The 144,179-nt window shown below is 39.6% G+C and overlaps 2 protein-coding genes across 18 annotated transcripts in view; both read right to left on the bottom strand.

Moving 5' to 3' along the window:
* Positions 1-33,992, bottom strand: part of KIAA1549L (KIAA1549 like) — a 191,876-nt gene extending 157,884 nt beyond the window's left edge. For 2 of the 6 annotated variants that reach the window (XM_087878297.1, XM_087878301.1), the window contains exon 1: positions 32,914-33,992. In XM_087878297.1, the coding sequence (XP_087734423.1) occupies positions 32,914-33,205 (292 nt within the window). In that variant the 5' untranslated portion in view covers positions 33,206-33,992. The remainder of the gene's footprint in view (positions 1-32,913) is intronic. The other 4 variants (XM_060687668.2, XM_060687670.2, XM_087878307.1 and 1 more) reach the window with 3 other exon arrangements.
* Positions 33,993-44,291: 10,299 nt separating this feature from the next.
* On the bottom strand, positions 44,292-133,697 carry HIPK3 (homeodomain interacting protein kinase 3). Of its 12 annotated transcripts, XM_087878255.1 has the most exons (19): positions 133,559-133,697; positions 132,935-133,020; positions 84,643-85,744; positions 75,012-75,157; positions 70,957-71,014; positions 69,334-69,457; positions 66,601-66,720; positions 64,315-64,401; positions 63,184-63,368; positions 62,266-62,425; positions 60,288-60,411; positions 56,221-56,333; positions 55,863-55,975; positions 55,621-55,773; positions 54,253-54,549; positions 53,110-53,250; positions 51,447-51,682; positions 49,186-49,313; positions 44,292-48,466 (listed from the first exon to the last, which is right to left on the bottom strand). In XM_087878255.1, exons 3-19 carry the CDS (start codon positions 85,740-85,742, stop codon positions 47,993-47,995), a joined length of 3,759 nt encoding a protein of 1,252 aa, XP_087734381.1. In that variant the 5' UTR covers positions 85,743-85,744; positions 132,935-133,020; positions 133,559-133,697; the 3' UTR covers positions 44,292-47,992. The 12 variants fall into 12 exon arrangements, with proteins under 12 accessions (XP_087734381.1, XP_087734373.1, XP_087734375.1 ...); XM_087878247.1 differs by lacking the exons at positions 132,935-133,020; positions 133,559-133,697 and adding an exon at positions 115,601-116,120; XM_087878249.1 differs by lacking the exons at positions 132,935-133,020; positions 133,559-133,697 and adding an exon at positions 115,283-116,076.
* Between the last annotated feature and the right edge of the window lie 10,482 nt (positions 133,698-144,179).

The following is a 144,179-nucleotide window of genomic DNA, read 5'->3' as shown; positions in this document are numbered from 1 at the left end:
ACGCGCTCAAATGCCACACGGCTAATCGAAGCCACTCTGGGTCCGGATGACGTACGGCCCCTTGAGTTAACACAACCTTGTCGGGTGGAATCCTCCAGGGCGGTTCGACTGACAGGTTCTTGAGGTCGGCGAACCACTCCCGACGAGGCCAATATGGCGCTACTAGTAGAAGATTCGCCTGCTCTTGAATAACCTTCCGAATGACTTTGGAGAGGACTGGAAGAGGGGGAAAGGCATAGAGTAGCCCCCGGGGCCACGGACTCCGAAGAGCGTCCAGACCCTCCGCTGCTGGGGATGGGTAGCGGGAGAAGAACCTCGGCAATTGGGTGTTGTGAGCCGTCGCAAACAGGTCCACTAAGGGAAGACCGAACCTCCTTGACAGGTCCTGGAACAGACAGGGGTCCAGCTTCCACTCGGCATGATCTATTTGGTCTCTGCTGAGCCAATCTGCTTCTCGATTTAGAGACCCCGAAATATGTTCGGCTTTTATCGACGAGAGGTGTAGTTCCGCCCACGACAGGAGTCGCTCCGCCTCCTGCATTAGGGTCCAGGAGCGAGTCCCCCCTTGTTTGTTGACATGGGCTTTGGTGGCCACATTGTCCGTTAGAATCAGAATGTCCCGGCGATATACAAGGTGTTTGAAGTGCATCAGGGCGAGGCGAACCGCTCTGAGCTCCAGCCAATTGATATTGTGCGACTGTTCTGTCGACGACCAGACCCCCTGGGCTAACTGAAGGTTGAGATGAGCCCCCCAGCCGCGGAGACTGGCGTCCGTGGTCAACACCGTCCGCTCTGGTTCCAGGAAGGGGGAGCCCTTGCTGAGGGCTGGAGACAGCCACCACCTCAGGGAAAGACGAACTGGAACCGGAACTGTTACCTTGAGAAGAGACTCTGCTCGACCTTGTCTTTGGTAAGGGAGCAGAAACCATTGGAGGCGACGAAGGTGGAAACGCGCCCAAGGGACAATGTCTATGCACGATATTAATTTTCCCAGAAGTTGGGAAAGAGTGAGTAAGGTGACCGACCTTTGGCGTAAGACTTGAGACACCAGAGTCCTTATGCTGACCTGTCTGTCGGGAGAGAGAAAGACTGTACAAAGACTCGAATCTATCGTTGCTCCGAGATGTAGAATGCGAGTCGTGGGAGATAGGTGACTCTTTGCGAAGTTCAAAGTGAACCCGTGGTTTTGAAGGGTGTGAATCACTAGCTCCCGGTCGTGGGTCGCCTGCTCGTGTGATGACGACAGGATCAAAATGTCGTCGAGGTAGCATGCCAGGCGGACCGGAACCTCTCTGAGCGACGCTGCAACTGCTGCTAGCAACTTTGTAAATGTCCTTGGAGCAGAAGATAGGCCGAATGGCATGGCCCGGTACTGAAAGTGATGGCCTCCAAAGGCGAACCTGAGGTACTGTCTGTGTTGTAAGTGAATGGGAACATGGAGGTACGCCTCCTTCAGATCTACGGATTGCATCAGATCCCCCCGCCAGATGCAGCCGAGCAAGGACTTGAGGGAATGCATTTTGAACCGGCGGTATAAGAGGTGTTGGTTGAGACGTCGTAGGTTCAAAATGCCCCTCCAATCTCCCGAGCTTTTCGGGACCAGAAATAGCGTTGAATAAAAACCGGTTTTGAGTTGGTGCGATGGAACTTGTTCTATAGCCTGAATCTGCAACAGATGGGAAATTTCGAGGGAGAGAAGAGAACGCTTCTCCGGCTGAACCGGCCAGGGGCATTGAACATAAAAGTCCTGAGGCATGGTGGTGAATTCCAAACGTAAGCCTTTGGTGACAGTTTGGACAATCCAGGCATCCGAAGTTGTAATTGGCCACAGGTGAGAGAAGGCTTGGAGCTTGCCCCCGATCGGAACCAGGGACGGTGAGTCACTTACCGCGCCTGGCGAAGCGACCAGTGGACTTAAAGGGTCGCCGAAAGCTGGATTGCCGGCGACCTCGGTCACGAAAGGGCGCTCTATCTGAAGCTGACTGGTACTGGAACTGCGAGGATCTGTAATAAGAGGCGCTGCCGGCGCCTTGGTCCTGCCGAAAGGGCTGTCGATTATATGGCCCATAGCGCCTGTCTTGGCGACGAAAGGACGTGGGCAACACCTTCTTCTTATCCCTGTTCTCTACCAGAACAGAATCCAGGGATGGTCCAAACAAAGCAGGTCCCTTATAAGGGGCAGCGGTTAGGCGCCACTTGGACTTAGCGTCAGCTCTCCAGTTCCTGAGCCACAATAGCCGCCTTGAAGAAACCGTTGAAGCCAAGGCCCGAGATGCGAATTTTGCCGCGTCCAAGGACGCGTCAGCCGAATATTCCGCCGCCGCCACCAGTTTAGCCAGGTCCTGTTGCGAGCGGGCGTCTTCGGGGGGTATCCTTTCCCTCAATTGGCGTAACCACACTAGCGATGCCCTATTGAAGAAAGATGAAGAGGTCGCGGCCCGAATGGCCCAAGCTGCAGCTTGGTGCGTCTTACGAAAACCCATCTCGGCCCGTTTATCCTCGAACTTGAGGCCATCTCCAGCTTCGCCTACCAGGATGGAAGAAGATGTAAGGCTAGCCACCGGGTCATCAATCGTGGGCAACTGTAAGAGAGCCTCCAACGCAGGAGCCGAAGCATACAGCTTTCTATCAAACGAATTCGGACCGGACAATGAGGCAGGACGATCCCAAGGTCTTTGTATAACCTGGCAGAAAAGGTCAGGGCACGGAACAAAGTCATGATCCGGTTGAGGGAGATTAAACAGGTTACTGTGAGGGCCAGGAGGGACAGAAGTAGAAGACTGCAGAGAGCCTGAATCCATATTAGTGGCAGCTTTAGCTTTGCGGAGAAGAGAGCGGAACAAGGAAGGCTTAAAAAGACCTGGGAAGGCCGGCTTGTCATGAAACTCTTCCTCGTCCTCAGACATCTCAAAATCCTCCAAGAGGTCATCCTCCCGGGCAGGTTCAGCCACATCACCATAGGAAGCCAAATGTTGGTGTTGTTCAGAAGGAGGATGCATACGAAGGGGGGCAGGAGGAGCACAAACTGGAACAGGAAAGCCACCTGAGGCCTGTTGCAAACCCATTTGAAACATATGGGACATGGCTTGATTAAAGAAAGACTGAAAATCAGCTGGTTGTCCAAAGGCAGGACCCTCCTCCGGACGGAGGCCTGCTGCCGTGGGTGTAAAGGTAGCTTCAGGAACAGGCCTAGAAGACTGAGAATAGTGGCTAGCCATACTAGAAGAACGAGATCTAGTGCTAACTAGAGGCTGAGTAGAAGCAGACCTAAGAAACCCTTGTGAGGTAGATGGGACAACCTCCCTTAACTCACTAGCCAGATGTTCTATATTATGTGGTGCCAAAGGATCACAAGGTGCCTCATGGCAAACAGCCTCAGCAACTGGCTCCTCACAGGAGACTTGAGCTTGTTGTCTTGCTTTAGCAAACTGCTTCTCTAAAGCATTGTGCCTGCGTTGGGCATCCTTATCTGGCTTAGCAGGCTTAGAAGGCTTTGCATGCTTAGAAGTCTTAGCCCTTTTTCCCCTGGTCTGTCTGGGGGAAGGCACTGGGGAGGGAGAGGGGCTCTTATCTAGGTCAGAGGAAAGAGCAGCTTCCTCCCTGTCCTCCATTAAATCAATCGCCAGCAGCCTCAATATGAGAGTAAAAGAATTGTATATACAAATAACTTCAATATTATTAATGATTGTCCCTTTTTTTTTTTTTTTTTTTTATATATATATATATAATTAAAAGAATTGATTAACTATGTACAGACAATTAATTTCTTTCCAGAACGGTAAGGCAATCCTCAAAACTCCACTCCCCCCCCCCCCTTTTTTCTTTCTTTTTTTTTTTTTTTTTTTTTTTATTTATAGAAGATTAAACAATTAAACAATGTATACTTTCCTGAAGCTGCAGAACTTCTCTGCAGGGTAGGTAGTCACAGGTCTGTTCTGGACAGCGTCCACACCTGCTGGCAATGAAACGACCCTGGAGAACAAGGCCCAGGTCGCTGTGCCCCAAATCAGTCAAAAGACGCTTTCAAGTAGGCAGGCAAAATGGCGGCCCGCGTGGCGATGGCTGCAATCGAGTCCTAAGCCAGGCGAAACAAAGCGCCTGCGGCCGGACTAAAATAGCGCTGCAGTAAAAAGGCTCCCTAAACGGCTGATGAGTATGCCAGCCGGCAGGGACTCAAGCCGAAAGAGACTGTGGCCGTTAATTAGATCAGCCGCCTCGCGCAACAACCAGCGGCAAATGGCGGGAAATGGCGGCCAAAACTGCAGCAAAACAAACCGCCAGCCAAGGCAAGCCGCTAACGGCGGCCGGAGCCCCGAACCACCGATGCGAGCCTGTAATCTTCACCGAGGTGAAGGCAGGCAGCGCGCAGCACTCTCAACAAATAAGGAAACAATTTAAATTCAAATAGACAAAGGAAACCAAATTTAAAGATCAAGTTGTAAAGGAGAAACAGACACTCAATGCTCTTGCAATGGCTGAGTGAAAAAGTCTGAGGAAGGAGCAGGAAGTGAGGCGGATCCAGCTCCAGAGGGATTTGATTGACACTCAGCATTGCAAATAGGAGTGATCGTTACCCAGACTGAGGAGTGTCTGAACGGCGAGCAGGAAAATTAATGAGACCATCTTTATAGATGTGAGTTAGGTTATGGGAAGAAGGATTTTTTTTTGTAACTTTAAAATAGGGTGAAGAGTTGTATTAGCTTGTGCTTAGTTTGATGAACTGGAAGCTACTTCTTTATTATTAGTAGCCTTTGTTTCTTTTTTCTTTTCTCTTTCTTTTTTAAATTTTTCTTTCTTACTTTAATCTTTTACTTTAGTTGGTTTTTCTTATCTCTGTTAAAAATTCAGTAACATTTTTACAAATTATTATATCATTAGCATCAATTACATTCAGCATTTCTATAGAACAACCTTCCTAAAGCAAATGGAATTATATAAACATGGAAGATCTCCAAGGATTGTGATGTTTTTACAATGATTATTTAACATGATAGACACGTATACTTGAAAAATCAACTGTGCTGATCTCTTTATTGATCAAGCCAGCTTTTCTCAATCTGGGTCCCTTCCAGCTAAATGTACTCAGAATGATAACAATTGTCATACTGGCTGGAAATTCTGAAACAACACATCTGGCAGGTATGTCACAGGTTCCTTTTTTTGAACCACTAATAACCAGGCTGTCCCAGACTCAACAGACATTAAGCACTGGAAACTTGGACAATTGAGTTTTCTGTCTCCCTTCAATAGATGGGAGGATATTTTTATTTTATAAAAGGAATGCTTGCAGAATTCAATCTTTTATCTTTTTCAGTTTTTACTTTCTATTCCATCAAAGTCTTTATAGACAGTCCTTGATTTACAACCATACGTTTGGTGACTGTTTTTACAACAGCACTGAAAAAAGTGACTTATGACTGTTTTTCACACTTACAACTGTTGCAGCATCCCCATAGTCAGGTGATCAAATCCAGGCACTTGGCAACTGGCATGTATTATGACAGTTGCACTATCCCAGGGGCATGTGATCCCCATTTATAACTTTCCCAGTTTCAAACAAGCAAAGTCAATGTGGGAAACCAAATTCACTTAATGACTGCATGATTCACTTAACAACTGCCCTGTTTTGCTTAACAACTGTGGCAAAAAGGTTGTAAAATGAGTCACAACTCCCTTAACAACTGCCTTGCTCAGCAACATACATTTTTGGCACAATTGTGATCATAACCTGTGCTTTTTCTTCATTATTTTCTGCTTTGTTTCCAGATGGGCTTCTTGATTCTTTTTCTCTTCTTACATATCTTTACTGCATCTGAGGAAAAATGCTTAAAGATCTTTTACTTTTTTAAAAAAAAATTTTTTTTATTAAATATACAATTTAAAAACATTAGACATGGTGCGACTTGTCTGGTACATACTTTTCTAACACTTTTTCTTGCATGTATATTACAATATAGCATCCTGCATCTTCCATATATATATATGTATATATATTTATACTTTTTGTACATTCAATCACACTCCAGTTATATACATATTCCCTTCGCATCTATTCAAATCCAATTTATTCCTATCTAATATTTCTTATATTATTTTATTTATTTTTCTCCCCTTTTCTTCACTTGGTTTCTAAATCTCTATCCCTACATTCCTCCTTTTCTCTAGCCATTTATAAAATGTATTCCAGGTTACATAGAATTCTGATTCATCTTTATCTTTGAGCTCCATTGTTAACCTGTCCATTTCTGCCCAGGTCAATATTTTGTTAATTATTTCTGCCTCTTGTGGGTTCTCTTTGCATTTCCAATTTTGTGCGAATATTAACCTCGCTGCCGTTAATATGTGTACCATAAGATTTATTTCTTCCTTTTTGTAATTATCCCTTACTATACCCAGAAGGAAGAGTTCTGGCGTCATATTTATCGTCTGGTTTAACATCTCTTCTAGCCACTGTTTTATTTGGAGCCAAAAGTCCTTGGCTTTTGGGCACCCCCACCACATATAATAATAAGTGCCAAGTGTTGCGTTACATTTCCAACATTTTGGTGAGCAATTTTTGCACATCTTGGCCAGTCTTGTGGGTGGGAGATGCCACCTGTAAAATATCTTGTACTGATTTTCTTTATATGCAGTCGCTAGGGTAAGCTTTCTGTTCCTCTCCCATAATTTTTGCCAGCTATCTAGATCTATGCCATACCCAAAATTCTTACTCCAGGTGAGCATGGTCTCTTTCGCTTGTTCTTCTATCATGTCGTAGTCTAATAAATATTTATATAATTTCCTAATCATTTGCACATCTGCCCCTTGTAGGATTTCGTCCAATTCTGTAGGTTTGGTCCTTATGCCCCATTCATTTTTATTTCTCACATATTGGGATTGAAATTGAAGGTATGCCCACCATTCTAGTTCTATCCCTTCTTGTTGTAAGTCTTGTCTAGACCTCAGCTCTCCTTTTTCATTCAATATATCTTTATACGTAATCACTCTTCCTAATTTCATGAAATTTGGGTGTACAAACATCTCCATGGTCAACAGCCAGTTGGGAATTTCTACATAATTTTGTTGCTTAGTTTTTATCCAAACATCCAGTAAAGCTCTTCTGATGAAGTGTTTCTGGAAGTATTGGTGTGCTTTATGTTTCCCGTCCCAGAGGATCGCATGCTGTTTGCATGTCATGTCCTTCCAGTGCTAGCAGCTTCCTGTTTTTTAAATTAATCCACTCCCTAATCCACGTGAGTGCTACCGCCTGGTAGTATTTTTCCCAGTCAGGGAGTCCAAATCCACCTCTTTCTTTCGAGTCTTGTAATAATTTCAATTTAATTCTGGTTTTTTTCCCTTGCCAAATATATTTAGTTATTATTTTATTTAAATTTCTAAAAAAATCCTTTTTCAATCTTATTGGTATGGTTTGAAATAGAAAGAGTATCTTTGGCAATATAGTCATTTTGACTGTCGCGATTCTCCCCATGAAGCAAAGTTGCAGGTTTTTCCACCTATCCAAATCTACCTTAATTTGGTCCACTAATTTGTTGTAATTGTCCTCCTTTAGCGTAGCACATCTTGACGTCAAATAAATACCTAAGTATCTCACTTTCTTTACTATCTGCATTTTAATTTTCTCAGCCAATTCTTTTTCTTGCATTTTACTCATATTCTTGACTAAAATTTTAGTTTTTTACTTGTTCACCCTCAAACCTGCAACTTCCCCATATTCGCCCAATACTTCCATTAACCTCTCACCCGATTGTAAAGGGTCTTCTAGAATGAACACAAGGTCGTCAGCAAATGCTTGTACTTTGAAGATTTCCTTTTTTATTTCCAGGCCTTTTATTTGTTCATCTTTTCGGATAATTCTAGTGAGTACTTCTAGGGATAGAACGAACAATAACAGAGATAATGGACATCCCTGCCTAGTTCCTTTCTGAATTTTGAAACTCTGTGTCATTCCACCATTAACAACTACTTTGGCTTTTTGGGTTGAGTAGATTGCGTTGAACATGTTTATGAAATTCTCCCCAAATTCCATTAATTTTAATTGATTTGACATAAAGTCCCATTTGACGTTGTCGAAGGCCTTTTGTGCACATTAAAGCCTATTTCTTTTCATTGTGGGTCTCATAGTATTCCAGTACGTTGAGTATGATTCTGATGTTATTTTTTAACTGCCTCCTCGGCAGAAAACCATTCTGATCACTATGAATAAAATCCTCTAGGAATCTTTTTAACCTTTCGGCCATGATGGCCATGAATATCTTATAGTCCGAATTTAACAAAGATATAGATTTGTAATTCCTAACAAGTGTCAAATCCGAATTGTCCTTTGGAATTAAGGTGATGATTGCTTCCTCCCATGAGGACAGTATTTTTGCATCTCTAAGAACTGCATTAAATACTTCTAATAAAGTGGAATTTAGTGGATCTTGAAGATTTTTATATATTTCCGAAGGCAATCCATCTGGACCTGCTGTTTTGTTACTTTTCTGTCTTTTAATTGCCACTTTTAATTCTAGAGATGTTATGTCTTTGTTCAGCATTAGTCTTATTTCTTCTGACACTTTAGGTAAGTCGGCTTTTTGGAGATATTGAATGCTTTTTTCTTCAAGAGTGCCGCCCTCTTTTGCATATAATTCCTTATAGAACTTATGAATTATGTCTCTTTTCCATTCGTTATGATATATTATCTGCCACTCTTTGTTGCATAATCTACTAATGCACTTTTTATCTTTTTGTTTCTTCAATTTATAATCTAGCCAACGTCCCGGTTTGTCTGCATTTTCGAAGAAATTTTGTTTTGAGTATTTTAGTCGTTGTGCCAAATCCTCCTTCTTGATCATGTTCAAGTTATGTTTAATTATGTCTATTTGTTGCTTCAGATCCTTTCTTTTGTGTTCTTTTTGTAGATCTCTTTCTAGCCTACCAAGTTCTTCCTCCAAATCTTTTTGACACTGTCTTTTCTTTTTATTTTCGTATATTTTGTTTGCAGCACTATCACATCAGAAGAAAGGGGGAGTAGCAATGTATTTTAAAGAGGAAATTCCAACAAAACAAATTTATGAGGATGACGAGGGTAGGATATTGATAGTAGAAGCACTTTTGAACTATAAAAAAGTAGCCTTAGTGGGAATCTATGCCCCAAATGAAAAACAGAATCAATTTTACAAGAAGTTACACACGATTATTAGAAAGATGGAATACAATAACATTTGCATTTTGGGCGATTTTAATGCAATAGTGGATAAACATCTGGATTATAAAAGCGATAAGATAAGGAACTAGGAAAACATTGTCCAATAACTTTTTTTAAAATGGCAGAGGAAATGAATATTTTGGACAGTTGGAGGAAAAGAAATACAGGGAAGAAGCAATTAACATTCTATTCAGGTCGACATGCCTCATGGTCAAGGATAGACATGGTTTGGATGTCAAAGGAATTAAATTTGGAAGTGGAAGAAATCGTAATTGAAAAAAATCTTTGGGCAGACCATAATCCAGTGACAATTAGATGGAGGGGGGAAAAAAGAATACGAAGGTGGACTTTAAAGAGATCAATCTTAAAGCATAAAGAATTTAAATTAAAGATGGAAGAACAGATGAACAATAAAAAGGAGGATACGAATATTCAAAATCTATGGGATACGGCAAAAGCCTACATGAGAGGGATTGCGATCGCCTACATGGCGAAAGAAAATAAAAAGATCTTTTACTTTATGTCTGTCTGGAAAGGAAATAAATGCCTCCGTCCCCAGTTTTTCCAGTTCCTGCCTCCTTTCCTGTTGTCTTATCTATCTTGTTTGCCTCTTTGTTTTATTGGCTCTGATTACTCATCCTGTTCTTCATAAGGCCCATGGGAGCAGAGCTCTGAGGCAGTCATCTTCTCTTCCCTTCTTCTCGCCTTTTTTCCTTTTAAAAAATTGGAACCACGTTGGCTCTTTTCTGATCTTTTGGCATTTCCCCTGTGCTCCAGGATTTCTCAAAGATTTCAGTCATTGGCTCTGAGATGACATCTGCCAGTTCTTTTAATATCCTGGGATGTAATCCATGCTGTCCAAGAGGCATGAATTTATTCAAGGCAACTAAGGATTCTCTCACCAATTCCTTATCTATTTTCATCTGCATTTCTCTTCTGCTCTTTGCAATACAGCTTCTGAGAAGCTGGATGGACTGTTTTTTATTTTGTGAAAATACAAATGCAAGTTAGGAATTAAACAGTTCAGCTTTCTCACTGTTATCTATCACCATCTTCTTGTTCTGTACATAAACAGGTAGTCCTCAACTTACAACAGTTCATTTAGTGACCGTTCAAGGTTACAGTTGCACTGAAAAAAGTGACTTATGACCATTTTTCACACTTACGACCTTTGTAGCAGTCCCGTGATCATGTGATCAAAATTTAGAAGCTTGGCAATTGGTTCATACTTATGACCATTGCTGTGTCCCAAGGTCATGTGATCATCTTTTGCAACCTTTTGACCAAGCAAAATCAATGGGGAAGACAGATTCACTTAACACCCATGTTATTAACTTATCAGCTGCAGTGATTAACTTAACATCGGTGGCAAGAAAGATCGTAAAATGGGGCAAAACCACTTAACAAATATTTCACTTAACAACAGAAATTTTGGGCTCAATTGTGGTCATAAGTCGAGGACTACCTGTATTTAGTTCTTTTTCCCTTAATATTTATTCAGACACTTTCAACGGTTTTCATTCTCAGATCAGGAATTTCCATAGATGTATAGTACTAACAATAGCACTTAGACTTATATACCACTTCACAGTGCTTTACAGCCCTCTCTAAGCGATTTACAGAGTCAGCATATTGCCCCCAACCATCTGGGTCCTTATTTTACCCACCTTGGAAGGATGGAAGGCTGAGTCAACCTTGAGCCGGTGAGAATTGAACTACCAAAATGCAGCCAGCAGTCAGCAGAAGTAGCTTGCAGTACTGCATTCTAACCATTGTGCCACCATGGCTCATTATAGTTTTCTTTACATATAATGTACAGTATAGTTATTCTTTACATGTAATGTAGGACCATTTCAGGAGTGATTTCTACTTACCTTTACTACCAATTCGCATCGTGCTCGCGCATTCTTCTCTGCATGTGCAGATCGCCTAAGATGAATGTCCGGGTCAGTGGATGGAGCCTCCTGCCGGTTTTACTACCAGTTCTTACGAACCGGTCCAAACAGGGAACGGACGTTGTGCTCCTGAACGTCCATTTTCGGGGCGCTGCGACTCCAATCCATGGATGGGTAGTATCTCCTAGTTGCTGGGCAGAACTGAGTGCTAATCACTTCCCTTAGTTAGGCCACTCCCACTTCCACCAATCAGCATCAGTCTTTCCTCACGAAGGCGCAGGAACAAGGTCAACAATGAAAACCACAACAAAGCAAAACATACAATAACAGAACAGGAAGCCGAATGGGTGGGTATGGATTGGAGTCGCAGCGCCCCGAAAATGGACGTTCAGGAGCACAACGTCCGTTTTCCATTGCGCTGCTCCTCCAATCCATGGATGGGATGTACCCAAGTTCAGTTGCCCCGGGGGGGAGGCTGACTGGAATCTTCTGTCTGGGACGTGGCCACTTGTTGTAGGACTCTACGGCCAAAGGATGCATCCGACGAGGCGTATTGATCAATTTTATAATGTCGGATAAAGGATGACTCAGACGCCCAAGAAGCAGCTCTACAGATGTCAGACACCGATGCATTGGTAGACCAAGCCGCTGATGCAGCCGCACTTCGAGTTGAATGAGCGTAAATCTTTGATGGTCGAGGACGTGTTCTTGCATCGTAGGCCGTCGTGATGCAAGCCCTAATCCACCTGGCAATAGTATTAGATGACACCTTCCTCCCCATCGAAGATGGAGTGAAAGACACAAGCAAGGATTCCGACTGCCGAAAGGACTCAGTACGTTTGATGTAACGCCGGAGGGCACGTCTAACGTCCAAGGTGTGCCATAAAGATTCCGACTGATGGCGAGGATTCGGGCAAAAATTAGGCAGGACTAATTCTTGAGCGCGGTGAAATCTTGAGTTTATCTTTGGTAAGAAAGATGGGTCCAAACGCAGAACCACTCTATCGCTATGAAAAATACAAAGATCCTTGCGAACAGACAAGGCAGAGAGTTCAGAAACACGTCTGGCTGATGTAATAGCCAGTAGAAAGGTGACCTTAAGCGTCAGAAATTTCAGAGACACTGAGGCTAGGGGTTCAAAGGGCGAAGTGGTAAGCGCTTGGAGTACTAAGGGGAGATCCCAAGATGGGTATCTGTGTATTACAGGCGGAGAGATGTTGGAAGCTCCATGTAAAAAACTCTTGATCCTAGGATTGTGAGAGAGAGCCCAGTGTTTCTCGCATGAGATGACGGTGGATAAGGCTGCCACTTGTCGACGAAGAGTGGCGGGAGCTAACCCCTTAGCTAATCCCTCATGTAGAAAAGCTAGTACATCTGGGATATCCGCCGATGTTGGGTCCACGTGATGGGACAAACACCAGGACGAAAAAGCACGCCAAGAGGCTTCATAAATCCTAGTGGTAGAGGGCCGTCTGGCCGCTTGAATCACCCTAATCACATCTGATGATAATCTGTCCTTTTGTAGCTGGAGCCGCTCAAGCGCCAGGCGGCCAATCGGAGCCAACCTGGATCGGGGTGGAAGATGGCTCCCTGGCAGAGCAAGTCCTTCTCCAGCGGCAGCAGCCATGGAGGAGCTGTAGATAGGCCCATTAAGTCCGCATACCAGGGCCGACGAGGCCACTGAGGTGCAATCAGAATCAACTCGGCTCCCTCCGATAACATCTTCCGAATTAGGCGTGGAATCAACGGTAGAGGGGGGAAAGCATAGAGGAGGTCGTGAGGCCAACGACAGCGCAGAGCGTCGTAACCTTCCGCTCCCCTGGTTGGGTAACGTGTGTAGAACCTCGGTAGCTGGGCATTCAGGGGCGTGGCAAAGAGGTCCACCTGGGGAGGCCCGAAGTGACGTACAATCTGCTGGAAGAGGGCAGGTTTGAGGGACCACTCCGCAGGGTCTATGTGTTCCCTGCTGAGCCAGTCCGCCATGATGTTGTCCTGACCGGAGATGTGGTCCGCCACTAGAGAAGCAGTGTGCCGTTCCGCCCAAGCTAACAAACTTTCCGACTCCACCATCAAGGACTTGGACCGTGTGCCTCCCTCCCGATTTATGTGTGCCTTGGTGGTAACATTGTCCGTCCGGACTAGCACATGTCTCCCCTCTAAGTCGCGGACAAAATGACGTAACGCGAGACGAACAGCCCTCAACTCCAGCCAATTGATGCTGTTCGCCCGTTCCGCTGGAGACCACTGACCTTGAATCACTGCATTCTGCAGATGTGCGCCCCAGCCCGAGAGACTGGCGTCTGTAATCAGGACCACTCGATCCGTCTCGAGAAAGAAACATCCCTTTTGAAGTGCAGGGGACCTCCACCAAGTGAGCGATAGACGTATCTGAGGAGGTAAGACAATTTGATGCGACAATGTGCTGCGGCGCGCTCTCTGAAAGGGAAGCAACAGCCATTGGAGGGGTCGGGAGTGTCTGCGTGCCCACGGAACGACATGAATGCAGGATATCAACTTTCCCAACAATTGAGTCAACTGAAGGAGGGAAACCTTCCTCTGAGATTGAATGACCTGCACCGTAGATTTGATGTCGTGAACTCGATCTGGAGACAGAAACACCTGTCCTCGCTGAGAATCGATCACCGCTCCCAAGTGCTGAAGTCTCGTCGTAGGTGTCAGATGGCTTTTTTGCCAGTTGATGGTGAAACCATGGTCCCTGAACGTCTGGAGGACCACCTCCATGTCCTTGCGTGCCTGCGACTGTGATGCTGACATTACTAGTAGATCGTCTAGGTAACAGCTGAGACGTATGGACCGCGACCTGATGGAAGCCGCGACCACCGTCACTAGTTTCGTGAAAGTCCTGGGGGCCGAGGACAGTCCGAAAGGCATCGCCCGATACTGAAAATGCATGTTGTTGTATTCGAAGCGGAGATAGCGACGATGCAACGGGTGTATAGGCACATGCAGGTATGCTTCTCGCAGATCGACAGATTGGAGATAGTCCCCTTGTCTGATGGACGCCAGGATTGAAGTGAGGGAATGCATCTTGAATCTGCGATACAAGATGTACTGATTGAGCCGTTTTAGATTCAAGATGCCCCTGTGGCCCCCCGATGACTTGGGCACCAGAAATAAGGTAGCGTAGAATCCAGTTCTCTCCTGGCCTTTTGGGACTGGCTCCACTGCGTTGATGGAGAGGAGGTGTGAGATTTCTGCTTCCATGAGTTCTCTCTGGACTTTGCAATGAGGAATGGGGCAGCGGCGAAAGGTGGTGGGTGGAAACGTATGGAACTCTAATCTCAAGCCGTGATGAATGGTTGTTAGGATCCAAGAGTCGGTAGTTGAGAGGCCCCATTGGAGGGAGAATTGCTGGAGCCGACCTCCAATGGTGCCTTGTAGCAACAAGTCATTTTCCCCTGCGTGGAGGTCGATAGGAGGAGCCTCGGACTGGACGCCTCGATTGGTATTGGCTCCGGCCCCTGTCTCGAAATGGCTGTCTCTCCGATGACCGGTCAGGTGCCTGGGAATAGGAGCGCTGGTAGTATGAGCCTCCTGAACCGGAAGATCGAAAGGACTGACGCGGAGCATAAGGCGCGTATCTCCGGTCAGAGCGGCGAAAGGAGGATGGTAACACTTTGCGTTTGTCTTTATCCTCTATCAAAATTGGATCCAGACAAGGACCAAACAGAGACGGAGCTGTAAAGGGCGCTGATGCCAATTTCCATTTGGCTTTGTTATCTGCACGCCAATTGCGCAGCCAGAAAAGGCGTCTGTTGGTAACTGTTGCAGCCATCGCTCTAGAAGCAAATTTTGTCGCCGTCAAAGAGGCATCTGCGGAATATTCCGTTGCTGCCACCAGCTTGTTAATATCCTGGTGCAGCCTGGTATCAGAAGGGGGAAGCCTCTCTTGCAGCTGGCGGAGCCATATCAGCGAGGCCCTATTGAAAAATGATGTAGCCGTGGCCGCTTTTATAGCCCAAGCCACCGCTTGGTGTGCCTTACGAAACCCCATCTCCATTTTGCGGTCCTCCGCCCTAAGGCCATCCACCACGTCCGCTGTCAGCAGAGAAGAAGTAGATAGGGCTGCGACCGGAGCGTCTACAGAAGGTACTGCAAGAAGCTCCTCTAGTTGTGACTCAGCAGAATAAAGGCGTTTGTCCAGGCCACTCGGAGCTGTCAGGGAACCTGGTTGGCCAAAAGCAAATTTAACAACGTTAGAAAATAAGGGAGGACATGGAATCAGATCCTGGTCTTGTGGAGACACTTGGAAAAGAGTATCGTGAGGGTGCTGCAGGTCAGCTGGTTTGTCTGCAGACCCTTCAGCAATACCAAATCCTGTAGCCATCTTAGCTTTATGCAATAAAGATTTGAAGACAGAAGGTCTAAACAAATTTGTGAAGGAGGGCTTCTCAGGGGGAAGATCCTCATCCTCTGAGAATTCGACATCCTCTGGACAAATTTCGCCCTCTTCAGACTCCTCTGAAGAAGATTGGACTGGTCGCTGTTTACTGGTACTAGGCACAGCCTCATTGTCAGGGACCTGGGTTTGAGAAGGCTGGCATGGAATATTGGATCTAGCCGTCTCGTGTTGCATGCCCGCTGCCAGGATCTTAGCCAGGGCATCCGATAACATGGCTTGAAAGTTCACAGGAGTGTCAGGAACCTCAGGGCGGAGCCCCGCCGCTGTAGGTGTAAAGGTAGCCTCTGGTATCCGCCTGCAGGCCAAGGATGCATCAGAATGGCTAGAAACATCTGGTAGTGACATTGATACCCCTCTGGAGCGGTGTAGATTTGAAGTTGTGAGCCCTGCTGATGGTTCTGCAGGGGCACCGGCTTGTAGGGTACCAGAAGGTTCTGTAAGGCCCTCAGAAGTGGCAACTTGTCTTGACAGAGCCGCCTGATGTTGTTGGGCCCTCTCGAACTGCTTTTCTAAAGCTTCATGGCGTCTCTGTTCCGCTTTATTGACATTAGCAGATTTAGAAGCCAAACCAGATTTATGTCTCCTGGACTTTGCTTTCTTCTTTCCTGCCTTGAGATGGGCGGCAGGGTAATTGCAGGCGCCCTCTGAGTCCGAAGACAAAGGTATGTCTGCCATGGTATATGAGGGCAGGGTACAGGGCGAGCAGAGTCACAAAGGGAACACAATAGTGCAACACCGAGGCCCCTTCAAGGGAATGCCCACAGTGAGGACTTCGCTTAGTAGGGGTTAACTTAGGCCCAGAAGACGCCGGGCTCAGAACCCAATGAGGCAGGCAGGCAAGTATTTAAGTGCAGCAAAAAAGGTCCCCCAAGGTCACTGCTTTTGATTTATTGTCCCTTTTTCCTCTTCTTTTTCTTTTTTTTTTTTTTTTTTTAAACTGCACTCAAAATGGCGGCCGCCACGCCGACAAAACTTGAAACAAAATGGCGGCCGGCCACAGACTGCGTCCCTGTGAGGCGTCCAGTTAAGCTCTGAGGGGAAGGAGGCTTGTAACTCACGCCCTGCTTGGATGCGTAGAAGTTCAAAACGCCGCCGAAGGTCTTCTCCCGGCAAGCGCTTGCTTCCGAAGCCGCTGTGCCCTCTTCGCGCCTCACAGCTGACTGAAGATCATCGGAGGCCGCCCGATTGCAAAGGCAGGCGCTCCGGCGCTGCTGAAGGTGTTGATTGATGCGACGGCAGCTTTACCGGCTCCCCGGTAGGCTAGCGCGTCGCCAGCAGCTAGTAAAGTGCGGATCCGCCCAGCCGGGTCGGAATCCGGCGTGCTGAAGCCCCGATCGGTGGGGAGATAGGCCGGACGGCTTGGAGCCCCAAGCTCGCCCTCAGCACACAGCACCAGAGGTTTCTTCACACAGAAACTCAAATTAGATGAAGAGAACAGGAAAAAAATAATAAAATAAAATAATAAAAGGGAAGGATTAAAATTCAATTGAAGAGCACTCAAATTGCCAAGTTCTCACAGCAACTGAGTGAGAAAGACTGATGCTGATTGGTGGAAGTGGGAGTGGCCTAACTAAGGGAAGTGATTAGCACTCAGTTCTGCCCAGCAACTAGGAGATACTACCCATCCATGGATTGGAGGAGCAGCGCAATGGAAAACAACCCACCACTGGTCCATTTCTTCTTTCATTGGATCTGGGGGTTTTAGCCACCTATATCCTTCCATGTATTCCAATCATGAGAGTCATCCCATCAACTTTAAGCAATTCCTACAATGGCACATTTACCCACCACTACAAGTTCTGCTTTTTTGTCCTCCTTATTCTTAGTGTATAGGTATCTGAACCATTTAATACTGTGCTCCTTAAGTTTACCTGCTATTATCCCAAAAATATCTATTCAGCAGGATCACACGTTACTTGTTTTATTCTTTCTTCCTTGTCATTTTATTTTTCTGAGTTAGCCTCTGCCTAATTCAGTGTGCCAAATACAATCTGTCTGAGTTCATTAAATTAATTAAAGCTATTCCTGGAGATTTTTTTTTTGACTAGGAGGAAAACTAAAATATTTTCAATAAAGGTTAATAAACTATATATCTTGATATCGACAGTTCACTAAGCCACTGGGCCTAGAGGGTCACAGTATCTAATATTCCACTTTAATCCCATCTAACAAATTCTATCAAGTCTAGCTAGAGATTCAGAGAATTACAGCCCAGGAATGTCTGGATGGCTCTTATGATTATTGCATCATTTTAAACATATTTTTTAAATAAAGGTATTGTAGTTCTCGCTTAACAAGCTGTCACTTAACGAATGTCCAAAGTTACAACAGATTTCAAAAAAGTTACTTACACTCCATCCTGAAAACTTCAACTGCTGCACCCATTGGAGGTCATGTGATTGATTTTCAGGTATTTGGCAACCAGCTCACATTTACAACCAGATGTAGCATCCTGCAATCAGAGCTTCTCAGTGGATTGGATTATATAAATTTGTCTAAATAATTCAGGACTGAAAAATATCTACAAAGGTATCTTTTATTTTCTCTGGTTTGTCTCTTATAATATGAGAATATTTGCAGTTGCTATAGAAGTATAGATTCTAGTTTTCTGATAATAAATATTCAAATATGAGAATCCTTTCTAAAACAAAAAGGACAAAAATAGTGCAGACAGTGTTCAGTGCAATACACTATTACAGAATACTTAATTCGCTTCATAAAATCAAGAATAGAAAACTCTAGCAATGAAGAGTTTAGGTGCCTTGCAAAAAATACATTTTAATTAGGCCCATTTATGACCCAGCATTGTCTTAAATATAGATTCGAAAATAATGTTCCAGCTAATGAATGAGAATTCTAAGCTAGGAATGCAATTAGTTCAATTTGCTATCTGCTGTTAATTGCAGTAATTATATTTATGATTTTATTGTAGAAAACATTTCACTTAATTATCAATATAAATAGTCTTATAAAATATTTATTATTTTTAGATTCTATAATACAGAGTTCTATTAAATATTTAAGCAACACAAATGGATGATCACTGCAGCAAGTTAGATATCCATGGCTGTATGCCAGAAATAGCACTTCAGGCATGAATTAATTCAGCAAAATTACTATGCACACCTCAGATGACAATAACTTAAAAAGAGGGATGTCTGTCTTTCCTATTCTTAATACATAAATACATTTAAGGCTTATGAAATTAACAATAAATGTTTTAAGAATTAAGAAAAATCCAATGTTCCAAAAAGCCATACTTTTTTTTTTTTAAAAAAAAGTACAATTAGCTGATCACTTGAATAAATGTTCCCCATAATATGTTCTCTATATAACTTTAACAAGTGTTCATCCTTTTCATTTTGATAACTTGCTCCTAAATTCAACTTCAAAGTTAACTATATCAGTAATAACTAGTGAATGCTATTCTTTACATATTAGACTGCTACAAGAGTCTAACAGCACAACTCTTTAGCACAAGTATTTCATCCACAATTTTCCATGAAAATGTATTCAGCATTTATAAAGATCTTAATAGTTCTGCTATTAAATGGTTTATAATTGTTCACCTAATAATTTGAAAGTTAATTTTAGAGGATATTACCCTTAATGTGTAACTCTCATATGTGATAATTATTTTTTTCATCAAAATATATGCTAAGGAGAAGACAGAAGAGTTTTTAAGGGTAGCACTAGAAAACCTCTATCAAGAAGCAACAATATTCACCTTACAATTTGCCTTCTATAGATAACAAACACAGGAATTATTCTCACAAACCAGACTGAGTCTGCCATCTAAAGATTATCAAGTGCAACATGCAGTGGTGGGTTGCTCCCGGTTGGGTCCGGTTCTATAGAACTGGTAGTAAAACCGGTGGGAGGCTCCGCCCACCCATCACAACATCATCATGGGTGATCTGCGCATGCGCAGAAGCGCGCGCACTCCCGCTGCAAACCGGTTATAAAGATAAGCAGAATCCACCCCTGGCAACATGCATTTCTCAACGCAACCCAAGCAAAAAAAAAAAACTACAAAACATATATAAAATTCATATCAAGTGCAAGAGATCTCTATTATACAACCAGAATATCAAGGGCAACATTCATGGAATTATTCTGACTCCAATGCTGCCCAGCAATTGATATTCAGTATTTGGAGGCAGAATTAAATATCACAATGGACCATTTTATTTCCTCATAAAATGAGGAACGCATCTCTTAGTTGATAATAGTTGGCAGGTATTACCAACTTCCTGTGGAAGAGAATTCCAAGATTAACCATGTATATGTAAACAAGTATTGTGTTTTGATTGTCTAAATCAGGGGTGTCAAACTCAAGGCCTGCGGGCCGGATCAGCCTGCAGGGTGCTTAGATCTGGCCCGCAGGGCTGCCCTGGAAACAGCAAAGGCCCACAGTGCCTCTGCCAGCGAAAACGGAGCTTGGGAGGGCCGCGAGCAGCTCTTGCGAGCTCCGTTTTCGCTGGCAGAGGATTACAGGAGGTCATCGCAGCCAAAAACAGGGCTTGGGCACCCATTTTCGCTGGCAGAGCACTCAGGCAACCATAGGAGCCCCCGACAGAGTGATGTCCAGCTGGCCATGCCTATGCCAGCCTCTCGAGGTCAAACACAACCGTGATGTGGCCCTCAATGAAATTGAGTGTGACACCCCAGATCTAAATTCTCCATCAATCTGCTTCATGTATGACCCTGTCACAACTTCTCATAGCCTACTTTGTCTGTCTCAGGTATATCTTTATAAATTTCAGCTACATTTATTTTTTTACTAATTAATACCCTCACACACACACCCTAAGTTTTGTAACTTATCCTCTAGGGAAGTTGCTGTTTTCACTCTCCTTCTCTCCAATTTTATAGTAATACTTTACAATATAACATTTAGAAGTGATTTCAATATTCTGACTGTTCCTGAGATCTTCATTTGAGACGTACTATATACATAGATCTATGAAATCCTAAATCATTCCAGAAGAAAAAGAAAGGCCACATCTTGCCATTTACAATTCAACTTAACTACTCATACATTAATATCAGTTTTCTACTGTATTCTCTATTTTAGATAAATGACATCTTTATTTTATGTCTGCTTAGAAGTAACCTGCATCAACTGACTTCTGCAGTGGAACCTCCCATTTTTCAATGAAATTGGTGGAAAAAGTCTCTGGGTCAGGATCCTGCTTAATTTGTGCTACAGAGTAATACTGAATTTTAGAGCAGAACTAGAAAATGACAAATTATAAATAGCCAATGCTTAATACTGATTTCAAAATGAGCATTCAATAATCAAAATGCTCCTGAAGAGGTCCATTTTTGGCTGTTGCTGAGAGAAACTGGGGGGGGGGAGGGAGGGAATTGTTTTCAATTCCAGAACAATTGAATTCCAGCAAGTACAGAACAGTTTTAGTGGATCACAAGCTTGACAAAATATAACTTTTTAAAATTATTGTGCCAAACATTCTATTTAAAGGCATTTTTATTTGTACACCCAAGTAGGTTCTTAAAAAGGAAGAACATGAGGCTGACCAGCTTCCAAAAATATGATTCGCAGTAAGAAACAATAATGCTTTTATAACATGTTTGACTGGAAAATGTGACTCAGAGTAGATAGATAAATAAATAGATTCAAAAGGTATTTAAAAGGTAGCCTTCCTTGATAAGTATGGAATAAAAGCAAGAACATTTTGTACTCAAACACAATATATCAAGAACAAAAATAACTCTTTACTCATCCATACATGCTTTGAATGCCAAACCCAAACCATTGTAATTTGTTTAATTGTACTTCATAAAAATATGCCTGCAGTGTTAAGTGGTGCACATTTAACATGAAATATAAGCCAATTAAAAGATATAATGGATTGAAAGACTGCATGTAGTAGATTTTCTCCTTAATAGGAAAAAGAAATTCTAGTCTCCATTCTAGTCTCTAGTCTTTGGACTCTAGTCTCCATTCCATAAAAAATGTAAGCTATTTTTCGAACAGTAAGCAGCTCTTGCTTATTTCAACAAGAATTATCTATTTTGCACTCTTGAGAAAAAGGAGTACAAGATTATCAGCATGTATGAATGCCATATTGTATGACCTATTCACGATATTTACAATTTATTTCTGTTTCCAAGTCAGTTTAAAAATTGAAGAATCTTGATGATAGCACAAAAGGGCAAACTCTAAATCTAACTTGGAGGGACAAAATTTTATCCCACAGGCAGTAGTTCTAGCTTTTGTTGTTGTTCAACCACTAAGTTGTGTCTGGCTCTTCATGATCCCATGGACCATACCACGCCAAGTTCCCCTGTCCTGCACTGTCTCCGGGAGTTTGTCCAAATTCATGTTCATTGCATCAGTTACACTATCTAACCATATCATCCTCTGTCATCCCCTTCTCCTTTTGCCTTCTATCTTTTCCAAACTCAAGGTCTTTCCCACTCCTCTCATTTCATGGCCAAAGTTTTTGAGCTTCAGCTTCAGTATCTGTCCTTCCAAAGAACAGTCAGAGTAGATTTCTTTTAGGATTGACTGATTTGATCTCCTTTCAGTCCAAGGGGCTCTCCTGGGTCTTCTCCAACACCACAATTCAAAAGCAGTATTTCTAGCAGCTGTACTATTAAGTTAGTTTTCAGACATTTAAATTTCAGACAGTGACAAAAATCTGCATTTTTACTCATCTGCCTATTCTTGCACCAATACAGGTTAAATAAGCCAGTATAAATGTTTAGTGAAAAGCTGCTGATTTACATATTTCTCCAGCAATAACTTTAATCAAACACATAATTGGCATTATCTCAAAATAAAATTATGCAATTCAAGCAGTAATGACCAGTTAAACATTGCTTTTGAAATCAAATTAGAAGCTACCTTGGCATTTAACTTCATTTACTGCAAAAATTCATAGCAATAAAAACCCCAAAGGAGCTAAAGATGAGGCAAGATTTTGTTATTGAGAATATCAGCTGGTAGCTTTCATAAGCAATGATCTTGGCAGGCTCCAAATACTTGTTAAAATCCTACTGCCAAAACCAAGGGGAGGTAATATTATTTTTCCATAATTGTCAGTCAGAGCAATGTCTATTCCTGAATATTATAAGTTCCATACTGCTTTAGTTACAGCTTGTATAAGCTACAGTTTTTTACATAAATGTTCTTATTTATGATGAAACTTCAGCACAAAAAGTACAAATGATTGTGAAAGAAAAACTGTATACCTATTTTTTCTTCTGTTCAACAGTGTCTGATTCTCAGAAACTGCTTGAACAAATTCCTGTAATTTTCTTTGCAAGGTCTTTCAGAAGTAGTTTGCCATTGGTTCGTTCATAGGTGTGAAAGAAAGTGCCAAGCTCAAGGTCACCCACACTGGCTTTTGTGCCTAAGGCAGGACTAAAACTCACAATTTCCCAGTTTTTAGCTTGATGCCTTAACCGCTACACCAAACTGCTTCTGTACCTATGTATCTGGGCTAATCCATAGTTCAGATTCAGTTCCATGCTAGTGATTCAGAGCATACAAGGGATCAAACAAGCAGCCATATTTTTCTCTTCCTTAAAGCGGCTTTGAGGAATTATAGATAAATGCTATCATGTTCCTGTGCCAAAGCTTTCTTTGGAACCTAATTCAAAATATCACACAGTCCAAATACATATTACAAATTGTGCATAACAATCCACAGAACTTTCTTCAATCCATATAGCAATGATTTAATGAGCATTTCTTTCAGCTAAATCAAATATTGCTCACTGCTGTATAGAAGAAGACACATGCATATCTGGCAGCAAAACCTAATACTCTTACATTTGTGTACATACATATACACACTAAACTTGTTCACATATACTTTTTTGCTAAGCTTGTTCACATACGATTTCACACACACACAAAAAAGCAGTATAATAGTATATACAAATACTCAGTGCTTGTCCTTTCATGAATGCCTATTCCCTCTGGAAATAAAAGTTGAGATACTATCTAATTAAGTCCTCCTATAGATTGAAATTTTTTCATCAGCAAAAAGGAGATGGGGGTATCTAATTAAGTTGTCCATTCCCTCCCCCAGGCATCAAAGCTTCTAAGTTCTGCTCTGGAGAACTGCAGAACCCTCTAGAATCAATCTGAGAAAAAGTGCAGAATAGTGCAGAGGAGAAATGAGATGAAAATCTTGTCCCATAAGCAAAAGACTACTCACACTACATAGTTTTTCACCCTTCGTAAGATGAAGAGGTAAGAAATCTGCTCTTTAAATCTGAAATACCTCCTAGCATATCAAAACTACTTATCTAACTATATTCCCAAATCACAATGAAGACTTCATAGACTATATAATTTATTATGCAGCCTATGTCCGCGATGGCGAACCTATGGCAAGCGTCCCACAGGTGGCATGCATAGCCATATCAGTGGGCTCAGCTCCAGCGCACATGCGCACGCCAGCCAGCTGATTTTCAGGCCTTCTGGGCCCACCAGAAGTAGGGAAACAGGCTGTTTCCTGCCTCCGTAGGGCCTCGGGGGGGGGAGGCCCATTTTTCTCTCTCACCTGACTCCAGAGCCTTTCTGGGAGTCTGGGGAGGGCAAAAAAGGCCTTCCCTACCCCCTTGGAGGCCCTCTGGAGGCCAGAAATGGCCCATTTGCGGCCTCCAGAGCAGGGCCTCTGGGGGAGGTGGGGAAGGCCATTTTCGCCCTCCCCAGATTCCTAGAGAGGCTTTGGGGGCTGGGGACAGCAAAAAATGGGCCTTCCGGTCCCACCGGAAGTTGGCAAATGGGCCGTTTCTGGCTTCCGGAGGGGTAGGGAAGGCCATTTTCACCCTCCCTAGACTCCTAGAAAGGCTCTGGAGCCAGGTGAGAGAGAAAAACAGGCCTACCAAGCCATCGCGTGCCAGGAGCGGGGCGGGTCGTGTGTGCATGCGCGGGGGCGGGGTGCATAGAATTATGGGTCTGGGCACACATGCGCACGACCCGCGATGGCAAAAAGATTAGCCATCACTGGCCTATGTAATTAATCAATTAAACCACTTTAAGGGCTAGAATAATAAACATATATTTTAGTCCATTTCTGTTCAAAGCAGATGAGATGATTTATAGAAGATTCTGGAATTGTAAAGCATCCTGTGCTAATTACTTTTACTCAAGATTACTTCGCTCTAAGAGCTTGATGATCAAAACTCTGCAACAGGTATTGTTCAGAAAGAAATCAGTATTTCATCTTCGAAGACCTCTTATACAGTATCGCTAAGAGTATGCCCCTTTTATCCATCTTTCAGAACGTTGCACTTTCCCCATGAAATGAAGTAAAAAGTCTTAGCACTTTCTAAAACTTTCTCTTTTAACTACAGTAAATAGTGTACAATAATTGGCATTCAATTTCTTCATGCATCCCCCAGATGGTCCAATTAGAGAAATATAGCCCTTTCCCCATATATAGAAGAACAATATTTTGTATGTGGAAAAAATACAACTCTTCTAAAAATATATTATCCATTGCTTAGCAAGAGTGCAATTACAATCTACTGCAGTTCAGAATTCCTATCACTGTGTAAAGTATCAGTAATCAGATGTGTTTGAAATAATTCATGGCATGCAATATATCTTTCCTTTATTTGGGGTTTTTTTTTAGTTTTACATTTTTAAGTATTTATAAATTATGTACTAGCCTTTTTTAAAAGTTGGAAAATATTTCTACAAACAGCTCTGCAAAAAAATTTACTGAAAGCTGTTTAATATTTTTAAACGTATCAACTCCAAAAGAACCATAATATTTTTTGATATTTGAAATTTGATCAAAAATTTTGATATTTTATCTTAGTTGATATATGAAAAATGCAATCCTCTGCTAGCTGGCTCTATCGATCTATCTATCTATCTATCCATCCATCCATCCATCCATCCATCCATCCATCCATCCATCCATATCTATCTCACTTCAGCCTTCTATTCCATGTGAACTAGATATTAAACTATTGCTTTTAAATGTGGCACTGCAAAACAGTTGCAGAAAGGGTAAAATACGGTTGCAGACAACATGAATTAAATTTACCATCTGGAGAAGTTCTTATTAAAGCAAGCATTGCTAAGCAACAAAATTCTAATTAACTCATATTGGTGGGTATGAAAGTACTGATAGAATTATATAATACAAGACAAATTCTTAAATACTGAACTATTGCATAATTGTGATGCAGTATTGGGAGTTAACTGATGCTGTAGTGGGAGATACAAGGACTAAAATTATCAATACCATTTGATGTATGAATCAGGCCACTCATCCATCTAAATTCTGCATTATACAGGTGAAACTCGAAAAATTAGAATATCGTGCAAAAGTTCATTTATTTCAGTAATGCAACTTAAAAGGTAAAACCAATATATGAGATAGACTCATTACATGCAAAGCGAGATAGTTCAAGTCTTGATTTGTCATACTTTTGATGATTATGGCTTACAGCTCATGAAAACCCCAAATTCACAATCTCAGAAAATTAGAATATTGTTAAAAGGTTCCATATTCTAGGCTCAAAGTGTCCCACTCTAATCAGCCATAACACCTGCAAAGGTGTTACCTGAGCCTTTAAATGGTCTCTCAGTCTGGTTCAATAGGAATCACAATCATGGGAAACACTGCTGACCTGACAGTTGTGCAGAAAACCATCATTGACACCCTCTGTAAGGAGGGAAAGCCTCAAAAGGTAATTGCAAAAGAAGTTGGATGTTCCCAAAGTGCTGTATCAAAGCACATTAATATTAAGTTATGAGGAAGGGAAAAGTGTGGAATAAAAAGGTGCACAAGCAGCAGGGATGACCGCAGCCTGGAGAAGACTGTCAGGAAAAGGCCATTCAAAAGTGTTGGGGACTTTCACAAGGAGTGGAGTGAGGCTGGAGTCAGTGCATCAAGAGCCACCACACACAGACAGATCCTGGACATGGGCTTCAAATGTCGTATTCCTCTTGTCAAGCCGCTCCTGAACAACAAACAACGTCAGAAGTGTCTTACCTGGGCTAAAGAAAAAAAGAACTGGTCTGTTGCTCAGTGGTCCAAAGTCCTCTTTTCTGATGAGAGCAACTTTTGCATCTCATCTGGAAACCAAGGACCCAGAGTCTGGAGGAAGAATGGAGAGGCACACACTGCAAGATGCTTGAAGTCCAGTGTGAAGTTTCCACAGTCTGTGTTGATTTGGGGAGCCGTGTCATCTGCTGGTGTTGGTCCACTGTGCTTCATTAAGTCCAGGGTCAACGCAGCCATCTACCAGGAGATTTTGGAGCACTTCATGCTTCCTTCCGCAGATGAGCTTTATGAGGATGCTGACTTCATTTTCCAGCAGGACTTGGCACCTGCCCACACTGCCAAAAGTACCAAAACCTGGTTCAATGACCATGGGATTACTGTGCTTGATTGGCCAGCAAACTCACCTGACCTGAACCCCATAGAGAATCTATGGGGCATTGCCAAGAGAAAAATGAGAGACATGAGACTGAACAATGCAGAAGAGCTGAAGGCCGCTATTGAAGCATCCTGGTCTTCCATAACACCTCAGCGGTGCCACAGGCTGATAGCATCCATGCCACACTGCATTGAGGCAGTAATTGATGCAAAAGGGGCCCAAACCAAGTACTGAGTACATATGCATGCTTATACTTTTCAGAGGTCCGATATTGTTCTATGTACAATCCTTGTTTTATTGATTTCATGTAATATTCTAATTTTCTGAGATTGTGAATTTGGGGTTTTCATGAGCTGTAAGCCATAATCATCAAGGCTTGAACTATCTCGCTTTGCATATAATGAGTCTATCTCATATATTAGTTTCACCTTTTAAGTTGCATTACTGAAATAAATGAACTTTTGCACGATATTCTAATTTTTCGAGTTTCACCTGTAAATGCTGACTAGCAGTAGCTTTTACAGCATTTCAGGACTTTTCTCTGAATTCTACGTTGGAAATACCAAGGATATTCTGTATGCTAGTCATTTACTCTACCAGTAACTTATGACATTTGTGACCATAACAATAACTTGAATCAAACAATTTACTATTATATATTGCAAACTGATAAACAAGATTTCTAGTGCAATCAACCAAACATCCAATAAGGAAATATGAAACTAATAAAATAATTGTATACCAAGAGAATGGTCTCTGTTGTAGTAGAGTAGGCAGTATATATGCATAATATAAGGAAATGAAAGTTAATGGAAGTGGTTATAGTGAAAAAAAAGATCTTTCAAATAGTATGTTGAAGAATAACAATATCAAGTAATTATTAGCATAATGCAAATGGAAAATTAAAAGTATTACATTGGTCAAGAAACCAAGGTATTCCTTAGCAAATTTATAAAGCAACTAAAATTTTCAAACTATAGCATAAAATTAACTTCCAGAATTTCTAGAGCAATTAGAAATTTTTACAGTACATGACTGAAACTGTCAACAAAATAATATTAATTTTTCAAATTTTATTTAAAAAAAACCCCTGATTCCAATAAAGCACAATGAACTAATAGGTTTAAAAAGACCTTTGTGAAAACAAAGTTGAAGTTTTGGATAAAAGAGAAGCTCAAATAGAATGCCGATGCAATATTACACAACAAACTTCAAGCAATAACAGTTTTCCTTCCTCTCCTCATTTATGTGTCCTTGAAAACTGCTTTAGAGGGTCCCCAGATCCCCTGGAGCAGATTGGAAGGGAAATTCATCTGCTGGCACAGTTCAGCTTGCTGGCAGAATATCATTGGATACAATTCAAGGTTCTCCCCAAGTCTATATTTGCACTGAAACAAAAACAAATGTTTATTACCAGTATCAATCCATAGAGAAGTTTAGACAATTAAGGATCAGGAAGAGACTATTCAGTTGAATATATTTATCATTTTTATTTACTTCAACCAGAAAGAAGTTCTTTTCTCCAGAAACAAATGTCTCGACCCACTTAAGCAAATAAGCATAAATCACTGACTATTGTTTTGAAAGATGTATTATTTTGGGAAGAAAAAAAATCTGAATTCTATACATTTCATATATCACAGGTGGTTTCAGAAGTATTTTGCCTGGGACTCCTACCTCTACCCATTTTGCAGTGATGTGAGGCCCTCACTTATACTCTGTATATTCCTGGATTTCTGAAGGCAAATGGAACTTTTTAGTAACATCGTCGATTTTGGGGGGAAAATAGATGTGACAGAAAAGAAGTGAAAAATACCATAGAGAATGTAGAACAACCGCAGGAAGAGAAAGGATGACTCCCATATGAAAAACTATAAAACAGATTAATCGCCAAGCAAAATAAACAGAATGTGAATATAGGTAGTCCTCATTGAATTATCATTATCAGCAACCATTCAAACTTACAACAGTGAATGAGGGGAACGTATAACAGATTCTCATAGTTGTGGTCATCTCAGAGTCTGCGCTTGGCAATCAGCTGGCAATTATGACATTGCAGCATTCCACCGTCACATCTTCACCATTTGTGACCTTCACTGCAACAAGTAAAATCAAAGGGGAAGCCTGGAGAAGGTTCAACGATCACATGACTGTGAGACTGCATCACATGACTCCTGCAACCACACAGGAGTCACCTAACAACAACAATTAGGACTGCTGCAACTGCCCTGATCAATTAATAAGTCATGTGATGTTGCACATTATGACTGCATTGCTTAGTGACAGAGTTGCTATCCCCAATTACCATTGTTAAGTAAGTTCCTTGTATAGGAAGATGTGAAGTCCACTTAGAACAAAGTAAGAATTTTGTTCAAGTTTGTGAAGTTACACTAATGGGAAGCATGAAAAATGATCCTTGGCAGTATTATAAAGTAGAGAGGCTGCATATAAGAGGAGAAATAGCTGGTAGTCACCTTTAAAATCCTTCATGGTTTGGGACCAGATTATTTATGTGGTTTCTTCCCCATCTGTTTCTACCAATCTTATCCAATCCTGCAGGATGGGAGTGCTATGAAAATTGTTCGTTAAAAAGTGTCAGCTGGTAGAGTGCAAAAGGAGAGCTCTTTCTGCCATGACGCCTGTCCTTTGGAATATCACACTTCCTTAAGACGCTGAAACCTTGGCTCAGTGCCCCAGCCAAGGCCCCTAGGAATGTAATAAAGCCCATCTCCTGGTTATGTTAATAGTTGTTTTATGAGTCTTGGCTGCCATGTGTTCTTATTTTCTCTACTGCATGTGTTTTATCTATTTTTATTGTAAACTGGGCAGCTTTTGAAATTAAATAGATGATAGACAGACAGACACAGACAGACAGACAGAAAGAGGCAGGCAGACAGGTAGGCAGGCAGGCAGGTAGGCAGGCAGTCAGACATAAAAGGATACACTGATTTTGTAATATGCATAAACCAATGATATTTGATGAAATGATGAAATGAAAGTAATTATGGTTGAGAAAGACAACACAGACAAGAGAAAACTATTAAAAGGAGGTAGAAAAATGTATTTTATTATTATAAAGTTATAATATAAGATTATTTTATTTGATTGTATAATGTGTATACAGGGAAAATAATAGTAGAAAAGATCATAGTAAAAAAAAGGAACAGTTAAAATTAAAGATCAATCCTTACTGTCCTTTGGAAGGACAGATACTGAAGCTGAGGCTCAAATATTTTGGCTACCAAATTAGAAGAGAGGACTAGTTGGAAAAGAGTCCTTTCCCTAAGGCTGCGAAAGATTGAAGGCAAAAGGAGAAGAGGGCAGCAGAGGGTGAACTGGTTAAATAATGTCATCAACACAATGAACATGAATTTGGACCAACTCTGGGAGACAGTGGAGCAAAGAGGGTCTTGATCCATGGAGTCACAAAGAGGCGTACCGACTTAGTGACTGAACAACAGCAAAATTAAGTTAAAGAAGGCTAAGAAAATGCAGAATGCTTTTATGTCTTTTATTGAAATAATATCTGATAAAACCAGTTTTCTAATACTATTAGATAATATAATATAGTTTAAATATTTAGAATAGTTCAAATAGCGAGACAATATTCACCTGTATTTCCAGGTAAAGACATTTCATTAATATAAAGATAGAAAATTTTATGCAATATACAACACATGTATTTATTTCTGTCTATTTCACTCATATTTTGGAATTTTCTAGTAAGATATATGCAACCTTTTTACAAATGTGGTTATTACTTATACTTAAACAAGTTTTAATTTCTATTTCTCTCATCTGAAATCATGTGTAAGTACAAAGTGAAAATTGTGGAAAATAATCTATATACTACAGAGAGACAGAGAGAGAACAGAAAGAGAACTCATAGTCACCATATGTATCTGCTGCTCTATCACAGAAATACACATATGATGATACTAGATCTAAACATAAATTCTCAGAGGTTTCACATATGGAGCTATGCAGAGAATGATATAGTTACACCAAGATAGCTGAAATTCATATCTACTTTTTCATGCAAACTCTAACATACTTTATCTTATCTCTGACCCAGTAAACAATCTGCACAATTCCATTATATTATTAAAACTAACTACATACCAGCCAGGTAACAGCTAAGTCTGGAGTTCTTCTGTCTTTACAAGACTATTGGATATTGCACACAAAGAAGAATTATTGATTCAAACTAATGCAAGTCTACTTTACATATATTATACAAACAGGTTTATATAAATATAACTGTATTTATGAACCAAAGCATTTTTCATAAGTAGAAAATTACTGGATCTGAAAATAAGCACACAATTTGGAGATAATCTTCTACCCAATATTTAGATCCATAATGTTGAAGGTAACATATCCACATTTGAATTTCATTAGCAATTTTCTTTAAAAATTAATTCTTATAAATGCTAATTAAATAGCATCCTAAGAAAAATAAAGCCATGTAGTCTAAGAGAATAAGAACAAGAAATTAAAATGGAACTACTCTGCACGATGACATGCCTGTGATTTTTGTCTGATTTAACTAGATTTAGTTTTCTCTGATTTAACTTGAATGAGAATCCATGTCATTACGTGGGAGAGGCAATGAGCAAAACAATCAAAGGAAGCCATGCCACAAAATGGTCCAATGAACTTGAAGTAGGGAACTGCCAATGTACAAAAACATCTACCACATCCAAAAGATATCAATGGTCTGTTAGAACAAGGAAATTCAGTTAATAAAACCACAAAAGAAAACAAAGTCACAAACTTTATCAACAATTTCTAATTCTCTGTAATTTCTTATAACCTCTGTTAGAAATACAGAGGTGGAAAAGTGAACAGTTTGCAAAACATGAGGCAAACAATAAAAAACTATTATTACTAATAAAAGTGGTCTGAATAAAAAAAATAATCCCCATGAAACTAGTTCCAATACTTTTTAGTAGTTCTTTTAAGCATGATTAGGTGCTCTTGAAACTGAAAAGAAGTTTAACACTTCCAAAACTTGGTCTTTTACCTAAACTGGACTAAAATTTACAAATTTGTTTATACACTCAAATAGTTTTAAGTCCTTATCCTAGTGTTACAGATTCCACAGTTTGGGAATTGCACTTTACCATAACCATAATAGATGAATATTTTGCAGAAATATTTCATGGTAATTGTGTCACCCAAGCATATTTACAATAAAAGTCTGTGATTTATATGCAGCAATTCATCTGATTTGAATCTCTGCGTTGTTACTACTTAAAAACACAAAACTGCATAGGAATGGTTTTCAAAAATAATAAACACAGAGGGATCTTTCTCCCTTTTGACAAAACAAATCACAGAAACAAATTCAGGTAAGAATTGGAATCTTCTCTTGCAGTCTTTTTCTCTGCAAAATAAAACAGGTAAGGAAAAGAACTAGGAGGAGAGATCGCAGAGCACTCCTTACACCGTCGGTAACTTTACAAACACGATCCCCAACGCCTATTGAAAAGTAACGTCATGTTATGCAGAGAGAGAGAGAGAGAGAGAGAGAGAGAGAGAGAGAGAGAGAGAGAGGGTCACCAATCTATGTGATTTTAAAATATTAAAAGCCTTCGGGAGCATTCCCAAAACCAAGCACGTACTCCACGGCCACACAAATAAGGGTTTGGATCTTGCAATAAAGTGCAGCTATTCTGTAGACAGGGGTTAACTTCTGCGAAGGTAACAGCGGCAAGACGGGAAATGGAAGAACATGGCCCCTATGCGCTACATGGAAAGGACTCCTTCCATGCTTTAAAAAGGGAGTATCTGATAGCCGACCATCCTTACACACCAGCGCAAAGCTTCATGCAAACCCCGTTACTCAGTAGACAATGGCAGCATATTCCGAGACGAGGAAGTGCTCGGACAATAATAACTGCATCTAGCGGCTTGCAGCCAAACGACCATCACCAACCACTTCGCTATCCATCACTGAAGACTTGCTTCCCGCCTCCCGCATCCGTGATTTACCGACCCGGCTCTGCAGGCGGGTTTCTTACCTCGCTCCGCCTGGACCCGCTGGCAAAGGACTAAAAGCACGCCAAGCAGCATGACAGCCTTAAAGAGGGATCCTCTGGCGGCCGGGCCGGCCTCGATACTCCTCCGATCAGGGCATGGCGGGGGTGGCGGCGGCAGCGGCAGCGGCGAGAGCATCGGTAGACTACAGCCAGCGCTGGCCGCCCAAGCCCTCGAGATGCCCGCTGCAAGGACTCCCTGAAGGCATTCAGGAGGCTCACACTTGGCGGCGGCGGCACCTACCGCCACCGCCGCCGCATCGTCCCCGAGAGCCATTGGTGGGCCGGCTCGGCTTGCACATTCCCGTCGAGGGTCCGGCGCCTGCCTGGGTCTCCTGTCACGGTGCGCGGGTTCCCATAGCCGCGCGCCTCCGCCAGGCCAGACAGGGCAAGGCAGGAGCAAGCGGCGAGCCGTCCTTTGCCTTAACAGCAGCAGGTGTGGAGGGGCTGCTGCGAGAGCCTCCCGGTGCAGCAAGCCGCCCGTCGCCAGGCCCTTCCCGCCCTAACCCTGGGCGCGGGTTTGGGGCGGGGGGGGGGACGGACGGACGGACGCCTCAGGCTGGTAACGGGTGCCGAACGGACGGGGAGTTGTGATAGCGGCGCTGAAACGGCGCTTCATCGACAAAAGAATCACGTAGCAACCCTCCGCCCCTCCTTTGCTCCGGAGTCGCAAGAGATGGCGGCGCTCCCAAGCCGAGGGGGACCTCTTCTGGGCTCTCGAGGCCTCACCGGGGAGAAGTTTCGGGCGCGGGGACCACGGCACGATCCCAGAGGCCTCTTCGATCCCGGTGGAGGCTCGCGCGTCCCTGATTCCTCCTTCTCTCTCTCTCTCTCTCTCTCTCTCTCTCTCGAGCCGCGAATTCGTAAAAGCAAGCAGGCCGTGCAAAAAGCCCTTCGGGCTAAAAGCCGCCTTCTCCCATTGGTTAGGGTTGTCATTCGTCGCTCCAACTTTTAAAAATGAGTATTGTGCCGTGTGGCCTAATGGAGTTCATATAGGTCTCAGGAAAGGAATCCTTCACAGAAGCCATATTTATATACCGACCGATTCGTGCTGTTGCTTTTCAGAGCGAGCAAATGTCACGCAAAGGAGAAACAGCATAGTGACTCAAAGAAATGAAAACGCAAGATAGGAGAAACCATCTCCGTAGACTTTTACTGGTTCCTCGCTACTGTATTAAAACCACATGAATTCAGGATTAATCACCATTTGCACATTTTAACATTTCTCCATCTTTTTTCTTCTACCAAGGTACATACATTCACTAGCACTGAAGTGTATATAACTTGCAAGCGCTCGCTCCCTATGCAAGTCTTTGCATTACAAAATCTAAGATTTGCTGCAGATGATTTGAATTCTTAGTCAACATCCTACATCTTAGCAACCTCTGTATGCAAAATTATATATTCATCTACATCCCCAACAAACAGGCAGGTAATATCTGCACAAGCATTCCAGATATTTTCATCTACAAATACATTGAACTGCTAAGTATATGTCATATACCTTATTGAAGTGTTTGCTAACCATTTCAGTTATTCTAATGCTTAAATTCCATTATCTATTTAAAATATTCTCATATTCAATTTCCATCATATTCAGTACTTTTTTTCACAGCAACCAACCTTCATATTTGTACAAGACTAATTTTATCTTACACTTTTTCTAATTCAACAAATACATAATACATTTTCTTTTGAACATTCATACTTATTTTCTCAATGATCTGTTGAAAAGTAAAACTTGATCTACAAATTCTTTCCCACAATTGAACTTCCCAATTTTTTACTTACTGTCACTTATTTGTATCCCTTCAGTCAGAAACACTTTCCCAGGAACATTCACCAAACTTTTTCCTATGGTTTTTTGTGTTTGCTCTTGCTAACTTTTCCTTCATATGGGGGGATAAAAATAGATTTTTTTCTAATTGTCAGATGCAGTTGCAATTTTCACATATAAATAAGATACATAATTACTGTATAAGCAAGCCATGTTCATTTATGTCCAGTTGAATCAACCATCCCTGCAGTCTTCATTTTTTAAAATTCCTGTAGTGTTTTAAGATTTCCTTTTCATTATTAATTTCAGTTTTATTCTTCAAATGATTGTCATTTACATACAAACTTCAAAAATACTTCCAGCACTCTTTCATTTCAATTTCATCCCAAATTCCATCATGCTTATTTTAATAACCCTTACTCTGGCTCCTTGTTTAGCCCGCTTCTCCCAACTACAAGATGTGTGTTTATTAACATGAAAAACCATGCCTCTTTTTATCTGCCTTTTTAAAACATAACTAAGTAATGTTGTCTTTTACTAGATTCCTTGCAATTATTTTCTTCTTTACATACACAATATATAATATTGCTCTCATTCTCATTCTTTCAGCGATAATATTCTAGCCTCAGCTTTTTTCATATCCACTAATTTTGTTATAATTCTACTAAGCATCCTTTTTCAGACTTACAATTAAGGTGTCAAGCAAAGACTATCCTATAGATGTTCTATAAATGTATATATTCTATAGTGAGTGGACTGACTGCTGCCTTCAAGTGATATACAGGAAGGGGTGTGGTGAAATTCTACTAACATGCCTGCTCATTATGAAGCTTTTCACTTAGCATGGATGAGATCAGGCTAATGAGGGGGGAAGAAGCATGGGGAAATAGTGGGAGTGAAGTGTGGCTTGTTAGTTTTTTGGGCGATATGGGATGGGGTGACTGCCAAATGCTTGATCAAAGCCCTTGTAACCTGGTTGGGGCTTATCTGTGTCTCGATGGAGAGGGAAGACCTCCCATGGGGAAGGCAGCCTCCCTATCTAGGACCAATAGTGTATTCCAGCCTCCTGAGCTAAGCTCCAGCACATGGTCTCTTGCTCTGGTAGCTTCAGACTCTGGTTGCTGTTTCTTAATACTAGATTGGTATGTAGTAAAACTTATTCACAACTTGATCCTGAATGAGAGGACTGAACTGACTTTCAGCACTGAAACTTGGAGGGAGTGTTCCCCACTTAGAGATGTTTCCTGGGTTTCAGGTACAGCACTAGCCTCCAGGTGAAAGATGGGGAGTGGCCATTGACATCCAAGAATATCTGGTGGGCTCAGAAGATCAGGTGTTTGTGGCCATTATGGTAATAACCATGGACATAGTCCAACTTGTTAAATATCCAACACAGAGATCATATATTAAATCTGGTTCTTGTTTTGGGGCTGTGGTGTGATGATATGGGATTGAGTGATATTAATATTAATCCCTTAATATGGACAGCTCATGAACCAGATTGTGCCTCTATGAAATTCTGTGATCATGAATCCTGTAGAGCTTCTTAGTTCATGTAGCAGCTTCAAGAGATGAAGCAAGAGATGCCTAGAGCACCATTGGTGATATGTGAAGGATGAAGTCATTTGGGCATCAGTTGATCTTTATTAGGACCTGTGTTAAGCTTACATCTCTACTCTTACTGCATATGCAGACAGCGGGCCAGCAGCTGTTTCAATTAACCAGGTCTCTTCTGGGTAAGGGAGTTGCTTTGAAGAATTACTATGAGGAATATTCTTGGAATCTATCAGATGAAGTGGCTTGACTTCATTGGAATTAGATTCAAACAGGGCAAGTTTTTTGGAAGTGCCTGAGAACGTCTAAGATCTGAATTATCTGAGAAGAGTTTAAATTAGTTAATCCTGAAGATCACTGCTGTGAGTTTAGACACCTATGTTCTGGATTAGACTCCTGGGAGTTAACATTTGATTGGCTCCAAATGATGATTAATGCCTCGTTGTGGGAGAGGGTAGTGCTATTTGCCTTGAAGGATATAGCTATACACTCCTTCTCAAGAGACTATCCTTGGATCAGACAGTGTTAGATAACTTTTTTCCCCCAGTTTTCAATCAGTTTCTAGAGAAGTTCTTGAAAGGCTGGTAGGTGCTTAGCTTCAAAAGACCCCTGCAAGAAGTAGATTCTCTGGACCCTTTCCAGCCAGGGTTCAGGCCAAGTTCCAGTACTGAGAAAGTGTGATCATGTGGATAAGTTCTGAATGGCTTGGGATGGGGATGGTGCAACCCATCTGGACCTCCTGGACTTCTTGGGAGCATTCAATACCATGGACCATGGTACCTTTCTGGACTGGCTTTGGAGGTTGAGAATGTGGGACACTGTTTTGCAATGATTTTACTCCTTCCTCTACACCTCAACAGTATTGAGAGGGAAAGGTCTATTGCCTCTTGCCACTCCTCTTTAATTTACACAAGAAATCACTAGGCGAGGTCATTTAATGGCACAGGGTGCATTATTACCTGTAATTATTATCCTAGTCATGTATTTCCACCCCTGGCTGGGCAGGCAGTGCCATTCAGCCAGCTCTGAATCAATCCTAGCAAGACAGAGTAACTTTGGGGTTTTCCTAAAGGTCTGGTGATGTGATATATTTTACCTTCAGTGAGGTAATACTTCCCTGGATAGAGCTGGCAAACAACTTCGGGCTCCTCCTAGACTTGGGAGTCCTGCCTTTTGGAACAACCTTCCATGCTTTAGACATAGATTTAAGATAACATAAAAGAAACATATATATTAGGAAAAGGAGAAAAACCTGGAAAATGATTGAATTCTCCTTTGTAACTTTTGCAATGAGGTAAAATCATAAATCCAATTTAGTGGTTAAGAACACTGCAAGCAGTATCACCCAGATGAAAGAGATTACTTTTTGATGGATGAAAATATCCTTAAACGCGGGAAAGAAGTAATGTTGTGAAAATGAATTTTGCAACAACACTGATAGATATTTTTGAAAGCAATACATACTCATATAGCTTTCACATAAATATTTTAAACAGATTACGGTAGCAGTTAAATTATTCAGTATCTCCTTATTAAAGTTATGTCATTTAAAAGGTAATGCTTTTAATTTTTCTCAGTTTAAACAATACCATTGGGAGTTAGTTGCCAACCTCACAGTAAATCAGGGATATTATGTAGCACCTTGCCATCTTGGCCAGTTCTTGGTTCTAACTGTAGTTAGAATTTGGTTGTATTTTCAGCAATGAAGGCATATTTGGGTCTTTTTGAATAGAACGTTTAAACTTGATTTTTCCTTTAAAGAAAAATACGAACATGGGCCAATTCTTATTTTAAGATGGCTGATAATATTTTGTGTGGTGGAGATATCTGCTCATAAAAGAATCATTATGTTTAATCAAGTAATGATACATTTAAAATATTTCAGAATTTTTTCAGAATAAAATTTCCTAGAAAGATTAGATGGAAATACAATTATAGCACTTGGCATGTACATTGCTTTATGTAGCAGTGCTCTTGCTGCCTCTGAAACCCTGAAAAGCCTGGAGAAGGCCTTAAGTAAACTGGCAATATACTATTATAAAAATTATAAAATAAAAAATAAATAAATTTTGAATATACAAGAAATTTGGAATACAGAATTGGTGCATCCTATATTTAGCAATATTTCCAGGTTTTAAAGAATGTCAACTGATATCTCCCAAAGGTGGCAAAGCCTAGCAGATTTTACCTAGCTTGATGCTGCCACTGAAATATGTCAAAATGAAGATGATTTATCTTTAACCTCAATAGAGCTGAATATGAGGCAAGACGTATCAGCTGTGAAACAGATGATTATGAGGACACAGCAGGAAAAAAAATGTTGCCCAGTCTTAATTGCACTGTGGGTAAGAGCTAATATGAAAAGTCATACAGGACTTTTCTGAAGGCAATAAAATGTGATGCTTTGAGACAAAAACACATTCAAACATTTTATGATGTTTCCAGGAAAGCGAGGGAAGGGAAGGAAGAAGAAAAGAGAATTCTGAGCTTGTCAGGAACACTTATCCAAGAACAAATTATGTAGAATACATTTAGAAATACTAAAACTGCAGAGACAGATACTATATTTAACTGTGTTTTCTGTGTAGTATCTGACAGAGAAAAGAGAGAAGTGTTTTGGCCTGTTGGCCGCCGACCCTTTTACCAGCCGAATCAAATGAGGGGGTGGCGTGGGAGTCAGGGCCAGCATCAAGGCAATCAGAGAGCTCCGAGGGGGAAGAGGGAATGGAGCTATCAGAGATAGAGACACAGGCAGTGCCTGGGCCATCGATCAGCCCTCAGATGGAGTCAACAGCTCCCAGATCTGGAGGTGGCTGATGAGGAAGAGGAGGAACAGTTGGGTCCAGTGCTGACACACGGATACACAGAAGGCAGAGGAGGAGAGCAGTGGAAATCTATGGGCTGGTCCTTGAGACGGAAGAACCACCGCTACTAGTGAAGCTCCACCCTAGCTCTGAGGATAAAAGGCAGGGGGCGGAGATGAATAGGTGTGGCAAACAACTATTCAACTCCCTGCCAATCCGCCACTGATAGCCTACACTTCTGAATCCTGTCTGGAAATTATCAGAATTCTTCTTGGAATTTGCAGCACCTTCTGAGCTTGTTTATGTGTGTCTCTCTCTCTGCTGCTGGAAAAAAATGAGTGCACCTTCCAGGACTTCCTTTCCAAGTGTAGGAAGAGAGAGAGACTGACTCCTGGTGTGTTGGGCCAGTTTAGGGGGAAAGGGAGCGAGTGTCACTTTCCACAGGACTTAGAGACTTCATAGCCTGCTGTGAGAGAGTGGCTGTTGGCGCACCTAATAAAGGGAATATTTCATTTACAAAGGGCTTGTTGTGTTTGGGAGCTGGGTCAGAACAAGAGGGCCTGACCTGGTTTGGCTTGTTTTGATGCCTAGGCTGTTTAGGTTTCACTCACCTTTGGGCACAGAAATAGTACTAAACCTGTAGGCTCCATCCCCCTATTGGGCCATATTTATTTCATTTCATTTCATAACTTTTGCATATTTTTGAAAACTTCATCCCTACCAATCTGAAATATGGCTTGAGACACCAAATACGATGGCTGCTGCAGATTTAACCAAGGCACCTGTGGATTTCATCAGTTATTTGATACTGGATCTGCTCAGGAATTTTTTTCTCATATATTTCTGGAATATTGATTGGCACAGCAAGTTATGCTATTGTCCCCCAGGAAAAAGCTGCATCAAAATAACAAACATCTTTCTTTTTCAGGCATCCTTTTTGTTATTTCATCTTCCAGAGCACTTCTGAAAATCAGGGAGCCCCCATAAACCGCATATGGGGAGAGGCCACACAGGTGCAATCTAATATAAAAGGCATTGCCACCTTTTCATTCCAAATGGTGGTGAAGGCCTCAGTCAAAATGTGTTTCGGAGCCTAGGGAATTTCCCAAGCTCACTCTGAAATCCAGCTGTATCCATCAGGCTTGTGGGGGGAGGACCAATTAAAGAGGTTCTATTGCACTGTACTGCAGACCAGCACTGGAAAGCTCAAAAGAAATTAAAGAGTAACCAGACCATAACAAGAGACTGATGTTGATATCTTAAATACACAGATCATGTTACAACCCCCTGAGACAAACACCAGATCTCAGGTGTGATCACTATTTTCACAAAATTATTATTTGGGTCAGGCTGACGGTTGTCATGGTGGCCATACATTCCCAATCTGCTTCAGACTCCATGTCCCGAAAAAGTGGGTTGAAATCTTGCAGCCATACAAGGGTAGAAGTTTCTACTGCTACCCTGCAACATAAAACAGTTCAAGCAGGCAGAGACTGGTATAGCAGCAGAGGTCCCATTTGTTTCTATAGTTCAGTTTCACATCTAGGGTCTTGCATCCAATTATCTACAAAGCAATGTCTCTAGACTGAATGGACAATTCACCATGGGACACCTTGCCATAGGACAATTCAACAAATACAAAAGTTAAATTACTTTCAATGGAACCATGGCCAATAATAATAAAGTCAATCCAGAAATACAAGAGTTATAATTTCAATGAAAACATGGTCACCAATAATAAAAATAACTGAATTAAATGATTAATACAGCACTGAATTGTCCTTCAACGAGTTGTCCTGTGGCGAATTGGCCATGGGAATTATCCCACGAGTTGGCCATGCAAGTTGTCGTAGACCCATCTCTAGAAGCCATAAATCTCCTAAAATGATAAAAAATCAACCCATTCCGTGGCTGCAATTAATGCTATATTTGCCTGGGCACATCTTCATGAGAACCCTTACATGCTAATCCAAGTTGAAATTATACATTCCTGTCATTCATGATTAAATCTTGAATGAGGATGACTTATTGCAGGCCAACCTGGCATACAGGAGCAACAGCTAGACACTAGGACCATTGGGGAGCCAATGACTTTGTACTGAACATAAAGCATATTCATTTTTGCAGAGGTAGAGAATTTTTACTTAGGCAGAAAAGAAAGCATGTATGCATTTTGTAAAATATGCTTGAAACTTGTCTATATCTGTAAAGAGAGATATGGAGAAATGCAGAAAGTCAAAGGAGTTTAAAATCTCCTAAGTGCTGATGACTTCTTCCTCCATCCAATAATGGATGAAGCATTTTTTCAGATTGTTTTTTTTAATTATACATAACTTGCAGAAGTAGTTGTTTATTGGTAAACAAAGTATTTCCAAAATGTGAAATAGCTAATTAATATATGGATACAAAAAAACCACTGTATCCACTGTTCTGGAAAAGGCAAGACATAAGATCATCCAAAAGCATTTACCACAAGATTCTGATGATTTAAAAACATACATTTTCACCAAATACTACTGGCAGTTCTGACAAGTATGACAGGCTCCTCCATCTTTAAAGATTCTCAACATTTAATTAGGGTTTATTTTTGAGATATGCCTAGAGGAACCAGATGCTGAAAATATTGAAAAATCGATTGAAAAAAATCTGTGATTCAAGACTGCCTACAAGAACATACGGCGTTTGTGAAATATGTTGAGTTCAACCCACACAGTAATGCTTCCTATGAAAGTTATTTTCAGCATGGTTGGAAAAATACAATCAAGGCTAGCAGCTCCATAGGACATGCTGTACGTGCAATTTATGCAAAATACACATGCAATCCCCTTTGCAGTATTTATATAAATCACTAAATAGAATGATCAAAAAGCATTTAATCCTGGTCAACAAACTGTATTCAACCAGGCTAAAATCAAATTGAAATACAAGATAGGCATAGAATAATGCTGTTGCAGCCATTTTCTACCGGTAATCACATGCTTTACTATAAATAGGTAAACCTTCCACAATACGTTTGAAACTTCTATAAGGAAATAGGAATGATGTGGTGCTAGCATAGCACTTTCAATCAATGTCAGCCATTAAAACTGCTTAGTATTGAGTATATTCCCCAATTCACATCTTTCTTTTGTATGTTGTTTTAAAAACAATGTTATCTTCAACCAGATTTGAAATAGCTTGAACTATTCTCCACTATTAACTGTATGTATTCCCCTATTAACACTATTTATTCCCCAATTCTTTGAAATGCCATATACAAATTTGCTATAGGGTTTTATTTCTGCAAAAATAAATATAATAATATCCATACAAGAAAAACACTTTGGATAATCTGGCAATGAAATTAATAGTTATGTATGTAAAACACTGATGGGATTGTGTAATTAAATATAAAAGGATTTTATTCTTGATTATTTGCTTCTATGCCATACATATTAGAGATGTATACAAAACAGCCCAACATCAAGAAGTAGATGAAACATCAAGATGATTTAAGGAATCAAGAGTTTTCAGATTCAGAAGCTGAAGTGTTTGACCAGGCTAAGTGTCAGTTTGACCTACTGGAATAGATACTTGAGGATATATGGTGGCATTTTGGTTAGCTGATCCAGAAACTGAATTAGGTAAGATCCTGAGCCCTTTTGCAAATTACAAAAGATAGAGCAAAAAGGCAAGCCACCTACTTGAAAGTTAGCAGGGAGAACTATAAGAAAAGAGTATTTGCCTGACCAGCTCTTTGGAGCAAATAAAACTTCACAGCCCCATCCTAAAACCCTGTTCTCATGTTGGGTTGGATTACCTGATTGGACTTTGAAATGGATACTGACTGTTCTTGGATCCTTCCTGGACCTGTGATTTGTCTTTGGAAAAGTAAGCTCTTGTTGTTTTCTAGGCGTCTATAGCAAAAAGTTTTAAGTGTCCAACATCAACCTGTGTTACTTTGTTATAAATTAAACACTCTGAGTTTGTACCAGAAACTAATTCTGTGTGTAGTTGACAGCACAGAACAAAGTGTCAAGGGCAAAATGCTAACACTAATACAAAAATAGTCCTGACCATCAATACATTGTTTTTCACTTGTACAATTCTACAGGAAACTCAATGGCAATCATAAATCAGAGCCTAACATCTATGCAACAAAATATACCCAGAATCATCAAGAAGAAATTGACCACAATTTTTTCTTATAGAATACAATAAAAAAAAGGGAAACTAGGAACGAATAGGATAAATAGTTCACCACTGCATGGAAATGCACAAGGATTTGTATGAAAGATTTCAAATCCTCTCAAATCTTTGTTTAGAATACTGTTTCACCTATAAGGTTTGTTTCATTAGCTATGTCCATAACTTTGAAGTTGGATAGTCCTAAACTAGCTATACTTTTTTTTTTTTTGGCCTGTTTCTCTTGTCTCCAGTGTTATGCTAGAAATAGATTACTGTCATAGCCTTGAAAAATTCCAGGCATTGTGCACATGAGGCATATTTTCTACTACCTCAAGTTAAATGCATACAATGGCACAATATTCACCACAAAATATACTGCTCAAAAAAATACAGGGAACACAAGCAGAAGACACCCGAGATCTGAATGAATGAAATAGCCTTATTAAATACTTTGTTCTTTACATACAGTAGTTTATACACTGCTCAAACAACTAAAGGGAACACAAAACTACTGTATATAACGAACAAAGTATTTAATAAGGCTATTTCATTCATTCAGATCTCGGATGTCTTCTGCTTGTGTTCCCTTTATTTTTTTGAGCAGTGTACATTACATCTATTTCTTTTCCTTCCCCTTGTCTTCCTCCTTAAATTAATGGCTCCAATTCGCTCATTATAAGAGTTACTTTTATGCGGAATTCTCATGTTTTTAGAGCAGAATTGTATACATAGGAATGGCATGTACGTTTTCCCATAAAATTTCCCATAAAATTTCATGACTTTGTTCATTAAATATTCTTACAGTATATTTGTTTCCCCTTTTTCACTCTTGTCTAAAGGTGTCAACACAAATACTTTCCTACCATTTTGAAACTTTTCCTATGAGCACAAAATTCAAATATTGAGAGGGAGATGAGTGGTACCTAAATTTGATAAACAAAGAAATGATGCTGAAGATTTGATCTTCCCTTCTAAACATAGGAGGCTATGCCTTTATGAGTTGGGATATACCTTGACAAATGTAATTTTTTTTAAGTATAAAGAAAAGCCAACAAGAGCAATTGCTGCAATATACCGTATATTTTAATTCAAAGTGAATCTTGACAGTATTACACCATAAATTCTTATTTTGACACTCACCAAAATAGTCACCTGGAAAACCCGCTTTTTGTGACAAAGTACAGAAGGCTTGGTCACATTTAAATCACTGAGAACTAGAGAGAAATACTATCGCAAACTGTAGGAAACATTATATCCATAAAAATTTTCCCAGTCCTCTTATTGTAATATTGCACAGTGCAATTGCTACATGACAAACTAGTGTAGCACAGAAATCAGGAACAAAAAAGCCACAATTCTCCAAATCATTATTAAGCGATAATAGTTCAAACTTAACAACCAAACCTATATACTCAGTCCTAAAACAAATCTATGGTTTGCAGTTTGAATTTTAGTTTTAACAAAAATCAAGTTAAATTTAGCAGTAAGTACAGAGTATTTTTTTAAAAAATAAAGCAAAATAATTAGTAAATACAGTAGTATACTTGATCAATAACACACCCTGAATTAAAGTTAAAAACTGAATACAAGGAATTAATATAAAAATTACTCTTCAAATTAAAAATAGTACACAATTTATCGTGCAGTGTTTTATTTAAAAAGCATTAGCTACAGCCACCAAGTAGCCAAGCTATTCAATAGCTAATCAGAGTCAACTTGACTGCTCTGGAGTGAAATCATGGATTACAGCCTGAGAGAGGACATACAATCTGATCCTTCTTTGCAAATCTCATTAAAGAACTGGCTGTACATTATTTTTAGTGTTGGTTGTGGTAGATCCTATTTTTCACTTCTGAAAAGTTAAAAATATATGTTTTACAGTACAGAAGGAGCCACAGGCTTCCTCTGGAGTATACTGATAAAATGTTAGTGTTTACCTGGCATATTGTTCCATGTACATTAGCTTTATATCCTGAACTCAACTGAAAAGCAAAGTAAATACTTCAGAGAAAGGAAGATCCAGTTTTTAAGAACATTTTCTTCCATTCAATTGTTATGGAAAAGTAAGTTACCGTATGTTTTTTGTGGGTCTTGGTGAGTCCAATGCCAGCAATGGAAACAGCACCCAAGAAACCCCATTCCCAAAACTGGGAACTTAAGAGAAGACAAGAATTTACCGAACCATAAATATTAAGAAGAATGACAAATCTACCTGGTGATTTTCTGGATTTCCTCTATAAGTTTCAGAAAATGACAAAGTTTTCAAAGGTATCAGGTTACTCTTGCATTAAGAGAGATACATACAGAAAGAGAAGTCTGTTTATACAAAATGCATACAATTATCTGTGAGAAATCACTGAAGTTGAAATCCAGCATACTCCTTTGGGTACACTTAATGACTAATATGGGCCTACTGAGTCTTTGTTTTTCTTTCAGTAGCAATTCTTTCAATTCCACAAACTGTTTTTTAATCTTTTCAGTATTTCAGAAGTGCTTTTGCTCGACAAGGCAGGTGACAAAACTGCCCCCGCTGGCCCCACAGAGCTGTGGCTCTCTGATTGCAGCTCAAGCATAATGGGAAAGAGAGAATTTATTACCATGTTCAGTCATTACAATGTACTGCTGGTCTTTTTTTTTTTAATGAACTAATACTGCTATATTTCAGATACAGGCACATTTATTTCAATTAGACATTCATTAAATAAAACACTGCTTGTGTTAATGGAGCAAAGGAAAAAACTCTTTCAACTGCTAGACTACTCAGACTTCAATCTTATGCACACTTTCCTAGAAGCAAGCCCCACTGAAGTCAGTAGGATCGCTTTTAAATAAACATGCTTAGGATTGTGCTTGAAAGAAACTCTTTCCACTCCTATTCCAGTCTATGCTGCAAGAACCGTATTCCAGGAACATTTATTTAAAAAGGTAAGTAAGTAGTTTAAGCGTCTGCACAATGTCAATATGAACACATAAAAATTATATTACATGAATACAGCCACTTATATGCAATGATAGTTAATAGAGATAAAATACTGATGCAAATAACACACTCAAAGTAACATATGCAAATTGTTTTCCATCATTTACAATATAGTAGTTACAACACTCCAAACATGAAAGGAAACAAAACAAAATCAACCCTCTACTTCCATTTCATGTAATTAGACTTATACAGAAATTAGAAGGCTAAAAACTAGTTAAATCACCTAATTTCACAGCTATTTGAAGTGGCAATCATTATATAGCAGCTTATCTATGATACATTCAAGATAAATGATGCAATTTATTATTTGCCTCACAAGCTAGATCACAGCCTCACTTCCTTTAAATCCACCATAGCACTACAGTATATTTGAGGTCTATGAAAAAAGTAGCTACCTTTTATAGAAAATGGATGATTAAGTCTTTGGTGCTGCAAAAGCAATTTCATTTGAACAAAATAAACACAGAGATTGACTACCTAGGGAAAATGCATGTCATCTGTTGTCCCTGATGGAATGTATTTAAATAAGAAAATACTCCCCAAACTCTAGAACAAATACCATAATGTAAAAAAGCTAAAACCTCTCCCATGCATAAATGAAAAATTGCACAAAAAGTACTCACATCATTTCAAGCTTCAACAGTAAATATTCTGCTACTATTTATTAAATACTGCATGGTTTGCTCAAGCTAAGATGAAACCACAGTATGAATCAACAAGCATTTTGCTTTTATTTTCTTTCACTATCTACCCAGATAATTCTTACTATACCTTTAAACAGGTTATTAAATCCAGTTGGATATAAAACACTTCGAAAATAAACTACTTTAGATTGTATTGCAGTTCCACCAGACAGTATAAAACACCATTTTTTTTAATTCAACAAGCTAATGAATCAACTTTTCCTAAACACTACAAAATGCTTTTCTTGAAGCTTATTTTAAGGAAAACTATCAGACAGCGGAATTCGTTTAACAGCAACGCATGCTGTTTTCAAAAAAAAGAAATCTCACCCAGTACTAAAATCATACCACGCACAACAAAAAAGAAAGAAAGTAGTGAGCGTGCATTAATCTATCAAAGAATCAACAAATCTGAGTGTTAAGTGCTGCAGTCCTCAACATTTATAACGCAGTGACATTAACAACCTTGAATATTTAAGGCACTATGTGGGAACCGGTTTACAATGCAGTTGAGATTATCAGGACACCAACATTTAAGAGCAGTTTTCTAGGCAACTGCATTTTTGTCCATTCAAGGGACACATGCAATGTGGAGAACAGTTCAACCTTTTTAGGTATGTGATTCAACACAGAACATCAAGATACATAATACAAACAAGTTACTCTTACATGATACTGATGACATGTGCATCTGTTGCTCTAAACCTGTACACTCAATGGCTTCCCAAATGTAGAAGTGCCTCGCACTAGATCAGAAGGCAATTTTATAAAAATAGTAGGAGCAAAACTGAATTTTTACTCCCTTAAGTCACCTGTTTGGAGTTATTTCATAAGAAGGTAACATGACTAAAGACAAATTTATACCAAATGTGCAAAACACACATTAAAAGTGAATTAAAGCTCAAGGTTATTTAAATTGCACCCAAGTCTAACATGATTAAAAAAAAATAATTTTCTTGTGCCATGGCTAATATTTATTAAATACCATGTTTTCCTCTCAAATCACATATCTTTCTATATATCTGTGTGTGTGTGTGTGTGTGTGTGTGTATATATATATATATCTGAGCTTTGACAGCATACTGTAATTTGAGTCTCACATAAATGGATATTGGCTGAGTTTTGTTGGACTCAGTGGAAATCCTGTGTAAGCAGGTGATGCAATGTAAGAATGTGGTGGGAAAATTGGTTTATATCGAGTCTGTTGAATGTTTGGGGAAGGCAGTAGTCGGGGATTTATGCCCACTGGGATCTGATGAATTATGCCACCGTGATGAGAAATACTGTAACTGGGATGATGTAATATTGGTCTTGAGGTACATGGTGATGCAAAAATGTGGGCCACAGGTGCAGCAGTACTGAGGGATGCAGATGATGGGTAAGGTAGAATTGCAGGCTGTCCTCCAAGATGTGTATTTCCAGCCAATTGTGCATGAATTGAAGTATGAGTGGGACTTCCATGTGGAAGAGAGAATGCATGACCAGCAACATTATTTGGGATGAATGTCTGCTGCCTCCAATGACCACAGTTTCCATTCCACTCCTGAGACCCAGATCCAAATGGCTGAACCTGTTCAAGGAAATTGAAGAGAAATAGTAGTTAATTTTAAAAGAGAAATTAATCCTTTCTCCCTGTCTGTGTCCTACTAATGCAGCCTCAAATACCATAGGAAGAATGTTTCTTTCTTTTCTTACTAATATATACCATCTCAAATACAATGATGTAAAAAAAAGAATTTTTTTTTTTGTTTAATACCCATTTCAGGTTCCCAAGTATGGCCAAATGCAGATCCAACCCATTGGACAATAGCATTTTCCTATCTACTTTGAGTGAACTGATGGTATATTTCATTAGGTTATTTCAGTTTCGAACATTTTGAAAGAAAAAAAAAATTTTTTTTCCAGCATGCACATGCACAAGCGTGTGCTCTCATAGTCACACAAAATATATTTCCTACAATCAGTTCATTCCATTCAGATAGCTGTGATGCATCTAATTAAACTGAAACAAAGGTCATATAGAGCTAAATTAAGAAGTCTTCAAGGCTTGAGCACAATATATCTTGCCCTATAGATACAAATTTGTGCAGCATATGTCATAACTGGTAAAAGACAAATATTCAAGAACTAGAAGCAGTCATAGAAAATACATTGTATTGATGTTGCTCTTGACTTGAAGGAATTTTCATCAAGGAAATAATTACAACAGTGGCAAACAATTTTAGACTAAAATGAGCAGCCTGAATGAGTTAGAAAATTGTATTTGCAATATAATATTCTCACACATACTTGACTGAGGTTTGAATGCTGCTGATGGAATGCTGACATAAATTTTCGCTGACGATTACCCAAGCCAGAAGAATGGTTGGTTTTTACACGAGCAGATCGACGTTTTACCAGCGGTTGGCAGGTATTAACTAAGAAAATACAAACAGGGTTACTTCTAAAATTTTGTTTATTACTCAAATAAAATAAAAACTTTATATTCGTTGCTGATGTTAAACATTACCTAAAAAATTCTGTGGAGGTTTTGGGATGAAGACCTCATCAATCCTGATTATTATTTGGGGGGTGGGGTGGGGAAGGATTGTATAGACATTAATTGGCATCATTACTATATAAAATCTGAGTTAGTGGAAAGACATACCGTATTTTTCGGTGTATAAAACGCACCGGAGTATAAGACGCACCTTAATTTTGGGGGAGGAAAACAAGGAAAAAAGTATTTTACCTCTGCCTACCAGCATTTAAGGTGGCGCCACCCTCCTCTTCCTCCTGCAAGCGAGAGGTGCAGGGACTACTCGCTTTCCCCCTAGCATGCTCTGGGGGGAGGGACAGAGCACAGCCTGAGGAACAACCCTCCCTCTTCGGGATGGTGGGGGAGGGGGAAATCTGCCCAGCAGCTTTGGGGAACAAGGCGGGTGCCACGATTTGTGGCTGGTCACCCCTCTGGCCGCGGTGACTTCACTCCCCAGCAATGTGAGGAGCTGCCCCCGCTGCTGCCTAACCCTCTCTGCGCCCAGGAGCCAAGGCGAGCTGAATGGGAGCCCCTAAAGGGAAACGTTCCTCCTTTCCAGCCATCGCTGCCCGGATTCCAAAATGCAAACCTCAAGAGTTGCGCTTCAGATGGCAGCCAGTTCTCCTGCAATGTGCAGCGAGGAACTGGGAAGTGCTTTGGATTCGGGGAGGAGATTGTAGCGCTGCTGAGAATGAGGATGGGGGCACGCGGCTATGCAATGTGCAGAAAAACACTTTTAGGCGGCAGCGCTACAATCTCCTCCATGAATCCAAAGCACTTCCCAGTTCTCCGCTGCACATTGCAGGGGAACTGGCTGCCACCTGAAGCGCGACTCTTGAGGTTTGCATTTTGGAATCCGGGCAGCGATGACTAGAAAGGAGGAACGTTTCCCTTTAGGGGCTCCCATTCAGTTCGGCTTGGCTCCTGGGCGCAGAGAGGGTTAGGCAGCGGCGGTGGCGGCTCCTCACATTGCTAGGGAGTGAAGTCACCGCGGCCAGAGGGGTGACCAGCCACAAATCATGGCACCCGCCTTGTTCCCCAAAGCTGCTGGGCACATTTCCTCCCTCACACCGTCCCGAAGAGGGAGGGTTGTTCCTCAGGCTGTGCCCCGACCCAGATCCCTGCCGCTTGGAACTGGCCGAAAATGGCCGAAGGGTGGGGGCCGGCAGGTGGGCTGGGCTGCATTCGGCGTATAAGATGCACCCAGATTTTCACCCCCTTTTGGGGGGTAAAAAGGTGCGTCTTATACACCGAAAAATACGGTACATACATCATACAGGTAGTCCTCAATTTTCAACTATTTAATAACTGATCAAAGTTACAACAGCCTTGGAAAAACTGGATTATGACCCATAATTGCATTTACAAATCGTCACCCCGCCCCTGTGGTCATGTGATTGCAATTCAGGTGCTTGCATTTAGCACCAGCTGCAGCATCCTGTGACCACATGATCATGATTTGCAACTTTTTTTTTTTTTGGTATTGTCCAGCAAAAAACGCCCACTGAAGAACCTAGATTTCTTTAACAACCATGTGATTCGTTTAATTAGTGCAGTGATTTGCTTAATGATCGCTGTAAGAATTGCCGTAAAATCTGACTCGGTCTAAAACAGCAACAATTTACAATGGAAATTCAACTCATAATTGTGTTTGTAAGTCGAGCCTGTGAATCTTCTCTTTTTCCTGCTCTTTTTGTTCCAGTAAAACCTCTCCAGAACTGTCAATGATGAAGCAGTTTGTGAACATAGTATGTCAGACCCATCCTGCAGAAAAATTTTCCTGAACTTTCTAACATTTTCTAGCATAAACTTACAAATGATACATGCCCCTTGCTCGAAAATTTTGATGTAAAGCTCCCACATAGGACATCCTCATTTTCCAGAGATACAATCTTTTAAAGGATTTGGGAGCAATGGAGAAAACGAGAATAATCAACTACCCAAGCAGTTCTTAATTCACCAAAGTTTGGAAGCAATCAGTATTAAACAGACTGACCCAGAAAATAACCCCACCCTCTCACCCCCAAAGTACCTGAGTTTGTCATTTGTCCGTCTACATTTAACCTGTTCTGTATCCTTATTGGTGGCACAACCACAGTGCATACAGTTGGTTTGGCTTCTAGATTAGCAGAGGATCTGGTTTCTGTTTTTTTATTGGAGGCTTCTGAAAAACGACTTGCTAGAAATGGGCTGTCATGGCCCGAAGAGTCAGAGCTGGGGGAACCATCCACAGTATCACAGCCACTTTCCTGTTCATCATCTGATATGCTATAATATAAAGAAAAACACCACTAAGATATGTAGAGTTTCTATCTTTAGCAGTATACATCCAGAGGGATACTCAAAACCTGTTAAACCAAATACCAGAAATTCTTTCACATTTAATATTTTGAAGTTTCAGAAAGGAACTGAGACTGAAATTAACAATCAAAACTTCCACATGTATTTTTAAAGATAATTTTTGCAGCATGAACTACTGAGAAGCATTTCTGCATCTTCAAAATCCAATGATTTTTGGGATTTTTGGATTTGAGTACAAAAAAAATAAATGTTTTCAGTTGTTGATTATGAAAAAGGGTAATTCTAAAGAAATTCAGAATTTTAATTTTAATTTACTTTCTCTAGCTTTATCACAGCTAGAGAAAGAAAGAAAAGGCAGACTTTGTTTGGGGAAGTCTTCAGCAAACCCTATCTGTCACTATTAAAGCAGTACTGTAGCAGCTTTTTTTCAGGCCTGATCAGCTACAGCACCAGAGCCATTAACTGTTCAAAATAGCTCTTCTTCCTAGCAACTGCTAATTTCATTTACCTTAAATGATGTTCTCATATAACCAAATCTAATTGGTTATATTAGGAGAAAAAATATGACTTAAAAAAAAAAGGGATATATAAACTGTAGCCTCTCAATGCTGCTAAGAGGATCGAAAAATATGGTGATAGTCTTTAACCTAACAATTATTAAGATTTTTCCTTTTTTTTTTTCAACAAAAAATTGTCAAACATTTGCCTCAGCATTAGTAATACCAATGTCTTTTTTTAAATTAGAGTAACCTAGTTGTCATGGCAATTGTCTGAGTAGCATGATAATTTTATATGTCTTTAAATGATCAGACTTCCAACTGAACAAAACTGCTCATATTCGTCCTCTCTGTTGAACTATTCAAAATATAATAATTTATATTTTAAGAATATGTAATAAAATTGATTCACTGAATTCTAAACCACAATAACTTTTTTAGCTTACAGCTTTAAAATAATGGGGGGGGATGTACATAGTTATAGCTTTGCTGAATTGCTACTTTAACATCAGGACCCTTAGATCTTACATAAAACCCCTACTAAAAAGTTGAAAGAAAGCTTTTGGGTAAGTAAAGCAGAATACACATGAACAATATACTCCAATCTTTCTTAATTTGAAATGGGAAAACCAACAGAGGCTGTTTCATAAAAACCAGAGATTATGGTTACCCATTTTCAAACAAAACTTGCCTTATTTAAAAGTATTGACTCTAGTTCCTGTTCATATGTAACAGCAAGTTAGATGTAAATTCATCTTGGTTTTAAGTTGACACAAAAAAAGAAGAAAATAGCAGCAAAAAATCTGTTTGCAAAGATACAGAACTATGCCTCCCATGCCTCATTAGGCCAAAATGGAAAGTTAGTACTTATTAGTAGTAATTATTTACAATTCCTACCTGTTAGGTCTCTTACAAGGGGATGGACTTGATTGTCCAGAAGAGCTTGTGCTCAAAGTGCTGTCAGGACTACTCAATGAACACACACGGTCAATATTTAGTGTACTCTGGCAAGCTTCACAATCAAGACTTCCTTTGCATCTGAAAAAAAATTGAGGGACATACTCATGTCATACCTATTAACATTCAGTCCTCATGCAGCTCTCTATTATTACTGTTGTTGTTGTCATCATGATTCACAGACCAGAAGAAGTCCAGATAACATAATATAGTTTTCTCAATTATCACAAAGGATTTTGTGCTCACTTGACACACCCACACCTGACCCATCACAAGACCTACTAACCACACAATGCCCTTATAAACAGAAGAACACTGAAACTGAGATCCCCTAAACTCCGCTGACCATATTACCCAGCCTGGTAACGAAACATTCGGAAACTAACCCATGAGCCCGGAGGACCAACCTTCACCCACATGAAGAATCAAAGGAAATCTAAGTTGGCAATTCTAAATTACTTCAGCAGCAAAATGTTGTAAAAATAGGTCACAGTAGCCAGGCAGATGTATCGGCCATCTCTTCCCTACAAAGTTGGACGACAGCCTACTAACACAAGAGGAAAAGAAAAGTAGCAAAACTTCAACTCCTTTCTGACCACTTCCTAAGACCCAGACTTCACCTTGTACCAGTGCTTGGTCAGATTTACTTTTGTCTTCCTCCATCAGTGTCTCAGGCTTCTTTTTATTGGTTGTATCTCCACAAATGTTTGCATCTCTGGGAGAAGGGTCACTCGGTAAGCCTGTGGCTATACATGCTTGGCAATGCCATGCTGTGTACATACGCTTTTCATGAAATATTTTTCAATCCATCTCACTGAACATGCACACAGACATGAGCTTATTTTTGTTTGTCATATACAGTACAGAGTCCTTCTAGTTTACAAATACAAATTTCAGTTTAAAAAGCTGTAACAACAGCTGATTCAAACGATCTGTTGTATATAACATACAGGGGAGGAAATCCATTTGACTCCTATTTTTTTTAAAAAAGGGGAGCCCTTTATTAATGCAAGATTTACGGTCTTCGCCATATGAGCACTAGCACACCCACAGATTATAAATGCACCAGGAGCACCTACTTACTCTGCAACTGAATGCCTCTGCATTGCATCATCTTCATCTGTGTCACTGCTGATGGTAATCACACTGGCTGCTGGACTTGGGGAATCTGCAATGATGATAGCCTGGCGCTGCTTGTTTGAAACAGATGGGTCAGGATCCTGCCTGACAGATGGCATACAATAGCTGTTTTCCTGCCTCTCTGAATTATGATTGTCCTGCGTTTCTACCAAACTTAGTTTTTCATCAGCCTTCATATTAATTATCTTTGGAGATACAAATGCCGAATTTTGGATATTGGTATTTTGTAATGCATTATTCCTGTGAAGAAGACATTTATTTAGACCCTTTGTAAGAACGGTTTTACAGAATAAATGCACTAACTTTATTTACCTTTACCAAATTAATTTAAGCTACAACATAAAACTTTGAAACGACAATGAGTATAAATAAATCAACATATGAAACATAAAACAATGAACATACAGGTATCATGGAAAATGTCATTTTCCAGAATAATAATGGAAAACATTTTGGATAACTATTGTGTATCACAAGCAGGGTTGTTCATATGCTGGAATGCAAGGTTCGGAGTTGGATCTATCATGAAATGTAGAACAATACACTGGAAGTACTTTTTAAAAAAAAAAAAAGGAAAGAAGAAATGAAGAAATGCTGGCTTGGACACCATAGACATTTTTGTATTAGATTCAAAATCCACTGAAATCATCAGGAACTATATTCAATGACACCAGTGGACACGAATCAGGGATTACTTAACACAGTTCACCACTGTAACTGTCCTTCCCGGTCTTAGGTTTCTCCATTACTGAAATGTCCCATACCTTTGTAAATAACTTCTGTAGTGATGGGGTACATTTTCTCCACAGAGCACTTACAGTGTTTCTTGCTGCCAGCAAAAGAAAGACTATTCTTAATACTATTCTAAGTCATATTATGACTATTATTTTTATGCTAATTTCAATAGTTCAAACTTGATAAATCCTCATGCACATAAATTTAGGAACAACTAACTAGGGCTATCAGTCTTTTTTTTTTTTTAATAACCCAACCAAAATATATTTCTGCCCTAGACACAGTTGAAGCCACTGTGATAAGGAAAGATAAAATCAGAGGACAGCAAAATTCTACAGTTTTCAAGGGAAGAGAGTTGGCTTGCTTCCTTTGGTTTTAATCAATAGGCTCCGAACAAATTTGTATTGTAATACAATATTTAATTTTTAAATCACCAAAGTTCTAAATAAACACTTAGCTACTGTATATCAACAACTTGACGAGCATGTAATATTTCTAATACATTACCCCCCTTTTAATGGGATTGTGAAAGTATGGTAACATCTGAACTAACCACAAATCATATTCAATACTAACCTCGCTTTATTTCTCTTGGTAGGTGTGGGTTGAGGCCAAACTACATGTGCAATGCCCACACTGATTGGCTGAGGAGCAGATAAAGTTATTTGATTGGTTAAGAGTGGCTGGGTCATCATTGAGTTATAATGGTTACCATGAGGAATCATCTTCCTGGGTAAGACAGAGAAAATAAAGCATTATTCAAAGGTGGCGTCTTTAAACAAGAATTATATAAAACAAAGCATACTACTTCAACATACCCCCATTCTCCAAGTCTCTGTGGGCCAGCCACAGAATCAGAAGCCAGTGTTGTAACAGGAGTTATGTGTTGCCATGTAGGAAACAAAAGTTGCTGACTTCTATTAGACCACGTCTGTTATAAACACACAAAAAAAAGATATAAAATTGGAACTTAGTATTGTCAGGAGTAAAATGAATGAAAATTTCTAAAGTTTTCAGTAAGATGCAGTTTCAGTTTTTATAACTGAGTTTTTTTTAATGTGCATGTGAACAAAAATTAGTTTAATTTTCTATGTGCAGAACAAATGGACATGTTACTTAAACAACAGCATCAAGTAATATGTTTCTGAAAATGCAAAATCTGCAGTAATGACATACCTGAGAAAGGACGCCTCTTATTTGTAGTAAGGTTGGGGCCTGTGTTACCAATGGCACTGCATTATCTACTCTCACAGAGTACCCATTGGCTTTCCCATGATTAGCAGGAATCCCTAATTCAGACAAGAATAATGCTTAATAATGATACAAAATAATAAGGAAACAAAATTAATGTTTATATGAGATTCGAATATAATTTACAGAGCCGCCCACTTAACATGTGACTCAGGCCCATGAACACAATGAAAAACAACAAATGGCAATTACAAAATAAAATATAATACAAAATAATAAACATGCTGTGTCAGAAACACTTGAAAAAAAATTAAAAGAATCAATCAAGATAAGGTCACAAGATCTCCTGGTCCAATGCCTGGTGGGAAAAATAGGTCTTTAAAGTCTTACAAAATGCAGGCAAGCACTGGGCCATCTAGATGTTAGAGCAGGGGTGTCAAACTCACATCATCACAGCGGCATCACATGACGTATTGGGACTTTGTTCCCCTTCACTGAACTGGGCGTGGACGTGGCCAGCGCGTGATGCATCTGGCTCACAGGCCGGGAGTTTGACAGCTCTGTCTTAAGAATGATTGCTGTTCCATAGGACAAACACGAGGACAGAGAAGGCACAAATCCTCAATCAGCCAAGATGATATTGCTTGATGGCACCCAGAACATGGCAATCCTTTCAGAGCTTATATCAGACAGGCATAAGTAAATAGAGAGAAGCAGTCCTGCAAATAAACAGCCCTGGCGAGGAATGGCTTTAAAAGTGATAAACAGCACCTTGAATTTGCACCTGGAAACCAAGTGGCAAACAATGCAGCTCATTATGTAGTAATAACTACTTCCACTACTACACTCTGGACCAGCTTGGCTACTGAGAGGCCTTTAAGGACAGCACCATGTAAAGTTCATTGAAGGGGTGACCAAGGCATAAGTGGCTGTGAACAAGGCCTCCCAATAAAGAAATAGACAAAACTGGTTCACAAAATGGATTCGTTGAAAGACCCTGTGAAAAGCCAAAGTTGTTTTCAGGCAGGAGTCATGAATCTAGGAGGACCTCTAATTATGCTCCTTGGTGAAGCGCAATCCTATTCAAAATAAAGACAGAAAGTCTCCAGATTTGGTGTGCCTTAAGGCTCCCAGCCATAACTTGGGTTGAACCAAACCTGTTCATCTCCATCTAATCCCCGACAGTTTACAGACATTGGGATAGAACCTCAACAGGATCACATTAACCCAGGGGTTGAAATATATACCTGGGTATCTTTAGCACTCTAATTATACTTAACTCCATTACCTAACAGTATTATACAGTTATTAAATAGGAATGGAAAGAGAATCAAATCCTGAGGCACTTCACAGAGCAAGGATCAAGGCATAGATTTTCCCTGCAGCAATACTGACTGGAATCAACTCTGAAGGAAGAACTTTTTCTTCCCTCATCCTCTCCCAAATGTAAACTATACAGGTTGCCCATGACTTATGACCATTATTGGAATCTTGGTCATTGAGCAAAGTGGTTGTTAAGCGAGACATCATGTCACTGCTTGTCTCAAGTACCACAATCTCAGCATTCCTGGTTGTGATTAAGCAATCTCATAGGTTGTTAAATGAATGGCGTCCCAGGTAAGTAGCACAGGATACCTCAATGGGATGGGGGAGACCCTGGAAAGCCTGCAACAGGCTGTGTGAGAATATGTCTCCACTCAGAGGAGTTGAAAATCCTCCTTGCCGAAATCCAAGAAGGATTTTCAGACCCTGAATGGAGAGACTTTCACACACAGAATTCATCAACCCAATAAGACCCTAAATTGAAATTCTTCAGCAGGCAATTCTTTCAGTCAGCCCCCCGATATGACCGGGAGTTCTCTCAGCAGGTGGCACAGGCTTGCAACCTTCCCCACTGACTTTCAGGGGAAACTGACAGAAAAGATTGCAAATGATGACCACATGATCACAAGGCGCTTGGCAATTGGTTGTGTGAACAGGTTACCAAGCAACCAGATCTATGATTTATGTGATCACATGACTAGGGTATAGACCATTTTGCAACAGTCAGAAGTGCTTTACAGGCCATAAAGCACCCTTTCCGAGGACATCATTAATTTGGACCACCATTAAGCATTAACATTAAGTTAAGGCCTATCTGCATCTACTTTTTGAGACACGTTAAAATCAGAGGCAGGTTTTCTACTCCCTTAGTTTGGCTATGAGTAATTTGAGAAAAAGAATGATAACAGGAAACAGAAAGAAAAAAGAGTTTTAGACCTTTACTCAGAAATTGCTTCCTACTTATAAAGAAGTCATACTGTATGGGGTTGCGAGTCATGTATCCTCTGTTCTCTCAGTACATTTCATTTGGCTCCAACCTTATTACCGAATCATAATTTAGCAATCAAGAACATTCCTGCATGTCATTCATCTCTCATCTGAGGATGCTGAGCTGTCCTAACTGAACAAGGAAAATCAAAGTTTCCAGGAGGCATAGTTTGTCAGAAAATAAGCAGCCACCAAGAGGTTATGTGTCTCTGTGTTGGTTTAATCAGACAGAGGCATCAGTAACATACACCATGGCTAAAATGCAAATTAAGCAATCCTGAAATACTAAACTGAAGTAGAGCTTAACACCTAGCACCAGAAAGAGATATAAGGCTGCAAATTATAGACCAGTGTTGGCTGTATCAAATAAACCATTCACTCATCAGTGATACCCTTTTTAATTCTGGGATTAAGCAGCCAGCAAATAGATAGCCGCAAGTTCTAGCAGGCAGCAATACTACTTAAATGTAGCAGTAATTGAATTTTCACCAAGTCTGTACCACTTTAGCACCACAGTCCTGAGCACCAATGATAAAGATGCATAGGGCATACTTTGACAGAGGAGTCAAAAAGACCAAGATTCTCATAAAATATGACCCAGCAACCTCTGTCACGTATAAGCAACAAGTACCAATAGGTGCATAATTAATCTAAATTCATGAGCAACCCACTGAGTGTCAATCAAGACATACCCTTCAAATTCCAATAGGCAGTGACATCACCATGCATTGTCATCATTATCATCATCTTGTGCATTCCTCTGGGATTGAAGAACGCATTTAACCAATTTCCCAAAGGGGTTCTTTCAGTAAGTTTTATAGCTCATTATTTTTTAAAAAAAGATATGAAATAACAATTGTCAAACAAAGGGTTCAATCAGCTTAGCTGAAATGGCAAGCAAGTAGTATTCAAGTTTTGATTCCTCCAGGGCACACAAACGTATTTAAATGACCAATAAAAATGCTTTGCATTGGTATTAATGAAATCTTATTTTTAAATATAGAGGAGGAACTTGATACCACCAGGTCTTCTTATAACACTGATCATCAATATGCGTGCATATTGTGTAAACAGCATTAACATAAATATTGAATCTGAAGCTGTTTTGAAAGAACTTCATCCTCCTACCCTCACCCCCAGAAATAAAGCTAGAACCATTAAAATAAAGCAATGAAGTGATTTCTCAAGAATTTATCATGGCCATCAGAGGCTTGGATTTTAAGGGAACTTTCCAGGAATGCGGAGCTTGTTATATTTGCAGAAGGCAGCAGATGCAGGTCATCCTGCTGATAAAAGGGAAGGAGGCATTTATTCCTATCCCCTCTCCTTCAGCAGACTTTCCCTGTACCCTATTCTGGGTTACCAGTTCTACTGAACAGGATTTTAAGGGAAAAGCTGGTGTAATTTATGTATCAGATTCTTATCATGCCTTTCATCTAGGATTTCAAACCAGCATATATACTGCTGTCTCCTCCATTTTTCCTCACTACCACCACCACCACCCTTTGAGGTAGGTGGGGCTGAAAGGTAATGACTGCCCCAGTGTCACTTAGCTTCCAGGCCTACAGGCAGACTAAAACCAGCTACTCCAATAAACTAGATCTTTCCATTCCTCCCCCCCCCCAAAAAAAACCCAGAGCAAGATGCTCCTACCAGTAAGAGCAGATACCAGTGTATTTCAATGGTAAAATTATTTAAATTATTTTTTTTAAAAAAAATAAACATTAAAAATTAGGTCAAACCTTGGACAGCAGGGGGACATATAATCAATGTTTGATGAAAAGCATCACTGCAACCAAACTGAGCAGTTCCTGCCTGTAAGGGTATTCCAGGATGCATAACCGCGTGGGCTGTTGCAGCTAATGTCTGAAACAATATGTATATTATAAATCAACAAAGAGGCTGTTACACTTTTAAGGCTAAGCTAAAAGTAGCTTGCTTAAAACAAAAACATATAAATAAGTCATATAAATAAGTTTATGTTTGGTTTCCACGATTACTTTAGGATTATATAATGTTCCTTCTAAGATAGTGGGAAACAAACACCATACATGAAATTCAACTTGATACTCAGCAAAACAGAATTTGACCACAGGAGGGCACTATAATAAAACATTTTAGAGTGTACAGCTTCAATTGTGTTTGGCTTGGTTTTTGTAAAATGTTTTCCAAGAGAAGTTCTAAATCAACCAGTATTGCTCCAGAACCCTAGGGTTCAAAAAGAACTTTGTGGAGTTCTATGAAATTACTCTCCTCCCACCTCATATTCAAATGCAGCCAATTGCATACAGCAATTTTTTAAGGAAAAAAGTTACAGGTTGTCCTTGCTTATTGTCCACTCGTTCAGTGACAGTTCAAAGTTACAATGGTGCTGAACAAGGCAGACTTAAAATAGGTCAAAGTAGTTGCAGCTGTTTCAGCGCTCCGGTGGTCCCACAATCACACGATCACCATTTGTGACATTCACTGCCAGTTTCCAACAAGCAAAATCAAAGGCAGGTGACTGTGAGATGGTGCAACTGCCTAGGATTCACCTAATAACAACAGTCAGAATTGCAGTCATAGGTTGGTGCTGACATATGGCACCTCGCTTTAAGACCGTGTTGCTTAGTGGCATGGTTCCTGCTCCCAATTACTATCAGTAACTCTATCATTAAACATGCATTTCTTTGGTTAAAACATTAACCTTCCAGATAAATGGAAAAGATAATTTTGCATACAGAATAAACAGTTTAGTTTTTATACTTCTGATAAGTGGAACAATTTTCTGGGAGAGTAATTGGGAGGTTCATTTTTGTGGACTTCAAACCATTTTAACATCTGTATTTGCATAATTACATTACAACAATACAAGTCCCTTTTTAATGCCAATTCTCTCTTTACAGCTTTACTTCTAGCTGGGGGGGGGAGAAGGGGAGGGGTTTTTGAATTTTTTATAACAAGTTCCACAGACTCAAAAAGTGTGAAAACTCCTGTTCTAAAGAACAAATGAAATTACTAAGCTTAGTTATTACTTCAGGTTAGAGTTAAATGAAGGCCCATCAGTGCAGCCCTCCTCCTTCTTGAATAAGGGATCAAAGTAAGAAGCCAAGAGAGAAGAAGGATAAATGCTAAAATGTAATCCCTTGTGAATTCTCAACTATTCACATTTTCAATCATGGAAAAGTCCAAGGAACTTCAGGCACAGCAAACAATAATGCTTATGGCTGCAAGCAACATGTATAGACTTCCTCATCTTCACCCAAGGGAAAACCTGCATGATTACTATGAGAACTGTCACGTACATATCTCTAAGGAGGAAATGTGAACATTCTATTTAAGGTAATACAAATAAGCATGGGAATAATGAAGCACTTGCATTTCCTGTTTCCCTATGTATCTCAAACATTGCCAATATTTCGCATGTAAATGAATGAAGATACTAATGTATTTATTAGGGTTATGTGTCTGTGGGTAAGAGCTTACATCAGATGAAGTGGATTGTGCCAGTGCTGATTTCTCTAAAGTTTACTTTACAATTCAATTCAAAGCATAACCAAGTTAAATTGCATAAAATACCCTATACTGACACTACCCAGCAGGCTGATGAACATTCAGATTCATATCTTTCTTATTGAAAGTCTCTCTTTTTCTGCTACTGTGATGATTCTATTACAAACGTGCCCCATTCTAAAGTCTCAGATAAGGGGAGAAAGCAAGCTTTTGTCAAATTAGAAATACCTGGTTCTGTACTGCCCCAATCTTGGTGAAATTAGGCATCAGGCCTAGTGTGTTGCTTGCAGCAACTGGTCCCAAATGTATTGTTTTATTGCAATTGCTTATCTCGTATGAATTTGACCGGAACTTGCAAACATCCATGATATGAAAAGACGATTTCACACTATTAATGAGAGAAGGAAAAAGGAATTGTCAGAAAGACTGAAGTACTCCATATCCTAGAGTCAAACTGAGTTGTAAAAGTAGCTAAAGTGTGTACTCACTGTGGTACTGACTATACCACAGCGATTAGATTTCATATGCCAATGACTACCGAGGTCCTGTAGTGATGCAAACAGTGCATATGTTTAAAAGGCATCTTGCTTTCCCGCTCTACACCGTTAGAAAATTATGATTTCTCCCTATACTAGTAGCAGATTACATATGCATTATAAATGAGCACATTATTAAGGCAACAAGGGATAAGACAGCCAATTTTGATTATGTGCAGTTGTACAAAATACACAATAGAGTAAATAAAGTTTCATTTGTATTCCTGGTGATTTCACGGACACCAATAGGTTACCATTGCCACCTTCTGGGGATTTTTTTTCTTTTTTTACTTCTCAGCCCTAGGATTCCTTGGAGGCTTCCTGCCCCAGAACTAACCAGGTCCAAACAAAGCCAGCTAAGTGCTGCCTTTTGCTGAAACATGTGGAAAAACAGCAACACTTCTAATCTTCATGCCATCTGAAAGCTGCCTGTAATAGATATTCTGCCTCAGCTGCATCATCATGAAATGAACGCTCATATACTGGAAGAGACCATTGTCAGGAGGAGGTTTTCCAGAATCCAACCCCACAGATCATACACAACACATCATGGGACCCAGTGAAAAAGGCTCAACCAGGATCATTATAAAAAGTGTCTTATGGGACATACTGGTTGCTGTGAGGAAAATCAAGGAGGTGCTTCATGGTAACAAAAGGATGGCTCAGTGTGTCAACCGGAGTGATTCTCAAGTTAGCATCAATCAATAGCATTTTCTTTAAAAGGCTGACAAACTCTCTTCTGTCCGCTTTCTCTGCCAAAAGATCACTTCCTTCTAGATCCATCACCATGTTCACCTAGCATTGAATAATTAGATGCAAAAGTTTGTTTCAGGTTGTTTTCCAAATAAATATTAATAAAACAGCACTGTATAATAAAACTACAACATCACCAATAGCAAGTTCTATAAATCTGAACTAAATCCAAAAAGATTTCGTTCTACATTGTATTACAGCACTTATATTTCACTTTTTGTCCAGAAATTCAAAGTCTCCCCATTTTTACTCCCTTGAACAACACTTTGGGAAGTAAACTGGGAAGAGAGTGCAACTGGCTGAAAGTCACCCAATGTGCTCTGGAGGCTTTCAGACTTCAATACAGTGAACTGGATCAAGTTCAATAATGTTATAGTACAGTAGGTAATATAACCTACTGTCATACTGTTATATACTGTAATATAACCTACTGTTATTCAGAAGAGTGATAAACAGCAGTGGTGAAAGAAATACAGGAACTGCTAATAAGGAAATAGCTTGAAAGTATCACAGGTATAATAAAGAAACAAGTGTACTTCAAGTGCCAGATTAAAGACCAACTCCATTTTAATGTTAGTTTATATTAGTTTAATGGTATTATAACAAAGGATAATTCACACTATAAAACAAAGGACACTAAAAATGGCAAGAAAGTAACTTTTCACATCTAGATTTTCAAAATTCTTGGAGGCATGGAATCCTTATACATTATTAACAATATGGGATGGGATGGGATTGAGGCAAGAGGCAAACTGAATTACTTTAAAAAGTGAAATTCCATTAATTTCACATGCAGTTATAGAACATGCAGATGAATACATAAATCTGGATATGGTATCATGCAATTCAAAGTGCCCCCTGTAAGCAAAGCTCCAGATAAAACAAAAGGGAGAACTTTGAAAATGAACAGAGAACATTTACTACAAAATAAATTAGAGGCAAAAGGCTCTTAATACAAAGTATTTCAAATGTATACACATGTACTCACATGCACTATATCATCCAAACAGTTGAAAATGTATTTCCGGGCTTCTTTGGATTTCATACCTGTTTCACCTTCATGTTCTTCCAGTGTCTTCAGAAATGTGAAGGTGGGGGAAAGATGCATATATTATTCTTAATATATTAGTGTTCAGTGCAGAAAACTGAACAGTAGAGATTACAGTATACAACACAAGTGTTGTGTTTAAAGTATACATTACCATAAAATTCTTTTGTTTAGAAAAACATAAAAATAAACCCTGGCTATCTTGTCATTATTTTTTTCTTGGAATTCTCAGAAACTTTCTGGATCTTGGATGGCTACAATCATAACAAATTTAACACCAATCTAAATACTATCAGGAAAATACAGTATTTAAGAATGTTGTATCTATGTATATAGGTAACTGCATTTGGGATATGTAATACTGCATGTTTGACATCTATGTTTGGATTTTGCTTGAATTTACATATGCAGATGAACTCGAAGGTTTAGTAGTACTCCTATAAAATGAGAATATAAATTATTTCCCTTGCAGAGAGGCGGTAAACCAAGGATTATTGGAACCTCTGGGCCTGAAAAATATGATAAATTAATATTCACTGTAACAAGTATTATTTTGCAGGTCATCCTCAATTTATGACCAGTCAGTTAATAACTGTTTGAAATTAGGTTCACAATAAATTCTTTATAGCACATAAAGCATTTCTGGCCATCATAAAATGTCATGCCACAACACCCCAGGTGTCATATAATCACATTTTGGGTGCTTGGCAATGGGCTCACCTTTATGACTGGTTGCAGCATCCTATGGTCACATAATCACAGCTTGCGACTTTTTTGCCAATTTCTGGCAAAAAAAAATGTCCATTCAAAAAAAAAAAAAATGGGTTCACATTTATGACCAGTTTGCTTAACAAACTCAAATTAGCTAATGACTGTGATGATTCGCTTAATGATTGCTGCAAAAAATGTCATAAAATCAGGTCCAATCAGGTGGCTGTCTCATCACCATAACAACTTATCACCAGAAATATTTCCCAATTGTAGTTTTAAGCGGAGGACTTCCTCTATTGGTAAGGTCTCCTAATGGAAGGTCCATTAGTTATAAGATTTTTGAACACTGCATTCTATCTTTCAGTTCAGTGTTGATTCCATAGTATGCTCATTCCTAATGTTCTTTCATGAGTAAATCAAAACTATCTCAGTCTCCTTCATAATAAATGGATATATATAATATCGAAAAGGCTTTTCACAATGGAAAACTCTATTTAGAAGAATGAAAAACTTTGTATTGATGGCTCTAAGATTCCAGAAGTTTATAAAATCTATAAAAACAATCAACCACTTAAATAAATAAAATGCACAGAATTCATAGTATAAAATTAACAGTTATAACATAAAGATACCAACACAGTACAAAATCAACAATCTACCTGGCATTCCCATTCAAACAGATACTCTAAAAAGCTCCCTCTTAACTACTCTTCTAAGTCCATCCAGGTTGATGCCAACTGAACTTCCAGAGGAAAAGACATTTAACAGAGATGGAGAAGACTGAGACAAACCTTTAACATCCTGATTTTTGGGAGGTGCAAATTAGACAGGTCACTTCTAACTGAAGTAGGCAATACTGGAAGCATCTGGGCTTCATAGGTTAACATTAGCACTTTGATTTATATTTAGAAGCTTACCAGAAACCATTGCAGCAAACACAAAATTGGAGATATTGGTTGGTCAATAAACAAACCAGTACATTTTGCACCAATGTAGATTCAGATAGTCTTCAAAGGCAGCAACATGTAGAGTGCATTGTAGTAGTCAATTCTGGAGGTTAGTTACTGAAGCAGAGTCCTGCTGCTTCAGAATTTAAAAGAATCCCTCTTTATACGCCCATATAAGACTTACATTTTCTTGATAATCTGCTGCTTTTATAAGCCTCGAAGCCTTTATGTTGTTTGAAAAATAATTTTCTTTCCAAGTACAAGTTATAGTGTTATGCAGTGTCCAGGATGTTTTGAACCAAATAATGGCACTAAAGCTGCATCCAATTGTTATTGTAAATAAATTCAACTGAACATTACTTCTGCTTGAATCCCAATGTTCATTGTTGGGAAACAAATCAAACAATCCACAGCAAAATTGTTTTTTCCAAATCATTATCCAGAAAGGGCAGACATTTCAGAGAGAATAGTGACAAAGTAGCTCTTGTATGGCTCAGTAAATTATTTCCAAAATACATAGCCAAAAGCATAGAACACAGGAACTTGTCATCATGAGGACTATCAGTACCTTTAATCTCCAACCAGAATATGGTACATCTTTTTCTCTACAGAAAAATCGTGTGGTCTTCGTTCCAAGGTTCAACAATTGCTCCGCAGGGAATCCTTGTGTTTGTGAAATGTAGCGAATCTATAGAGATAAAAGTATCACAGCACTTTTTTCACCAATACATACACACCTATCAATTTTAGAACCTAAACAAGCACTTCACTGTACTTAATATAATTAAAGAATATCACAATGGCTCAAGAATGTAACAACAAAGAAGGATCAAACCCAGGCTGTAACAGAATATTTGAATGTTGCATTTTATTTAAGCAGATCTTAATCTTTAATTTATACAGAGGCAGTATCCAGGATTGTTTTGACTAAACACCCTCTTAACGATTTTGAAATATCTGAAATCAGACATATTTTTCAGAGGTGAGAGCCTGAGCCTTGTCATCTGGGAGGAGTAAGAGCCAGTTGCTCTTGAGGAAAGCGAGAGGGTCCTTGGGATTGTGAGCTCACTCATCTGTGTTCTAGATCCAAGCCCCATCTGCAAAATGGCATGTGGTTGAGTCCAGGCAGTGATTAATGCCTCTTTACAGGAAGTGAATGGTACCACCCGCGATAAAGGAGGTGGAGGTGCGCCTTCTTCTCAAGAGGCCATCCATGAACCCCAAAACTTTGGACAACTTTCATCCAGTCTCCAATCTTCCCTTTTTAGGGAAGGTTGTTGAGAGGGTGATTGGCACACACTACAAAGGGCCCTGGATGAAGAAGATTATCTGGACTCTTTTCAATCTGGATTCAGGCCAGGGCACAGCACTGAAATGATATTGGTCACGCTTGATGATCTTTGGAGGACACAGAATGGAAGTGGTGTGACTATTCTGGTCCTTCTAGACCTCTCAGAGGCTTTCGATACCATTGACCATAGTAGCCTTGTGGACTGGCTTTGGGGATTGGGAATGGAAGGCACTGTGTTACAGTGGTTCTCCTCCTTCCTCCATAGGTGGAAAGCCATAGCCCCTTGCAATAAATATGGGGTGTCCCATGGCTCAAGCATTTCACCCCTTCTTTTTAACATCTACATATAACTACTAGGGGAGCTCATCCATTGGTATGGGGTTTGGTATCATCAGAATGTTGATGATATCTCCATCCCTTGTTAGACTAATGATGCTCTGACGGTGCTAGCCAAATGCCTGCAGGCTATAAGAGTCTGGATGGAGAAGAACCGCTTTTTGGCTCAACCCTGGCAAGATGGAGTGGCTATGGGTTTTTGCGCCCTCCCCCAGATGATACTTCATCTGTGACTCTGGATGGGGTGGCACTTCCCTTGGCTGAGCTGCTGTGTAATTTGAGGGTCCTGCTAGAGTCACAGTTCCTGCTCAAAGAGAAGGTGGCAGTCCTGGTTTGGGGGGGAGTTGCACATATTTGTTTAGTGCACCAATAGTGTCCTTTTCTGGAGCTGGAGGCCTTGCTCATGGTCAGTCATGCTATGATCACCTCCTGTTTGGATTACTGCAATGCGCTCTATGCGGAGCTGCCATGAAGTGCCACTTCAACTGACCTGGAATGAAGCAATGTGCACAATAATGCCCCGCCCCCTCCGATTTTCCAGTGTTATACCTATGTTGCGTGAGCTGCACCACCTTCCGGTTCCCTTCCAGGTGCAAATCAAAATGCTGATCCCTATGGAATATTCTGCCTCTATCCTCCTAAGGATAGAGTAAAAGCTTTGAAGACCTGACTTCCCCCCCGCCCCGCCCCCACAAAGCACTGGGATGAGATTAGATACTTGCACGTCAGAAGTTTGGATTGGTGCCAGGTTTTTGGGGTTTTTTTAATTTTTTTTTAATGTGTTTACTTTTAATATGGTTTTGTTTGTTGTTTTAAGTTGTAATTGAGAGCCACCCAGAGTTGGTTATAAGATGGGCGGCTTTATAAATGGTTTAAATAAAAAAATGTGTGATGTGTTTTTATATTGTAATAGGGTTTTAATTACTATTCTTGTAAGTTCCCCAGAGTCACTTTTTGTGAGATGGGTGGCTACATAAATTGGCTAAATAATAATGAATAAAACTACTGACGTACTTAAAAAAACACATAGCTACAGATCCTTCTATCCTTGCAAGCCTGGAATGATATGGAGATGTAAAGTGAATGGCATTGATATAAACTAAAGGGAAATTTTTTCCTCATGCATTTATATGTATAGATATACAATAACTATTTGTTATAATTTTGCTTTTCAAATTACGTTATTCACCTGTATATTTATAGTTTCATCCAGAAAACTGTATAAATAAAAACTCTTTATTCAATTCAGTCTAACTCTATACCAGTCCTGGTTACCTCTGTTAAATGAGGGCCACATTCGTCATTAAGCAAGGATCTTAATTCCTGCCAATTTCCCCTCTGACTTTGCTTGAGTGAAGCTGGCAGGGAACATTGGAAATCAAGATTATGTGACTACAGGGACACTGCAACTCCAAGGAAGTATCGTTAAGCCCCCTCATTCAACATTGTTGTAATTTTGAATGGTCATAACCTAAGAACTACCTGTACCTGAAATTCACAGGAACAGCCTTACTGTTGACTCGATGTGCATTTAACTCAGTTACCATGATATGTTGATCCTTCATACACTAAAAATCTTACCATAGTAATGAAATTTAAATTCCCTACTGACCAAATTACAATTTTAAACAATTAAAATAAATATTCTTATAGCACCAGTGCAGTTTCTTTTACCTGATCATATTCAAGGGCTCCTGGATATAGTGGCCATCCAAGGAATAGTTCAGCAATCACACAGCCCAATGACCACATGTCTATGGCTTCACAGAATGGCAAACCCAATATGATTTCTGGTGCTCTGAAAACAGAAATGGCACAATGGCTCGTTGTCTTAGTTTTATATATAAATATTAATGAAAACATACAAATACGTAATATTGAATATCAAGCCACATAGGCTTTCTGTTCCTGCTACATAAAGAACTTTACATTCTGCCTTCCTTTTCCTTTTTCAAACCTGAATCCTTTAATTTAATTCAGTCACTGAATGTCACTGAAGTTGCCTACTGGATGTTATCTTGCTTCTGGATAAACTATTTGAGGAATTCAATGTTTGGGCCATGCTTTTCTTAGTTGATAGTTAGCATGTAAACACATTAGTGGCTTTCTCTTTTCTGTAGTAAAAGACTATGAAGAATTCAGCTTATATCTGACAAGTGTAATCTGGATTTTTATTTATTAATCTACCCCATTCATTATTTTCTCTGGACATTTATTACAATATAGTAACAATAACTGGATTTTCAAAAATGTTTGGGTGAGATTCCAGTGGGGTGCCATGCAAATAAAAAGGACTCTTCAAAAGGTTTGCAAAAGGAATACCAAAGGCAGCTGATAACTCAGAAACTTTAATTCATACCATCTTGAAAAATAGAACTCCTAAATATTTAAAACTTATGCTTCACATCCTAATGTGGTGTGACACTGATGGTGAAGAAATTTCCCATGAAAAGCCAAAAGTGGTAGCACGTAAGGTTTTTGTTGTGGTTGATTCCTTTGCTTTGAATTTAAATAGTTTAACTATGTCTGAAATGATGGAACTGTTATTTTTAGTATAATCTTTATGGAGGAAGAAAAAAAATATTTCTGAGGATGAAAATACCCTTATGTCATCACTCTGGAATGTTTTCAGTATTCTGGGTAGATGCATCAATTAATATAAAATTACCCTATTCATTTCTTTTACATGATGATTTAATATACTTCTAACTTCCTACTTTGTTTATCTTTAAAACAAATTAACATACTTCACATTTTGTACTGGTTCATGCTTCACACCAATGAATAGACAGATTTATTAAAAACTGAAATCTTTCTATTGGAGTTCATCATTTGACTTACCACTTGTCGTACCTTTCTAGCTGTGCAATGTCCTTTCTGGAGTATGGTGCCCAAGATTGTGCACAATATCCCAAATATAACCATAATCAAATCACATATTCATACTTATTTTTCAACAATCTCTATGAAATATGTTTTTTCACACAATCATATATACTATGATTAATGGAAATATAGTTCCTAGCAATTACAAATAACATGTTTATAGGTCCAGGATAGGCTATCTGTGATTCCAAAATGCTTATTACCAAAAATTAATGGCATATGTACCTGCAAATTTCCAAGAGTAAATTACTTGGAAGCTGACCTCTCTAGAGAGAGAGAGAGAGGGAAAAAGAAAGGGTATAAAGACTGAACTGAACCAGTCAGTCTTCATTCATTCATTCATTCCCTCTGCCCGCCCATCCTCTACCCTGTAACGCTGCCAAACCTATGTAGAGGTAGCCTTCACTTAACTGTTCATAGTTATGATGGCACTGAATGACGGGACTAAAGTTCCAGTTGTTACAGCATCCTATAATCACAATAAAAAAAAATTCAGGCACTTGGTAACCAACTCAAACTAACAACCAGCTGCAATGTCTCGTAGTCATGTGATTGCCATTTGTGACCTTCCCTGCCATCTTTTAACAAGCAAAGTCAATGGGAAATAGCAATGAAAGTTGTTAAGTCCCTTGGATACTTCTCCCCCATGCCTTTCTGCACTCTCATATGGCAGTCTCTCCTTCCCTCTTTGCTTGCCTCTCTCTCCTTTTCCCCTTTGCCTGATACATGGTGCCTGACTTCCTCCCTGAATTTGCACCCATCTACAGCACCTCCACTGCCTTATTCACATGCAATCTGCACCAAATTCTTCAGATTATTCTCTATCCTCCTGTAGTTACCTCTACACCTGGGACTCCGTTTCCTGTTTTAATGACCTGCAAGTTTCACACACACACACTGGGACTGCCTGGATTGCTGCTAAGCAATGTGTCATGTGACATTCTGCTTTATGACATCACTTAGCCACAGCAATCCCAATCCCGACTGCTGTCATAACTCAAGGACTACCTGTATAAGATGCACATTATCTTTTATAGTAAAGCTTCATCTTTTCAGTCTTCCTGGAAAGAGTCAAAATCCACACCTTTTTACTCAGTTCTACTAGAACTGAAGTATCACATTTCCACAGAATTTGCATAAGGAGATATTGTGTTAAAAGAAGCAATGTTCCACAAATATAATTTCTCAATAATGTAAATCAATTTGTATCTCTCGTTTCAGGCGTCACGTTTTGTTCTCGAGTATCATAAACAAGGAGCAAATTGACTGGCGGTTAGCGAAAGGGCAAAATCACAAGTGGACTAAAACTGAACTAACTTTCTCTGTATATTCCAGTTGCTGTTTACATATTCTTTTGTTGAAGAAATTGATAATAGTTATAGATGCATTACCATTAATACAATAGTTCATTTTTTATTTGCTAAAGTACCTTAACATAAACCAGCTAGTTCCAATTAGTTCAAATTATTCTTTTATATCGAGACTTAGATTAACACTTCTTTAACTTGGGGGATACAAACAGATTTACAGACAATCCTTGTTTAGCTACTACAATTGTGACTAGCAAGTCAGTCATTAAGCCAAATAGGGTCTATGCTTGCAATCTTAGTTTTCCTTGCTTTACAGATCTGCAAAGGTCAGTTATTTTTTTCATCACAGTTGTAACTGTGAACTGTCGCTAAATGAGGACTAGTTTTATTTCTATTCTATTCAAATAGAACGCTCAGGTGATTTTTTAAAATTTAACGTGTATAAAACAAAGACATTAAGAATAAATAGGGTAAAACACAAATAGTAAAATCATAGATCTTTGGATCTGAACTCACAGATTTTCTAATGGTAGTGAGAATGGGAACAAGGACAATCCTCAAGGAAATATACTCTGTAGATGGAAGCAATGTATAAGAAGCCCCACTTCTGCATGCCCAAGATAAATCAGGGATTTCTCCTGTAGCCGCTAATTAGCATGAATGTATATTTTCCCAATAATGTTTACATTGGTATGTTAATCATACATGTGGGGCTCAGATTATATTATCAGAAGCAAATGTTTTTTGAGGATCATACAGGCATAACTCAAGGAGAGTAAATAACAACATCTAATCACAAGAGGATTTTCGTATAAGACCATACACTTTTTAACAGTTTGGGAAGTCTAATTTATAAACTAAGTTGCAACATTTTGATGCATTCCAATAATGTATGAATAGGCATCTTCTATTTTTGTAATTTTTGAAAGAAGGCACATTTGGGCAGATCTTCTGCCACTGTTCCTTAGTCCCTTGCATACTTAACAAAGCTTCTTGGATTATGTTGTCTTCTAATTTTCTTTTAACAACAACTTGTGGGTCAGTCTTCCATCTTGCTTTAAGCCTGTGTGTAATTATTACTTTCAATCACTAAATTTAGAAAAGTTTATATGAGCTTTCAAGTGATGGCACGCCCCTCCCTATATGCTGGCAGGTAAGAGTACCTGGAATTCATTCATGTAAGAAAGGGTTTTTTAAAACAGCTGAAGTTCTACCTGGTGATATTTCAACTGATTTAAAAATTTCATAGAGGTGTTGTGTTTGCAGCTGTAAACTTCTCCTGCAAGGAGCTGCAGTAGAGCAAGGGTGTCAAACTCACGTCGTCACGTGACGTGTTGCAACTTTTTTCCCTTTCGCTAAACCAGGCGTGGGCATGGCCAGCTCCTGACACATTCAGGCTACAGGCCGCGAGTTTAACACCCCTGCAGTAGTTTGTGGCTGGTTAATCAACTCATCAGAATACATGACAGAACATTTTCTAGCTGTTATTTTAAATCCTAAACTAATATATCAGAAACTTTTGTGACAAACTGAGTAGAAGCCAACATGCTGGCCAAAAATTTATATTGCATTCTGATGTCTGTATTTACTTAGTAAAGAAACAGAATAATACAGATTACTAACCTGTCATGCTTTAAAATTGATAATATATAGTTCCGTAAACATGCATGCCATTATTCAATAAATATTTAGATGCAACTAAATGATGCTCATGTTTACATATAATTTTAATAAGGAACAGTTTTACCTACACAATTAGTGTATTTTCCTAAGAAAGGCTTTCCCCCTTTTTTGGACTAATACAAGTTGTCCTCGACTTATAACCACAATTGAGCATAAAAGTTCTGTTGCTAAGTGAGACATTTGTTAAGTGAATTTTGCTCTATTTTACGACCTTTCGTGCCACAGTTCTTAAGTGCATCACTGCAGGTGTTAACTTAGTAACACAGATGTTAAGTGAATCCGGCTTCCACATCGACTTTGCTTGTCAGAACATTGCAAAAGAAGATCACATGACCCTGAGACACTGCAACTGTCGTAAATATGAACAGTTGTCAAGCATCTGAATTTTGATCACATGATCAAAGGGATGCCACAAAGGTCGTAACTATAAAAAATGGTCATTAGTCACATTTTTCAGTGCTGTTGTAACTTTGAATGGTCACTAAACAAACTGTTCTAAGTCGAGAACTACCTGTACACTATTGATGGTTAAACTCCAGTGCTGAGATAGTATTAATTAATCCTTTCATGAACAAAACTATCAAGATTTTTTTCTTATTCAATATGCGTATTACAAAATGTTATCATGAAATTTCTCTGCTAGTTCAGGCTTAAAATTGTTTCCATCCATGTTCAAGAGTCATGTAACACAAATTTACCTACTAAATTGAAATCCAAATTCTTTACCAATAGTTTTAAATTATATAATTATTTGTAAATTGCCCAGTGTCACTAAGGTATAGAGAAATTAATTAAATATAATGCAAGACGAGAGTTTATGACCACAAAATAGTATAGTTAAATTTCATCATAAACAATGATTCATTACATCTCAAGAAAGTATCTAATTGCCACCACTGGTGATCTTCTAAAGCCAACAAACTATCTTAGCTTTAGATAGAAAGCTCCTTTTGGGGGACATATTTTTTCCCTATGAACCTTCCATAGACTGGAAGGCCCAACTGAGATAATTCTTTTCTGTGATAGCTTGTTTGTAAAATTTAAATCACAATTTCTTATTCTCATACACAAGATTTGGAGGGGGGAACAAAATGTAACTAGTTGATGTTGGATTATTGCTAGGAAAATTTCTGAGGGTGCTTGCACCTCAGTTGCTGCTATCATAGATTATGCTTATTTGATCTCCATATTGTATAAATAACGTGGAATTCTGGTCTATCTATTTTGAGACTGAAAGAGAGGGAAAAATGACTTGACTCAGTTAGACATGTCAGCCTTTCTAGGGTTACTATAAAGATTACCAGTTCTCGTTACAATATGCACTCCCTCAGACCATCCCAAGAGCTGGTTGTACTACCTCACTTTTACCAGCGAATATAGATTGGGTATTTAATAGATCAGGCCTGCACAACTTGTGGATGAAAAAGGGCCACACTGATAAATTTAAAATAATCACAGGCCGCAAAGTAATACCTGGCATGTCGATCAGTTGTTTGGTGGCTAGTGGAGCGCTGGCAACACTGGAGCTGGTGATGTCGGTGAGGCCTGGAGGCATTGGAGGCGCTTGGCAGGGTTTCTTATGGGCAGCAGGAGCAGATCCTTCCTGGTGGTGGCGACATCTGGTGGTGAATTTATTGAGTTTTTAAAAAACACTGGTGGGCTGCACAGGGCAGTTTGGTGGGCCACGTGTTGCCCAATGGGCCATATGCTGTGCAGGCCCGGAACAAACTTTGTTCAAGATCCATACCCCTAGAGGAGCTTTGTTAATTAGTCCCCACCTTGAAAATTTCTCATTTCTGGTTCACTAGTAAAAGGCTTTCTCCTTCCAATATAAATAATATACAAGAAGGATAAAATACCCATTCTAGTGTTGCTTAAATTATTTTCTTCCTTAGGGAAAGTCAACTGAAATCTTCAAAAGTAATGGATAAGGTTATCTTGGTTATCATTTTGGGCATATAATATTTGTTGCATTAATTTTTCCTATGGGTCCATTCACATTTAAGAATACTGATTCTCTTTCAAGTATCTAATGTGTGTTCTCACTTATTCTGTCTAATTGCCACCACTGGTGATCTTCTAAAGCCAATAACTTCTTTAACTTTAAAAAGGTATCTTAGCTAAATTAGCTGGGGCTGCATAACTCTTTAGCATATCATTTAACAATGGCTGGATTCATATGTCTTAATAAGTTGTAAGCTTATTTCAAGGTAATTCCACCTCTGACTTTGAATGGGCTTGTAAATCCATTTATTTAGTCTAATGAACTGTGGTTTATTCAATGACGATTAAGCAAACAATGGCTTAGTGCATTATATAAACTAGCCAAGAATGCATTCTAGTCAAATTCTCCTAGTAGGCATCTCTTGGTAACATTTGTTATTACTTTATTTATTAAATTTATATGTTGCCTATCTGCAGTCATGAATCTGGTATGATGTGGTATGATAAAAGCTATAGAAGTAGCTCTCCTGCATTTAATTTAATGTTTATATGCAATGCATGAACTCTGGCTTGTCTATATCGCAACAGGTATTTATAACCCAAGATTGGATCAAAATTCTACATTAATGTTCCAGATTCACATATACACTTAATATTATAATATATAACAGCTTCTTTTTGAAAGAACATTTTAATACCTTGCTAAGCAAAGAAGAAAGTGTTAATACAAAATAGAAAAGAACAATTAGCTTCTAGCTTACAGAAAGATTGATTTCTATAAAAATTATAAGAATTATAAAAGTTACTAATTGGTTAATAAAAGTCCAATGAAGTGGTTTGTTACACAAGCGATCAGCAATATTTTACATAAAATAGAAACAAACATATAAACAGTAAGCTTAAGAGAAATAGGTTCAATGCAAATTGTAAATTCATTAGGTCTTAAAGGTTCAAGACACAGTTTAAATAAAGATTAAAATATATACTCTGTGTGTGTATGTTTGTGTGTGTGTGTGTGTGTGTGTGTTCATGTCTTCTATGCTACTGCTAGTTCTGAAACACAAACTTGCATTTCTCAACCAATTGCAATGTTAACATTCTATCAGTATCAGGTGTGCTCCTTGGTGTGGTAAGCCTCGTAATCTCTTATACATACTGTAACAGGAAAATGTACAGCTAACCAGTTACTGCTGGGCTGCAATTTTTATCATCTTTTCTATCAACATTAACCAGGACTGAGATACATTACCATTTCTATTCTCCCTGCATTTCCCAAGAACAAAATTATGCTTTATATAACAGACTTTTAACTACTATGAATCTTCAATTTTCACATTATTTTAATTTTCCAGTATCTATATAAAATATGTAGTTTTTAAAAATTCAAAGTCTCTTATATGGAATTAAGCATTTCAATCATTTGAAGTATATAAGCATTAATAATTTGAATTTACGTATGTACATACACAAAATGTATGTATGCTTCTCTAAAAGCCACTTGAAAAACATACACAAGAAAGATATAAATTCCCAAGAAGGCGTAGGAAAAATGGAGAAGGAATCAATGTACAAAATCTTAGCAGAAATCTGAAAATTAAAAAAGATAAATGATAACTCACCAAGGAAAACTACAGACTATAGATTTTTATGCAAATCTATTTTCTAATCTTAACCAGAGCCTCTCACACAAACATACCTATGACATTTTAGTCTTTGAAGTATGAGAAATCAAATTTGTCTTTCAATGTCTAAAATCTAATAAGGTGGCTGGAGAAGTTTTTCTACTCCCAGAGCTCTTTAAGACTCATATTGATTGGTGTGCCTTACTATTAGCAAGGCTGTACAGGTTGCATTCCAGTCGGATGGGAAGTTGGCAGTATAGTTCCCCTATATAAAAAGGGAGACAAAGCTGACTCAAAAAACTATAGACCGATAAAGCTGCGCTGTTGCAAGGAAGACGGAGCCTGCTATCAGCCGCGCTAGGAGGCTCCGAGACGATGCGATGATCCGCAGCGGTATTGGGCATGAGCCCTTCACGCTGCTGCTGGAGAGGGGTGGGTGGGTCTCAGGCAGAGACTGGAAGCCCCCAGCCCCAATTGCCGCAAGCGGCCTTCAGCGGGCTCGGGCACAAGACCCTTCACGCTGGCAAGCTTAACCAGGTAACTGGGAGACAATCTGGGAGAAAAAACTTCAACCAAAGATGCACCAGCAATCTGAAATGGGCAGCTCAGAATCTCATGTCTGGTCCCAATCAGACCGAGTCTGAAAGCTGGGAAGCAAGAAGAAGAGAAGGAGCTTGACAGCTTGCAGACTCGGTCCATTGACATCAGACAAGCATTAACCTATTCCTGACCGCTGGCCCCCACACTCGATGAGAAAGAAACATTCTGTGGATGAAATTGGCCAGCTTAAATATGGAACTCAAGACTCTTATTCTTGGTTCAGATGCTCTACTCAAACACTCATTTGAAAGTCTGTACAGGTATAACTGGTTCTCTAAGAGTATACCCATCATCAGTATGCTGATACCAAATTATTTATCTCCAACCCTGGCAAATTAAGCAATGCCATAAATATCTTATCCTGGTATCTGGAGGCTGTGACTGGATGGGGAACAAGAAAATTCAGTTGAACCCAGGCAAAACTTTGGTTTTGGAAGCCCACTGGTTCCAGGACCATGACATCTTTGGTGTTGGATAGGGCTATACAGTCCAGGGGTCGTCATAGGATCATGATTCCTACTAAATGAGCAGATGGCATTTGTAGCAAGAAGTCCTTTGTGCAGCTTCGTCTTGTGCAACAACTGTGCCAGTTCTGGATTGGCAGGTCCTGCCAATCATTCATGCACTAGTTGCCTCCAAATTAGACTATGCAGTCAACATAGTTGACCCTGAAGAACATCTGGAAGCTTCAGCTGATACAGAATAAACAAGCATAGGCAGTTATGCACAGTGTATATTACACTTTTGCTCTGCAAACTGCTCTGGCTGTGAATTGGACCTTCTAGGTCCAATTCAAGGCACTGATTTTAATCTTTAAAGCCCTTTATGGCATGATAGTGGGCTACCTGGGGAACATCTCCTTTGTATCAGCTTGCCATTAGATCCGGCAAAACAGGGCATGCTACAGGTCCCATTGGCTACAGACCTACATTTGGTGAGTCCCAGGAGACATGCCTTCTCTACTCAGGTGCCCACCTTATGGAACATCCTTCCGCTTGAAATTAGATTAGCTCTATACTCCCCTTTTATGACTCTCATTCCATAACTAATTCAGGATAGAGTCAGGACGATTGGATGGAAATTAGATTAGCTCTATCTCTTTTGATATTGCAAAAGGCTGGAAGGCCAAGGCCTAATAATGTAATCAGAGATTGACTTAAAGCAGAACAAAAAAAGAAAAAAAAGGACATGTTTATGCAAATGAGCCTAAATATGTCTTCAATTAAGAGGGAAAAAATCAAATCCTATCTACAGCAAGCAGCAAAAAACAAGAGATGCATACGAGAAAACTATGGGAATGCCCTATTTTTATGTTTATTAGATTTTTGCTTTTGTTTTTCTCCATAAGCCTTTAGTGGCACATAATACTTGCTCCTTAAAATTTCCCCCACAACAACACAGTGAGGCATATTTGATTGAAAGTGTATGGCTGATCCAAAGTCAAACAATCAGCTTCCATGGCCAAGTGTAGACTTGAATCTAGATCTCCTGGGTTGAACACCTCAAACATTATATCACCACTTTATTATTCAAATGAAAAATAAAAAAGGTATCAGTTTAGGTAAGCTGCTTGAGAAAACCCAAATGCCAAAACAATAAAATCTCTGTCAATCAGCAGCATATTTAGTCATTACCATCTTCTGTTTGTTTACATTTATACCAGCCAGCTGAACCAGATCGTGTTTTCAACCTTGAATAAGGAGAAGAAGAAGAAAAAAAAGTAGAGCCTAGGCAGATAATCTCCCCCACCGATGGTCGTCTTCCTCCAACTTCTTGTAAAATAAAGCTTTTCAATTAAATACAGCCTATCTTAACAAACTGCTTTTACACATGTAATAGCTGAGGCCTTCTTGACAGTAACTACACTTACAAACGTAAGAGTTGACTTTGAGCAGCCTGACCTTGAGCAAAATGAATACACTTAACTGCATGTACTTCTGGCTTATTTCACTGCAGCAGTGAAGCAGCCTCACCATCTATAGTAGTCAACAGTTTCTGATTACCACCCCCTGCCTATTTTAAGCTATCCCCCCCCCCCAACATTTCAGTGATGCACAGTTCAAAGTGATAGAATAACATCTGAGGCCACATTCCAGCTCAAGTTGTTTACAGAGGAATCTTGGTCCTGTTCTCATGCACTGCTTTTTTCATCAATGACTGCACTCTTGTTTTTATTTTCAAAGCCCAAATAAAGTATTTCAGAATAATCCTTGAGCAACTAAATCAAAAGGAAATGTTCGTTTATGGAAGTTAACTGAATCACAGCAACACATGAAAAGATGAAAAAAATGAAGATTTTTTTTCATTCGGAATACCATATTTACAGTGTTTCTCATCTACATTTTGTCATTAAATCTAAACAAATGCCCACATCTAATTTTACCTTATCTGTGGGACTAATCATAAAACATTCTCAAATTAATCTATTTAAAGTAAATTTCTCCAAAATGGCACAACAATTCAAAGGGCCAAAAATTATTGCCGGTTTATTTTAAAATTACTTTTTACCAGGTACAGAAATGCCACTCTAATTAATAAAACTAATCAATCAACTTTCATAATATGATTTTTCATCTAATCTTGGACCAGAAAATCCTAATAGTAGCCCCATTGTTGCTGTTCATTTCTTTAAAAAGAAATGTATGGAGTTTTAAATAATTTTTGCAGCCTGGATCAGCTTCTGGAAGTTGTTCTCTGACAGCAAGACTCAAAGGAGATATCTAAAATATTTCCTGTTTAGTTCTTAACAGATATCCAAGTTCATGAACTTACTCCATTTTAAACTCCCGTTCCCACCATTAATTCTTCATATACGTCTTTAACATATAGATAGCAGTTCACTCCCAGTTAGTTACAATAGTAGGTATGGTTTCATATATTGCTTTTTCTCCTTATTTCTAGGATTTGATCCTACAAAACAGCAATTAAACCCACACCCAAAGAGCCCTATAGCTTAAAAATCTAGTTCTATCATTACTATAGGTGGTTAATTTAAACTTTAAAGTACAAGTACGATCTGAAATTCAGAATTAAGAAATTAGTTCTAGACTAAACTATTACCATATGACTAGTAGTCTGAAGTGAATTATAGTGGTGCTTTCTTTTTTATCTTAGACTCTATACTCAACTCTGGATGAAAAGATAAATAATTTTATGCCTGTAACATCAACATCTTAAATATTGATAGAATTTTTACTTTTCTTTATATTTCTTTTTAATTTCAATATTTTAAAAATTTTAAATACAATGTTAGTCATTTTAATCATGTTATATAAATATTACTGCATTGAAATCTGCATTGAAATAATATAACGTATTGTGGTTTACATTATAAAAGAATAAAAAGTTTAAAAACTAAAATTTTGAAGAAACTCCATGGTGATAAATATAGAATACATATACACATATACATGCTATAGAAGTATCTTGCTGTTTTTCTATTTAATATTTAACAAAATAACATTCCAACTAAATAATTTGCTATAAATTAGAGGTTTTCAAACTTTTTCACTGTATGACAGGATTTCCCAAACTGTGAGGTGTACCTCCCTTTAGGAAAAATAGGCAGAGTCTACGAGTAGTAATGAAGAAACTTAGTTAGACTGTCACAAGAAAACCACTTTTTCCATACTATTGTTTTCATTGTTTATATTTATTTGGTATTTGGATTGTTAGGGGAGGAATATACAATAAGATTATACATACAATAATATATACAATAAGGGAGATGTGGTAGCAAAAAGTTTAGGAACTGCTGGACAATGGAACCTAATAATAACACCAGCAGAACTGCAAAAAACTGTGCTACTTGGAACATCGTACATCTTAAGAAGGTACTTGGTTGATAGCTAGGATGCTGGCAGCAACCCGTATCAACCATTACCACCAGTCAATGGTATTTGTGATGCATTTTTGAATATTCAGTTTACTGAGTTTCATGTTTAATGAATAAAGTAAATAATAATAATAATAATAATAATAATAATAATAATAATAATAATAATAATAATAATAATAATAATAATAATAATAATGATGATGATGCCAGAACCCCTGATCTAGTGATAGATTTCTAATGAAAGAAAATTGGCTGGATTTATCCTTTCCCCCCCGTGATTTTCATCATTTATATGTCAATTGATCATTTGTATAGTGCAATCATTGAAATTATATACACTGATATAAATGATATTTCTTCAAAGTTATTTGTTACTATCTGAAGTGCTGTCTGAAAGCCAACAGCCTTTCCTCAGTTAGACATGCACTCTCCACAAAACAGTAAATCCACCAGTAAAGATTTCACTCAATGACGTACTACTCAATGTAGTATGGCTGTACATTATCTTTTATCCTTATTATTTTCTTTACTCCCCGTCTTATTGGTATGATGATGATGATGATGATGATTCTGTTGTTTTACATGTACACTGGGAGCTTCTGCATAGGAGACAAATTTCTTGGGAATCTAATCACCCTTGGCCAAATAAAGCGTTTTGATAAATACTGCAAATATGAAACAGGCAATGTGTTCAAAAAGGGGGATTATTAGAATGTGATTCTTTACATTAGTCCCCATTTAGGAATCAAAATTATAAAGGGCGATTTAGTGGCTAAGTGAAACCATGATTGTGCTTATGATTTTACTTCAGCTTTCCTTTGTTTTACAGACTTGCAAAGGTCATAAATGTGAGGTTTGGTTGTAAAGTTACTTTTTCATCACTGTCTTAGGTGTGAATGATCACTAAGCAAGAACTACTTATGTTTTTTCTTACATTATTTTCTCCATGCAATCACTTAGAAACTATTGTAAACCTTAGAAAAACACATTTAAGAGTCCATCCTGTGTCAGGTCCCCCAAAATTCCCGTAGAAAAAGAGGCAGAGTATCGATAACTTATCAGACTTATGGAGAAGGGTTCACCATGACTGGCATCCACGGTCAGTGGTGGGATTCAAAAAATTTTTACTACCGGTTCTGTGGGTGTGGCTTGGTGGGCGTGGCATAGCTTGGTGGGCATGGCAGGGGAAGGATACTGTAAAATCTCCATTCCCACCCCACTCCAGGGGAAGGTTACTGCAAAATCCCCATTTCCTCCCAATCAATTGGGACTCGGGAGGCAGAGAATAGATGGAGGCGGGGCCAGTCAGAGGTGGTATTTACCGTTTCTCCAAACTACTCAAAATTTCCACTACTAGTTCTCCAGAACTGGTCAGAATCTGCTGAATACCACCTCTGTCCACAGTATACGGTAATGCAAGAACAACTAACTGACCCAGAGGCTTACTTTTTTTCCTCATTCTCCTAAGAAAATCCAGAACCAGAAGGCTGGGAGATCAGGATGCTTGGGTTTGAAAAGAGGTTCTTCAGCAGTAATGGGTCTACTCAAATGCAAGTCCTTACTTACAAGTAACCTCTCTATTCAGTTAATTATCAGCTGCATAGTGATCCAAACTCCAAAGGAGAAAAAGTAATTCCGAGCATGTATTGGTACACATACACACTTGTTGACACCTTCTTAAATGAGACTTTTTGAAGGGAATGTCAACAGGTGCAATCTACACACCCATACAATCTCTTAATTACCTTTTCTCTTTGGAATTTGGATCACTGTACAACCTTTCCAACCATTTAATGAGCAGCTGGAGCCAAGAGAAGATCCTGCATTCATAAACAGAAAAACCTTCAACTTCAGAATACAGCAGTGCTGGAGCTATATTTGTATCAGACTTTTTCTCTTGCTTGTCCCATTCCTGATCTTCAATTTCTGTCTGACTACACTTCTCTATGATCTGGTACCATTTACAGATGAAGTTACTACTTTCCTACTGAGTCCCACTGATTAATGCATCATAACAGAGGATGGGTAAGGGAATTAAAATCATTATAATTTCTGCTTTTTGTATTAGGATTCCTTTAGCCCAGAAGAAATGGATGATTATGGGATAGACAGTTTTTGTCTTGGAGTGATGAGGGTTATAAGACGGGGTATGATGATGCAAACTGAGCAAGACCATGGGCATTATAGTTGGTGAATAAAGTTAGACCTCCTTTGTAAAAGTTAACACTGCAGTTTTATTTTTTTTTCCCCTGGTTGGAAATGGTGGATAACCAAGTCATTGATTTTTAATCAAAGGAACTTTGGAATTATATAAAAAGAGGTGAAGAAGTTATAGAACATCCACCTGTTAGCTTAATGAACAATGTGGAATACAGGCAAACAAAACAAGGCTGATTTATTCCAGAAAAAAAAGGGAAGCTGCTCCCAAAATTATCTTCATATACATATGTGAACAAAATACTTTTGCTGGCTATATTGGAAACTTTCCTAAAATCTCAGAACAAATTAGAAACCATTTTGATATCTGTAAACAATGTGTTGATCAGTCCCGAATGTGTTTCATTACCCCCGTCAGATAATCTCAGAATACGGACTTAATTGTTTCCACTTGTATATAGTCTTTTTCACACAGTGTTCATGTTGTTCATTCAATGTAATGTCAAGTTTTTACATGGGTGCATAAGCAGACTCATCAAGGCTAGCTGCCAACTATCACTTCATGATCTGCCATCTCTATTATCTAAGCTGACTGGAGCTGACGGTGAAAAAAATATAAAGCATTTTTAGTTTTACAGATTTCCCAGTGGACAATACTCTCAACACTGGAAGTGAAAAAACATATTCAGAGAGTACAAGCTAATACTTCTTTAATTATCCAATATAATTTCTAATAATTATTCTAATTATGTGTGTCTCAGGATCTGTATGCATAACAAAACAATGAAGTTCTACTTAATTAGTCAAATACTGCAAGAAGCTATTTAAAGAAGTATTCTTACCAAACCTTATGCATTTTGGACTCTGGAAAACAAACTAGTTTAGTTACATAAGTCAATGTAGAAAAGTCAAAACTTTCAGGTGTAAGATAATAGATACATACCTGTAATAGCGAGATTGCAAGTATGTTGAACAGACTGTCTTTGATACATGACTAGCAGATCCAAAGTCAATTACCTTAACTCGGTAAGGCTGCCGTGCTGGATCCACCAACATAATATTTTCTGGTTTGAGGTCAGCATGTATTAAACCAAGACTTTTTAGTTTTTTCAGTGCAGTGGCCACCTGTTGCAGAATAGGCCGAATTACCCTTAGCTGAAGAGGGCTAAATTTGTTTTGTTTCAGAAAGTCATACAAATTCTGTTCCAACATCTCAAAAACTAAGCAAGTATGGTTATGATGTTGAAAGCACTCATAGGCTTTCACAAAATTAAACTCGTCTGCATTCTCTGTACTTAATCTTCCTAATATGCTCACTTCTATTTGTCCTTGGCGTGCATAAGATGGGTGGTTCTTCAGGATTTTGATTGCCACTATTTCATTTGTCCCTCTTTTCCAGCACTTTACGACTTGGCCAAAAGTCCCTCGCCCAAGGAAATCAAGAACCTCATAAGTATTTTTCGCAGAACATAATACCTCATGCTGCACTAACTGATAATCTCCATCACCACTGGTACCATTTGGTTTTGAAGCTGCAGTAGTTGTCATTACTGTCATTGGGTTTCCCAAGTTTGTTTGCAACATAGCAGGCAATATAGGCAGTTCATCAACAATCTGCATTGCGCCACTCTGGTTTTCTAACTCTTCACTCTTACGCTTCAATCCACATTGCTGGGGACGGTCCAAGATGTTCAACTCACTTTCCTGTGTCCCAGGCCAAGGTGCTTCCACTTGAGGTTGCTGTGCCTGCACTGCTAAGATTTTTGTAGCACCTGCAATAGTTTTTAAACCAACAGTACTGGTCTGCAACAAAAAAGTCTCTCTTTGAGGTCTGTCAAATATATTTGTAGCTTGCAAGAAAGCACCAACCCTACTGGGAGGCTGAGTGATTCCAAAATTGTTACCATTCAAATAGGGCTGTGGGTAGGCTCTTTCATGATATACACAACTACTTGGCTCCACTTTCAGTTTCTTCACATTAGAAAAGGCACTTGGCTGAGTTTGATAAATATATGATGGATAGACCAAGACTTGTGAGGCCATACCTGAAAGAGAGAGAACATATTAAGATACTCTGTTGCTTCCCATCCCTCCATATATTTATCTTTTAAGTCTCTAAAAATAGCTATCAAAAAGCCAAGCCATTTTGTACATTAAATACTGAAGCTGTTACATGTTTTACATGGTTTATACATGAGTAATGGACAGATTTCCTCTGCTTTTAGAGAAAATATACAGTGTACCAAAACAGATTCTGAATGTTTACCACTCAGCTAACTTTAAAGAAAAGCAGCTTTCAAAGTTACAGCACAGCGCTAATAGCAAATACCGATTAACTACTATGAAACAACTGTAATAGCAGAACCTATTTAAATCGATGTCACAAATACGGACATGATTTAAGTTTTTGACAATAACTTTCATTGTGACTAATATATACAAAAGAAACTTTGTTTTTCCAGAGTAATTCAATAATGGAAATTAATCAGCAATTAAACTACATGGCTTTATCATCAAGAAATAAATAAACTCTTTGGTTCTTCCCAACTTATGATTCTATACAGATGACTTAAACATGCATCATCCAACTCAAACTCTTGAATTGGCTTCCTAAATCAAAAGAATCCTCTTTGGCCTTCGAAGTTCTTTTTCCACTAGTCTCATGAGAATATATAGCAGAATTTAAAGGCTATTCATCATTCTAAGAACTACAAAATTACATAATGTTTATCTAATTTCTCAACAAAAAAAAGTAAAAATGACTCCTGACTTTATTTGTATAAGTTTAGTATAAAGTATTTAATATAAAAATAGCAGTACAAAGGAATATCTGTTCGTTCCTAACACATCACAAAAAAGGCTTTCAACCCAGCACCTTCTTTATATTTCTTTGTCTGTAGCAATGTATATGAATGATACAATGGTAGGTTAGTAGCATAGTGTATGAATTGAATGGTCCTGCAAGCTTTTTTTTTTTTTTTTAATTTGGTTTATATGCAGCCCTTCTCCGGAGACTCAGGGCGGCTTACAATGCGTTAAGCAATAGCCTTCATACTTTTGTATATTTATACAAAGTCAGCTTATTGCCCCCACAAACTGGGTCCTCAATTTACCTACCTTAGAAAGGATGGAAGGCTGAGTCAACCTTGAGCCTGGTGAGATTCGAACTTACAGTAATTGCAGACAGCTGGTGTTAATCACAATGCTATCAGTCTGCTGAGCCACCAGGCCCCTTTTTTTGCAGTAAAGTGATTTTTCAAAGATTAAAGTTTACATTTTGGATAGTAAACTGGGAGGATTATTTCTGACTCTTGGGTGCATAGCAGATCTTGTGTGTTAAACAGAGATACCAAATGACTTCAGTGCTTGATGAAAGTTACACACTTTGTTCTATTACTATAAAGCATGTTGAGAGAGGGAAAGCTTTACCTTCCATAAGTGTGCGCTGCTGCTCAAGAGAACCTTTTCAGAGGATAGGCTTTTTAAAGATACAGAGAAAGGGAAGAATGAAGACAAATTAGGCTAAGTTGCTGTTTTATTGCAAAAGTTTAAGAGATCTGAAAGTCAACTGTGCATGAATACAAACACTTGCATTTACTCCTAGGTATGCAGTTTCAAACTTCTGGGAGAAGGATGGAACAAGATTACACCTTTTAAATAACTACTACCCACACAAAAAATAGCAATGAAATGATTTTACAATCAAATTCTTCCAAATAGCTTTGGATTTTCTTTCAAAATTAGCCAGTTTGCTTCTGAATGAAATTCAAAGACCTGGTTGTCACCTATAAAAGTCCTACATGGCCTAGGGCCTGGTGACTTGAGGAACCACCTGTCTCCCATATTACCACTATGATCTTGCAAGGTTGGCGTGTTCTGGGTTCCTTTGATTACAATGTCATATTTCAGGACACCAGAAGGACATCTATATAGAAGTGTCTACTATGAGGTCCCCGGATGACTGGCTGTTGTTGTTGTTCAGAAGAGCAATGAAGACATAGTTCTTTACCCAGGCCTTTAACAATGGAGACTGAGACCCCTTGCTTCATTCCATCTTCTTTTGCAATTTCCATCTTTTAAAAAAATTAATTTGATTTATTGTAATTTCTTTGATTACAGTGAGCTGCCCAAAATAACTGGGAGTCAGGTGGCAATAAATAATCATTATTATTTCAAGATTTTTATTATCAATTTTTATTCTGAAAACAGTCACAATGCTTGAATAAATTCATTGTCCATAGTTTGAGAATCTGTGACAGGGAATCCAGCAACCTGACTGATATATCTTTTTCTTTGTTTTTACTTTGTTAATTGAGTGGATGTGCTTTTGAATTAATTAAAAAAGAACTGCTTCATTAACAATAAGTATGGTAGGTTAAAGGGTTTTTTAAAAAAACAAGTCCTTTATCACTATAGGAGACAATTCATTATGGTGAACAGACTAGCCACCTTCTGAGATATGACATTTCAAGAAAATGAATTTTGCCAAAGGAAAAATAATGAGATCTGAAGGAATAATAACAAATTATTTGTAAAAATTGTTAATATAAACCATATATCTATCTACTGATCTCATGAGTAACAACAGATCCAATGTAGTTTGCCAAAAGTTTTCAAATGGAATGACATGATCTTAAGGCAGCATTTCTCAACCTTAGAAACTTTAAGTTGTGTGGACTTCAAGTCCCAGAATTCCCTAGCCAGCATGTCGACATAACTTAAGGTTCCCAAGGTTGAGAACAGTGCCATAAGGCTTCAAGCTCTGTTGAAATTGATGGATGGGAGAGTCAATTAATTAAATTTCTGAGATTTCTTTAATCCCTACATTGACTTGAATCAAACCTAAATTAAATTTCTGAATAGGGAATATCGATTTCTAATACTAGCACAACAATATAGAAACCATTTTAAACTACAAAGCAAGAGCTGTTCTTCAAAAATGTTACTATTATGGGAAAAAGACAGCCTGGTACAACCACCTAATATGCAAAAGCTGAAATTTATGTTAACATCACATAAGCTGGCTGAAAATAGAATATTAGCTTATGCAGCCCATGCAGCACACATAACTCCAAGTAGTGATCATCTTGCTATTGCTATGACTATAAATGGACATATAAAATATTTACTCATAATTCCATATCCTCCACCAAACTCCTATTCAACATACTAAGCTATTTTCCTAATCAATCATAGCCAAATGTGGTTCAAATATGGAACTGATGACCACCTTAAGATCACTGCTTCGCTTCTCAGGCTAGAAGGGGAACCAGGGGTTCCTGGCCTGGCTCAACTAGAGAGAAATGGAGCTGGATATCAGGCATTTTTTGCTTAAACAAACCAAAATTGATAATCTGAACTATTAGAAGAAAATGAGAAAATGTAGCCCATAATTTAACTATAAATATATCAAACATGGTTATAGAATATAAAAATAGTTGTGATCTTTAGAAACCTCAACCTATAAACTATATCTAAATACTGCTAAATACTGATTTAAAATCACTTTAACTTTTGCATTAACTTTAGACGTGTCAATTTATAAGCCTTAGTTAAATTCTGAAATGAAGACAGAAGTTCCTACATGTTATAGTGAACAACTGTGAGGGTTAAATGAAAAGTAATGTATAGTATCCACCTCAATAACTTTAGTTTAAATAGGAATAGTTTATTAGATGAAACAGGAAAATAATCCTTGAAATGAGCATCCCCTATTCCTTATTGTCAGCTCTGAATCCAGTCTGGCTGAAGCCATCTTGTGCTGCTTCATAGTTGTCACAACTATTTTATTTATTTATTTATTTATTAAATTTATATACCGTCCTATTCCTAAGGGACTCAGGGCGGTGAACAGCGAACGATAAAAATACATGTAATACAAACGTTAATAAAAAACCAATTAAAATATACTAAACACTCTGGTCCTAGATAATTCAAGACATCCCAGTTTAAAATAAAATCAAAAAGCAATATAAAGGGAAAGTTAGGCCAAGCCGGCCTGCTGAAACAGGAATGTTTTGAGGGCACAGCGGAAAGTGCGCAGATCCGGAATCTTCTGTATCTCTGGGGGGAGCTCGTTCCAGATGGTGGGTGCCCTCACAGAAAAGGCTTTCCCCCTGGGGGCCACCAGTCGACACTGTTTGGCTGACGGCACCCTGAGAAGCCCCTCTCTATGGGAGCTTACTGGGCAGTGAGAGGCTATTGGTGGCAGAAGGCGGTCTCGTAAGTTCCCCGGTCCTAAGCCATGGAGCACTCTAAAGGTGGTAACTAAGACCTTGAAGCGCACCCGGAAGACCACAGGGAGCTAGTGCAGCTCGCGCAGGAGGGGAGCCACATGGGAGCGCCATGCTGCTCCCATAACTACCCGCGCGGCCGCATTCTGGACCAGCTGGAGCCTCCCGGTGCTCCTCAAGGGGAGCCCCATGTAGAGAGCATTACAGTAGTCCAGGCGTGAAGTGACGAGGGCATGAGTGACCGTATTTAATGAGTCCCGATCCAGAAAGGGACGCAACTGGCGAATCAGGCGAACCTGATAAAAAGACCTCCCGGCCACAGCCGTCAAGTGTTCTTCTAAAGACAGCCGTGAGTCCAAGAGGACGCCTAAGTTGCGAACCCTCTCTGTGGGGGGCAATGACTCATCCCCAATAGTCAGTGATGGCACCAATTGACTATATCGGGACGTCGGAAACCACAGCCACTCGGTCTTGGATGGGTTGAGCCTGAGTCTGTTCCTCCCCATCCAGATCCGTACAGCCTCCAGGCACTGGGACATCACTTTAAGGGCATCATTGGGGTGGTCTGGGGTGGAGATGTATAGCTGAGTATCATCAGCATACTGATGATACTTCACCCAAAACCACGGATGATCTCACCCAGTGGCTTCACATAAATGTTGAACAGAAGGGGTGAGAGAACCGACCCCTGTGGCACCCCACATACAAGGGGCCTCGGGGTCGACCTCTGCCCCCCTGTCAACACAGACTGTGACCAATCAGAGAGAAAGGAGGAGAACCACCGCAACACGGTGCCCCCCACCCCTAACTCTTCCAACCGGTGCAGCATGATACCATGGTCGATGGTATCAAAAGCTGCTGAGAGGTCTAATAGGACCAGGACAGAGGAATAACCCCTGTCCCGGGCCCTCCAGAGATCATCTACCAATGCGACCAATGCCGTTTCCGTGCTGTATCCAGGCCTGAAGCCCAACTGGAACGGATCTAGATAAGCCGATTCATCCAAGTACTGAGGAAGCTTTCGCGCTACCACACTCTCAACAACCTTCGCAACGAAGCGAAAGTTGGAGACTGGACGGTAATTAGCCAACACTGCTGGGTCCAGGGAAGGCTTCTTGAGGAGAGGCCTCACCACTGCCTCCTTCAAGGCGGCAGGGAAGACACCCTCTCTCAAGGAAGCATTTATAATCCCCTGGAGCCAACCTCGTGTAACCTCCCGAGAGGCCAGCACTAGCCAGGAGGGACACGGGTCCAATAAACATGTGGCCGCGCTCAGTCTGCCCAGTATCTTGTCCACGTTTTCCGGAGTCACAGAATCAAACTCTTCCCAGGTAATATTCTCAAGACTTGCCTCCATCCTCCCTCCCAAATCTACCCAGTCAGAGTCCAAATTTTCCCGAATCTGAGCGATTTTGTCATACAGATATTGTACAAAGTCCTCGGCTCTACCCTCCAAGGGGTCCTCCCGCGCTTCCTGGTGGAGCAGGGAGCGGGTCACCCTAAACAGGGCGGCCGGGCGATTATCTGATGACGCAATAAGAGCGGAAAAATAGTTACACTTTGCCGCTTTTATTGCCACCAGGTAGGTCTTAATATGAGACCTTACCAGTGTTCGGTCAGATTCAGAACGGCTGGCCCTCCAACTGCTCTCCAGGCATCTTTTCCGGCGTTTCATCTCCCTCAGCTCCTTGGTGAACCAGGGAGCCAGGTGAGATCGACACCGGGTCAGAGGCCGCAAAGGCACGACCCGGTCCAAAGCTCCAGCGGCCACCCTATCCCAGGCAGCCACTAGGTCTTCAGTCGAGCCGTGTGCCAGAGCCTCAGGAAATGGCCCAAGCTCCGTCTGGAACCTATCCGGGTCCATCAGGCACCTGGGGCGGAACCACCTCATCAGTTCCGCCTCCCTGCGGCGGGGTGTGGTGGTTCGAAGGTCAAAGCGAAGGAGGGAGTGATCTGACCATGACAAGGGCTCGATCGCTATATCCCCTATCTCGAGACCACTCAGCCACTGACCAGAGACAAAAACCAGGTCCAGAGTGTTTCCCCCCGTGTGAGTAGGGCCATGAACTAATTGGGTCAGGTCCATGGCCGACATGGAAGCCATGAACTCCTGAGCCACCTCAGACGCCTCACCGACGGATGGCAGGTTGAAGTCCCCCATGACCATAAGTCTAGGGGTATCAATCGCCACCGCGGCTATAACGTTGAGTAGTTCAGGCAAGGCCGCTGCCACGTGGCAGGGAGCCGGGTACGTAACCAGCAGGCCCATCTGCACCCCATGACCCCACTTCACAAGGAGGGACTCACATCCAGCCGTCTGAGGAACAGTGGCCTCCCTTGGACCAAGACCCTCTTTAATGATAACTGCCACCCCCCCGCCCCTTCCCTGTGACCTTGGCTGATGAAATGCCCGGAAACCGGGTGGGCACATCTCTACGAGAGGGACTCCCCCCTCCTGGCCCAACCAGGTCTCAGTAATACCCACCAGGTCCGCTCCCCCCTCCTGAACAAGATCACAAATGAGGGGGGCTTTATTTACCACGGACCTGGCATTGCATAGCATCAGCCGAAGGCCCAGGGCCTGAGGGTCTGTGCCACCTGGGGAACGAGAAGAGCATTGGGGGCCGGAGCGTGCCACTGCTTGAAGACAGCGAGCGCGCACTCCCGCAACTTGATGTGGCCCCCTACTCCCGCCATATCTGCCCCTCCCACCTACAGTACTGATGTAATGTCTATCAACAGCACAAGCTCTAACCCTCTCCTTGGCCCCGGATTCTGCATCTCCTCCGCCGTGCTCTTCAGATGGACTAGACCCCGTCCCTCGCGGGTTAATCCTTGAACCCATACAACCCACCCCCCTCCCGGGAGGCCCCCCAGCCTCATTATTTACATTGGAAACCACCCTCCTCCCAGATCCCCTTAAAATAGAATTTGAAAAACTATCTAAAAAACCCCAAAGCTTCCGGTTCTTAGCATACCACCTCTCGGGGTTCCAAAACCCGTCCTCGAGGGCGGCCCTAGATAACTGGGAGGGCCAAACTTGCGAGAGGGGGGAATCTCGCAGTGCTAGGAGTTCTGTTATTGAATACATCGGAGGTGAGATAGAATTGGAGGCAATGAAAGGCCATTTTCTTCTTAAGGTGTTAAAGATGGTTTAAAACAGATAGTTAAGACAAAAAGGGTAAAGTAGATAATTGTACAAGGAAGCTAATATAATAGAACATCGGAATACCATCTCCCTCTTACAGTGATGGGAAAGTCTTGTGATTAAAATAAGTTAGTCATAAAAAGGGGGACGAGAGTCTCAATGACCGCCCTCTCACGGCGACCAGTCCAGAGTTACAGAAACAAAGGAGAAGATGGTCCGTCCCATCCACTTGTATAAATATTACAAATAAATTGTTCAAGACTCTCGATGTCTATGCTTCCTCCCTTTCTGATACCAGCAAAAATCCGAAGATAAGGTCAAAAAAAGCAAAGGTGGAGCATCCAGGCGGAAGAGATGAAATCAAATAATCAGGATAACTAGGATAGTCAAGGAGGAAAAGATATTTAAAATAAAGGCTATAAGTTGATCGAACAGCTGCAAGTTTTTTGCTGAATGGCCAAACTAGGCCTAGATCTAGTAAGGGGGGGGGGGGAAGCAGTCAGGGGAAGATCAAAAAAATCATGTCTTCAGTTCTCAGCCCCCACCATTACCATGCTCTTTCAGATAGGGCCATTCAGGTGATTAAGTTGAATTCAGGTGATTAAGTGAATGTCCAGGCCCCCTCCCCATTACATCGAGGGGGGGTAAGCCCTCTCCATCGTCTAGAGAGGGCATCCTCATAGCCTAGCATCCCAGTGTTGCTGCTGCTGTTGCTGTCATCATCGCAGTTGCAAGTGTCATTTTAGTCAGCTCCGCCTCCGTATCCATGGCTGCCGCCCCCGCGTCACCGCCCGCAGCGCCCAGTACGCAGCAAATCAAGTTTACAGCAGCCCAGACACCGCCGCCGGCGCTGCGTGCGCCGCCACTGCCACAGCAACATCGCTGACCGTTGCCTCAACCGCTCCAGCCCCGCAGCCGTTTGATTCATGACAGTCAGCTGGGCCTCAGTTTCAACGTTTGCCGCTGTTTACCGCCCGCCGCGCCATCCCTATCTCTCTCCACGGCGGCCGGGTGTTCTTCCGGCTCCATCTACGGCTTAATCGAGCTGGCTATGCTTCAGCTTGCTGGGCGGGGGTTGTAAGATGGTCAGCTGGCCCCCCCAACACCCTCGAAAATGCCGGACATCGCCCCTTCGCCTTGGCATTCAATATAGAGTCGCCATATTGGTCTGCTCCCGGAAGGAGTATATGGGGGGAAGATGAGGGGGAAATAGCTAGACAGTTTCATAGACAAAATAAAGAGCTCTCCCGCGGGAATCAAGGTCATCCCAACAGGTGGTAGGAGGAGGAGGATCAGAAGTGGCTGAGGGAGCCCGCCAACTGCTTTGATTGGACAATGTGACCTGTGACACCTGGGGAGAGAAACCTTTGCTTTTAATTACATGGTAACCACGGGAAAGTTTTAGAATTGGTTTTCACTGGCTGTGCCAATATGATGTGTCCAATAAATATGTTCTCTGAGGAACGTTCCTGCCTTGGAGTTCTGGTTTCTTTGGATGCATTACATGTCCTGATATGTTTTCCACCTATGCCACTTTGAAGCAATTAAGCAGAACTCAGAAGCACAAGAATTGTTGCTGCAACATGAGAATGCTAGATTCACACCTCATAAACCACCCAAAATGCAATTGTGAATGTGGATCCCACCATCTCATTCCATCTGCCATGCAGTCCAGACTTGGTGCCATGTGACTTTTCTTTTTTCCCCAACCTGAAGGAATATCTTTGTGGACATCTCTGACTCAAAGGAAGAGGTGGAGAACACTGTCAAGACCTGAATGAAGGGACAAAGGATGGAGTTCTTTCATGACAACTTATAAATTTGTCCATCATTAGCAAAAAAATTGAATAGATGATTATGTGGAGAAATAAATGCAGGTAACAAAAGAGCTCATTTCAAAGATTATTTTCTTGTTTTATTCAATAAAATATCCCTATTTAAATTAAAGTTATGGGCTTGGAGCTATTACTTTTAGTTCAATAGTTTACCACGTGAACCTTCAACTTCTAAGTTATGACATCTGAACAGGATTTAAATACTGCTTTGAGGGCTGTGAAGTATTTTGAATGTGATATGAAAGATGTGCTTCAAAATAAATGGAACGGTAAATTCAATACTATTGCAACTCATTAAGAAGTCATATTTATTTCCAAGGCTGCACGGCTACTGTAGAAGTCTACTCCTTCATATTAGTAAACTATAATTTTAAAATGCTGTCCTATCATATGGATTGTACCTGAGAAAGTGTTTTGCTAGTTTCTATCTAGTGGTTGATACATATAAAATATCTGTAAAAATAGGTTAACCATAATGTTGTTAGCTAGCTTTACAGTACTGTAAACCAGTAATGTTTATTCAATACATTAAAATGGCTAGATTTGTACAACAGACTAAAATCAATTACTCAAAACAATACTAGGCCATTAAGCAAGAATTAATCTTGCTTCTTTTTAATTCCCCAAGCTTTTAAAAAGCCAATTCCACAGGGAAAAAACACATTGTTTAAATAATATTACTTATCTGCATGTTAAATAGCCACAGCAAATTTATGCATTTACACACTAATTTACAAGAGCTTTACCCTTTTCGTAGTTGCTTTACTTTAGATATGAGCTCCAAACTCATGACCCAGAGGTTAGAATATTTTTTCCCTTCAAGCAGAACGGTCTGGTGACATTAATTTGACTGCTACCAACTGATTCCCACCCATAAATATAAATCATTACTTTTCTTAAAGGTTGGTAAGTTTTCTCTTCTTCCAAAAAGAATAGTTGTTTGTAACGACATAAAGCTGTTCTGAACTAACGCAATTCAGGGAAAATTACTAATGTTGCTTCACTACTGATATTTAAAAGCTGACTGAAGCTTAGTATCTTTTTATAATGATTTATTTACAATAAAGAGATGAACTTGACTAGCAATGTGAAGGGCCAAAGAATTAAAATAATAAAAATTGGAGCGATGTGCATGAACGTTTTAGGGAAAAAATAACAGGAAGAAAATAGTAACTTTTGTCTCTTTTAGTCTTCAAATCATTGGGGGGGGGGGGGAGAGAATCCCAAGAACACTATTTTCCCAATCTTGGTATCTTTAATATTTTACTGAGTCAAAAGCGGGGAAGCCCTAGCAACAAGGGTGGAGCTTAACAGCTTTGACAGACTCAGTCCTTCAACTGAACAGAGGAGCACAACCCATTCCTGGATGCATCTCCACCTAGAGGGAGAACATATATGCACTACTCAAAAACAGAATTGCCTGCAACAAATTTTTAAAGTATACAAAGTATCTGGTACCCATCATCCATATTTAACATTACAGATAATAGACATGTTATTCAAGCCAAGGTTTGAAAGTTTGATACAAGCTGCTGTTTTAGATATATAGGAAGCATAGTTTTTTCTTGCACCTAGAGGCGATATAACAGATCTTTTCTTATATTCTAAAGCTCAAGGAATGAGCAACTTTATGCAGTCAGAAGCCAAACACTGTAGGGGGACGTCCTTTGAGGGACATCCTTGGTTTGGGAGGAACTAAAATGCACCTTAACAGAGGGGTCTTTGGGAGTTCTGGGAATACAAAATAGAGAAATGATAAGACTAACAGATTTTATTTTCATTGTTACTTTCATTAAAGCACAGTGAAAATCACAGTGAAAAATTGTTTTGCTACTTATTTTTACAACATGATCTTGAGTGACTTCAGTGTAATGGCAAAAGATTTAGGGGCTGCCTAATATGCTTGTCTTCTTTCTAATTAACTTTTTCTTTTATTTCTAACACCTAGAGAAATTAATATTTGAAAATGCATTAAATATAGCAGCTATTGTATAAACCTGTTACAGATGATAAATCTAGCTAGAGATAAAAATACCTGAGAGAGGGGGGGGGAAATGGAGGGAACTCAAAAATGCTTTTAAAAGCATTTTCCTAGTTCATTACTTTTCTAAATCACATCTTCCATGAAGTTTTAAAACTTAATCTCTGTTAAATTCATATAGCAAAGGCTAGCATAACAAATTACATAAACTAATTATGTGATGTGGGAAGAAATAGTTCCTTTTGTAATTAACTTCATTGCATAACCCTACAAAAATCTTCCATATCCCCATACTATAATCCATTTTCTACATCTGCCATTTCCCCTCCCTATTTTTTGCAAAGTGGAATGTTTTAGTCTTTTTAACTTTATAAAATGTTGTGGAGTTTTTGAAAAATTGTATTAAGTATTTTAAATTCAGACATATGATATACACACAGAAGGCAATTACTAAACCAGCCATTTGATCTAGGTCTTTTTAAATCAACTCTGGCATTTCCAATTCTTTTAATTATAGCAGCCAATATACATAGTACCTTGCAAAAAGCACCTGAAAAGTATAGAATCCTGAAGGGGGGAAATGTTTAGGAAAAATTGAAAATTTTGAAAAATGAGATACTTAAAGCCTGACCACAAAAAATACAGAAAATAAAATGGGAAGCATCCAATGAAAATATTAAGACTACAGATAAACTGTAGAAGATCAGCTGATAAACTGGGAAAGAAAAAGAACAAGTTTAAGAAATGACTACAGAAAAAAATATCAGTATCAGAGAATAATCTGAATCTCTAAGGATGGCACCAGAAAAACTAAAAATCAAAATCATTTCTAGAGGCTAGAAATGAATTCTAGATGTAACAAATAAAAGTCCTTTGGGTATATGCAGGAGAGAAAGAGGAAGCAGTCAGGTCACTGATTGGAGAATGTGATCATTTGCTGTGAGGCAACAAGAAAGAGGCTAAACTGCTTAATTTCTATTTTTCATGTCTTTTCACAAAAGGAAAAATGACCACATAAATTAAATAAAGCCAATAACTAGGGAAAAATGATCTATAAGGGGGAGATGTATAAGAGAAATACAGATTAAAAGAGGTAAGGAACTGGTATGAGATCTCCTAACTGCCTTGAATACATTTGCTCAAGTGGGCCCAGATGGATTATATCCGAGAGTGCTAAAGGGACTGGCAGATGTGATTTCAGAAACATTGTCCAAAATTTTTGAGAACTCCTAAAGTACAGAGAGAGTGCCAGAAGACTGACGAAAAGCTAACATTGTTCTTCAATCTTTAAAAACAGGATAAAAAAAGAGACAGAAAGCCAGACCAGTCATCCTGACATCAGTACGTAGAGGAATTCTAGAAAAGATCAACATGCAGTTAGTTTGAAAGACTCAGAAAAACAGATTACTAGAAGCCAGGATGAATTTGAAAAAAACAGTTATGCCAGACAAATCTTTTTTTTTTTTTACAAAGCAACTTACAAAATGGTGTAGTACGCTCAGATCTCGGTAAATTGTTTAACGAGGTTGATTGTAACCTTCTTGATAACATGGAACAAAATTATATAGATGGTCCCACTTCAGATGGATTTGTAGATGGTTGAGCAAGTTTAGCTAATACTCGGTCCTTAATATGTCTATGTCAACATGGAGGAAGCTATGAGCTGGGTTACTCTCCCATTTTCATAGTAACTTAGAGGAGGGGATAGAAGATTCATCAAATTTGCAGACAACCAAATACTGGGGAAGATAGGAATTGTAACACCTCAGAAGACAGGTTCAAAATTCAAAATAATAGGCAGACTTTAACACTGGGCCTTATCCAACGAAATGCAGTTCAGTGACACACATAGGGTTCTGTGTTTAGGGAGGAAAAAACATGTGTACGTACAAGACAGGTGGTACATCTCAGATTAAACATCAGTCAGTAGTGGTCAGGCAGGATGGGCATGCTTCGGGTCCTTTTAGTTAAGGAATGCCAACTGACAGGGCCCCAAAGGTGTGTCTTTTCTGCCATAGTGCCCATCCTATAGAACATTCCCCCTCTGGAGGATAGCCCTGACCCTGCTGGCCTTTCACAAGTTTCTAAAGATCTAATTCCATGCCTAGGTTTGGGGCTCACAGTGTGTGATAGAACCCATTTCCTGTTATGGGCAGCAATTGTGGACAGTAATACTTTCTCAGCTGTTGTTTAAATAAGTCAAAAATAAAATATTATCACAGTTAAGTACTAATGGGTAGAAGCTTTACCGAGAGAAATCCCAAAATGAAATAAGGAACAATTTCCTGACCATGAGAGCTATTATGTCAATGGTTCTTATTGCTATTTCACCCAATTCCTTCTTTTTCCCATCTCAAATAAACACACTGTTGTTTTACACAGAAGTTTTTACAGCAGCAGTCCCAAACTGGATCCTTCACTGACAAACAATTACAAATTGTTCCATTAACCCCAGGGTATGTCCAAATTATTCCCTTGGGGCTAATTAACCAATTTCTGTACCATTGTTTTAAACATTAGAATGTTGTATCTCTTGTAATTGTGGGTCCTCCATTACTGGAAATTTTCAAGCAAAAGTACGTCTGGAATGGTATTAGGATTCCTGCCCTAGGTAGCAAGTCGGTTTAGAGATCTCAATTTATAAGGCAGATGACTCTCAAAAGTAACAAAAAAAGCCATCACATAACACATATTTCATTTTTACATAAAAAACCCTCACATTACACAGGACAATTCACTTTTGTGTATGGAATGGAATAGGCCTATTGTTTCCTAGGAGCATATTTATAGATATCCAGTGAAAGAGAACACAGCAGAGAATGATGTTAGTCTCTTTTAAACCAAGGTATATTTTTATTTATTACATTTATATGCTTCCCACCTGTTGTGCAACTTTGACTGGTGTATAAATTGGTAAAGTATCTCAATATCTCAAATTGAAGAGCTAGGGAAGAGTAGTTTTTGTTTCAAATAGGCAACTGTGAAGGGCTACTACTATTTGAGTCAACAAGAGAGTTCTAAATAAATAAATAGCCTGCCTCTGTATAAGGTAACCTTAAGGTTTCCCCGCACATACGTGCAATTCGTTTCCGGCTCTAGGGGCAGTGCTCATCTTCATTTCTAAACTGAAGAGCCAGCGCTGTCCGAAGATGTCTCCGTGGTCATGTGGCTGGCGTGACACAACGCCAAACATGCACGGAGCGCTGTTACCTTCCCACCAAGGTGGTCCCTATTTTTCTACTTGCAATTTTATGTGCTTTCGAACTGCTAGGTTGACAGAAGATGGGACAAGTAACGGGAGCTCACTCTGTTACACGGCGCTAGGGATTCGAACTGCTGCTGGACTGCCGATCTTCTGATCGATAAGCTCAGCGTCTTAGCCACTGAGCCACTGCATCCTTAAAGATGCGGTGACCACATATTTTTATACTCAAATATTTCTGCCTAACAATTGTTATTTTACATTTCTTTCTTCCATTCAAATTCAAATACATATTCTCTGGTCTGCAAGTTTTTGACATGCTGCAATTGAAACCAAGCAAAACTGATACACAAACTGAAACCATTACATGATGACAGCATGTCCAAGTTTAAATCCAGACTATCTCAATCACTTATTAAGGCAATGGGAGGTCAGAAGAAAAGTGCCTAGTGGCAGTAGAATATACTAGGGCTTCTCCCTACCAACAGCTAAAGAATCCTCCACAGCCAAATTCAGACACAGATAAACTTAAATTGGGAGAAATCCATGTGATTTGCAAGAAGTTGCAAGGAGAATAACAGGGACCAGAGATTTCAATTCCCTTGTCACCACACAGGCAATCTTTCTACTCTTATAAACAGATCCCCACAGCCACAAAATTTAACATGTGATTTCAGTACATACAGGGATCTAGTGAAGCTTTATATTGTAGTACATTTCAATAGGTGCATTTTCATTCAGAGTATTTCAAATGCTGCACATCCTGGTGGCTTAAAAACTGTCAGCAAGAGGTGCAACCACTAGCAGAGAGATGTTTGCCTCTTTCTGTCTTTTTCCTAAGAGAGGGTTTTATTTTACTTTAATCTCTTCCACCTAATTATGAGCAATGAGAGGAAATATATACCGTAGAAATAATGGAAGGGAATAAAATGAGGACAGCTCTAACTTGGGAAGAATACCTAAATGTATGGACCTGTTCAATATTATCTAATCTTCATTAATACTCATTTTAGTCTGCCCCCTTTAGAACAGCCACCCTCAAAAAGGTAGCAGGATAAGCCGATGTTAGATTTCCTCCCTCTTAAGATCAAATCTTACGCACTGGGAAAGTCAGCCAATCCTATGCCCACCCACCATCTCAAATGGGAGGGGAAAGGGCAGCCATCTAGAGAACAGGAACAGCAGTGTTCCTAGACAGCAAGGCCAAGGCCATAACATCATGGCTATAGATCCGCCCATATTGATGTAAGTGTAGCTATGGCAACTTTCAATAAAAAATCCCACCTACATTGACTGTACTACAAGTAGGTTGCTATGTTTTCGTTTCCAGGCACCTTTTTCCCCCTCCCTTCCCAAGGCCTAAGCAGATATTACATGGGAGCTGAGTCTACGTGTGGGCCCAGATGGAATTAAAAGAAAAGCAGCCACAAAAGACAAGCAGTAGAAGCAGGAAAATAGTACAAGTTGAGAAGTTGCTTAACGCTTGTCCCTCTGTTTCTTCTGTTTGATATTTCCCCACTGTTTACACAATAAAGAGAACTTGAAGGAACAATTCTAAATGAAAAAACAACTGAAGAAAAAAGGAAGGGTTAAATAGTCCTGCAATATTTTTTTTTCCAATGGCAACGTGTCATATGTTGTCTATGTATTGTTTGGATACTGTTAGATATGCCTCTGGTATAATCCTTAGTTTAATTTTTATAGAATTCTCCAACCCAAAGAAGAATTTTGAGAAACAAAGCAAAACAGGGATCCATGTTCTGGTATATGTATGCCCAGGGTGGATAAAAATCAATGATTTTTTTAAAAAAATAAAAAAAATCAGATTTTTTTTTTATTTAAATCGGATTTTTTTGATTTAAATCGGATTTTTTTTATTTTTATCGAATTTATTTTAATAAAAAACTTTTGGGGTAAAAATCTATCGTAAGATAGTTTTCTATTTAAGATACATAAATAATTTAGTTTATTCAGCATGAAATGGAGCTTAGTTATGTAGCATGAGGCTGAATATTCTGCAACGCTGGGACTATCGGTGAGTCAACAGTAGGTCAAAGGAGTAGCAGAGATGACAGTTGCTCTTTAAAAATTATGATTTTAATCGAGTTGATTTAAATCAAGCCTTTTTACTAGTGATTTAAATCATGATTTAAATTGTGAATCCACCCTGTGTATTCCTGTGCTTAAACACAGCTAAGGCTTGTCTACAAAACAACCAAACCAGCATTAGCTTATTGCATGCATCCTCAGCAGATTCAGGATGAAACTTTTTTAAGTTTATACATAGATAAGAGCTATTATCAGGTTTTTAAAATATATTCAGAACCAAGCTTTCTTAAATAAACCTAATCCAGGGATGATTCAGACATGGTCTCACCTCACTTTTTTCCGTTGCAATATCCTGAAAACTTCATTAATGTGTCATTGAAATTACATAATGGTGGTGGTGTAATTTCTTACTGATTTTCATTTTAAAATCATTAAAAAACTGCATGCAAGCCTTGGTTTTTAAAAATGTGCATATTACCCAAAGTAAAAGAAAACTTAAACCAACATTCAAACATCTCTTAAAATCAGGCTGTCTTACTTCCACTTTATGACATCATCCCTATGATCCCAGCCATTCTTATTCCCTCCCCCACAAGAATGTTAGAGTTGATGCTCCCAACTCCTTAACAGTTGCCTATTCTGTCTTAATCCATTAAAAAGACATATTTGGAGCAAAGCAAAAGATGTAGCTTATTCACAAATTTTCCCCTATATATAAGTAAGAAAAACAAGATTCTTCAGAAACAACTCCAGTCTAGGCATGCTATTCATGCCTCCACTTTTCCTTCAGGGAAAGTAGTTCAAGGCATGCTAAAGCACATAAATTCCAACCAATTCATGCAGAAGAACATGTCACCAACTCATATACCAATAAACAAAAATGTCTACTACACTGGGTAAGCCAACGATCAGAAGGAAGGTATTCACATAAATGTCTTTTGTAGATTTATTAAAATAAACAAACTAGAATAGGCAAGTCTAAACTACTCTGCCATAAGCACAACATTCTATTAATAATACAACTGTTTAAGGCATATACTCAGGATCAAATTAAATTGGATCAGATACTAATCTTTCTTCTGGGATTACCCAATTTTTAAAATTACTTTTTAAAAAGTTTAGCCATTCTTCTATCAGACATTTGATTTCTTTGAAACATATTTCAACTTTTGTATCTGCATCTTTGGCACAGAACCTACACTTCTAGCAGTTCAAAACACATCTGCCTAATTTTTTTTTCACTTTATCTTGCCCAAAGTCATATATTACGTAGGTTAAATAATCAGAACAAACGGTTACTAGTAGGATACCATTTTACAGTGCTTCTGAAGTTGGAGAAACAAATCTAAGATGGTCAGGTAAAACAACACAACACAGCCAAGCTATAATCCCACATTAACTGCAACATGATGTAAAGGCTCTGAAACACATATGATATTTAGAGCAGAACATGTGATCCTTTGTCAAAAGGCCTACTTTCACTCCAACATACTGATACAATGCTGTCAAGCCACAATAAAGAGGTCTCTTCCATTAACTACTTACTGACTCAATGCTGATATGACAGGGTCTCAAAGATATATTTTCTCTTCCACAAACAACTCAATCTTCAACCTTTTTACAGCTTTATACTAAAAATTGATTTGGTACTTTTCATTATGATGAAGACAAACCTTATTTCAGTTTGACAGACATGACAGTAAAAGGCTACAAATCATTGCAATTTTCAAGAAGCTCAATAACTGAAGTAAAAAGGCTGTACATTTGCCTGTGATACACTACTATATCAACTCTAATACAAAGTTAGGAAATATTTTATGTTCAATCCAAGGTCAGACTCCCTTACTGCAGCTGGTTTATAATCTGTTTTGATTTTGAAAAAAAATATACAATAGCAATTATGCAAACTACTGACAACCAAAATACTTTATTTCATGCCCAAAAATATAAATGTATGCTTCTAACAATACTCTTTAAATATAAAATCTATAAAATCAAAAACAAATTTATAACTGTCATAGAATCTAAGTGTATTTACAATAAATAATTCTAATTCTAAAATCCAATCTACGAATTATCCCCAAGTTCTGAAAAACAATTATTTACAAAACTAAACTAAACATGTGATGCTTACATCAACCAGAATCACAATGTCAAACTATTACTTGAAGAATAACAACATTTGGGGAAACAGTTTTTTAAAATTTTACATGATTTCTAAACTGATCAAATCATACTACTCCGGGTAGTTTTCAGTAATTAAAAAAATAAAACTATTACACTAGAAGAATAAAATTAATAAATTCAGCCAGTAAAAGCAGCAATATCTATAAATTAGGATGCAAATGCTTAAGACAGAACTGCCTGGATTGTCTCCTCATACCAAGAATCCTCCTTACTTTAGGAGGTAGATATCCACCTTGCAGAAGAAAATGCACATTTGTTTATTATTTTTTTAAAAAAAGCAACACAGACTACGCATAGTAACTAAAGCATGACTAAAGCACTCTGTATTGTTTTTTGTAATATAAATCATAATAGGTTGAATCCAAAGAGTACACTACGCCAAAGTCAATACTTTTCTAAGTAAGGCATGAAAGGAAGCTGGGTGACTTTGGCCTAATCACTCTCTCTCCGCCCAACCCACCTCAGAGGGTTGTTGTGGGAAAAATAGCAGCAGGAAGCATTGCCTATGTTTGCTGCTTTATAAAATAATAAAAGTAGAATAAAAATGATAATAAACTAATTTCTGGCAAATAACTGTTTTGGCCAACTTAACAGATAAACCTATGGTTATGGGAATTAATATATTTTCATATGTCTTTAACAAGGCATAAATAAGGAATTCTACTATACCTACATGGGCTGGTCAGCAGGCTAATACATTTGGCTGTCTTGTTTACAATGTTGATTTAACAGAATAACAGAGTTGGAAAGGACCTTGGAAGTCTTCTAGTCTAACCCTCTGCTCAAGCAGGAAACCCTATACCAGGGGTGTCAAATTCAATTTCATTGAGGGCCGCATCAGGGCTGTGGGTGACCTGGGAGGGGGGGGGCTGGGTGGGTGTGGCCAGCTTGACACCACTCATGAGGCATGGCTGACTGGGTGGGCATGGCCAGCTTGACACCACTCCTCAAACTGCTGGCATGTTTCCTCTTTGCACTGGGTAGATCGGGCAGAAGCCAGGCTGGCCCGATGTTTCCTCTTCGCATTGGGTAGACAGGACCGAAACGACACGGGTAGACCGGGCTGAAGCAACACAGGCCAGCCCCTTACATTTTCCAGGACAGAATTATTAGATAAAATAGATAATTTAGTGTCTTTGGTCAACACCTACAATTTTGAGAACGGACGTTGCTTACCTGAACGTCCCTTCTCGACGCGCAGCTGGAGAATCCAAAGCTTCGGGTTGTTCAGTAGTTGGATAGCCTACACTGAGTGTGTTCCTTTAAGAGATTTCTCTTCAGACACGCCCACTTGCTCAACAGAGTCCCAGTTTTGTTCACGAAGTAAGGAGCAGTAGAGCGTAAGGAAGGAATGTTCAGCAGCCAAGCTGGGTGGGTTGGATTCTCCAGCTGCGCGTCGAGAAGGGACGTTCAGGTAAGCAACGTCCGTTCTCCAACGCGCAGCTTGGAGAATCCAAAGCTTCGGGATTTACCCAAGCAAGTTCATACAGGGAGGGAACCCGGCTGCTGTACGTCGTCTGAAGAGTTGCATACAGCTTGGAGCACCCGGCGGCCGAAGGATGCCTCCGCCGAGGCAAAGGAATCCACCTTGTAGTGCCTGATAAAGGGGTTCAAGGATGACCAGGTAGCCGCCCTGCATATGTCGGGAATGGAGGCATTAGTGGCCCAGGCGGCCGTAGTGGCGGCGCTCCTGGTGGAGTGTGGAAGAATTCTCTGCGGAACCGGTTTGTTCCGAGCCGAATAAGCCCTAGAGATGCAGGATTTAATCCATCTCCCAATTGTCGTGGAAGAAACCTTCCGGCCCATGGAAGCGGGCAGAAAGGAAATGAAGAGCGATTCAGATTTCCGGAAATGCTCAGTCCGCTTAATATAGCGGCGCAGGGCCCGTCGGACATCTAAGAGGTGCCAGTCTGCTTCCCGAGGATGTCGAGGATCGGGGCAGAAGTCCGGAAGGATCAATTCCTGGGCTCGATGGAATGTGGAATTTACTTTAGGCAGGAATGAGGGGTCTAGTCTTAATACCACGCGATTTGCGTGGAAGACACAAAGGTCGCTTCTCACAGACAGTGCAGCTAGTTCGGATACACGGCGAGCCGAAGTAATCGCGACCAGAAACGCCACCTTAAGAGTCAGAAAGCGAAGGCTGATTGAGGCGAGAGGCTCAAATGGAGGGTGCATGAGGGCCTGAAGGACCAGAGTCAAATCCCAGGTCGGGTATCGATGTATAACAGGGGGGCGCAGGTTGGATGCCCCTCGCAGAAAGTCGCGAATCGTCGGGTCCTGGGAGAGAGGAAGCTTTGCAGAAGTCAAAAGGACCGTACTAAGTGCAGCAACTTGGCGACGAAGAGTGTTAGGTGCAAGGTGCTTGTCCATGCCCCGCTGAAGGAATCCCAGCACTTCGGGGACAGAAGCAGACGTTGGATCCAGGTGGAATTTAGCACACCAGGAGCAGAAGGAGTTCCAGGTTGCGTTATAAATGCGGCATGTTGACGGCCGTCTTGACGCTTGAATCGTGGGGATCGCATTGCTAGGCACGTTGGCTCGCCTTAGCAAGATCCGTTCAAGCGCCAGGCGGTCAACTGCAACCACTGCGGGTCTGGGTGCAGAATGACCCCCTGGCTGAGAACGATCCTGTCCCCTGGAATCCTCCACGGCCGTGCCACCGACAGGTCCACCAGATCCGCAAACCAGGACCTCCGAGGCCAGTGGGGTGCGACCAGAACGACGTCTGCCCTCTCTGCTATTATCCTGCGGATCAGACGAGGAAGGAGCGGTAGAGGGGGAAAGGCATAGAGGAGACCCCTGGGCCAGGGGGAGGCGAGGGCGTCGACTCCCTCCGCCTGAGGACACTGGTACCGGGTGAAGAACCTGGGGAGGTGAGTGTTGTCGCGGCTGGCAAATAGGTCGACTAGAGGCATGCCGAATCTGCGGACGATCTCGGCGAACAGATCTGGGTGAAGTCGCCACTCGGCGTGGTCCAAGTGTTGTCTGCTTAGCCAGTCCGCTGTGATGTTTGTGGTCCCGGCAATGTGCTCCGCCACAAGGGATAGGACGTGCGCTTCCGCCCAGATCAGCAGTAGGGTCGTTTCCTCCATCAATGGACCCGAGCGAGTCCCCCCTTGGCGGTTCACGTGCGCCTTTGCGGTTACATTGTCCGTGCGTATCAGGACATGGTGCCCCGACACGATCTGCTGGAACCGTTGGAGGGAGAGACGGATCGCACGGAGTTCCAACCAGTTGATCCCGTTGCGACTCTCCTCTGCTGACCACGTTCCCTGGGCAACGAGGGATAGAAGATGACCTCCCCATCCCGTCAGGCTGGCGTCCGTTGTCACCACCAGGCGCTGAAGATTCTGGAAGTAGCTGCCCTGATGAAGGCTCTGGGAGGACCACCAGAGGAGAGACCTTGAGACCTCTGGCGGGAGGGATACTTGTGCGGAAGAGTTGCTTCTCCTGGCTCTCTGAAAGGGGAGGAGGAACCATTGGAGCTGGCGGGAATGGAATCTCGCCCAAGGGACTACAGACAGGCAGGAAATCATTTTGCCGAGCAGACGGGACAGGAGCAGCAAGGTCACCTTCCGAGAGGAGAGGACCTGGGATGTTAATGACTGGAGACTGGAACACCGGTCCGTTGACAGGAACACCTGGCCCTTTACAGAATCTATTAATGTCCCGAGATGGAGAATGCGGGTAGTGGGCTGCAATTGGCTTTTCGGGATGTTGAGGGAGAAGCCATGATGACGAAGGCAGTGACACACCACTGCTAGGTCTCGGGATGCTCGGGCCGGAGAAGGGGAGAGCACTAGGATATCGTCCAAGTAGCAGTGGAGGCGGACCGGATGTTGACGTAGATGGGCCGCCACTGCAGCCAGGAGCTTTGTAAAGGTCCGTGGGGCGGAGGAGAGGCCAAAGGGCATTGCTCTGTATTGGTAATGCCTGTTGTTGTAGGCGAAGCGTAGAAAACGACGATGGGATAGCCGTACAGGTACGTGGAGGTACGCTTCTTTCAGATCGATAGAGGTCATCCAGTCCGCTGGTCGAATGGAAGCCAGAATCGAACGGAGGGACTCCATCTTGAACTGATGGTATACTATAAATTCGTTCAGCTTCTTGAGGTCCAAGATGCCCCTGTGGCCCCCGGACGCCTTGGGGACCAGGAAGAAAATTGAATAGAAGCCGGTCCCGCGATGATGGTGGGGAACCGGTTCGATGGCTTGAATTTGAAGCAGGTGATGGATCTCTGCCTCCATTAGCTGGCGCTTGTCCAAGTTGGGGGAAATAGGGCATTGTACGAAGTGAGAGGGAGGTCTTGAACGAAACTCCAGAGTAAGTCCCAGACGAATTGTCTGGAGCACCCAGGCGTCCGACGTCGAGATCTCCCACTGGGGAAGAAAATGAGCCAGACGGCCGCCAATGGGAAGATGGATGTAGTCACTTCCCTCTTCGAAAGGTACGGGATCCCGTACCTCGAAATGGTCGTTTGGGTGCTGGGGCCTTCCGACCACGGTCCCTGAAGGATGATCTATCGAGGGAACGGTCGAAACCTTGAGAATAGGGCCTTGAGGAGAAGGATCCCGAGGGACCGGAGTCGTTCCGAAAGGGCTGCCTGGAGAAGTAGGACGAAGGTCTACGATCTGCCCTCTTATACGATGATGGCATCACCTTCCGTTTATCCTTGTCCTCGACAAGGATGGGGTCTAAGGCTTCTCCAAAAAGACGGGACCCCTTATATGGAGTTGAAGCGAGGCGCCACCTAGACTTGGCATCAGCTCTCCAATTTTTAAGCCATAATAGACGGCGAGATGTGACGGACGACACCAGGGCGCGCGAAGCAAACTTCGCGGCATTGAGCGAGGCGTCTGCTGTATATTCGGTAGCCGCCACCAGTTTGTTGACATCTTGGCGGAGGCGTGAATCTGCAGGGGGAAGGCGCTCGTGGAGTTGACGGAGCCAGATTAGGCAGGCACGGCTGAAGAAAGAAGCAGAGGTGGCTGCCCTAACCGCCCATGCGGCCGCATTGTGCGTACGTCGGAAGTTAAACTCAGCTTTTCGGTCCTCTGAGCGCAAACCGTCGGCGACGTCGTTGGAGATTACAGAGGAAGCCGTCAGATTGGCCACTGGCGCGTCAACAGTTGGTAACTGAAGGAGATCTTGGAGACTAGGCGCCGAACAATAAAGTTTTTTGTCTAGCCCCGAAGGAGCGGGCAAGGAGGAAGGCGTGGACCAGGATCGTTGGACCACCTCAGAAAATAGCTGTGGACACGGAATAAAGTCCGCTTGCGCCTTAGGCGCCGTAAACAAGGCCTCATGTTGTTGAGAGGTACCGGGCTGATCAACTTGAGAGACTGGGTCAGCCATATTTGTGGCCAACTTGGCCTTGCGCAGGAGCGATTTGAATAACGACGGTCTAAAGAGCCCAGAGAAGGCTGGCTTTTCGGGTGGCATATCTGCATCGTCAGATAAGTCCATATCCGACGGGTCGCACTCTCCCTCCTCCGAAGACGACTCCTCGTGGTGACCATGGTCCAGATACAGCTCGGACCCATGCGTCATAGCCTGATACTGGGTAGGGACCTGTTGGGGGTCCCGGGCCAGAGGAGGAGGAGGAAAACGTGGCTGAGGCCAGGCTCCATATGGTGCAGCCTGTTGAGAAGTCGCTGCCAGCGTCCTGGTAACCGTGTCAGAGATGATCCGCTGAATATCATACTGAGAAGGTGGAGGAGCTGCCTCCGTGGCGCGCAAGCCTGCCGCCGTGGGAGTAAAGGTTGCCTCCGGCTGAGACCGTCGAGGGAGAGTGGCAGTGCACGAGAGGTCCACCGGCTCCATGCAGTGAGACATTAACGCCTCAGGGAAAACTTCCATGTTTGGCGATGGAAACAACGGTTGCAAAGGTTGTTGAGGAGCCTGATGGACGGGCTGGACCGTAGCTTCGACAACGGGCGAGAGTGGCGTAGGTAAGTGTGCGAAAGCAGCTTGTGCTGACTGGTTGCGCGCTTTCTCGAACTGGCGCTCCAGAGCCTTGTGTCTCCTGGAGGCGTCCTTGTCTGCGGCTGATGAGTGTTTTGTCTTTTTAGAGCGTGGAGCAGCCGATGAAGATGAATGCGAAGCGCGTTTGCGGGACCGTTTACGTTGCTTGGCCTGGTCGTGAATGCGCTCGGGAGAGCTGTTGTCCTCCAGATCAGATGAGAGAGCACGTTCAGCCATGTTGTAACCTTTGTTTCTTTTTTTTTTTTTTTTTTTGAAAGGAGGAAGATGAAGATTCAATAAGTATTTAATTTATGTAAATGGATACAGAGGAATAAATGAAGAGAGCCCAAGGCTAGCAGGTAAGTCTTTTTTTTTTTTTTTTCTTTTTTTTTTTTTTTTAAAGGTAACAACAGATGATAACAGTAGAAGAACCAAAAGAAGCACAGCAGGTAAGTCCAAAGAAAACAATGGGAGAACTAAGAACTCCAACAGTTATAACACAGAGGCAATGTCATAAGCCCAAGAAATTGCCAGCAGGAGGCTTTGGCTTCCAGCAGCCAACTGCGCATGCGCAAGGCAGTTGCTGGGCAGAATAAAACAGCCGTTGACTTCCTTGCACCAGGGTGGAGGGAATGGCTTCAGGGGAGGGCTGCAGAAGAATAGATGATTTTTTCTGGCAGGGAGTCCTTTGCTTATCGCCTCCCCTGATGGTGGAAACGAGGTGCCCAGCTGTAGGGAGGGTTAGAGAAGGCTCGCCGGAGGGACAGGCAATCTGGCGTGAGCTGTCAGAAATGGCGGCTCTGAGCGCTGAGGTGGGCGAAAAAAGGGCGCGAAAAAATCAAATGCTCCTAGCGCCGCTGCCCAGCAAGCGAGAGGACGAGGAGGGAAGCCAACGATAGAGAAGGGCAGCTGAAGCCTCAGAAGAACTTCCAGCGCTGCGTGGGACGACTGGAGCTGAGAAAAGCCGCTTGCGATTTCAAATTGAAGCTGCTGATTGAAGTATCGGCAAGGGGAAGTTGCGGCGCCGTCCCTGTGCTTCCCAGGCGCGCGATCGTTCAGAAGCGATCCCAGCGCCAGCCACCAGATCAAATTTAAATGAGAAAGTGCCGCTGGGAGCAGGGCAACTATCTCAAGCCGCTAATGTCCGAGATCAAGTCCAAGGGCGGGGGCGGTGTTACCGGGAGGCCGGGAAACCTACCCACACGCCAGCGGCTATAAAGTGGAACGGGGATTCAGATAAGTGGCCAGGGTCCCGGAGAAGGTAAAAGTCCCAGACAGCCTGCCTGAGGTGGCAGGCAAAACTCACCCCTGGCCAACCAATCGAAGAGAGAAAATTTAATCCAACGAAAAAGGCAGAAAATTATGAAGAAATCCAAAGCTTCAGGAACAGTTTAGTAGAGGAATATAGAGAAAAATTCAGACAGTGTCACAGGCTCAACTGAGTGAACTAAACTGGGACTCTGTTGAGCAAGTGGGCGTGTCTGAAGAGAAATCTCTTAAAGGAACACACTCAGTGTAGGCTATCCAACTACTGAACAACCCGAAGCTTTGGATTCTCCAAGCTGCGCGTTGGAGAAAGGAAGTTTTTTGAAAAAACACAGGGATGAGAGGTTCCTAAATTACAAACCTGAATCTAACTCAAAGGACCATTAAGAAAAGAGAATTTTAATTATAAGTAATGGACTACACAACCTTTCCCATCATTTCTCTTTTTTCAGACTACTTGGTTTTTAAGAAATCACAATGGAAAGATATATGCTATAATTTTATTTTACTCCTCTACATGTCAGTTCTTACTTCTCTAACATGCTGATCATTTCATCAGCTATATCATCTCATTCTGGTATAAAGAAACTACTAGACATAAACTTTTCTCTTGGTATTGCTATATATAGATACAAGCTTTTCCACAAAAACATGTGATTTTCATCACTAGACAGTTGGAATAATGTCAAAAATTGAAAGTTAATGATTGCATGGTTTTGCTCTGCTTGTGCATTCTTTTAAAATGGAAGTAATAATGTAAAGTGAAATACTATTTAACTTAGTTATTCTAAAACCCATGCTACCATCTATATATTTTGTGCCAAAATGCTCACCAAATAAACATGTTGTAATCTCTTTTATGTTTAGCAGCCTTTGAAAAATATTGGTGTACATGAATGCTTCAAATTTTCCTTGCTTACATGAGCATTGTTTCATGTCAATTGCTATCAATGTGTTGGAGGATATATTTCATGACCCAAAGTCTTCAAAAAACTAAAAAGTATATGTGTTTTTCTCTAGAAATAATTCCTTATCCTTAATAAGCTTTAAAAATAAAAATTAGCTGCAATTAATTACCCATTACTTGTAAATAAGCTCCATTAAACTCAATGGGACTTCTGATAAGATTACATTAACAATTATCCTAAAACAACTATTCATGCCAAATGGCTAAGACAAAACTTGCCAGATTATAACTGGTTTCCAGCAGCCATAATGTAGATTGTCTGCTTTGACATTTTCTGTGCATCTAGCCATTTAGTTTGTACTGTATAGTTTAATGTAACATGTGGACCACTTGTTTGGCTTAAACAAGTCATAAATAAAATGACTGATTATTTAACACAAAAGCTATATTTCTTATCTATAATATGGATTATGTACAAATGCATATATACTTATATTACAAAACCTTATTATATCAAAGATAAAAGTTTAATAAATGGAATATTTTCTCCCATAGAATTATTAAAGAATCAAACTAATTCACAAATCAATTCTTCACAGCATTCTGCTTGGGCTTTAGGAAAATTATCAAGGTCTACCTGTTCTGTCTTGCATAAGAGGTGGTGGTGTTGCAATTGAAGGTGGGGTTCACAGTCATGTGGTGTTTGTGTTTTTTGTTTTATTTTCTGCCCTTTTTATTTTTATATGCATTTGGAAAGGTGAATCATTATTTTCATTTTTCTGTAAATTTCCTTTATTAGCCACTCAGCCTTCAGGAATGGGCAGCCAAATGAGTGAATTAATAAATAAACAAAACCCTGACCTGATTACATGCTACTTAATCTATGTGCCTGATGACACATTTATTAAAATTAGCCTCTTAACAATTCTATAGTGATATCATTGTTAATTCTTTTTTAATACTACTCAATTGTAAAATGTCTCCAAGTTTTTAAATTTAGCATTAACATGTACACGATACCAAAACCACCATAGCAACCTTTAGAGATAGTGAATTGTAGTAAACTATAGTTATATTCAGTTTTCTAGTTGCTATACAAGGAGGAAGCTGAGCAACAGTGTTTTGTAAATTGCCTTCTAAGGTGAGAATATAAAAAGAGTAAGATTTAATTTATCATTCAAGTACAGCATTCCAACAGACTACTGAAGTCACATAAAAAAACTAATAAAGGAAAAAATCCAAATAAGACAGCTAAAATTACTATCCTTTGTTGTTTTTTAAAAATAAATATGATGTTAATGCCACTGAACAAAGAGTCAATGATTTCAAGTACCCTTTATATAGCACTTAGTGCGTAGTCATGGCTTAATATAAGTGCATTTACAAAATTAGCTACATGCATATCCAAGTATCTGGTTTCACAAGGCACATGCGAATAAGACACCAATACTGCTGGCCAAGAGAATTTAATGTTTAGCATATATGACAGAGAGAGAAAAAAACTGTCTAAATTAAATTCAAATAAATTCTTTAGATGAAAAATAAGTTTAATTACCTCAGTATACTTTTCCTAAAAAATAATGTTACAAGTCATCAGTTAGGATGGTAACTGCTTTAAAATAAAGTTGGTATATTACAAGCACTTTCTGACCTAGAAAATCGTAAAATAAAACGCCTGCTTCATCAAAATGACAGAAAAACAAAAACAAAAACCCAACACAACACAAATAAGATTTGTTGTTTGCAGCCAGCTATTATTACAGCAAACTTTATTACTGCTCTAAACATTTAAACAATTCTCACAGGGCCTTTTTGTTGTTTAGTTACCGTGAAAAAGATTTATAAAGCAAAAGGCAATCTCTAAAATTCAACATTTAAAAAAGATCCCTGTTAAGGTCTAAAATTTAATAATCAAGTTTAACACCGATCCTAAAGCCCAACTAGCTTTGAACGATTGCCAGTATGACGTGATTACAAGTACTCCACATACCATTCTGAGTCAGACTCTTCCCCCGGCATGAAAATAGCCATTACTTTCCCCAAACCATTGTTGCTAGTTACCTCCGAGTCCCGAAGCGAGGCAATAATTCCTGGTAACCAGAGTAGACGGCGACCACGCCTTCCCGCTGCTCTAACAAGTTGCAAGAGGAGCAGCCGTGTCACATTTCTCCTTTCATACACACCAGCGATCCTAAAGATTAGCCCGCTCGGCCAGCGTAAAAAAACTAAGCTAGCAAAACGGCACGAAAGGGTGAGGGCGGGGGCAGAGACAGGCGCACAGCGCGAAAGGGAAATTTCTAGTTCCCAAATTAAAAAAAAAAAGGGGGGGGGGGAGAAAGCCCGTACAGAAAGCGAGAACTGAAGCAAAGCGAGAAACGAGCTGAACTATTTATATAACTCTCACATACGCCGGCGGCAAGAAAGCTACTTTATACGTCAGTCTGTAAATAATACTAGCAAAAAGAAAAAAGAAAAAAAGAGGGGGATATTTATTAGTCTTTTGCCAAGTCGTGGCAAAAAAAAAAAAGAAAAGAAACCCGGACATCGATTGTTCAGACATCGATTGTACCAGAAAGAATGGAAAATGTTTCCACCAAACTCTGCCAAGGCAAAGTTTTTAAAAGCGCCGTTGCAAGCAAGCCCTCTTCCCAGGATCGAGGCACGGAGCTTAGTTGGGACCCGGGTCCGTGCTCTAATCTCTCTCCCCTAAACTAAACCCCAGCGGCGATTAGGATCCGAGCAATCAAATCTCCCTCCGGGTGGCCAAAATCCTCCTAGAGGGCTTTTTTTTCCCCCTTCCACACCCACCTGCTTAAGGGCAGATTTTGCTCTCCTTCTGGGAAACGCCAAAAGCCCGATTTCCCCGACTTTTCTCAAACCGACTCGCCTCTACAGGACAGCTTCATTTGGAGCGCGCTGGGCCGCGAAAAGGAGTCGAAGCCAAAAGCTCAGGAAGAGCTGAGAAGTTGAAGGCAGGGGGTACGAATGGCCTCAGCACCCCTGCCCAGCCCCACACTTTCCACCCCCAGAGTTCAGCGGTGGGTAAGAATAAGCCCAGAGGCTTCGCCCTTCCCGCCCTCCCTGGGGAAGAAAAAGCAGCCTGGCTCCCTTGTCCCCGGCTCTTACTTCACAGATCGGGCAGCGCTGGACTCCCCGCAGCCACCGCCGCCGCCGCCGCCTCAGCCCTCGGCATGACCGGAGAGCTACTACAAGGAGGCGCCTCCCAGGCCCGACTCAACCCCGGGCTGCTGCTGCTGCTGCTGTTGCTTCTGCTGCCGCCGCCTCCTCAGCCGCTGCCATCTTGTCCTGGCGGCTGTGAGGAAAGCGCCCCACCTCAGCCCGCTCAGCTCCCCGGGCCTCTGCCTCATCTTCCCGGGGAGGGATCCAGCCTGCCGCCGCCACTTCCTTTGCTGCCACCGCCCACTCCGGCGGCTGTTCTCTTCCCGCTTCTTTGGCGGCGGGGCCTGCGGGAACGAGTGCAGCTGGCTCCTCCGTCGTAGCCCTGAGCCGCCCACTCCACTCCCGGGGCAGCGAAGCCGAGGCAGCTTCCTCAACGCCGCTCCGACATGTCTCAGTTCCGTTTCCAGCCTGCGGGGTTCTCCTGGCGAGCGCAACCGGCCCGCCCTTATCCGCAGCTGTAGCGCCCCCGGCTGGCTACCGGCCGCCGCCTCCTAACTGGATTTCGCCATCCGAAACCCGCCTCCTTCTCGGGGTGAGCATCTTTGGCCCTCGGTTGTACGGTACGGCTCTGGCAGAAGAGCCCAATAAAGGGATGGTCAAGGGAGGGGAAAGGGAAGAAAGAAATCGCCCTTCCTTTCAGACCGCCGAGACCGACCTTCAGGCGGGGCGACCGAAGCTGCCTTTAAAGGGGATTTAGGATGACAGCCAAAAGCCAAGTCCACTTAATGGCTACGCGGATTTGCAAGTAGATCTCTGAAGAGCCCAAAGCTGTTTTCATTTCAGTCTGCTTCTAATAATAAGTAGCCGGCTTCTCATTTGCTTGAGAAACATTTAAATAATTAAACTTTAATAAACCATCTGTTTCGCAACTAGAATTCCTTCTCCTTTGCAGGGGAGTACTCATATGAAAATAAGCCCTTTGTCTATTTCAGGCCATGATGACCAGCTGACCAAAAGTATTGGATAATGATGGTTCAAAAACAAATACAATGATGTTCTGTTCTTCTCATAAGTTGTATGTGCACAATATGTCAAACTAAAGAACTTTTTTAAAAAACCTTTGGAGGGGTTACTTTCATGTACAACACTTTTCTAGACTTTGCCTCTCGGAGACCATTGCTAATGCTTCCATTAATAATCATTATCCTGGAAAAACTACCCATTGAGCAGGAACAAAAAAGCATGATTTAATAGCTACCGCTTTTATTTCTCCAGAAAGCCACCATCAATATTTGCCTAGATAATGATCACTTGATCCTAGTTTTGAACTGGAGACTCATCACCCTATTTGTTAATTTCTCATAGGCCTATTACATGCAGATTTATCTTTATGAAATATAGATTCAAAAGATGGTCAATGAGATACAGCTCTCAGGACCTCTTCCCAAGGATAGGGTAGCAACAAAGGACTGAGATTGTTACAATTTTTTTCTTTATCCCAAATAATAAAAATGTTCTCAGAGACATGACAATTTAATCTAAACATGAGCCATAAAAATATACTATAGACCTCCCTAGAAGCAACCTTTTAATTTTATGTATTTGAACTCTGGTTTCATCACAAAGCCATACAAGCTAGGAGGGTCATAGTTGCTATATATCATAGATACAAATAAAATCTCCCTCACACCTCCTACTTGACAATATATCTCTAGTGGGAAAAGTTAAGCCCCGCCTAGTAGCAAAAACCAGACACTGCCAAAGAAGCTTGGTAGCAACTGACACGATAAGGAAAAGCAAATAGATTTAGCTATTTTCTGAAGATCAGTTGTACCACCCGTGAACGCTGTGTTGCCTAGTAATAAATGACACTTCCCAGCAGCCTCTTAGGAAGCCTATTTACCTGAGCTATATATGAGTGAATGGATGAGGGCATGGGCAATTTGGTATAAGCCAAATTAATTGGGGGATATCTCAAGAGAACATAGCATACTTTTGCATTTGTTCAAAAATTATGCTGTTTGATTCATTGTTTATTTACATTGATGAGTTAATTGAAATCCTTAAATATTGGTTTAGGGCCATTATTATTTCCATCTACAAGTAACATAAGAAATATCTGCCAGCCAATGATCAACTACTAAGCTTCCTAATTATAATTGACAACATCTATGCCAAAAATGTATTTTGACATTGTAAAATTGGCCGGGAACAACGTTTATCAGACAAATAGGCTGATTTCATATCAGGGGCCTGGTTTTCTATATCCTGATGGAAGTGTGTGCCTAGTCCCAAAAAGTTTATATTTGCAGTATTTGTAAACTTTAAATAAACTTTTGACTCCAGTTCTTTGGAAATACTATGTCAGAAGTTAAAGGTCTCCTTGATCTTATTCACTTTCACAATGCTTGTTCACTTTCACAATTTTATGTAAATGCCAGTCTGAAAATGCAATGCAATGCAGCATGATATTTATTTTATTCAATTTTGGCACCACCTGACTCCAACTTGACCCTAGGTGACTTACAATAAAAACAAGATAGAAAGAACCATAAATAAATGAGTAAAGTTGAAAATCCAGTCAGTGTTAATCAGCTGTTCTATCAACTGAATTATTTTATGGTTATATTTTAATCTGTCTCTTGAGCTGATATATAACAAAACAAAATAACCAGTTAAAGTGAACACACAATCATCTATGTGGTCCACCTTTTTTACTCTTTAGACATAAATTTCTGTTCTAATCAGTAGGCTATAACCTGTTTCTCTCATGTGTAATTTAAATATCAATTACATAGTGGATGATTTAAATAAAAAAACATCTTCCAATTTTATAAATAATCACATAGCAAATATAGTATAGTATAGGGATTCTATTGGAGATCTCAGCAGGATTAAAAAGAACATTCAGTGCAACAGGATTTTTAGTGTGGACCATTGTTAGAAATTAACTTTTTAGAAAACTGAAACTTTAAACTTGGCAACCCCCTCTCCAAAAAAAAAAACCTCAAGAAATGTTCTTAAAATATCACAGGGCAAGCCAGTCTAAATTCATAAGGTAACTGTCTGAGGCAGCCTGATTGTCCTAAGCTTGGCATTTTGCACTGAAGCTTTTGAAAACAATGTGAAGACTAGAGCCTGGATTATTATCTTTTACTATTAATACAATAAGCTTCCAGTCACAAGATTTGGCTCTTCAATTGAACAATTGGACAATCTTCTTAGGTAAAGAACATAAAAATTAAATTGTTAGTACGGATTCTCCTCTCCATTAGCTTTTTGTTGCCAGGCCAGAGTTCAGATCAAGGATGATAAACATGGAGCATCAAACCAAATGCAACAGCTTCTTTACTCTTATTAACAAGTGCTTTAAAAACCACCAGTTTTTGTATTTAGATCAACTTCAGATCTCTAAATTCTACAAACCATTACGCTCTCATTTTGATGTTTTATCCTTAGCCATCCTAGAAGGCAGCCTTATAAACTAAAGCCCTGCCCTCTCTAGAGCTGAAGTAATAGAAACTTTGGTCTTTATCCTCATATATGGACTTTTTAATTTCTAAAATAAGTTGATACAGCTTCATATTCTGATTTCTATGGCCAGACTAATTCATTCTAGGTTCAAGATTGCATCAGCAAATGTAGCCACATTTCAAGTAGTGGCCTGAAAAATATGGCAGCAATTAAGAATCATCTCATCTCACTTCCTTCCACTACAGGAAAATTCAATTGTATAATAAGGAGCAAAGTGCTTTTCTTAGATAACAGTGTAGGAGTGGTCAGTTGTCTTTACAGTACAGTGAACAGCCACAGATAATTATTACAGATTCTGCCAATAAGAATAAAGACTCTAATTACCAACATATCAATCACTATATCAATCACTATACCAAATTTCATTACCAAATGAAAGATTGCATTTCATCCAGTTTGAGGATTCCTATGCATTAAAAGGCACAATAATTCATTTATTACACATTCAGACTGGTGGTGGAATTCAAATTTTTTTACTACCAGTTCTGTGGGTGTGGCTTGGTGGGCGTGGTGTGGCTTGGTGGGCATGGCAGGGGAAGGATACTGCAAAATCCCCATTCCCTCCCCACTGCTGGGGGAAGGATATTGCAAAATCTCCATTCTCACCCCATTCTGGGGCCAGCCAGAGATGGTATTTGCCGGTTCTCTGAACTACTCAAAATTTCCACTACCAGTTCTCCAGAACCTGTCAGAACCTGCTAAATAGCACCCCGATTCAGACTCTGTTTCAAGATTCTAGGTTTAATAGATGAATACCAATCAAAGTCTTATAACTAAGAAACTACAAAATAGATATGCAAGAGAGCATTTAAAAATTGGTTTTGAATTGATTCTGCTGAAGTCAGGTTAGAAAAATAACATACAAAATTTTCTTCATGAGATAAAAACCTTATAGTCCAGTATTCTTTTCTTTTTGTTGTAACTAACATAGTACCCTAACTCCCACCATTAATGTTCATCAGTCATATGCAAACATTGTAATTTACAAAAGAATTCACACATCCATTCTGTCAATCAAGGCTTCTTACTTTACCAAATTTGGAGCACACAATCCATTTCTGTGTTGAAATTGCTCTGTTATATTGTTTATGATAGTCATGTATGCATGCATATTGGCTCATATTTTCTGTTTAAAGCCTCCCCTTCTGTGCTATTGTCTGATGGGATTTTAAAGTAAACAGCTACTTCTCTACTCTTTCAATGCCTCCTTACAAATTAAGAGACTATAAATACATTAGTTATAATAATGACACCAAAAAATATGTGATGTATTTGCTTCTAGAAATATACGAAGACAATTTGCTAATCATGCTGTCTGTTCCAGAATTTGGAATAGCAGACTTGCTAAGCTTTTTATGGGCCCCAAGTGAAGAAAGTATAAAACAGAGAAGGTAGATCACCTTTAAGCATTCCAGAAAGGATTGTGCCATCTGTACTCCTTTACATTGGATAGTACTCCAGAAGCATGAATCCTTTTTGGAGGGAAGAGTCCATTAACTGCTATTGAAAGCATGGCATTGCATCAACCTGCTTCTGTTATCCATAACCACTTCCTAGGACAGTTACATCTCCTTAAAAAGCATGCATGCATTTTTATGGACCTTAATCTTGCCAAGCTGTTGCCCAGAGAGAAAGCTATTCCAGTAAACAAATTAACCACTATAAAAATTCACATCAGTTCTGAAAAAAAACATTTTAATCTGTAAAGATCCCTTTGTTGTCCACATTCAGTTAAAACTACATACGTAACCAGTTTTCTACATGATTATTATGCCTTACTTTCTCAAGAAAGCTAATGAGTAACCAAGTTCATGTTTGTACATTTATAGGCTGACAGGAAGCTTGGTAAATATTCACTAAGTCAGAAAATAGCTCCTAAGGTATGTTTTTCATCCATTAGAACTGAAAATAAGCCACTGGGAGCAATTTTTTTCTTTATTTTTAAAACAAAAACAATGGAAAAAGCAAACAGTCATAGTGTAACATTTACTGCTTCACAAGAAATCTCCTTGAATTAACTTTTTTAAAATTTGTTTCTTTTCAGAGAGGAAAACAAAGGTTGAATGGATACCATACCCTAGTGCTTACACTGTGGTATTGTTATAGCCAGGCCTCTGTAATGTAAGCCAGCCAGAGCTTACAAATACCATTGTTAATTACTCCCTTTTTGAGAAGGTAAGACTGAAAAATTAATAATGAAATTATAAAACATCACTCCCCATTTATGCTGTAACTCCTCCAGACAGAAGGAAAATATGCAAACCCTACTGCGAAATCATAATCGGTGGAATTTGCATTAAGTCAAACACAAAAAGACCACCTTGTAGCTTAGCATTCCTTCTGAACCAGGAACATTATTTACATTCATTGGGTAGTAACATAGAATACTTCCTTGAAATGTAAAACTGGTTCCTGCCCCCTCATTATAATGTAATCCTGCATTTCACCAGCACAATATGCCTTTTACAGAATTAAAACAGTTCAAAGACCACAGATTTTTCCTATAGGTTAGTTTGTAAAGTACAAAGAATGATAAACGACTGTAACTGCGCAACTCTATGGACATAAAGCAAAGAGGTAAATATTTGCTTATTTCTATCACTTTTTTGCTTTAATACACCTTTGGGATGTTCCCCCAGCTGGAAAAGCTACTATTTTTATTGTTCCACTGGATTTAAAACAACATTACAAGTCATATTCTCATATATTGACATGTGAGTGTTCAATAATCTTATATACGACCACAACTGGTACCAAATTTTTCTATTGCTAAGCAGAGCAGTTGTTAAATGACTTACACCTGATTCTATAAGCTTTTTTTCCCATGATTTTTAAGCGAATCATTGCAGTTGTTAAGTGAACCATGTGGTCATTAAGTGAATCTGGCGTCCCCATTGACTTTGCTTGTCAGAAGCCAACTGAGAAGGTCACAAATGGCAATCAAATGAACCCAGGATTTATTATTTATATGCTCATAAATACATGCCAGTTGCAAAACGCTCAAATTTTGATCACATGACCATGGAAGCCCTGGAGGCGCAGTAGTTAAAGTGCAGTATTGCAGGAAAACTCTGCCCACAGCCGCCCTAGAGTTTCATCCTGATGGGCTTAAAGTTGACTCAGCTTTCCATCCTTCTGAGGTCAGTAAATCGAGTACCCAAATTGTTGGAGGCAATATATAAACCACCCAGAGAATGCTTTAAAACAGGGATACCCAGCCCCCAATCCACTGCCCATTGCTGTGTCACAGCCCATTGGAAACTGGGCCACACAAGTAGCAGGCAAGTACACAAAGGTGCATTTGCGCAAGCATTGTGTGCACGTGCAAAACCATCCCCTCTCCTCCACCACCGCTGGTCCACAGAGTTGGAAAGATTGGGGACCACTGCTTTAAAGCACTATGGAGCGGGATATAAATCTAAGTGCTATTGCTATGGAGATGTTGCAACAGTCAGGTGAGGACTGGTAGTAAGTCACTTTTTCCACTTTTCACTTCTCAAATGGTCACTAAAAGAATGGTTGTAATTTGAGGACCATCTGTATTGGACACTTGTATTCTAATATATAAGAATATGGTCAAGGTGCTTAAAGATCAATATATAAAATTCAGTCTGGAGGATTCCTTGACCGCTTGGGAAAGGAGAAAAGAATCCCCCAGAACCAAGTGTTTTCCAGTAATTCATATCTTCATTATTACATTTCACCTTTAGCAGGTAGGAGCAGAAACAGATAACTATTCACACAGTGGAAATATAATGTATCAACCTGCTTTAATAGACCTTAAATTTAACAATAAAACTTAGTTAGAACTTATATAGAACTCGAATCCATTGCTGAAATACTGAATAGTGATGTAACTTAAAGTAAGTTGAAGGCTTGCCTCATAGAATGATTCTCATAACACATTAAATTGCTTTAAAAAATACCAAGTCACATGAATAACTTTGGAATAAAAACAGAAATGCAGTCTGCCAAATAATAGTGACTTATGACGCAAAGTGAATAACTATGACCAAAAAGGACCCATGCAATTTCAGTGTAACTAACTCACTACTACAGACTTTTAGAGAGTAACAAGAATTGCTATGCAGAAGTGCTAGTTTGCTTAAAGAACTAGCATAACGCAATTCATTAGCACAACACAAATGTGCAATTTACATATCTCCAGTATAGATGTGTCACTAATTTCACAATGTCAGAGTACGTTATTAGTCCTTTCAGAAGAAAGCACTGGTAATCTGTGTGTGGTAAAACAGAGTTAGAAGAGCAGTGAATTGAAGTAGAGCTGTTGTTTTTCACAGGGAAAGTTCTTTAATCTTGACTCTGGTGTAATGGGGCCATAATTATAGAAGTAAATAAATTAATAGCCAACTGCAAAGGGGAAATTAGTGAAGCTTAAAGGCTATTATTTCCCACTTAGACTCCCTCCAAAGTGCTAATTGTCGGTGTAGAAAGTATGACAGTCAAGATGGAAAAGTGTGGAAACAGCAATTAATATGTGGAAATGAAAAAACGGCTTTTTGCTCTCCTTCTGTATTTTCTCCTGAACATTCTATAATAAGAACACAAAACACCTGATCTAGCAGGCTGCCTGTCTTTGTTTTGCATTTTAATTTTTATCCTATCAAAATTCAGACTCTAACCATTGTATCTAGTAATCTGATACGGCAAGAACAGATGGAAGATTCTTCACAATGTAAAAAGTATCTCACATTTGTTGTCTCCTGACCTGTCCCCTTCTCTCCCCACCTGCTTATCTTTTTCAAATCTCAGTATATAGATTGGAGTTTACTGAATAAAGAAAAGTGAAAAAAATATCTGCCTCTTTTAGTGTTCAGTTGATAGAATGTTGATAGAATATTTCCAGATAAATATATATAGTAGTGTAGATATACTACAGTACAGTCCTGCATGCTGTATGTTCACCCATAAGTACATTTCAATAAATAAAGCTTACTTCGGAATAAATGTATTAAGAACTGCACTCCTAATCTTCTCTGTGTTGTTTGTTACATGGATGAATGAACCAAGGTTTGTTTATGGTAAGCCGTCAAGTCATTTTTGACTCCTAGCAACCACATAGATTTTCTCCATGACAACCTATCCCTAACCTGTTCTTTCAAGTCTGCCAATGGCGCACTATCCTGCTTCTTTAAAGTTTAACTTTTTCTTCTATAGAGTGTCAGGAGGAATATCATAGCTTCCACAATTCTGATCTTTGTAAGTATAGAGACATCATAGCATCTGAATGTCTCTTCTAAGGCCTTCAGGGCTGCTCTACCAAGTACTAGTCTGTGAGGTGTTTCTGGATTGTTTGATCCTTTTAGTTGATCCTAAAAGGCAGAAACTATTCACTTTTTTATTTTCATTGCCAGTTTAACTTCTAGGGCTGGTTGTTCTACCTGTTGTCATTAGTTCGGTCTTCCTTCTATTTAATTTAGTCCAATATTTTCACTGTGGTCTTTGACTTTTAGTATCAGGCTTTCAGATTTTTTCCATTTTCAATTATCAAAATAGTTAGCATACCACAGGTTATTGGTGTTTATTCCTCCTGTTTCTTCCAATGCAGCTTTCCTTAATATGTATTCCACATATAGGTTGAATAAATAAGAGAGTATGCAGCCTTGTCACATTCCTTTATCAACCTGAAGCCAGTTTGTTTGTTTATTTGTTATAGAATTTATACGGCTGCCCACTCACTTTCATGACTCTAGGTAGCTTATAAACAATAAAAAAATATATAAAAACAGTAAAAACAGTTTGTTTCACCATGTTGTGTCCTATATGGTAAGAACTCTAATTCATAATAAACATAATAATTATTTATACTGTAGGGGTTTAACACTGATCCAAAAAGAGAGAAGAAGCCAAGGGATTGCCTATGTCATAGGAGGATTCATCAGTGCAATACATGGGAAAACAGGAGACATGAGCTTTTCTAATTCAGATAACAGGACAGCCTGTCTTGTTGATGAATAGACACAATCTGTCAAACTTGAGTTAGTTGATGTCAATGTTGTCTCTGTCCTGTGACCAGACCTGAATCCAGAAAGTACAAATAAAAAGGTCCACATAAATAGAGCCCTGGTGCAAAGTGGTTAAGTGCACTATTGCAGGCAAATTCTGCCCACAGCCTGGAGTTCGATCCTGACAGGACTCAAGGTTGACTCAGCCTTCCATCCTTCCAGGGTTGGTAAAATGAGGACCCAGATTACTGGGGCAATATGCAAATAATAATACTTCTATATTATAAGCCACCTAGGAAGTGCTGAAAAACGCTATGGGGTGGTACGTAAACCTAATTGCTATTGCTGTTGGTATAATCTGCTTCCTCTAGGGTATTCTGCATCTGAAACCCTAATTTATGCCTCAATATCCCTTCCCACAAAGTAAGTTTGAAACTGGACAATAGTTATTAAAAAGGGCTGTATCTAGAGCAGGGTTGTCAAACTGGCGGCCCATGGGTCAGATGCGTCATGTGCAGGCTACACCCACCCCAGCTCAGCAAAGGGGGAAAACGTCATGATGTCACGTGACGGCAATGTGACACCACAAGTTTGACACCTGTAATCTAGAGCCTCTTGTGGAACTAGCTTGCAAGAGTCTTCTTCAAAATTGCCAGCATCCCACAAACTAAGTGAACACCTTCTAGGTTCAAGTTATCATACATACCTCAACCACAAAAAGACCAAGAGAGGTTTAGATCAAGCCCACAAATGGCAGAAGTCTTGAGACAGAGTAGCACCCTTACTTCCTCAAAACATAGTAGCTGAAAGGAGTTGCAGATAACACAACTAGACTTTGCCCCAATCACCACATCAGAATCTGCCCAGGAAGAGCCAAGACCTTCTCAAACTTGAATGACCTGACCAGCCCAATGCAAAATGGACACAGTAGTGAGGTAGGAGAATTACCTGTTCATCCCTTCCTAATAGGGAATTTGCCATCCTAAGTAAGACTGCTGACAGTTCACTGATGCAATAAGGGAGAAGTACTGACACATTGCCTCCCTTACTGCTAGTGTCAGCTCAAACATGAGCTTTTACTTGTACTGTATGCAACCCAAAGACATCTGCAGATTCCAAGATCTTTAATAGAGTAATGAAATGCACACTGTGATGTAGTGATGAAAATATAATACGTACTTGTGAGTGATATCACAACACATGTACAAAAGGAACAAATATCACAGTGTCATGATGCATTTTTTCCTAATTTATCTTCTTTGCCTCTTTCTCTCCCACCACCCCAGACACCTCTGATGGGGGGGGAGGGCTTTTTTACTTCTTCCACCAATGTTTTTTTTAATCAAGTTTTTTATTTCATATTACATATACATATTGATGTGTGAATCTGGGTGCCATACATTTCAGTACAGATAAAATAATATTATTGCTCAGTTATCACATTCATCCAGTTTATATATTTCTAGTAGTAATACACATTTATATCAAATTATAATCTTTCATTATTTCATATTGTTTAAACATACATAATACTACCGCCGTTCAGTTTCTAAACTTCCCTCTTATCATTGCACTTGTCTTATTTTATAAAAATGTGTATACGAATATTTCCCCTTTCTTTTATTGCTGTCTTTATTCTAACTTTTATTCATGTCACCATTATATTAAAAGATGCTCAATTTGTAATACAATACTATCCTTCATTATTTCATTGTTCAATATTTAAATATACAATTCTAATGCCAATCACAATATTATTTAAACATCAAATTAATTCTATTTATATTCTTTACATTCTTCCAATCTATATGATTCCACTGTTAATACACCTGTTTATATTAAAATATGTTCTTTCATCATTTTATTACTTATTATTTCACTTTATTATTCCACTGCAAATCATATTATTTAAACAATCTCAGTAATACCATTATTCAATCTCTAATTTTCCCATTTTTAATACTTAGTTCTTATTCATATTTCCCATATTTCACTCTCTCTGTTCTAATTTCTCCTCCTGCCACCATTATTAAAAAAAAGAAAGAAAAGGGGGAGGGAGATTTTTTTCTTTCCTTTTTTTCCTATCCGCCTTCTATCCATCATCTCTTGCCCGCATCAATACTTTAATTCTTATTCTTTTTTTGACTTGCCTCCCATATTCTTCTTTTAAATCTTTATCTCTGTCTATATCTGTGTCTACATCATGCCTAGTCAATCTAAGTGTTTCTTCCATCCCCTCTTCCACTGTCTAGCTTTGAAATTATCAGCCCAGACCCCTGTCTCCCTTCCCCAAGTATCTTCCTGCTCCCCCCGTTCTCTCTTCAGATCTCTTAAAATGTTTTCCCACTGGTTTGATTCATCAAACATTATTAATTTTATTGATGACTCCTCATTATCTTCTTTTCGTTGATTCCTCAATTCTGTTTTTCCCTCTATTACTTCTGGTAGCTCCTTCCTTTCTTGGGCATCTTGGTCATTGCTCATTGCCCTTTGTATAATATTTTCCAATTTTTGATCTATGCCATCCATTAATTCCATAATCGCATTATGGAATTTGGAATCGCATAATGGAATCGCATTATGTTTTTTCTGTATCATATCCTTCATGCTTTGAAACATCCAGTCCATCTCATTCAAAGTTCTGCTCATTTCCTCCTTATAGTGAATCTTACCTTGTATTAATAAATTCCACTTTTGGCCAAAAGCTCAAGAACCATTTATTCAAATCTGAGATTACTCTTCAAAGTATACACTAATCACAGTTCTTTAGGTTCCATAAGTAGTCAGTCAATTCCATTTACATAGTCCAGGGAGTTATCCAAGCCTCTTTAAGTCACCTTTATAGACTCAGCCCAAGGGATGAAATGCTCCCAGTTCAGACCGGCTCGGGCGAGTAGGTAGCGATGGCGGAGGGCAGTTCAGAGAACCAGTAGCAAAAATCCCTGCCCCGCCCCCTATGCCCAGCTGAGCCCCGCGATCATCAGAGCCTTTTTTTCCTTTTAAATGGCTCTGACCAGCCAAGCTCTGACATTCCAGCTGAGTTGCTTGCTAATCAGGCAACTCAGCTTGGATTGCCAGAGCCATGTAAAAGAAAAAAAGTTTCTTTTTTTTCTCCCCCCCCAGCCTCCAGCTTGCTTACCTTAGCTGCTGATCGCATGACGATCGCAATCCATGCATCAGCAAGCAACTGAATTGCCCTGCCTGCAATCAAGCTCATCGGTGAGCAGCTCTTTCTGCCTGCTTGCCTTCCTGCCTAGACTTATGGACTTCAACTCCCAGCAAAGCTGGCTGAGGAATTCTGGGAGTTGAAGTCCACAAGTCTTAAAGTTGCCAAGGTTGGAAACCCCTATTCTATTGGGTAAGTTTTTTTCCCCTTTGGGAGCTTTAAAAAAATAGTTAATTGGGTTTTTTTTTAGTTGTTCTCTTTTTAGACCTAACCATTTAAAGTTTAGGAAGTTTTAAATTTAGCTGCTTTTATATAAAAATAAAAATAAAATAAAATAAAATAATATTAGTGCAGCTTTCTGAGATTTACTGTGTCTCTGTAGTGTTTCACTCTAACTACACAAACACACAAAATCTCACAAAGCTGTATGTGGAATTTTGTGTGTGTAAAGTGTGAAAGTTGTTTTTTTGGGCTTTTTGTGGCTGTGTGAGGTTCCTGCTTGTTGCAGGGGCCATTTTGGGTCTAGCACAGCTGCTTTTACATTGTGGGTGAGCCAGTTGTGTTGTGTTGTGTTGTGTTGTGTGTGTGTAAAGTGTGAAAGTTGTTTTTTTGGGCTTTTTGTGGCTGTGTGAGGTTCCTGCTTGTTGTGGGGCCATTTTGAGTCTAGCACAGCTGCTTTTACATTGTGGGTGAGCCAGTTGTGTTGTGTTGTGTTTTGTAGGTTAAAAAAGGGCAAAGAAGTGACATTGACTTGGCCACGCCCACCCAGTCACCTTACCAAGCCCCACCCACTAACTAAGCCACACCCACAGAACTGGTAGCAAAAAATTTTAGATTCCACCCCTGACTCAGCCATATAACTTTACATTCAGGGATCCCTTTAATTAAGTGTCTTCCTTGTTCTCACATTTAAATCTCCAGTAGGATACTGGAGTTATCCAGTAGGTACATAGGGTACATGTATATAGTCCAGTAAATATTTTCACAGTCCTTCAAATGGGTATTCCCAGGCTTGTATATTTTCCTTTCACCAGCAGATGGCACTCTCAGGTTAAAATTTCAATATTATTACTAAAAATCTGGTTTTAATTATTTTAAATTGTAATTCAATTATAGAAGCAGTGTTAATTTTTAAAATCCGTAATTCCAGCATTTTAAATTGCCTTCCCAATATCACATCTTCCCAATTTGAGAGTCCAATTTCCTACATTTTTGAAGAATTTTTCTCTCTCTCTCTCTTTAATCCTTTCCTTCCGGTCTGGTAGTTTTCTCAAAGTGTTTAATTGCCACTTTAACAGATAGTTCTGAGTAAATCCTAGATTTCTCTTTTGGGGTTAACTTTCAGGTAAAAAAAAATAAATCATCTCACCCAGTTCCACACTGTTTATCAAAATCTGCTCCAGCTCAAAGTTTAAATGGTCATTGGTTGGCCCAGCTTCGTGGCAGCCATCTTAGGCTATCTCTTCTACTCATTGTGTTGAGGGAAAGAAAGCTCCGGGTCAGGCAGGAGAGCTGTGACTCTCCGAGACCCCGTAGGGCGTCCCTCTTTGCTTCACCGTCTCTCCAAGGCGGCTTTGGTTCCTTTTGGAGCCCTCCAATGGGGAGAACTCAGCACAGAGACTCACTTTCTGTGTCTGATCTCACCGTGACGTCAATCGGAAGTCCCTTCCACCAATGTTTTAGGTGTCATTTCTGCTTCTTCAATTCCTGGAGCTCTGCCGTAAAGTGACTAATGTGCATAAAAAGGCTGTTTAAGAACAATCTTGTCAAAGTCTGGATCTCCTCCTTTTGCCAGAGGTTAAATATGCAAGTTACAGAACTGGTAACAGACCACACTGACATATTTGGAATTACCTTGTGATCACTTAACATAGGAACACTGTGACAGCCAGAGCTCTGAGGATTGGTCATAAATCATCCTTGTTTAGAGCCATTGTAATTTTGAACAATTGCTGAATCAGTTGTTGTAACCTGAGGACTGCCTCTAACAAGTTTGGGATAATAAGTCTGTTTAAAACTATAGTTAATATACAGCCCAATTCTGTATGTCTATTTAGAAGTAAATGTTATTATGCTCATTGTGGTCTCAGATAAGTATGCATAGCATGTTTTTAGAAACAAGGAAAGTATTTAGTAAATACCTCAAAGAAAAACACTGCTATTTATAAACATGATAAATATGTTGCTGTAGTTTTTACTCTGAGTACTGAGTACTTTTAAACAAAATATTATGAGATAATCCCCAATTTATGAATTTAATTACAGTATTTTCACTAGTAATTATGCCTATATTCTGAACCTAAATTATATAAATATTATTCTACAGGTAAACAAAACTGTCAGCAGATTAATATTTTTCATAAAATAAAAAACACTATTTCCATTGTTAATAGTGATCTTATTAGAAAAAATTACATTACAAAACTAATAGCAGTTCATCAGTAGAATGGTATACAAGTGCTTGATAATTTGTATGCAGTCTTCTATTGAATATTAAAGATTTTGATACACATTTTAGCTAATTTAAATATGTAGATTGTGTTTGTATATAATTGTGAGTATAGTCTATTAAGATGGTTTTTAAAATAAAAAATAGTCATATAATTAATTGGAGTTAAGAGTTATTTTATTTATCCCTTAATACAGTAGATTATTAAAATATTTGTAATTTTAAAAATTATAATCAGAAATTCCAAATAATTGTCCTTATTGTAATTATTATGTTTATTTTGGAACAGTTGCACTTTTCGGAAGTATTTTATCATCTATTAAAAATCTGGAGTCAGATCAAATTGAGCACCAAACAAACAGTGTTAAAATGCAAACTTTCACTTAATATCCAGACTTTATTTAAAAAATGTTGGACTTTTAATACATCAGTTAGACTTTAAAAATAAATTACCACAGGTAAAACACAGCAGATTACAACTAATTAGAAGATGATTCAGTATTGTGGCACATATAAAAATTGCTTTTTTGATCCAATTATTTATTCCTTAACAAGGGGCATTACTTAGCCAACCTTGACTGATCTGGGAAAATGAATCAGAGTCTGGCTTGGTTAGCACTTGGATATGAAACCAACAGGAGGCCCTTGGTTATAGCATAAACTGATTATTATTCAAAGCAGCACAGAGCATTCTTACAAAATAATAAGGAAACCATTTTAAATAAAATTACCAATATTCCCAAAGGACATTAAAATGCAAAAATGTTATTAAAATATGATTTAATTTTTCCACCCTGTTAATATTGAGATTTTGTTTCAAAATATTCATAGTAATATTTATCTTTTTATTGCATTACTAAAAACATAGTAACATAAAATGCTTCTACTGCTTACAAAAAAGTCCATGCATTTTCATCAATAGAAATTGATGTTCATGAATTTCAAGATCTTACTGATGGTTATAAATATTCCTAAATTACTTTTCTAACTTAGTTTTATTATTTTGATAATGCTAACTATAAACAGAAATTATGAATCTGAACCTCCTGCTGCTATTCTGCCTGGCCCCAAGACTGTAACAGCTAGACGTACACTGAGATCCACTGGCATGAGAGGCATATAAAATATTGGGATCAAAGCAAACAATCAAAACAAGTCCCTGATAGAAGTCTCATTTATTTACCTCAAGATCCTAAAATCATGGCATTTAAGTACCAAGATCTAGAGCTGAGCTGAAAATTGGAAATTATGTAGAGAATATGTCTAATGCAATGCATCTTGCAAAGTCTCCTCCCTGCTATTGCACAGGAAAAAATATTTTGCACTTTATTGCAGACTTATGCAATACAAATATTTTGTAAGTAAGGTCTGAAATGGAGGAGGAGAATGAAAAGCAGAGCAGCCTGGGCAGAAATAAACACATTCTGAGAACATGTCCTGACTACGTAGGCCTTTATCAGAAGATTAATATTCTAACAATAATAGAATTTAGTGCTTAAGTATCATGTGGTTTTCATCATGTCCAACAATGTTATAATGCCAGACATAACAAAAATTGTTTTTGCTTCCAAAGATACTTTAATCTAAACTAAGTCTACATTGTTGCCATTTCTTTTGGAATCATTGATATAGAATGAGGAACAGAAAAATGAATATTAAACAGAGATGGTTTTAAACTGATGTCTGTATAAAGGTGTGTGTGTGTAGGGAGAATGGAAAAACAAAGTTTGACTGATTTCATAACCATCTTAACATTTCAGACTGTGTATTTAAAATGTTAGAATGACAGTAATTTTCTCTCATAGCAAAATTTTCCATAACATGCTAAAATAACATGAGCTACCACAGAAAGAATGTGACCCTTCTGAAACAACTATTTTCACTATACAACTGTGCCACAGTTTTAAAAAAAGAATGGAAACAAGAAGTAACTACCTAGACCAAATTAGGCAACACAACTGAGAAATAAATGTATTAAGTGTGCTTTTAAATGAATTTTCTCCAAACAGTTCCCAAGAGAAAGGGTACGGCTAGATCGTAGTTTGGCAATTAAATGAAGGATTGCATCCCTCTAATATTTTATTGATCAAATTTTTCCAAGAAATCCAGCCATACTTCAGTCCAGGAATGAGGAAATTCAAATGACCATTTTACATGTTTGGAGAACATATGTGAGGCTATGATGTTATATAACCCTGTCACTGATACATGCTTTGGCTACTCACCTACTCCCTCAGGGGCCGTTTAGAGGCAAAAGAAGCATCTCTGTCCAGTTTGCGTCCACGTGCACAAGTTTTGTCAGCACATGATCCTTCACAAAGACATGAATTAAATTTAGGAGCAGTTCAATTGATCCATGTATTTTAAATGCATTATGCTATCTATCTGGTACATGAAAAGGCCCTGTTTTTACAAGACAATTGCAACATGGGGAGGTGAGGGTTGATTAAGGATGGTAAGACAATATCGAAATCTATCCAATTAATACAGGGTTTTACATTTAATCACAGATCCATTGCAGTGGTGAAATCCAATTTTTTTTTTACTACCGGTTCTGTGGGTGTGACTTGGTGGGCGTGGCTTGGTGGGCACAGCAGGGGAAGGATACTGCAAAATCTCCATTCCCACCCCAATGCAGGGGAAGGATACTGCAAAATCCCCATTCCCAGCCCACTCTGGGGCCAGCCAGAGGTGGTATTTGCCAGTTCTCCGAACTGCTCAAAATTTCCGCTACCGGTACCAGAACAGGTCAGAACCTGCTGGATTTCACCCCGATCCAGGGTCTTATTTGAATTAAATTGATTCTCCCCAGTCAATTAACTCTTCTTATGTCATCCAACCACTCTGACCTTTTCTGTTTTCATTTCTTCCCCACGACTACATGAGAGGATGTAAAGAAGCAGGAACAGATGGGAATGGGTTCAGCATCCTCAGCCTTGTATGTCCATAGTAGTGCTGACCCCAAGACTGCCATTATGAATGTTCACCCTTTCAGACACAATAATATTAGGCAAGAAAATGACAGCTTTTCAACCATCTTTTCAGTGACAGGAAGAAATAAAAATGCATCTGTCAGTTAACCAATTAGGGATCATATGCTCAGGAACAATGACTATATTCGCTATGTCATACAAACAGGCTCAGAAAACAATTTAAAATATACATCAAAAAGTACAGTGGGGAAAAAAACTCTGCAGTCATTACCAAATTTAATTTGCTTTCCTTTACCTAAGAGATAGGTAACAAACAACTCTATTTATTACCATCAAGGTTATACTAAGATCAAGGGCTTTTTTGAGTTAAAGCAAGAGATGCCTTGCTAAGATTATGTTGCTGGACTGACAGTATTCATGAATAAGGCATAAAACATTAAGAATCAGTACATGGATACTTACTTTGTTTTCATTTCTTTTTCCCATCCACTTTCCTTTCAGGTTGCATTATTTGGATTGCAGGCCTAAAAGTAGAGATTGTCTAGTTTTTAATTTTCCATAAACATGTCAAGAAATCTTCCAGGCTGTAAAACAGAGTATAAATGCTTATAAATGATACACCCTTCAATAATAGATATTGCTGCTTTTAATATCTTGAAACTAAGTATGTATGTCAAAGTGACAGACATCTACACCCAGTTTGTAAACTCAGTTGCTGATCCATAAATAGTGTCACATCTAGAAGCTTGGTTCAAGTATACAGTAGATAAGCTTTGCTGCTTTAAGAGATGAACATTTATTTCGAATGCTTCCTATAACAAGCAGAAATATGAAAGAGTGCTATAAATAGTTAAGAAAATACAGAAGATTTTTCCCATGAATGGGAACCGAGATGAGCACTATTATAGCAGTCTCCATTAATATATTACAGGAAAGTCAGTATATTAAATAAACTGAATTCCCATAGATATGTTTTGAGTTTCTTTGAGATACAATTGAGAACTGCTGACTATTTCCCACTTGTAAGCTGGAAATAAGACAGAGGGAACATCAGATCTCAAGGGTAGTGTACAGGGAGAAGGCCCCAGATTCAAATCCTAGCAACTCCAGACAGATTTTTTTAAAAAAAAAAAAAAAACTTGCTTGAATCCCAGAAGACAATTAGTAATTAGTACTGTATTTGGAGTGTTTCTCAATCTTGGCAATTTGAGGTGTGTACTTCAACCCCCAGAATTCCCCAGGCAGCAAAGCTTTTTTATGGTTTATGATAATCTATACTTATAGTTTGTAAGACTAGCTTTGCATAGTATATGCTTTTCAATTCCCATATACAGTCACACTGGAACAGATGAACCAAAGTCCAACCTATCTATATGATGCTAAGTCATTATATTCAGCTCAATCCTTGAATATAAGAAAGCTGTATAGAGGAATGCCATAGATCCGTGATGGGGAACCTATGGCACGCGTGCCACAGGTGGCACGTAACACCCTCTCTGTGGGCACATGAGCTGTCGCCCCAGTTCAGCTCCGTCATGCATGTGCGTGCAACTCCTACCGGTCAGCTGGTCATCAGGTCTCTGCCGCGCATGCGCGGTGGGGCAAATCGCATGTGGGGGGCCACACATGCATGCGGGGGCGGGCACACGCACATTGCATTTTGTGGGTTCGGGTGGGCATATATGCAATTGCGCGCACACGCGCTTTGGGCCCTTGGTCCGGAAAAATTTACCCATCACTGCCATAGAATATAGTGCTTTTTTCCAAAATGGCTCCCTATCCTCCTGAGCATACAATTAACAGAATATATCAGTAAATCTCCTTCCATTTAAGGAATAGGCTAAAAAGCAAGTTAGAAACTTGTTGATCATCATAAATATATGTGACTTAAGCAAGAAACAATGCAAGGAAGAAGGAGAAGGAAAAGAGACATAGATTAGAATCACAGGAAGTTTGAAAATGAAGTAATTGGGCATGAGAAGTAAGAGAATTCCTGGCTAATGAGCCATCAAACTTATTACTATACATTCACATATTTAAGCAGCTGAGTGAGGAGAATTCAATGTGGTCATAAGCATAATGCCTACATCTTTCTCAACAAGTCTGTCATGTACACAAATTATTATATAATATTTCCTTTAACTGTTTAACACACAACAAAGACTATACTTTCAAATGCTGTTACAGAATAGCTTGGCAAATTTGAAAAATGCATTGTTAACTCTATTTGTAAATAATGCATGTCAAATTACTTATATAGAAAAGATCTGTTAAACGAATTCTGCCTCTTTGTACCAGATGACCTGATACTGTATATGTATATAGGTAGTCCTCATTTAGCAACCACAATTGGGACCGACAATTTAAGTAAACTGCCCAGTAAATGAAACTGTGACTTTGCTTATAATCTTACCTCAGGTTTCCTTTGCTTTGCAGCAAAGATTGGTTGTAAATTTATTTTCTGGCACTGTCATGACTGCAAACAGTCACTAAATGAGGTTTTTTCTAAATGAGGGACTTCCTATAATGACAGAGGAGCCCTCAGTTTCAATGGATGCAGAATTCTAACAAATGGAGCAAGTTATCATTGTAAATAAACAGTGGAATATAGACTGTCTCTTGTATCCCAGGTTACCATCCTATAATACTGATACGTTGTTTTTAGAAGTAAGCTTTTAAATAATTGTACCTATCTGCTATTTTGGTTTACTCAATATTGACTTTATTTTCAGGGTATAATTAAATTACAGCTAAATAGATACTTTTCTATCACGGCATCAGTGCATGTCAATGTGCCTACTAATGTCTGGCTTCCTGACCTTCCTCATATTTTTCTCTTTTTTACTAGGCACCTGGTCTGTTGCAAAGCAAAGTATCAGCTTCTAACACCATGTTTAATTACAAAAACATCTCTGGAAGTCCACAGATATATGGGCTAGTTTCTGTAGCTCAGTGCCTTACAAAGAAGGAAGGAAGGAAAATATGGAAGAGAAAGTAAGAAACCCGGTTTGCCATTTGATAAACCAGTATTTTGTGACTGGTGTTGCTCAATAGAGCAGTTATTTTGAGAACTAGAAAATCCCCCTCATAACAGCCATTTTGAGGCAGCGCCTGCAGGATATTCCCCCACTATTCCCAGTGTGGCCACTCAACCCAAAGGTTTGCCTGCTCTTAGTCCAGATGTGATTAGTTATTATTTATTAAGTTTAAATTATTATGAACCAGTAAAGAATTGTGAACGTAGCAGTCCCTCTTTAGTTTTTTTAACAAATACCACCCAATAATTCTACCAAGGAATTATTGAGTCTGTCATGTGCACCTCTATAACTGTCTGGTTTGGCTCTGCAACCAATCAAGACAAACACAGACTTCAATGGATAATTAGAACTGCAGAAAAAACAATTGCTACCAATCTGCCTTCCATTGAGGACCTGTATTCTGCACGACCAGAAAGTGGGCTATGAAAATATCTATATCCTTCACATCCTGGACATAAACTGTTTCAACTTCTACCCTCAAAACGATGCTATAGGACACTGCACATCAGAATAACTAGACACAAGGATAGTTTTCTCCCCCATGCGATCACTCTGCTAAACAACGAATTCCCACAACATTGTCAAACTATCTAGAAAAAAAGTATTACAATCATTATTCCCTATTCCCTATCTCCTTATCACTATACATTTCTTGCTTGTAACTTATGATTTACATTGTTTACTTAGTATCCTAGTATTATTTATGTTGATTGCTTCTTTAGCATCCATGACTATCACTAAGTTTTGTATCTAATATTTTATGATGAATGTATTTTTACAATGACTATGATAATGATCTATCACTATTGTTGTATGTACACTGAGATCTTATGCATCGGAGAAAAATTCCTTGTGTGTCTAATCACATTTGGCCAATAAAGAATTCTATTCTGTTCTGTTCTAATGGAATGTATAGGTGACCTTGGGGAAAGAGTGGAAGAGATGCTGCTAGGAAACAATCAATGGCTTAATAGGCAGAGAAAGAAACTTAGGAAGGACTCGTCCTAATGGATAAAGCAGTTAAAAGTGGCAGCAAGAGGTTTGTGACTTCAGACTTGCAAGATTCTGTTAATGTAGCCTTACGATAAAGTGGAATTCATTCATCTACTCCTATTTTTTGTCTTATTTGCCTGGGAGGGCTGACAGAAGCAGATTGGGCTGGAAGTGATAGCTTGGTGGAAGGAAGACCTGAACTGCAGCTTCCATTTCTCATCATCCAATATTTCAAATAATATGCCACTTTGATATATAGGCATGGATAAATGCTAGGTATTTTACCTAGTTCCTTTACAAGAAAATATTGAAACAATATTTTCTGTAAGGGAACAAGTTCAAATATTTCTTATTTTAAGAAATGACTCCAGTATTTGAGTTTGTTGTCTATTTTTCAAAAGATGCTGTGTTCTAGAAATGATACTATGAAGCTATAAGTCTAGATTTCATTATAGGATTAAGGACTGAGTTTATATCACTTGTTATATCTCATTATTATGTGGATCTTTTTTCTCTTAATTACTTTTTATTTAATTATGTTTAGTTTATTCTGATCATTATAATATGCCTACATTTCTTTCTTTAAAAATTACTATTAATCTTTTTTTCCAATGGCAATGATTTTTCTACAATTTAAAAATACCATAAACTGCCCAGAGTTAAGGGGCAAGGTGGCCTATAAATTTTATAAATAAATAAATAAAAGTACAAGATGTGACATCTAATTTTTTTCTGTTTCTCAATGAGTATAGTTTACAAACTGTCTAATTTATACTGTGTCTACAAGTGTCCACCAGCCTAAAATGAATATCTGTTTATATAGAGTCAAATGTGTAAAAAATGTAAAAAGAAATGTGTTTTACCTTGAAGCAACTTGTTAAAGCAGCCATGTGTTAATGCAGCTCATTAAAGCAGCTATTTTTTCTTAGTCTGGGTTTAGAGTGATGCTGTCTGCATTCCTCTGTGCTCTAAAATATGTGTTCCAAATAATGTTCAAAGCATGTTCAACCTTAGCCCTGTTTAATGTAGTAAATTATTCTTTTTCTCTCCCCAATCCCAAAAACAGATATACTCTATCTTATACAAACGTTAATTAAACTTATTTGTTTGCCCACATATAGGAGCCTAAATTGCTAGTGCAATAATATTAAAATAAAATAAAGTTTTTCATAAGCACATCTAGACTATACAGTGTAAGAGATATTTATTTTTGTACTCTTTGCTCTTTTTTCAGCAACACTACCAAATGTCAGCACCTGTAAGTGGAAAAGTGATGAAAGCAATGCACTGAGAAAACATTCCCAAGATTTTGCTTTGTAAAAATATATATTTAGATGGCTTCTAAGAAGCAATTACTCTATTTTATTTTTATTCTAAAAGGAGGCAGAGAAGATCATTGTTTAAGGAATCTACATTTCAAGTATCCAAAAGAAAAGCAGCAGCAGCTGACAGTTACATATAGTTTTACAGTCTAAGTAAAGCCAACCTGTGAACAGGTTTTTTTTTTTAAAGATAGATTAAGTGTTTTACAAGCTATTGCTTGCCTACGCTGGCCAGCTGAAGGCTTTAAATAATTTAATCCCTAGAGCAACTGCCAGCCCCAACTGGAATACTGAAAGAAGGACTGAATTCAGTTAGGATCCAAACAGGTGCTCCCTCACAATGGTTCTTCAATCTAGACACTGATAGGATTCTTATGACAGCCTTTTCCAGCTCGGTGCCTTCCTGTAACTCTCATAATTCCCATCCAGGGTCCATGAAACAAATGAGAAGGAAAATACAACTGACGCATTCTCAAATCAGCAAGGAACAAATCCAAATCCCAGATTAGCAAGGCACCAAGCTATAAACTAGGAGACTGTGAGGTCTAGTCCCACTTTAGCCATGAAAGCTGACCAGGTGACTGGGCCAATCACTCTCAGCCCAACTCACCTCACATGGTTGTTATTGTGGAATAAAAGGAGGAGGAAGGCGTATTGAGTTTGTTTACGACCTTGATTCATTTACAAAAGTAATAAAGACAGAATTTTTAAAAAATCTTTTTAAAATGTGTGCATCTGAGCATAAAAAAATCCCTTCCATAATCTGAATACTATTCTTTGCATCTTCCCTCTGCTCTTGCCCTTCTCTTTTTCTCTGTCTACATACTGTTGTCAAATTTCTCACTAATTGCCTAGATTAGAAGTGGCTAATCCCAAGAACAACTGATCACTGATTAGTAGGTTTATTATGAAGTAGGTTAAAGCAGCAACAAAAAAAATTCTAATGCCAACTCTATTTTCAAATGAGAGAGGGAGAGAGAGAGAGACTTTGTTTATAAATGAAGAGACTTGTCTTTTTTTTTGACAAGATTAACTTGCTTGTATCTGAAGACTGTTTACGAATAACTATTAGCCTCCTTGTCAATGTGACAACCAGCTCTTATAACCATGCTTCTATAATTTGAAGACAGCCTCTTATTTTCCTTCTGGGCAACTCCTTCCTACTGAAACAACCAAAGTTATGTTTTTTATAAAGTGCTTTTGATCAGCAAAGAATTTTTTTAGGATTGGCACTAGCTTCTCAAAAATGGTGAATATCCTCTACAGGACCAAACTGACCACAAGAATTTGGAATGCTTATAAAACTTCTCACAAGTTCACACAGTGCTGAGTTAACTAAGCAATTTTTTTTCTCATTTAATTTTCATTTCTCTTAATGTAGAGAGTAAAGAAGATAACACTGACAGATAATCAGAAACACTGAGGCAAAAGGAATGGCCTGTTTTTAAGGTCTTCAGTAAGATAAAATTCTGAAGCAGCTGAGGCAGATACCTCTCTAATTCACTGAAATATAAGGAGGATGGGATACAACACAATCAGATCTGCAAGGTTCTATTATTATACCCAATTTCAATAAAAGTAGCTTTAGCCTTCACGTGAGGTTGCTTTCCTGATCTAGTCTGCCTAGTGGGACTAACATTTATCTTGGTAAATCACAGAATAAGGAGATTGATGTTTTATATTGTTAGTAAAAATATTTTCAATGTCCTTACTCCAATCACTATTCTTCACTAGGAAATCTTTGTCTCGATTCCTAGTCTCTTGCAGTGATGGGTTCCGCCCAGTTCCGCCGAGCCGGTAGCGGTGACGATATGACTTCACCGAACCGGTTCTGCCCCCACCCACCTACCCACCCCCGTTATTCTTACCTTTTATTTGGCCCCATCCCCAATCTATTGCTGCCTCCTGAGTCCCAGCTGATGGCTAGAGGGGAAAAAACTGTTTAAATTCTTGCTGTGGGGCTTCAAAGGGCCACCCTACAGCTGATCAGTGTTAAAAAAAAACAAATGAGTAGACTGGTGCCTGCAAAAATAAATGGGTAGACCACTGACTGCAAAAATACATGAGTAGATCAGTGCCTGCAAAAATAAATGGGTAGACCAGTGCCTGCAAAAATAAATGGGTAGATCTGCAAGCAGTTAAAAGCCTGGTAGACCAGTATCTCTGCTAAATCCTAAAGAATTGTCACATGATCATCAAGCCACGCCCTCAAAATTAGCCACACCCACAGATCCGGTAGTAAAAATTGTAAAACCCACCCCTGGTCTCTTCCCTTAAATACTGCCATCTGATGTATGCCTTCTCCATGAAAACCCTTCCTCTATGGAGCACTCTGTCCCGATGTTCAGCAGGCCTCCACCCTTTTAGCTTTCCATAAGGCTTTGAAGATCTGGCTTTTCCCACAAGCACTGGGAGAAGATCAACACTTTAGAACTTTGATTTGGCACCAGCTTTTTCTTGTTTTAATTGGTTTGGTTTTATAGTTTTAATGTGATTTTACACGTTTTTAGATCTTTGGGAGCCACCCAGAGTTGGTTGAAAGATGGGCAGCTACAAAAGTGTTTTAAATAAAATAAATAAATCCATAATAAATTCATAACTGACAGCCCTAGGGGCCAGAAAGGAATCCATGCTCAGCAACAGCAGAACCCATATACCTGGGCTTAGATGGATGACCCTCAAGGAGCCTTCTCCCTTCCCTTTCTTCTGGAGCAGAGAAAACTGCACCCACAGCCACCAGTTATATGTCCTTTTTTGCTTAGGGGAAAAAGTGTTGCAGCTCTGCCATAACAGCCGTCAACTAGACATGCTGGTATACTTAAAATGACTTATTTCATTCACCCAAACCACTTTGGGTGGTTTTTCAAAAGAGCAGATGTCAGATCTAAATTTTTTTTTCACGGCAACATTTGTCACTGTGCCAAGCCTTCAGACCACCAACCATCTGTTCCATCCTCTCTAGTACCCAAAGAGGCTTTTGGTTACAGTTTCCTTGGGCTTTAAACAGAAGGGCCCTATATCAAAGACTTAAATGCCATTCTGTGAAAGTTGATTTTTTCTCTAAAATGGGTCTTCTTATTCGTTCTTGTGAGGCTCTCTTCTCTCTCCCAAAACAGCTTTTTAAAAAATTTCTGACAGAGGCCGACAGTTCATAGCATATTTTGGGGAAGCTCAGTTTCAACTGTGGGATGTAAACCTCCATCTATCATCTGCTTACTTTCCACAGTCAGACAGGGAAACAAAGAGAAGAAATGCCACCATAAAGCAATTCTTTCATTGCTAAATAAGCTACCAGCAAGACACATAACCTGGTTTCTGATTAAGACTGAATTAGTTTACATTAAGTTCATGTCTCAAGTCAGGTATCATCATTTCAGGCCATCATTACCTTCACTCATGCCTGCTGCCAAATGCTTTTCAGCTTTTCCCTGTTCCATGGACCTCCAGATATTCCAAGATATTACATAGTCTCTCCTCAAGGATCAACAGAATTGTACCATGGCCTCCTACAAACACACTGTTGACCATGCTCATAGTGTTGGAGTTCATGTATGGCTCCGTACCAGATTTCCTCACTTTGTAGAACTGGATGCTAACATTTTTGGACCACTTTGTTATGTGAGAATAGAGAGGCTTATAGTGTGTTTCAGTTGCCAAATGTCACCATATGACCCTTCCAATTATTAATTAATTCAGAAGGATAGGAGAAGCAGTCTAGAATCCTAATTTCCACTGCAGCAGGTTGAGAGCTGAATTATGGAGTAAACATATGGAGACGTGTAATTTATTGCCAAGCCTGCACGTGAATTCTGACACAATTGTATTCTCACTTTATTTTTACATATAACAAAGATTTTCAAATACACTATGTTACAAAATTGGGAAAATAATACAGAAGGCAATTAAAGCTTGATCTGTGCTAGGGCTTAGTTCCAGACTCTAGTTAATAACACAACTGTATCTTAGAATTTATTGAACACCACAATCTATATACAGAGTAAAGACTTTTTTTTAATCTCTGAGGCTTACATCCTAACTCTAATCCTTTTAGCTCCTTGAATGAACATTAATTGGAAATACCTGGACAATTCCAATAAGCTCTGAATTTTTCTCTCTGACATGGTGCTCTTGTATTTTCTTTTTATACAGCTAGTTTCCCCGAACATCCTCTTTGAATAGACATGCAACATCATGTTTTACTTTAGATTACTGATAAAACTTCGATATTTTTTCCAATCTGATCCTTTGGTCTTTCATTATTGACAGCAACCTGGTCCAATTCATAGAAGAAAAGTCTCAATCCCATTTCCCCAGGTGTGGAAAAGTGAGAAATCAGTTTCAACTGCTGGAAAATGCTATTGTCTAATAATATCCACACTTATACTTGCTATTCTTTCTAAGACCATGGTTTATTCTGGTGTGGACTAACTGCCTAAAATATTTTGGTCTATCCATAAAGGTGGCCTGTTGACCTATTGTACTATAAACAACTCTTTTATTTCATTCAATCTCAGGAATTTTCTGCTTAATAAATATTTTAGAGTGTCCAGCTTCTGCTTTACCAGTCCTGGCAACTACACCTACATAGTTAATAAGCATAGTTAATAGGAAGATTTTATATCCAGTAACCCACCAATCTGTTTTCCAATTGACATGAGATAAGAGAAGGAGAAAGTCTACTGCATTTGATAGCAACGAGGGGCATAAAATATGACCAAGGCTCTCATACTGCACTAGACCAATTTAGTACAATATGTTTTGTCACAAAGCTGTAGCTCTGCCAATTGCATAATTTACCTCTGCCCTATCTCAGACTCTTTAGCAACTGAATAAATATGACTTTGGGAATGGATGACCTACTATAGAAAAGCAAGGTCAGTAGCAAGATAACATATAATACACACTTGTAGGCATTAGACTAATCCCATTCTGGGGCTATTGGGAACAAGTTCTATTTAGTATGAGGTTGGCCTCATTTTTCCATTAGGTGCTTCATGTTACACATTTCATAATCTTTGCTAAAAGCCATGTCTTCTGGCTTTATCATTTGGAAAGCATTCTCCAAGAGCTCACAGAAAATGTGAGCTCTCACAGATCTAGGTGCTGTAGAAATGAATTATTAGAGTACAAAGTGTAACCTGGAAAGAAACCAAGATCGGTGATGTAGTTTCGCAGGCTTGTTTA

The sequence above is a fragment of the Pantherophis guttatus genome, chromosome 1 (genome assembly GCF_059756535.1).
Source record: "Pantherophis guttatus breed Tessera chromosome 1, ASM5975653v1, whole genome shotgun sequence".
Lineage (NCBI taxonomy): Eukaryota > Metazoa > Chordata > Lepidosauria > Squamata > Colubridae > Pantherophis > Pantherophis guttatus.
Note: the sequence above shows the minus strand (reverse complement) of the source record. Positions and strands in the feature narration are given on the sequence as shown.

Bases quoted from the DNA above. Each gene is read 5' to 3' on its own strand.
- HIPK3 (XM_087878243.1), bottom strand. The intron at 71,015-75,011 runs GTATTACTTTGC...TTGTGATTATAG, and splicing joins ACAACTGATCGACATGCCAG to GATGCTGTAACAACTGGAAC. The intron at 60,412-62,265 runs GTATTTCTAATT...ATATTGTTTCAG, and splicing joins TTGGGGCAGTACAGAACCAG to ACATTAGCTGCAACAGCCCA.